The 144,179-nt window shown below is 40.2% G+C and overlaps 5 protein-coding genes across 6 annotated transcripts; 3 read left to right on the top strand and 2 right to left on the bottom strand.

Annotated features, from left to right (window-relative positions):
* Positions 1 to 34,880: 34,880 nt before the first annotated feature.
* On the top strand, positions 34,881 to 38,407 carry LOC124141400. Its single transcript, XM_046509407.2, has 4 exons — positions 34,881 to 34,921; positions 35,553 to 35,624; positions 37,358 to 37,527; positions 38,072 to 38,407. Exons 1-4 carry the CDS (start codon positions 34,881 to 34,883, stop codon positions 38,359 to 38,361), a joined length of 573 nt encoding a protein of 190 aa, XP_046365363.2. The 3' UTR covers positions 38,362 to 38,407.
* Positions 38,408 to 42,135: 3,728 nt separating this feature from the next.
* Positions 42,136 to 55,607, bottom strand: LOC124141374 (multimerin-2-like). Of its 2 annotated transcripts, XM_048402337.1 has the most exons (3): positions 55,164 to 55,607; positions 54,656 to 54,842; positions 42,136 to 42,625 (listed from the first exon to the last, which is right to left on the bottom strand). In XM_048402337.1, exons 1-3 carry the CDS (start codon positions 55,554 to 55,556, stop codon positions 42,216 to 42,218), a joined length of 990 nt encoding a protein of 329 aa, XP_048258294.1. In that variant the 5' UTR covers positions 55,557 to 55,607; the 3' UTR covers positions 42,136 to 42,215. The 2 variants fall into 2 exon arrangements, with proteins under 2 accessions (XP_048258294.1, XP_048258293.1); XM_048402336.1 differs by having other exon boundaries at positions 54,656 to 55,607.
* An 8,512-nt stretch (positions 55,608 to 64,119) lies between these two features.
* LOC125383595 lies at positions 64,120 to 65,317 on the bottom strand. Its single transcript, XM_048402176.1, has 2 exons — positions 64,874 to 65,317; positions 64,120 to 64,552 (listed from the first exon to the last, which is right to left on the bottom strand). Exons 1-2 carry the CDS (start codon positions 65,264 to 65,266, stop codon positions 64,292 to 64,294), a joined length of 654 nt encoding a protein of 217 aa, XP_048258133.1. The 5' UTR covers positions 65,267 to 65,317; the 3' UTR covers positions 64,120 to 64,291.
* A 12,951-nt stretch (positions 65,318 to 78,268) lies between these two features.
* Positions 78,269 to 81,036, top strand: LOC124141373. The gene is made up of 2 exons (XM_046509376.2): positions 78,269 to 79,690; positions 80,586 to 81,036. Exons 1-2 carry the CDS (start codon positions 78,351 to 78,353, stop codon positions 80,977 to 80,979), a joined length of 1,734 nt encoding a protein of 577 aa, XP_046365332.2. The 5' UTR covers positions 78,269 to 78,350; the 3' UTR covers positions 80,980 to 81,036.
* Positions 81,037 to 84,641: 3,605 nt separating this feature from the next.
* Positions 84,642 to 87,882, top strand: LOC124141334. The gene is made up of 2 exons (XM_046509312.2): positions 84,642 to 86,549; positions 87,437 to 87,882. The coding sequence occupies exons 1-2, from the start codon at positions 84,748 to 84,750 to the stop codon at positions 87,822 to 87,824; spliced, it is 2,190 nt and encodes a 729-aa protein (XP_046365268.2). The 5' UTR covers positions 84,642 to 84,747; the 3' UTR covers positions 87,825 to 87,882.
* Positions 87,883 to 144,179: the final 56,297 nt, after the last annotated feature.

The following is a 144,179-nucleotide window of genomic DNA, read 5'->3' as shown; positions in this document are numbered from 1 at the left end:
CAGTTTGACCAATGGACGTGTGACAGCTAAACACGTTAGACACTTTGACTAATGGACGTGTGACAGCTTAACACGTTAGACAGTTTAACAAATGAAAGTATGACAGCTAAACACGTTAGACAGTTTAACCAATGAACGTGTGACAGCTAAACACGTTAGACAGTTTAATCAATGGACGTGTGACAATTAAACACGTTAGACAGTTTAACCAATGGACGTATGACAGCTAAACACGTTAGACAGTTTAATCAATGGACGTGTGACAGTTAAACACGTTAGACAGTTTAACCAATGGACGTGTGACAGTTAAACACGTTAGACAGTTTAACCAATGGACGTGTGACAGCTTAACACGTTAGACAGTTTAACCAATGAACGTGTGACAGCTAATACGTTAGACAATTTAACCAATGGGCGTGTGACAGTTAAACACGTTAGACAGTTTAACAAATGGACTAGTGACAGCTTAACACGTTAGACAGTTTAACCAATGGACGTGTGACAACTAAACACGTTAGACAGTTTAACCAATGGACGTGTGACAGCTAAACACGTTAGACAGTTTAACCAATGGACGTGTGACAGATAAACACGTTAGACAGTTTAACCAATGAACGTGTGACAGCTAAACACGTTAGACAGTTAAACCAATGGACGTGTGACAGCTAAACACGTTAGACAGTTTAACCAATGAACGTGTGACAGCTAAACACGTTAGACAGTTTAACCAATGGACGTGTGACAGCTAAACACGTTAGACAGTTTAACCACTGGACGTGTGACAGCTAAACACGTTAGACAGTTTAACCAATGAACGTGTGACAGCTTAACACGTTAGACAGTTTAACCAATGGACACGTTACAGCTGAACACGTTAGAAAGTTTAACCAATGGACGTGTGACAGCTAAACACGTTCGACAGTTTAACGAATGAACGTGTGACAGCTAAACACGTTAGACAGTTAAACCAATGGACGTGTGACAGCTAAACACGTTAGACAGTTTAACCAATGGACGTGTGACAGCTAAATACGTTAGACAGTTTAACCAATGAACGTGTGACAGCTAAACACGTTAGACAGTTTAACAAATGGACGTGTGACAGCTAAACACGTTAGACAGTTTAACCAATGGACGTGTGACAGCTTAACACGTTTGACAGTTTAACCAATGGACGTGTGACAACTAAACACGTTAGACAGTTTAACAAATGGACGTGTGACAGCTAAACACGTTAGACAGTTTAACCAATGGACGTGTGACAGATAAACACGTTAGACAGTTCAACCAATGGACGTGTGACAGTTAAACACGTTAGACAGTTTAACAAATGGACGTGTGACAGCTTAACACGTTAGACAGTTTAACCAATGGACGTGTGACAACTAAACACGTTAGACAGTTAAACCAATGGACGTTTGACAGCTAAACACGTTAGAAAGTTTAACCAATCGACGTGTGACAGATAAACACGTTAGACAGTTTAACCAATGGACGTGTGACAGCTAATACGTTAGACAGTTTAACCAATGGACGTGTGACAACTAAACACGTTAGACAGTTTAACCAATGAACGTGTGACAGCTAAACACGTTAGACAGTTTAACCAATGGACGTGTGACAGCTAAACACGTTAGACAGTTTAACCAATGAACGTGTGACAGTTAAACACGTTAGACAGTTTAACCAATGGACGTGTGACAGCTAAACACGTTAGACAGTTTAACCAATGAACGTGTGACAGCTAAACACGTTAGACAGTTAAACCAATGGATGTGTGACAGCTAAACACGTTAGACAGTTTAACCAATGAACGTGTGACATCTAAACACGTTAGACAGTTTAACCAATGGACGTGTGACAGATAAACACGTTAGACAGTTGAACCAATGAACGTGTGACAGCTAAACACGTTAGACAGTTAAACCAATGGACGTGTGACAGCTAAACACGTTAGACAGTTTAACCAATGAACGTGTGACAGTTAAACACGTTAGACAGTTTAACCAATGGACGTGTGACAGCTAAACACGTTAGACAGTTTAACCAATGGACGTGTGACAGCTTAACACGTTAGACAGTTTAACCAATGGACACGTTACAGCTTAACACGGTAGAAAGTTTAACCAATGGACGTGTGACAGCTAAACACGTTAGACAGTTTAACCAATGAACGTGTGACAGCTAAACACGTTAGACAGTTAAACCAATGGACGTGTGACAGCTAAACACGTTAGACAGTTTAACCAATGGACGTGTGACAGCTAAACACGTTAGACAGTTTAACCAATGAACGTGTGACAGCTAAACACGTTAGACAGTTTAACAAATGGACGCGTGACAGCTAAACACGTTAGACAGTTTAACCAATGGACGTGTGACAGCTTAACACGTTAGACAGTTTAACCAATGGACGTGTGACAACTAAACACGTTAGACAGTTTAACCAATGGACGTGTGACAGCTAAACACGTTAGACAGTTTAACAAATGGACTAGTGACAGCTTAACACGTTAGACAGTTTAACCAATGGACGTGTGACAACTAAACACGTTAGACAATTTAACCAATGGACGTGTGACAGCTAAACACGTTAGACAGTTTAACCAATGGACGTGTGACAGATAAACACGTTAGACAGTTTAACCAATGAACGTGTGACAGCTAAACACGTTAGACAGTTAAACCAATGGACGTGTGACAGCTAAACACGTTAGACAGTTTAACCAATGAACGTGTGACAGCTAAACACGTTAGACAGTTTAACCAATGGACGTGTGACAGCTAAACACGTTAGACAGTTTAACCAATGAACGTGTGACAGTTTAACACGTTAGACAGTTTAACCAATGGACACGTTACAGCTTAACACGTTAGAAAGTTTAACCGATGGACGTGTGACAGCTAAACACGTTCGACAGTTTAACCAATGAACGTGTGACAGCTAAACACGTTAGACATTTAAACCAATGGACGTGTGACAGCTAAACACGTTAGACAGTTTAACCAATGGACGTGTGACAGCTAAATACGTTAGACATTTTAACCAATGAACGTGTGACAGCTAAACACGTTAGACAGTTTAACAAATGGACGTGTGACAGTTAAACACGTTAGACAGTTTAACAAATGGACGTGTGACAGTTAAACACGTTAGACAGTTTAACCAATGGACGTGTGACAGCTTAACACGTTAGACAGTTTAACCAATGGACGTGTGACAGCTTAACACGTTCGACAGTTTAACCAATGAACGTGTGACAGCTAAACACGTTAGACAGTTTAACCAATGGACGTGTGACAGCTTAACACGTTAGACAGTTTAACCAATGGACGTGTGACAGCTAATACGTTAGACAGTTTAACCACTGGACGTGTGACAGCTTAACACGTTAGAAAGTTTAACCAATGGACGTGTGACAGCTAAACACGTTAGACAGTTTAACCAATGGACGTGTGACAGCTAAACACGTTAGACATTTTAACCAATGGACGTGTGACAGCTAAACACGTTAGACAGTTTAACCAATGAACGTGTGACAGCTAAACACGTTAGACAGTTTAACCAATGGACGTGTGACAGCTAAACACGTTAGACAGTTTAACCAATGGACGTGTGGCAGCTAAACACGTTAGACAGTTTAACCAATGGACGTGTGACAGCTAAACACGTTAGACGGTTTAATCAATGGACGTGTGACAGCTAAACACGTTAGACAGTTTAATCAATGGACGTGTGACAATTAAAATACGTTAGACAGTTTAACCAATGGACGTGTGACAGCTTAACACGTTAGACAGTTTAACCAATGGACGTATGACAGCTAAACACGTTAGACAGTTTAACCAATGGACGTGTGACAGGTAATACGTTAGACAGTTTAACCAATGGACGTGTGACAGTTAAACACGTTAGACAGTTTAACAAATGGACGTGTGACAGCTTAACACGTTAGACAGTTTAACCAATGGACGTGTGACAACTAAACACGTTAGACAGTTTAACCAATGGACGTGTGACAGCTAAACACGTTAGACTGTTTAACAAATGGACGTGTGACAGCTAAACACGTTAGACAGTTTAACCAATGAACGTGTGACAGCTAAACACGTTAGACAGTTTAACCAATGAACGTGTGACAGCTAAACACGTTAGACATTTTAACCAATGGACACGTTACAGCTTAACACGTTAGAAAGTTTAACCAATGGACGTGTGACAGCTTAACACGTTAGACAGTTTAACCAATGAACGTGTGACAGCTAATACGTTAGACAATTTAACCAATGGGCGTGTGACAGTTAAACACGTTAGACAGTTTAACAAATGGACTAGTGACAGCTTAACACGTTAGACAGTTTAACCAATGGACGTGTTAGACTAAACACGTTAGACAGTTTAACCAATGAACGTGTGACAGCTAAACACGTTAGACAGTTTAATCAATGGACGTGTGACAATTAAACACGTTAGACAGTTTAACCAATGGACGTATGACAGCTAAACACGTTAGACAGTTTAATCAATGGACGTGTGACAGCTAAACACGTTAGACAGTTTAACCAATGAACGTGTGACAGCTTAACACGTTAGACAGTTTAACCAATGGACACGTTACAGCTGAACACGTTAGAAAGTTTAACCAATGGACGTGTGACAGCTAAACACGTTCGACAGTTTAACGAATGAACGTGTGACAGCTAAACACGTTAGACAGTTAAACCAATGGACGTGTGACAGCTAAACACGTTAGACAGTTTAACCAATGGACGTGTGACAGCTAAATACGTTAGACAGTTTAACCAATGAACGTGTGACAGCTAAACACGTTAGACAGTTTAACAAATGGACGTGTGACAGCTAAACACGTTAGACAGTTTAACCAATGGACGTGTGACAGCTTAACACGTTTGACAGTTTAACCAATGGACGTGTGACAACTAAACACGTTAGACAGTTTAACAAATGGACGTGTGACAGCTAAACACGTTAGACAGTTTAACCAATGGACGTGTGACAGATAAACACGTTAGACAGTTCAACCAATGGACGTGTGACAGTTAAACACGTTAGACAGTTTAACAAATGGACGTGTGACAGCTTAACACGTTAGACAGTTTAACCAATGGACGTGTGACAACTAAACACGTTAGACAGTTAAACCAATGGACGTTTGACAGCTAAACACGTTAGAAAGTTTAACCAATCGACGTGTGACAGATAAACACGTTAGACAGTTTAACCAATGGACGTGTGACAGCTAATACGTTAGACAGTTTAACCAATGGACGTGTGACAACTAAACACGTTAGACAGTTTAACCAGTGAACGTGTGACAGCTAAACACGTTAGACAGTTTAACCAATGGACGTGTGACAGCTAAACACGTTAGACAGTTTAACCAATGAACGTGTGACAGCTAAACACGTTAGACAGTTTAACCAATGGACGTGTGACAGCTAAACACGTTAGACAGTTTAACCAATGAACGTGTGACAGCTAAACACGTTAGACAGTTAAACCAATGGACGTGTGACAGCTAAACACGTTAGACAGTTTAACCAATGAACGTGTGACATCTAAACACGTTAGACAGTTTAACCAATGGACGTGTGACAGATAAACACGTTAGACAGTTTAACCAATGAACGTGTGACAGCTAAACACGTTAGACAGTTAAACCAATGGACGTGTGACAGCTAAACACGTTAGACAGTTTAACCAATGAACGTGTGACAGCTAAACACGTTAGACAGTTTAACCAATGGACGTGTGACAGCTAAACACGTTAGACAGTTTAACCAATGGACGTGTGACAGCTTAACACGTTAGACAGTTTAACCAATGGACACGTTACAGCTTAACACGGTAGAAAGTTTAACCAATGGACGTGTGACAGCTAAACACGTTAGACAGTTTAACCAATGAACGTGTGACAGCTAAACACGTTAGACAGTTAAACCAATGGACGTGTGACAGCTAAACACGTTAGACAGTTTAACCAATGGACGTGTGACAGCTAAACACGTTAGACAGTTTAACCAATGAACGTGTGACAGCTAAACACGTTAGACAGTTTAACAAATGGACGCGTGACAGCTAAACACGTTAGACAGTTTAACCAATGGACGTGTGACAGCTTAACACGTTAGACAGTTTAACCAATGGACGTGTGACAACTAAACACGTTAGACAGTTTAACCAATGGACGTGTGACAGCTAAACACGTTAGACAGTTTAACAAATGGACTAGTGACAGCTTAACACGTTAGACAGTTTAACCAATGGACGTGTGACAACTAAACACGTTAGACAATTTAACCAATGGACGTGTGACAGCTAAACACGTTAGACAGTTTAACCAATGGACGTGTGACAGATAAACACGTTAGACAGTTTAACCAATGAACGTGTGACAGCTAAACACGTTAGACAGTTAAACCAATGGACGTGTGACAGCTAAACACGTTAGACAGTTTAACCAATGAACGTGTGACAGCTAAACACGTTAGACAGTTTAACCAATGGACGTGTGACAGCTAAACACGTTAGACAGTTTAACCAATGAACGTGTGACAGTTTAACACGTTAGACAGTTTAACCAATGGACACGTTACAGCTTAACACGTTAGAAAGTTTAACCGATGGACGTGTGACAGCTAAACACGTTCGACAGTTTAACCAATGAACGTGTGACAGCTAAACACGTTAGACATTTAAACCAATGGACGTGTGACAGCTAAACACGTTAGACAGTTTAACCAATGGACGTGTGACAGCTAAATACGTTAGACATTTTAACCAATGAACGTGTGACAGCTAAACACGTTAGACAGTTTAACAAATGGACGTGTGACAGTTAAACACGTTAGACAGTTTAACCAATGGACGTGTGACAGCTTAACACGTTAGACAGATTAACCAATGGACGTGTGACAACTTAACACGTTAGACAGTTTAACAAATGGACGTGTGACAGCTAAACACGTTAGACAGTTTAACCAATGGACGTATGACAGATAAACACGATAGACAGTTTAACCAATGGACGTGTGACAGTTAAACACGTTAGACAGTTTAACAAATGGACGTGTGACAGCTTAACACGTTAGACAGTTTAACCAATGGACGTGTGACAACTAAACACGTTAGACAGTTAAACCAATGGACGTTTGACAGCTAAACACGTTAGAAAGTTTAACCAATCGACGTGTGACAGATAAACACGTTAGACAGTTTAACCAATGGACGTGTGACAGCTAATACGTTAGACAGTTTAACCAATGGACGTGTGACAACTAAACACGTTAGACAGTTTAACCAATGAACGTGTGACAGCTAAACACGTTAGACAGTTTAACCAATGGACGTGTGACAGCTAAACACGTTAGACAGTTTAACCAATGAACGTGTGACAGCTAAACACGTTAGACAGTTTAACCAATGGACGTGTGACAGCTAAACACGTTAGACAGTTTAACCAATGAACGTGTGACAGCTAAACACGTTAGACAGTTAAACCAATGGACGTGTGACAGCTAAACACGTTAGACAGTTTAACCAATGAACGTGTGACATCTAAACACGTTAGACAGTTTAACCAATGGACGTGTGACAGCTAAACACGTTAGACAGTTTAACCAATGAACGTGTGACAGCTAAACACGTTAGACAGTTTAACCAATGGACGTGTGACAGCTAAACACGTTAGACAGTTTAACCAATGAACGTGTGACAGCTAAACACGTTAGACAGTTTAACCAATGGACGTGTGACAGGTAAACACGTTAGACAGTTTAACCAATGGACGTGTGACAGCTTAACACGTTAGACAGTTTAACCAATGGACACGTTACAGCTTAACACGTTAGAAAGTTTAACCAATGGACGTGTGACAGCTAAACACGTTAGACAGTTTAACCAATGAACGTGTGACAGCTAAACACGTTAGACAGTTAAACCAATGGACGTGTGACAGCTAAACACGTTAGACAGTTTAACCAATGAACGTGTGACAGCTAAACACGTTAGACAGTTTAACCAATGAACGTGTGACAGCTAAACACGTTAGACAGTTTAACAAATGGACGTGTGACAGCTAAACACGTTAGACAGTTTAACCAATGGACGTGTGACAGCTTAACACGTTAGACAGTTTAACCAATGGACGTGTGACAACTAAACACGTTAGACAGTTTAACCAATGGACGTGTGACAGCTAAACACGTCAGACAGTTTAACCAATGAACGTGTGACAGCTAAACACGTTAGACAGTTTAACCAATGGACGTGTGACACCTAAACACGTTAGACAGTTTAACCAATGGACGTGTGACAGCTTAACACGTTAGACAGTTTAACCAATGGACACGTTACAGCTTAACACGTTAGACAGTTTAATCAATGGACGTGTGACAGCTAAATACGTTAGACAGTTTAACCAATGGACGTGTGACAACTAAACACGTTAGACAGTTTAACCAATGGACGTGTGACAGCTAAACACGTTAGACAGTTTAACCAATGGACGTGTGACAGCTAAACACGTTAGACAGTTTAATCAATGGACGTGTGACAGCTAAACACGTTAGACAGTTTAATCAATGGACGTGTGACAATTAAACACGTTAGACAGTTTAACCAATGGACGTGTGACAGCTTAACACGTTAGACAGTTTAACCAATGGACGTGTGACAGCTTAACACGTTAGACAGTTTAACCAATGGACGTGTGGCAGGTAATACGTTAGACAGTTTAACCAATGGACGTGTGACAGTTAAACACGTTAGACAGTTTTACAAATGGACGTGTGACAGCTTAACACGTTAGACAGTTTAACCAATGGACGTGTGACAACTAAACACGTTAGACAGTTTAACCAATGGACGTGTGACAGCTAAACACGTTAGACAGTTAAACCAATGGACGTGTGACAGCTAAACACGTTAGACAGTTTAACCAATGAACGTGTGACAGCTAAACACGTTAGACAGTTAAACCAATGGACGTGTGACAGCTAAACACGTTAGACAGTTTAACCAATGAACGTGTGACAGCTAAACACGTTAGACAGTTTAACCAATGGACACGTTACAGCTTAACACGTTAGAAAGTTGAACCAATGGACGTGTGACAGCTAAACACGTTAGACAGTTTAATCAATGGACGTGTGACAATTAAACACGTTAGACAGTTTAACCAATGGACGTATGACAGCTAAACACGTTAGACAGTTTAATCAATGGACGTGTGACAGTTAAACACGTTAGACAGTTTAACCAATGGACGTGTGATAGTTAAACACGTTAGACAGTTTAACCAATGGACGTGTGACAGCTTAACACGTTAGACAGTTTAACCAATGGACGTGTGACAGCTAATACGTTAGACAATTTAACCAATGGACGTGTGACAGTTAAACACGTTAGACAGTTTAACAAATGGTCTAGTGACAGCTTAACACGTTAGACAGTTTAACCAATGGACGTGTGACAGCTTAACACGTTAGACAGTTTAACCAATGGACGTGTGACAGCTAAACACGTTAGACAGTTTAACCAATGGACGTGTGACAGATAAACACGTTAGACAGTTTAACCAATGAACGTGTGACAGCTAAACACGTTAGACAGTTAAACCAATGGACGTGTGACAGCTAAACACGTTAGACAGTTTAACCAATGAACGTGTGACAGCTAAACACGTTAGACAGTTTAACCAATGGACGTGTGACAGCTAAACACGTTAGACAGTTTAACCAATGAACGTGTGACAGCTTAACACGTTAGACAGTTTAACCAATGGACACGTTACAGCTTAACACGTTAGAAAGTTTAACCAATGGACGTGTGACAGCTAAACACGTTAGACAGTTTAACGAATGAACGTGTGACAGCTAAACACGTTAGACAGTTAAACCAATGGACGTGTGACAGCTAAACACGTTAGACAGTTTAACCAATGGACGTGTGACAGCTAAACACGTTAGACAGTTTAACCAATGAACGTGTGACAGCTAAACACGTTAGACAGTTAAACCAATGGACGTGTGACAGCTAAACACGTTAGACAGTTTAACCAATCGACGTGTGACAGCTAAACACGTTAGACAGTTTAACCAATGAACGTGTGACAGCTAAACACGTTAGACAGTTTAACAAATGGACGTGTGACAGATAAACACGTTAGACAGTTTAACCAATGGACGTGTGACAGCTTAACACGTTAGACAGTTTAACCAATGGACGTGTGACAACTAAACACGTTAGACAGTTTAACCAATGGACGTGTGACAGCTAAACACGTTAGACAGTTTAACCAATGAACGTGTGACAGCTAAACACGTTAGACAGTTTAACCAATGGACGTGTGACAGCTAAACACGTTAGACAGTTTAACCAATGGACGTGTGGCAGCTTAACACGTTAGACAGTTTAACCAATAGAGAGGTTACAGCTTAACACGTTAGACAGTTTAATCAATGGACGTGTGACAGGTAAACACGTTAGACAGTTTAACCAGTGGACGTGTGACAGCTAAACACGTTAGACAGTTTAACCAATGAACGTGTGGCAGCTAAACACGTTAGACAGTTTAATCAATGGACGTGTGACAGGTAAACACGTTAGACAGTTTAACCAATGGACGTGTGACAGCAAAACACGTTAGACAGTTTAATCAATGGACGTGTGACAGCTTAACACGTTAGACAGTTTAACCAATGAACGTGTGACAGCTAAACACGTTAGACAGTTTAACCAATGGACGTGTGACAGCTAAACACGTTAGAAAGTTTAACCAATGGACGTGTGACAGCTTAACACGTTAGACAGTTTAACCAATGGACACGTTACAGCTTAACACGTTAGACAGTTTAATCAATGGACGTGTGACAGCTAAACACGTTAGACAGTTTAATCAATGGACGTTTGACAATTAAACACGTTAGACAGTTTACCCAATGGACGTGTGACAGCTAAACACGGTAGACAGTTTAACCAATGGACGTGTGACAGCTAAACACGTTAGACAGTTTAACCAATGAACGTGTGACAGCTAAACACGTTAGACAGTTTAACCAATGGACGTGTGACAGCTAAACACGTTAGACAGTTTAACCAATGGACGTTTGACAGCTTAACACGTTAGACAGTTTAACCAATGGACACGTTACAGCTTAACACGTTAGACAGTTTAATCAATGGACGTGTGACAGCTAAACACGTTAGACAGTTAAACCAATGGACGTGTGACAGCTAAACACGTTAGACAGTTTAACCAATGGACGTGTGACAGCTAAACACGTTAGACAGTTTAACCAATGAACGTGTGACAGCTAAACACGTTAGACAGTTTAACCAATGGACGTGTGACAGCTAAACACGTTAGAAAGTTTAACCAATGGACGTGTGACAGCTAAACACGTTAGACAGTTTAACCAATGGACGTGTGACAGGTAAACACGTCAGACAGTTTAACCAATGAACGTGTGACAGCTAAACACGTTAGACAGTTTAACCAATGGACGTGTGACAGCTAAACACGTTAGACAGTTTAACCAATGGACGTTTGACAGCTTAACACGTTAGACAGTTTAACCAATGGACACGTTACAGCTTAATACGTTAGACAGTTTAATCAATGGACGTGTGACAGCTAAACACGTTAGACAGTTAAACCAATGGACGTGTGACAGCTAAACACGTTAGACAGTTTAACCAATGGACGTGTGACAGCTAAACACGTTAGACAGTTTAACCAATGAACGTGTGACAGCTAAACACGTTAGACAGTTTAACCAATGGACGTGTGACAGCTAAACACGTTAGACAGTTTAACCAATGGACGTGTGACAGCTAAACACGTTAGACAGTTTAACCAATGGACGTGTGACAGCTAAACACGTTAGACAGTTTAACCAATGGACGTGTGACAGCTTAACACGTTAGACAGTTTAACCAATGGACGTGTGACAACTAAACACGTTAGACAGTTTAACCAATGGACGTGTGACAGTTAAACACGTTAGACAGTTAAACCAATGGATGTGTGACAGCTAAACACGTTAGACAGTTTAACCAATGGACGTGTGACAGGTAAACACGTTAGACAGTTTAACCAATGAACGTGTGACAGCTAAACACGTTAGACAGTTTAACCAATGGACGTGTGACAGCTAAACACGTTAGACAGTTTAACCAATGGACGTGTGACAGCTTAACACGTTAGACAGTTTAACCAATGGACACGTTACAGCTTAACACGTTAGAAAGTTTAACCAATGGACGTGTGACAGCTAAACACGTTAGACAGTTTAACCAATGGACGTGTGACAGCTAAACACGTTAGACACTTTGACTAATGGACGTGTGACAGCTTAACACGTTAGACAGTTTAACAAATGAAAGTATGACAGCCAAACACGTTAGACAGTTTAACCAATGGACGTGTGACAGCTAAACACGTTAGACAGTTTAACCAATGGACGTGTGACAGCTAAACACGTTAGACAGTTTAATCAATGGACGTGTGACAATTAAACACGTTAGACAGTTAAACCAATGGACGTGTGACAGCTAAACACGTTAGACAGTTTAACCAATGAACGTGTGACAGCTAAACACGTTAGACAGTTTAACCAATGGACACGTTACAGCTTAACACGTTAGAAAGTTGAACCAATGGACGTGTGACAGCTAAACACGTTAGACAGTTTAATCAATGGACGTGTGACAATTAAACACGTTAGACAGTTTAACCAATGGACGTATGACAGCTAAACACGTTAGACAGTTTAATCAATGGACGTGTGACAGTTAAACACGTTAGACAGTTTAACCAATGGACGTGTGATAGTTAAACACGTTAGACAGTTTAACCAATGGACGTGTGACAGCTTAACACGTTAGACAGTTTAACCAATGGACGTGTGACAGCTAATACGTTAGACAATTTAACCAATGGACGTGTGACAGTTAAACACGTTAGACAGTTTAACAAATGGTCTAGTGACAGCTTAACACGTTAGACAGTTTAACCAATGGACGTGTGACAACTTAACACGTTAGACAGTTTAACCAATGGACGTGTGACAGCTAAACACGTTAGACAGTTTAACCAATGGACGTGTGACAGATAAACACGTTAGACAGTTTAACCAATGAACGTGTGACAGCTAAACACGTTAGACAGTTAAACCAATGGACGTGTGACAGCTAAACACGTTAGACAGTTTAACCAATGAACGTGTGACAGCTAAACACGTTAGACAGTTTAACCAATGGACGTGTGACAGCTAAACACGTTAGACAGTTTAACCAATGAACGTGTGACAGCTTAACACGTTAGACAGTTTAACCAATGGACACGTTACAGCTTAACACGTTAGAAAGTTTAACCAATGGACGTGTGACAGCTAAACACGTTAGACAGTTTAACCAATGAACGTGTGACAGCTAAACACGTTAGACAGTTAAACCAATGGACGTGTGACAGCTAAACACGTTAGACAGTTTAACCAATGGACGTGTGACAGCTAAACACGTTAGACAGTTTAACCAATGAACGTGTGACAGCTAAACACGTTAGACAGTTAAACCAATGGACGTGTGACAGCTAAACACGTTAGACAGTTTAACCAATCGACGTGTGACAGCTAAACACGTTAGACAGTTTAACCAATGAACGTGTGACAGCTAAACACGTTAGACAGTTTAACAAATGGACGTGTGACAGCTAAACACGTTAGACAGTTTAACCAATGGACGTGTGACAGCTTAACACGTTAGACAGTTTAACCAATGGACGTGTGACAACTAAACACGTTAGACAGTTTAACCAATGGACGTGTGACAGCTAAACACGTTAGACAGTTTAACCAATGAACGTGTGACAGCTAAACACGTTAGACAGTTTAACCAATGGACGTGTGACAGCTAAACACGTTAGACAGTTTAACCAATGGACGTGTGGCAGCTTAACACGTTAGACAGTTTAACCAATAGAGAGGTTACAGCTTAACACGTTAGACAGTTTAATCAATGGACGTGTGACAGGTAAACACGTTAGACAGTTTAACCAGTGGACGTGTGACAGCTAAACACGTTAGACAGTTTAACCAATGAACGTGTGGCAGCTAAACACGTTAGACAGTTTAATCAATGGACGTGTGACAGGTAAACACGTTAGACAGTTTAATCAATGGACGTGTGACAATTAAACACGTTAGACAGTTTAACCAATGGACGTGTGACAGCTAAACACGTTAGACAGTTTAATCAATGGACGTGTGACAGCTTAACACGTTAGACAGTTTAACCAATGAACGTGTGACAGCTAAACACGTTAGACAGTTTAACCAATGGACGTGTGACAGCTAAACACGTTAGAAAGTTTAACCAATGGACGTGTGACAGCTAAACACGTTAGACAGTTTAACCAATGGACACGTTACAGCTTAACACGTTAGACAGTTTAATCAATGGACGTGTGACAGCTAAACACGTTAGACAGTTTAATCAATGGACGTTTGACAAATAAACACGTTAGACAGTTTACCCAATGGACGTGTGACAGCTAAACACGGTAGACAGTTTAACCAATGGACGTGTGACAGCTAAACACGTTAGACAGTTTAACCAATGAACGTGTGACAGCTAAACACGTTAGACAGTTTAACCAATGGACGTGTGACAGCTAAACACGTTAGACAGTTTAACCAATGGACGTTTGACAGCTTAACACGTTAGACAGTTTAACCAATGGACACGTTACAGCTTAACACGTTAGACAGTTTAATCAATGGACGTGTGACAGCTAAACACGTTAGACAGTTAAACCAATGGACGTGTGACAGCTAAACACGTTAGACAGTTTAACCAATGGACGTGTGACAGCTAAACACGTTAGACAGTTTAACCAATGAACGTGTGACAGCTAAACACGTTAGACAGTTTAACCAATGGACGTGTGACAGCTAAACACGTTAGAAAGTTTAACCAATGGACGTGTGACAGCTAAACACGTTAGACAGTTTAACCAATGGACGTGTGACAGGTAAACACGTTAGACAGTTTAACCAATGAACGTGTGACAGCTAAACACGTTAGACAGTTTAACCAATGGACGTGTGACAGCTAAACACGTTAGACAGTTTAACCAATGGACGTTTGACAGCTTAACACGTTAGACAGTTTAACCAATGGACACGTTACAGCTTAACACGTTAGACAGTTTAATCAATGGACGTGTGACAGCTAAACACGTTAGACAGTTAAACCAATGGACGTGTGACAGCTAAACACGTTAGACAGTTTAACCAATGGACGTGTGACAGCTTAACACGTTAGACAGTTTAACCAATGAACGTGTGACAGCTAAACACGTTAGACAGTTTAACCAATGGACGTGTGACAGCTAAACACGTTAGACAGTTTAACTAATGAACGTGTGACAGCTAAACACGTTAGACAGTTTAACCAATGAACGTGTGACAGTTTAACACGTTAGACAGTTTAACCAATGGACGTGTGACAGCTAAACACGTTAGACAGTTTAACCAATGGACGTGTGACAGCTTAACACGTTAGACAGTTTAACCAATGGACGTGTGACAACTAAACACGTTAGACAGTTTAACCAATGGACGTGTGACAGTTAAACACGTTAGACAGTTAAACCAATGGATGTGTGACAGCTAAACACGTTAGACAGTTTAACCAATGGACGTGTGACAGGTAAACACGTTAGACAGTTTAACCAATGAACGTGTGACAGCTAAACACGTTAGACAGTTTAACCAATGGACGTGTGACAGCTAAACACGTTAGACAGTTTAACCAATGGACGTGTGACAGCTTAACACGTTAGACAGTTTAACCAATGGACACGTTACAGCTTAACACGTTAGAAAGTTTAACCAATGGACGTGTGACAGCTAAACACGTTAGACAGTTTAACCAATGGACGTGTGACAGCTAAACACGTTAGACACTTTGACTAATGGACGTGTGACAGCTTAACACGTTAGACAGTTTAACAAATGAAAGTATGACAGCCAAACACGTTAGACAGTTTAACCAATGGACGTGTGACAGCTAAACACGTTAGACAGTTTAACCAATGGACGTGTGACAGCTAAACACGTTAGACAGTTTAATCAATGGACGTGTGACAATTAAACACGTTAGACAGTTTAACCAATGGACGTATGACAGCTAAACACGTTAGACAGTTTAATCAATGGACGTGTGACAGTTAAACACGTTAGACAGTTTAACCAATGGACGTGTGACAGCTAAACACGTTAGACAGTTTAACCAATGGACGTGTGACAGCTTAACACGTTAGACAGTTTAACCAATGGACTTGTGACAGCTAATACGTTAGACAGTTTAACCAATGGACGTGTGACAGTTAAACACGTTAGACAGTTTAACAAATGGACGTGTGACAGGTTAACACGTTAGACAGTTTAACCAATGGACGTGTGACAACTAAACACGTTAGACAGTTTAACCAATGGACGTGTGACAGCTAAACACGTTAGACAGTTTAACCAATGGACGTGTGACAGCTAAACACGTTAGACAGTTTAACCAATGAACGTGTGACAGCTAAACACGTTAGACAGTTAAACCAATGGACGTGTGACAGCTAAACACGTTAGACAGTTTAACCAATGAACGTGTGACAGCTAAACACGTTAGACAGTTTAACCAATGGACGTGTGACAGCTAAACACGTTAGACAGTTTAACCAATGGACGTGTGACAGCTTAACACGTTAGACAGTTTAACCAATGGACACGTTACAGCTTAACACGTTAGAAAGTTTAACCAATGGACGTGTGACAGCTAAACACGTTAGACAGTTTAACCAATGAACGTGTGACAGCTAAACACGTTAGACAGTTAAACCAATGGACGTGTGACAGCTAAACACGTTAGACAGTTTAACCAATGGACGTGTGACAGCTAAACACGTTAGACAGTTTAACCAATGAACGTGTGACAGCTACACACGTTAGACAGTTTAACCAATGGACGTGTGACAGCTAAACACGTTAGACAGTTTAACCAATGGACGTGTGACAGTAAAACACGTTAGACAGTTTAACCAATGGACGTGTGACAACTAAACACGTTAGATAGTTGAACCAATGGACGTGTGACAGCTAAACACGTTAGACAGTTTAACCAATGAACGTGTGACAGCTAAACACGTTAGACAGTTAAACCAATGGACGTGTGACAGCTAAACACGTTAGACAGTTGAACCAATGGACGTATGACAGCTAAACACGTTAGACAGTTTAATCAATGGACGTGTGACAGTTAAACACGTTAGACAGTTTAACCAATGGACGTGTGACAGTTAAACACGTTAGACAGTTTAACAAATGGTCTCGTGACAGCTTAACACGTTAGACAGTTTAACCAATGGACGTGTGACAACTAAACACGTTAGACAGTTTAACCAATGGACGTGTGACAGCTAAACACGTTAGACAGTTTAACCAATAGAGAGGTTACAGCTTAACACGTTAGACAGTTTAATCAATGGACGTGTGACAGGTAAACACGTTAGACAGTTTAACCAGTGGACGTGTGACAGCTAAACACGTTAGACAGTTTAACCAATGAACGTGTGACAGCTAAACACGTTAGACAGTTTAATCAATGGACGTGTGACAGCTAAACACGTTAGACAGTTTAATCAATGAACGTGTGACAATTAAACACGTTAGACAGTTTAACCAATGGACGTGTGACAGCTAAACACGTTAGACAGTTTAATCAATGGACGTGTGACAGCTTAACACGTTAGACAGTTTAACCAATGAACGTGTGACAGCTAAACACGTTAGACAGTTTAACCAATGGACGTGTGACAGCTAAACACGTTAGAAAGTTTAACAAATGGACGTGTGACAGCTTAACACGTTAGACAGTTTAACCAATGGACACGTTACAGCTTAACACGTTAGACAGTTTAATCAATGGACGTGTGACAGCTAAACACGTTAGACAGTTTAATCAATGGACGTGTGACAATTAAACACGTTAGACAGTTTACCCAATGGACGTGTGACAGCTAAACACGTTAGACAGTTTAACCAATGGACGTGTGACAGCTAAACACGTTAGACAGTTTAACCAATGAACGTGTGACAGCTAAACACGTTAGACAGTTTAACCAATGGACGTGTGACAGCTAAACACGTTAGACAGTTTAACCAATGGACGTTTGACAGCTTAACACGTTAGACAGTTTAACCAATGGACACGTTACAGCTTAACACGTTAGACAGTTTAATCAATGGACGTGTGACAGCTAAACACGTTAGACAGTTAAACCAATGGACGTGTGACAGCTAAACACGTTAGACAGTTTAACCAATGAACGTGTGACAGCTAAACACGTTAGACAGTTTAACCAATGGACGTGTGACAGGTAAACACGTTAGACAGTTTAACCAATGAACGTGTGACAGCTAAACACGTTAGACAGTTGAACCAATGGACGTGTGACAGCTAAACACGTTAGACAGTTTAACCAATGGACGTGTGACAGCTTAACACGTTAGACAGTTTAACCAATGGACGTGTGACAACTAAACACGTTAGACAGTTTAACCAATGGACGTGTGACAGCTAAACACGTTAGACAGTTTAACCAATGGACGTGTGACAGTTAAACACGTTAGACAGTTAAACCAATGGACGTGTGACAGCTAAACACGTTAGACAGTTTAACCAATGGACGTGTGACAGCTAAACACGTTAGACAGTTTAACCAATGAACGTGTGACAGCTAAACACGTTAGACAGTTTAACCAATGGACGTGTGACAGCTAAACACGTTAGACAGTTTAACCAATGGACGTGTGACAGCTTAACACGTTAGACAGTTTAACCAATGGACACGTTACAGCTTAACACGTTAGAAAGTTTAACCAATGGACGTGTGACAGCTAAACACGTTAGACAGTTTAACCAATGGACGTGTGACAGCTAAACACGTTAGACACTTTGACTAATGGACGTGTGACAGCTTAACACGTTAGACAGTTTAACAAATGAAAGTATGACAGCCAAACACGTTAGACAGTTTAACCAATGGACGTGTGACAGCTAAACACGTTAGACAGTTTAACCAATGGACGTGTGACAGCTAAACACGTTAGACAGTTTAATCAATGGACGTGTGACAATTAAACACGTTAGACAGTTTAACCAATGGACGTATGACAGCTAAACACGTTAGACAGTTTAATCAATGGACGTGTGACAGTTAAACACGTTAGACAGTTTAACCAATGGACGTGTGACAGCTAAACACGTTAGACAGTTTAACCAATGGACGTGTGACAGCTTAACACGTTAGACAGTTTAACCAATGGACTTGTGACAGCTAATACGTTAGACAATTTAACCAATGGACGTGTGACAGGTAAACACGTTAGACAGTTTAACAAATGGACGTGTGACAGCTTAACACGTTAGACAGTTTAACCAATGGACGTGTGACAACTAAACACGTTAGACAGTTTAACCAATGGACGTGTGACAGCTAAACACGTTAGACAGTTTAACCAATGGACGTGTGACAGCTAAACTCGTTAGACAGTTTAACCAATGAACGTGTGACAGCTAAACACGTTAGACAGTTAAACCAATGGACGTGTGACAGCTAAACACGTTAGACAGTTTAACCAATGAACGTGTGACAGTTAAACACGTTAGACAGTTTAACCAATGGACGGATGACAGCTTAACACGTTAGACAGTTTAACCAATGGACGTGTGACAGCTAATACGTTAGACAATTTAACCAATGGACGTGTGACAGTTAAACACGTTAGACAGTTTAACAAATGGTCTAGTGACAGCTTAACACGTTAGACAGTTTAACCAATGGACGTGTGACAACTAAACACGTTAGACAGTTTAACCAATGGACGTGTGACAGCTAAACACGTTAGACAGTTTAACCAATAGAGAGGTTACAGCTTAACACGTTAGACAGTTTAATCAATGGACGTGTGACAGCTAAACACGTTAGACAGTTTAACCAATGGACGTGTGACAGCTAAACACGTTAGACAGTTTAACCAATGAACGTGTGACAGCTAAACACGTTAGACAGTTTAATCAATGGACGTGTGACAGCTAAACACGTTAGACAGTTTAACCAATGGACGTGTGACAATTAAACACGTTAGACAGTTTAACCAATGGACGTGTGACAGCTAAACACGTTAGACAGTTTAATCAATGGACGTGTGACAGCTTAACACGTTAGACAGTTTAACCAATGAACGTGTGACAGCTAAACACGTTCGACAGTTTAACCAATGGACGTGTGACAGCTAAACACGTTAGAAAGTTTAACCAATGGACGTGTGACAGCTTAACACGTTAGACAGTTTAACCAATGGACACGTTACAGCTTAACACGTTAGACAGTTTAATCAATGGACGTGTGACAGCTAAACACGTTAGACAGTTTAATCAATGGACGTGTGACAATTAAACACGTTAGACAGTTTACCCAATGGACGTGTGACAGCTAAACACGTTAGACAGTTTAACCAATGGACGTGTGACAGCTAAACACGTTAGACAGTTTAACCAATGAACGTGTGACAGCTAAACACGTTAGACAGTTTAACCAATGGACGTGTGACAGCTAAACACGTTAGACAGTTTAACCAATGGACACGTTACAGCTTAACACGTTAGACAGTTTAATCAATGGACGTGTGACAGCTAAACACGTTAGACAGTTAAACCAATGGACGTGTGACAGCTAAACACGTTAGACAGTTTAACCAATGAACGTGTGACAGCTAAACACGTTAGACAGTTTAACCAATGGACGTGTGACAGCTAAACACGTTAGACAGTTTAACCAATGAACGTGTGACAGCTAAACACGTTAGACAGTTTAACCAATGGACGTGTGACAGTTAAACACGTTAGACAGTTAAACCAATGGACGTGTGACAGCTAAACACGTTAGACAGTTTAACAAATGGACGTGTGACAGCTTAACACGTTAGACAGTTTAACCAATGGACGTGTGACAACTAAACACGTTAGACAGTTTAACCAATGGACGTGTGACAGCAAAACACGTTAGACAGCTTAACCAATTGACGTGTGACAGCTAAACACGTTAGACAGTTTAACCAATGAACGTGTGACAGCTTAACACGTTAGACAGTTTAACCAATGGACGTGTGACAGCTAAACACGTTAGACAGTTTAACCAATGGACGTGTGACAGCTAAACACGTTAGACAGTTTAACCAATGGACACGTTACAGCTTAACACGTTAGAAAGTTTAACCAATGGATGTGTGACAGCTAAACACGTTAGACAGTTTAACCAATGAACGTGTGACAGCTAAACACGTTAGACAGTTAAACCAATGGACGTGTGACAGCTAAACACGTTAGACAGTTTAACCAATGGACGTGTGACAGCTAAACACGTTAGACAGTTTAACCAATGAACGTGTGACAGCTAAACACGTTAGACAGTTTAACCAATGGACGTGTGACAGCTAAACACGTTAGACAGTTTAACCAATGGACGTGTGACAGTAAAACACGTTAGACAGTTTAACCAATGGACGTGTGACGACTAAACACGTTAGATAGTTTAACCAATGGACGTGTGACAGCTAAACACGTTAGACAGTTTAACCAATGAACGTGTGACAGCTAAACACGTTAGACAGTTAAACCAATGGACGTGTGACAGCTAAACACGTTAGACAGTTTAACCAATGGACGTGTGACAGCTTAACACGTTAGACAGTTTAACCAATGGACTTGTGACAGCTAATACGTTAGACAATTTAACCAATGGACGTGTGACAGGTAAACACGTTAGACAGTTTAACAAATGGACGTGTGACAGCTTAACACGTTAGACAGTTTAACCAATGGACGTGTGACAACTAAACACGTTAGACAGTTTAACCAATGGACGTGTGACAGCTAAACACGTTAGACAGTTTAACCAATGGACGTGTGACAGCTAAACTCGTTAGACAGTTTAACCAATGAACGTGTGACAGCTAAACACGTTAGACAGTTAAACCAATGGACGTGTGACAGCTAAACACGTTAGACAGTTTAACCAATGGACGGATGACAGCTTAACACGTTAGACAGTTTAACCAATGGACGTGTGACAGCTAATACGTTAGACAATTTAACCAATGGACGTGTGACAGTTAAACACGTTAGACAGTTTAACAAATGGTCTAGTGACAGCTTAACACGTTAGACAGTTTAACCAATGGACGTGTGACAACTAAACACGTTAGACAGTTTAACCAATGGACGTGTGACAGCTAAACACGTTAGACAGTTTAACCAATAGAGCGGTTACAGCTTAACACGTTAGACAGTTTAATCAATGGACGTGTGACAGCTAAACACGTTAGACAGTTTAACCAATGGACGTGTGACAGCTAAACACGTTAGACAGTTTAACCAATGAACGTGTGACAGCTAAACACGTTAGACAGTTTAATCAATGGACGTGTGACAGCTAAACACGTTAGACAGTTTAACCAATGGACGTGTGACAATTAAACACGTTAGACAGTTTAACCAATGGACGTGTGACAGCTAAACACGTTAGACAGTTTAATCAATGGACGTGTGACAGCTTAACACGTTAGACAGTTTAACCAATGAACGTGTGACAGCTAAACACGTTCGACAGTTTAACCAATGGACGTGTGACAGCTAAACACGTTAGAAAGTTTAACCAATGGACGTGTGACAGCTTAACACGTTAGACAGTTTAACCAATGGACACGTTACAGCTTAACACGTTAGACAGTTTAATCAATGGACGTGTGACAGCTAAACACGTTAGACAGTTTAATCAATGGACGTGTGACAATTAAACACGTTAGACAGTTTACCCAATGGACGTGTGACAGCTAAACACGTTAGACAGTTTAACCAATGGACGTGTGACAGCTAAACACGTTAGACAGTTTAACCAATGAACGTGTGACAGCTAAACACGTTAGACAGTTTAACCAATGGACGTGTGACAGCTAAACACGTTAGACAGTTTAACCAATGGACACGTTACAGCTTAACACGTTAGACAGTTTAACCAATGGACGTGTGACAGCTAAACACGTTAGACAGTTTAACCAATGAACGTGTGACAGCTAAACACGTTAGACAGTTTAACCAATGGACGTGTGACAGCTAAACACGTTAGACAGTTTAACCAATGGACACGTTACAGCTTAACACGTTAGACAGTTTAATCAATGGACGTGTGACAGCTAAACACGTTAGACAGTTAAACCAATGGACGTGTGACAGCTAAACACGTTAGACAGTTTAACCAATGAACGTGTGACAGCTAAACACGTTAGACAGTTTAACCAATGGACGTGTGACAGCTAAACACGTTAGACAGTTTAACCAATGAACGTGTGACAGCTAAACACGTTAGACAGTTTAACCAATGGACGTGTGACAGTTAAACACGTTAGACAGTTAAACCAATGGACGTGTGACAGCTAAACACGTTAGACAGTTTAACCAATGGACGTGTGACAGCTAAACACGTTAGACAGTTTAACCAATGAACGTGTGACAGCTAAACACGTTAGACAGTTTAACCAATGGACGTGTGACAGCTAAACACGTTAGACAGTTTAACCAATGGACGTGTGACAGCTTAACACGTTAGACAGTTTAACCAATGGACACGTTACAGCTTAACACGTTAGAAAGTTTAACCAATGGACGTGTGACAGCTAAACACGTTAGACAGTTTAACCAATGGACGTGTGACAGCTAAACACGTTAGACACTTTGACTAATGGACGTGTGACAGCTTAACACGTTAGACAGTTTAACAAATGAAAGTATGACAGCCAAACACGTTAGACAGTTTAACCAATGGACGTGTGACAGCTAAACACGTTAGACAGTTTAATCAATGGACGTGTGACAATTAAACACGTTAGACAGTTCAACCAATGGACGTATGACAGCTAAACACGTTAGACAGTTTAATCAATGGACGTGTGACAGTTAAACACGTTAGACAGTTTAACCAATGGACGTGTGACAATTAAACACGTTAGACAGTTTAACCAATGGACGTGTGACAGCTTAACACGTTAGACAGTTTAACCAATGGACTTGGGACAGCTAATACGTTAGACAATTTAACCAATGGACGTGTGACAGTTAAACACGTTAGACAGTTTAACAAATGGACGTGTGACAGCTTAACACGTTAGACAGTTTAACCAATGGACGTGTGACAACTAAACACGTTAGACAGTTTAACCAATGGACGTGTGACAGCAAAACACGTTAGACAGCTTAACCAATTGACGTGTGACAGCTAAACACGTTAGACAGTTTAACCAATGAACGTGTGACAGCTAAACACGTTAGACAGTTTAACCAATGGACGTGTGACAGCTAAACACGTTAGACAGTTTAACCAATGGACGTGTGACAGCTAAACACGTTAGACAGTTTAACCAATGGACACGTTACAGCTTAACACGTTAGAAAGTTTAACCAATGGATGTGTGACAGCTAAACACGTTAGACAGTTTAACCAATGAACGTGTGACAGCTAAACACGTTAGACAGTTAAACCAATGGACGTGTGACAGCTAAACACGTTAGACAGTTTAACCAATGGACGTGTGACAGCTAAACACGTTAGACAGTTTAACCAATGAACGTGTGACAGCTAAACACGTTAGACAGTTTAACCAATGGACGTGTGACAGCTAAACACGTTAGACAGTTTAACCAATGGACGTGTGACAGTAAAACACGTTAGACAGTTTAACCAATGGACGTGTGACGACTAAACACGTTAGATAGTTTAACCAATGGACGTGTGACAGCTAAACACGTTAGACAGTTTAACCAATGAACGTGTGACAGCTAAACACGTTAGACAGTTAAACCAATGGACGTGTGACAGCTAAACACGTTAGACAGTTTAACCAATGGACGTGTGACAGCTTAACATGTTAGACAGTTTAACCAATGAACGTGTGACAGCTAAACACGTTAGACAGTTTAACCAATGGACGTGTGACAGCTAAACACGTTCGACAGTTTAACCAATGGACGTGTGACAGCTTAACACGTTAGACAGTTTAACCAATGGACACGTTACAGCTTAACACGTTAGAAAGTTTAACCAATGGACGTGTGACAGCTAAACACGTTAGACAGTTTAACCAATGGACGGGTGACAGCTAAACACGTTAGACAGTTTAACCAATGGACATGTGACAGCTTAACACGTTAGACAGTTTAACCAATGGGCGTGTGACAGCTAAACACGTTAGACAGTTTAAGCAAAGAACGTGTGACAGCTAAACACGTTAGACAGTTTAACCAATGGACGCGTGACAGCTAAACATGTTAGGCAGTTTAACCGATGGACGTGTGACAGCTAAACACGTTAGACAGTTTAACCAATGGACGTGTGACAGCTTAACACGTTAGACAGTTTAACCAATGGGCGTGTGACAGCTAAACACGTTAGACAGTTTAACCAAAGAACGTGTGACAGCTAAACCCGTTAGACAGTTTAACCAATGAAAGTATGACAGCCAAACATGTCAGACAGTTTAACCAATGAAAGTATGACAGCGAAACACGTCAGACAGTTTATCCGATTGACGTGTGACAGATAAACACGCCAGACAGTTTAACCAATGGACGTGGGACAGAGTAAAATGTGACGCGGTGCGAAAAGAATATCTTTCCAACTGTCACCAATCTGCTCACTTGAAATACAATATGTTGAACTCCTACCCAAGATTCCACGTACAGGCGGATGCTCATGATAAACGTTGGGGTGTTAGACTATCGCTATACAGCCCGAATATTGTATTTCTGTCAAAACGGAGAGGAGAGAACGTATTTGGGAAAAGAACAATGAAAGTCAGAGAAAATCTCATAGCAAAACGCTATTGATTCCGTTTTAAAAGGGTGTCAGATAGGATGCCACTTCCTACATTGACATATGTAATGGGAGCAGCTGATCCACTCAATGAAAGAGTCGTTGTACAATTACACAACATTTACCGAAATAAACTGGTGGAATATTCTTTGTTTTTGCATTAGAAATAGCAGACTCATCGTGTGTATGTCACATTAAGAAGTAATTAACATCTCCAGGGTGTGGATATGTTGAAAATTCCACAGTAGAGATATACATTAGCGAAGTCATGGTGAATACGTGCGGCATTATCTCAGCATATATTAATTCTTCTGATTAAAAGGTCTGAGTGACACACGTGATATCCATATCGATTGTACATGTACATAGTATCCAATAGACAGGACATGTGTAGCTCACTTTGTGTTCTGTCTGGATGATAAACGTCCCTATCCCAACAACTCCCTCTTACCCTTTACCTTCTCTGTCATGACATGCAGTCGCGTGAACTACAATATAGTTAAGAACTAACGACGAGTTGTTATCGTACAATAATAAATAATACAATAGAATAAACTACTCGTAGCGCACGAATTATCAACAACAGGTGCAGTCTCATTAAGGATGTTTATACAATTTACAAGCTTCAAAAATAATTGTCCACATTTTGGTTGTTTGGTTTGTTGTTTAACGCCGCACTCAATATTCCAGCTACACGACGGCGGTCCGTTAATAATCGAGTCTTGACCAGACAATCCAGTGATTAATATCATGAGCATCGATCAACGCATTTGGGATCGATGACATACTTCAACCAAGTCAGCGAGCCTGACCACCCGATCCCGTTAGTCGCTTCTTACGACAAGCGCATGTCCACATTTAAATAATGATGACTCATTGAGTAGAATTCGATCTTGGCAACGGCAGACAAGTACATTTCATGAACATGGAGGGTAAGTTTTGGTATTTCCAGAATAGTCTCTGAAGCATGAAAACAATGCTAAATGAGTATATATATTTTATTCTCAACCAGGATAACAGAATCCATGAAGTATTTAAGAAAATAGTGACATGTATTATAACATTTCTAACAGCCGACAAATGCATGTGAACTATATATGATACAAAAAAAATCAAGTTTATAAGATCAATAGTTATAAAGAAAATTCAAAATAAATAATAAAGATCATGTCATCAAGGTACCTAGATCTTGACTGAAGCTCAGTGTATTGATCTGTATCAATTGAATGGAAGTCTTTTAAAGGTATATACTAACAAAAGTCTTCATATATACTCATCAAAAAGAGAAACTTGACATAGATCGAAAACCACTATTTGCCAAATATCTAAAATAATTACATTAAACGAGAACGAAATAAGTCAAACAGAAAGATGATGTGACTATAATTCGCGAAAACACATGCAAAGCACATAAACGTAGCGATTGGGGATCAATTTTACAGCCTCATCCAAACACAACCGCCTGTAAAAAACGTGCAGCACAAAATCCTGCATTTAGGCATGCAGGCCACCACGCTGAATTGGTATAAAAATCCACATCAACGGCTGTTCATACAGTCCTTATAACGGCAGTAGAGGCGGTGACAGAATGCCAAGACTGAATGCAGCTCAACGGAACAACGCCATTGGGAGATTACAAGCCGGAGCAACTCAGCAAGGTGTGGCCAGGCACTTTGGCGTATCCAGACAGACAATCCCCACACTGTGGACCCGATATAACAACACCAACAGAGTTGACGACAGACCAAGGTCAGGAAGACCAAGGGTGACAACCCAAGCACAAGATCGATACATCCGGCTGCGACACCTCAGAGACCGCACTACCACAGCCACGTCTACAACCACACAGATTCCTTGGGTACGCAGACTATCAGATCAAACAGTACGCAACAGACTGATGGAGGCTGGACTTTTTCCACGAAGACCTGTTCGACGTCATGTATTGACCCCACGTCATCTGGCGGACCGTGCTTTGGTGCCAACAGAGGATTAGATGGGCACGTGCAAGGTGGAGAAATGAACTGTTTACTGACGAGTCCCGTGTCCTACTCACACGTGCTGATTGGCGCGCACGTGTCTACAGACGTCGGGGTGAACGTTACGCCCGAACTGTGTGCAGCAGGTTGTCCCATTTGGCGGCGGGAGTATCATGGTATGGGCCGGAATTCATCACGGAGGTAGGACGCCTCTCGTGCATTGACAGGTGTGCGTTACAGAGACTTGATCCTACAGCCTTACGTTCTTCCTCACGTCAACGTTCATGGCGGACAGTTCCAGAAGGACAACGCTGGACCGCATATTGCACGTGTTTGTCAGGACTTTACCTTTGCCAGCCCGGTCACCAGATTTATCCCCGATTGAGCATCTGTGGGACGAGTTGGATCGACGCGTTCGCAGAAGGAATCCACCGCCCCAAACACTTCCGGCGCTTCTTGATGCACTTCAGCATGAATGGCAGCACATCCAACTGTGTGTTATTGACAATTTGATTGCATCTATGGGTCATCGATGTCAAGCGGTGATTGATGCACGTGGTGGGCACAACCGATACTGACATTTTCTGTACCCCTGTGACATTAACTGTATCGTGTACGTGTGTCTGTCTAGGTGACACGATTAATGTTTTGAACATTGTGTACATTGATCTTCAAACAGTTTTTCAATTATGGTTTTTGTGTCCTCGCATTATATTACATTTTGAAAGTCAGTGTCAAGTCTCCTTTTTTGAAGAGTATAGTTTTGGCAAGTGAGGATGCATTGCAAACCGTTTATCAAGTTGCCTAGTGATGAAGTCTCCAAACAATAGTTTCGAAGATCTCCACTAGCAAAGGAAACTCCACAGTATCTTTTCAATTTTGTTTGTAAATAAGTCTGTGATACATCCTTGCAAACAGTCAGCTATGTTATTGCCTTATGAAGAAGTCTCCGAATAGTATTCACAAAGTCTTTGTGTGGTCTTCACTAGCGAGGATGCACTTGATACATCCTTGCAAACCTTCAGCTATTTTATTGCCCTTCTGAGGAAGTCTCCGAATAGTCTTTGCAAATTGTTTTGAAGGTCTTCACTAGCGAAGACGTATCCGAGACATCTTAGCTTTTTTGCTGGTCCGTGGAGAAGTCTCCGAAGATCTCCCCAGACATCCCCCGCTAGTGGAGATGCATTAGAAACGTCTTCGGTGACTTAAGTATATAATTGCTTTTTTGGGGAAGTACTTGATTATTACCCAGAATAGTCTTCGATGGGTCTCCACAAGGTCTCGGCTAGCCGATACCATAAAAATTGGCTAAAATCCCACAAAAGATGCATCGAGGAACCCTCGATCCCTGTTGAAGTTAGGATAAGAATTTATGGATGAACAACTTCTTTATTTCAATTAAGATCCTTAAATCAATTAATTCGTATCCTTACTTAGTACTCCAACTTCTAAATGCCTATCAAAGAAGCCATTTGAAGTTGTCAATTCAAGTCAATCAAACATACAAATGTATCTGCTCGTGACGAGCCGAGATGTAAGTCGTGGATAATAGATAGCGCTGTGTCAAAGGGAAGTGGACTGATTGATTGTTTTGTGAAGTTGCGAGTTGATCTCCTGGGATACACTGTATGTGTATTGATCATAAATCGTCTGTGGACATCGCCTTGAATCTACATTTTGTTTTTTTCCTTCTTTAAACTCACACATGCATGTCGTCTTATTTGCAATGTAGCCATCGCACAATGAAGTCAGAAGATATATATCAAGTGATAATTTGTTATTTTGTGGGTGAAATCTTAACTTACTGGTTAGTTCGTGAGTGTGGGGTTAACGTGGTTTTGAACAGTGTTTCAGTCTTTAAGTTGTCAAGACATGACAGTTTAGTGTTGGAGGGAAGCCAGCTGTGCCGCAGGTCGTAGACATGTTCCATATTTGTGATACCCACGATCACGGACATTGTGCTTGACACACCTAGAAACATTATCAGAATGAATCTGTTATTTGAGCGAATTCGGGTCAGAATAGTGAAAAGTGAACACTGTTTTACACCACAGTCAGATACCAAGCTTGGAAACTTGGAAACTTGGAAACTTGGAAATGTTAGCAGCCTTGATATAGACTATTTCGAAATAATAATAGAAGGGTTCATCTGGCTTTTGAAGCAAAAGCCACTTACCAGTCTCGGAACAGATGTTGGTATCGTTTTACAATTGAGCCGATGTTATTTAACGCGATAGTCACCAATATTCCAGCTGTGCACCAAGGACTGTGGAAAATCGAGTCTGGACCAAGCAAACCAGTGATTGAACGCAAGAGCAGCGACCCATGACCATAGGCACGACGACACAATCAGCCGTGTCTGATCAGCCTATTGTTTGTAGTCGCAAAAGCATTGGATACTGGGGACTATTCTTCCCTGACATCCTCAAACATTATCAGAATATCGTTTTAAATTGACTTGATGTTATATATTTAACACGATACTCAGCAATATTCCAGCTTAATCGCCAAGGACTAGAGAATCGAGTCTGGTCGAGGCAAACCAGTGACTAAACGCAAGGGCACGATGACACAATCAGACGTGTCTGATCAGCCTATTGTCTGCAGTCGGCGAAAGCATTGGGAACTATTCTTCCATGGCATCCTCAAGGGATCTAGGATGGTGAACAATGGAATTCGCAGTCAGCACTCCATCTTTGTAATTCCAAACTCCCTGTAGCCCGGACAAGTGACCTCCACGTCCGGATGAATGAGGTTCCGCTGTACTTAATTCACTGCCATTGTTGGAGTCTCGTCCACAACCTCACGGACAACCCTTACCACAAAATCGCAACGACGTAACTCAACAGTTGTCCTGATGGTGTCCATGTGTTGGTCTGACCTTGTCCTGATGGTGCCCATGTGTTGGTCTGACCTTGTCCAAATGGCAGGGTACCCCAAGTTGAAGCAACAAAGACAACGATGCATACCACGTGTGGAAGTAGTCGGGATCAGTGTAGTTGCTGAAAGGCTAAATATTGGTTTATGTATGCATGTTTACCTGTTATGATACACTTGGCCGACATACTTGTGGGTAGAGTTCTGACTGTTAAATGCTAGATTTGTTTTTAGTGGTCTGCTGTGGCTTTTGACTCCGTCTCCTATTGTCTTAGCCCGTTCAGTTGCATTACAAAACACTTAGAGGATATTTGTAAATGTGAAAGAATTCCTGAACAAAGTTGATAAACACATGCCTCAAGTCACTGGTTGGGAGTGGGGTCTATTTGCCGACTGTTTACGATATATGAACATTTAGTATACACAAAGCAACATTTCTTAGTGTGGTGTCCAACGCAGCTGTTTCCAAGGTCCTATTTCATCATGACTCTTCTACCTAATTCCTAGTTAACAGTTGTGTTATTTCTTACTGTAATATGATCGAAAAAGTAAGTACCTATTTTGCTGAAGGGCGAAAAGTTCCATGGAGCAGTTTACTGCCAATGCTTATTCTATCTTCAAAATCGGCAACAATTAAGAAATCAGAGACGTTATTTAAATTGTGCGTGTTAGCAAGCATATTACGCCCCATTGAGTCTCGGCGGCTGAAATAATAGAACGCTTGTGTTAGAGGCAAGGGTCCAATGACTTCCTTAACACCAACTGCAATAATTGCCAATAAAAATAAACATCTTTTAACAAAACTCAACAGCATGTTTATTATAAGATGTTTTTAATTTATCATATTTGTGATGTTTTCCGTGAATAGTTCTAATTAAGTCCAGACCTCGACAAACATATAGTTTCCGAAATGAACACACTTTACACAAAAACAGTTGTTCAAATTATCTATAGATAAAATGTTATCACAAAGAGCCAAAGGACCCTCTTCAATTCCTGAAACTACAGTAAGCTAGACTTGCCCACTGCTATAGACTTACATTTGTTTCAGGGCTTTGTATGACAGACGAGTGCAGACCCTCTCTCCCTTTATGTGCGCCAGTTGGTACATGTGACATTTGTGTTCTGCTTGTCTGACTGTTTGCTTGGCAGTCAACCTACCCACCCGACTCTGTTATTACATGTATACAATGTTCCACAGGCCTGCTAGTCAACCCATGCCTCGTGATACGTCATGATATAGATGAAATACAGATTATGGGCGTGTTAAAGTGTTAACCAGGTGAACAATTGACTTGCCTTTGCATGTGTGTGAAGCATACACTCGACCCTGCTTTCAGCAGAGATTTCTCAGGAATACGGAACAGGTTTTGTCGCTTTAATTTCTTATTAAACCCAACTCACTCACCCATGATACGACCAGTGAATATCCGAGGTAGAATAGGCATAAAAGGCGATTATGCTTGTGGTATGAGGGTGGTCAGGCTCTCTGACTTGGTTGATGCTTGCCATTGTATCCCAATTGCATATAGCTATGCTCATGATATCAATCACTGGATTGTCTGGAAGACATAAAGTTTGAATATTGCTAAATACGGCGTTAAACAACAAACTCATGATATGTCGTGACATATAGCCAACACTCACGGCAGCATCAAACACAAATGACTCATCTCTGCTTCCGTCTCATGCGTCCAACTGCTAGCGGTTGAAAACAGACATGTTAATAAAAAAGGTTTCTCTGGAGCATTCCGTTACTTACATCAGAAACTATTCAATACACTAATTAGTGAATCCAAAACAACACTAACGTACTCAGGAAAATATATCGAAATAACACATAAACATACCATATCATACAAAACACTGATAACGAATCCCATTTCAAGTTAGGATAGATAGTTGAGCGGTTAGCGAAGCTTGGACACATATAGCATGGAGACATCAATCTGTCACCATAATATCAAGGCGACTAACAACCCATGATTGCTGTGGAAGGTGACTATGCTTGGCGTAAGAGGCGACTAACAGCATCGGGTGGTCAGGCCCCCTGACTTGGTTGATGAATGCCGTCGATCTCAATTGCGTGGATCGTTGCTCATGATGTCAATCACTGGATTGTCTGGTCCAGACTCGATTATTTACAGACCGCCGTCATATGGCTGGAATATTGCTGAGTGCGGCGTTAAACAAAAACAAAAACAAATAACCAATGTTAGGATGCTGCGTGCGGCTTCAAGGAACAAACAGACAAACAAACGCTTTTATCCATAAAAGTGTTTTTCTTTTCCGAAAACACCGTGTTTCACTGTGTTATTCTTAGTGCTAACCAAAATATTTGCACAAATAATTTTAGATTGGAATCCTTCAACGAAGTTAATGTTTCACGCCTAAAAGTCACATCATGCAACAATCTCTCACTTACACTGTCGTACATATATCTAAAATTAGGTAAAGAAAGACATTGTTCTATTTTTGATTGTTTCTTCACAGGAGGAGCTGCTACATCGATATCACTTCCTCATCACAAAGAAAATTCTGCCTCGGCTACAGTTTATGTTCAGAAACATATCACTTCCGGCTCTCACGTGAGTAATGCAATAGCTCCGAACAGTGACGTCGTCGTCCATCATGCTCGGCAGATCTGTACCGTGGTGAATCAGGTAGCACGCTCTGATATGGAGCCTAGTACTTCTCTTGTTGGTGGGGAAACGATATAATTTGTTTCTTAGTAATACTTAACTATATGGTTGGCTCAGTGCTACAACATATACATGTAGTTTTATTGTTGGGATAAATTTAAGGAAACCTTGAAAGTTAATTGCTGTAGAAATGTTCATTGGAAAAGGGAAAGAGCTGTACACTGAGAAGTGACCATCGTTATCTAGTGGGACTGTATGTGTATTTAGACCAATGCACATGTTGATTTCTCACATGCGCGTATTAGAGGTCAGGCACTTTGTCAACGTATGACCAAATATTATACGATAGGATAATTGCGGGTTATATAACGGTTGGTTTCACAACAGGACCTGGCTTACATAAAACCTGTTCTGTTTCAGTATCGTGCCTGTTGACACATACGGCCCATGGGGATCGTACGGGGAGAATGTCTTCTACCCCTACTCCAGCCTGCATGGCATCCCCGACTACAGGGCGGAGACACTCAACAGCAAGCTGAACTTGGTACCATTCCATTTCCCCATATACAGCGCATACGCAGAGGTGAGTTCCGGTCTGTAATACATTGTGTAAGGTGTAGAAATCAGGCTCTCAACAAGGAGTTGACAGACTGCCAGAAACGTATTATGTTTTTCGAAATTCATCGTTTTTTTTATTGAAATATATAGACGTCTTAATCTGATATAAGTTACACTTTAGCAATTTTACGTTTGTATCCCGGATCAGAATAAGCAGGAATGAGGATCGGGTGGTTACCTAGGTGATTGTTGGTAATCGTACCCGACCAGGTGTATCGTAGGTTATGTCATAGACCGCTGGTTCGTCTGTCCCGGATGGGTTATTTACAGGCGGCCATCATACAGCTGGAATATTGCTGAGTGCGATAAATAGTCAGTCGATCTATCGACCCGTGAAATTCCGGGGTAGAATAGGTCTTCAGCAACCCATGCTTGCCGTAAAAGGCGACTATGCTTGTCGTAAGAGGCGACTAAGGGGATCTGGTGGTCAGGCTCGCTGACTTGGTTGATGCGTGTCATTGTATTACAATAGCGTGATCAATGCTCATGATATCAATCACTGGATTGTCTGGTCCAGACTCGATTATTTACAGACCGCCGTCATATAGCTGGAATATTGCTGAGTGCGGCGTTAAACAACAAACAAACAAACAAACAGTCGATATATCAATCTTTCTCGTCTGGTCCAACGACACGCATGGGCATGTGGTGCTTTTCTGCTGCAAGTAATGTGTCCCGTTGTTTTTTACAGACATGACTGTGATCTGTGACCATGTTCTTTTTTACAGGGCTTTGCGCTCTATGCTGAATACCTCGGAGAGGAGATGGGCTTGTACGACTCGCCCTATGATCCTTTTGAGGTTTTGTTAGTTCAAACTAATTATCTCTTCAAAGTCATGCTGAATACATTTAATAAAACCTAGAGCCATGACACAGGGTCAGATGAAAATGACACTATTTAAGAATCTTTTGATGATTATCTGTTTGGAAACCGACGCGAATTGCGACATCTTTATGGCGACCTGAGCTGTACAGAGCAACTATTAGCCAACTGTTCAGTTAATGTAGCTGGAATATTGCCCCCCACCCCCCAGAGGCAATACCCCCTTCGAAACTTTCTAATAGAAAATACATCCTGGATTATTTTTCTCATTGTTTGCCTATTGTGCCTATTGTGGATTTCGGGGCAGAATGTATCTTTTATACCCGCTCTCATGAGGATCTTGCTGTAACACTTTGTGAGCAGGCTGAATGCACGTCGTCGTACCACAAGGGCGTGGGACGCTGTTCATAATATCAATATGGTTTGTCTGGTCATGATTCGATTATTTAAAGAGCGGCGTGATACGGCTGGAATATTGGGTACAGCGGCATTAAACACCATCCACAAACGTCGTAGTCCATGTACGGACGTAGTGTTACATTCAGGCGTTATTATGATCTCCTATGTGGGAGTTCCTAATTTGTTTCTATTTAACTTTTCTTCTTACTTTCAGCTTTGGCAGATATTGTTCCAAGATATTCCATGCCTGTCGTCTTGTAGTGGATACTGGCATTCACGCGGTTGGGTGAGTTGACAGCTGTGTAGTTTCACTCATACAGTGGAACCCATCAAGCCAGAAACTCTTCAGGACGATTTCCTTGTGGAACTTTTGTATAGTCAAGGGGATAAATCGTTTCCTTTAATTTGTTTAAAATAACCAATTGCCGGAAAGAGACTTCCTTTTGGCCAAAGTTGTGGCTTAGTCAGTACTTAACTCTGTTTATCCAGAAATTCCGGTCGATTTCCTCGAGAACAGTCCTGTCAGTCCGGATTATCTACGTTCGACTGTATTTGATTTCGCCCATTTCTGGTGTCCCCTTCGTGATATTACTGTTATTTTTTGAAGAACGGAACAATGCAATACTCACTCGTAAATATCCACAGCCATGCTGCGTGTACAAAATTGCACAAAGTATAAGGGGCGGTCGGGTAGCCTAGTGGTTAAAGCGTTCGCTCGTCACACCGAAAACCCGGGTTCGATTCCCGACATGGGTACTATGTGTGAATGTATTTCTGGTGCCCCCCACCGTGATATTGCTGGAATATTGCTAAAAGCAGCGTAAAATCAAATTCACTCACTCACTTAAAATATAAATGACAATATGTATATTTTACGGACGTTTCACTCCCTGGTGAACTGTATGGACGTTTGTCCGACAGTAGAGCAAGACTTTATCGTTGGCATCCCTCGTCACGGTGAGAGATGACATACCGGGGCTTCACGTTTGTAAGCCCTGGGCTTAATTAAGGATTTTTTCCGGTTTTGATTGAGTTCAAATTTAAGCCAAGTGATTAAAAACGAAAAAGGACAAAAGCATGATAGGAAGAATGAATATCCCAAGGTTAATGAAACAATACCAACAAATGGAATGAGAAACACTTTAACAAGACATGAGTTTCCTTTTCAACAAGACTGCGTTCAAAATTGAAATTACAGATGAAAAAAAAGTAACAACAAATCAATATCGCAGTTATGCGTATCTGTCCTATGCGTTTAAAGTGTCACAGTGAGTATCCAGAATGCGCCTAATGGTGTGTGTGTGTGTGTGTGTGTGTGTGTGTGTGTGTGTGTGTGTGTGTGTGTGTAAAACGTGCAGCCCAGGTACAATGTGCCTTCGTCCTTTTAGTCAAACATCTGGAGAAGATGACAACTGATTTATTCTTCTGAAATGTTGATTTGCGTATTTCAACTTCTATATTCTTTTCAATGCAATGTGACGGTAGAGAAGTTTAGTGGAACCACACACACACACACACACACACACACACACACACACTTGGTGAAGGTGACAGATTGCGTTTCGTCATACTCTGAAGGCATGCATCGTTTCTCATGCTACGAAGCACTGATTTGCCTGACAAAGAATACTACTTAAAATAATGTCATTCTGGGCCAGGCAAACTATTGATTAAACGATGAACAACGACGTGAACGACGACAAACAACCAGTTAAGTCACAGAGCCAGACTCACCTGAGTTAACCTCGTCGACTCCCATGACAAGCAAACGTAACTGCAGACCAGTTCATAACCGGAATCCCCAGTTTGCACATCGAACAGTTAAACACCATAGGAGCACATAATTATTCTGCATTATCGGCAAGGGAGTTAACAGACTATAACACTGATTGCCTCTGGAATATGTCGATTCGTTAGAAACATATACATGTAATATAATAGCGGCAGGTGTGGCGGGGCATTGAACTATTTTATCCCTGTTCGCTTGTGGAAGTTACATGAATCGTTTATGTTCTACAGATGGTCACGTGATCGTGCAATTCGCTTCCTGACCAACTACAGTGACTTTCCAGACAGTCAGATCCAGTCCGAGGTTGACCGATACATCACGTGGCCAGGCCAAGCCTGCTCCTACAAGGTCGGAGAGATCAAAATAAAGAAATTGAGACAGGAAGCGGAAACGAGGCTCGGTAAGTGTCTGGACTGAACGGAATGTCGCCCACATAAGATAGGCTAGTTTGATATATGCCTGGTAATTTTGGCAAATCAAATCAAGGAAAACAACCCTTGCACCTGCTGTCTGATATTGTCACTCTGCAGACATATTTATACAACATAGATAGGCATCTTTTACGTTGGAAATGTGTTGAGGCTGGTCAAGGACCACTAAAGAGGCTTATACTATTTAGCTGTTTTAGGCGCATATACAATACCTACATGTAACTGGTAGTGTTGACACTGGTGTCCTTTACAGAAAAGAAAATTCATTGTACGGTCATGTGTTACTTTGGATCTTCCAACCTTTGGGTGTCGCTCAATGATTTCCTTTAAGAGTGTTTTGGCACAATCATAACAACCAGGAGGTTTGGCGGGTCACGATGTGTTACCTGACCTGTTTCATCGTATCCAGACGCCTTGTCGGGATCGGTGATGATCCTATCACTCACTGGTTTGTCTACCTTAGAGTCCAACATTTGAGTCATCTGTAATGTTTATATCTTTATTTCTGTCTAGGCCGGAAGTTCAACATCCGGGACTTTCATCATGTGGCCTTGAAGCTCGGGAGCGTCCCCCTTGACATTCTACAGGAGGAAGTTCATGACTGGATAGACTCGGAGCTCCTTGATGAGAAAATAGTCACCATTCCTGTGTTGTCGTCTGCGGTTATGTACACATATAATACTGTCCTCACGATTAGTATAACAATAGTTTTATTGCTTGCAAACAGAAAATATATATGCTATTTATGTTCTGTGCAGTGTACAGTGTTTTGTATCATGGTAGAAATTTTTTGTCTGTTGTAAATCAATTTGTCCGTTGTGTAAGAAGGATGACGTCGTGTTGTCAATATCTGTTGATAAAACCCAACAAACTCACTCACTCATTCTGATTGGCCTTTCGAAACCAAGTTTCCAAAGTCAGGGTACCATAGTGGGATGGATGTGTGAACATTACGCCGCTTTTCGCGTATTCAAACCGTATCACAGAGATTGGTTGTTGGTTGGTTGGTTGGTTTGTTGTTTAACGCCACACTCAGCAATATTCCAGCTATATGACGGCGGTCTGTAAATAATCGAGTCTGGACCAGACAATCCAGTGATCGATATCATGAGCATCGATCCACGCAATTGGGATCGATGACATGCATCAACCAAGTCAGAGGGCCTGACCACGCAATGCCGTTAGTCGCCTTTTACGACAAGAATAGTCGCCTTTTACGGCAAGCATAGGTAGATCTATTCTACCCCGGATCTTCACGGGTCTACTGGCATGTTATAAACTGAGGGCTTGCTTGATATGATGGCACAAATGTTCGGGGACGCAACAAAGAGAACGAGTACCGTACAAATGCTCCTTAACTTTACATCTTTCTGTCAACACATAATGCATGGCCTCCTGTTGGACAATCCTGGTATTTAATGAAAGATGAAGGCGACGATGATTGCAATTATTTGCTTGGATATTTGAATATTTCAGCTTCAAAAATTGTTGCAAATTGCAGTATGGTACAGAAAACTACCAGGATCAATCACCTGGACAACGCAATGATCATTCACTCCACGAAACAGTTTCACAATGATGCATGAAACAATTGAAGCAACAAGGCCCTGTGGTGACCTGACATTAGATTGTAAAGGTCAGTTTAGAGATTGCTAAACATGAATATTCAACTAAGTAACAGACATTTTGTTAAAATAAACATGCATAATATTTTGTCAATGATGCATGCTTCACTGTGCACACATGGATGAAAGTTCAATATATGATCACGATAGTGACAAACATTACTCGTGCACTTTAGAACACGAACATTATTGGAACTAACATAATCCACACGTTTCAAAAGTTATTTTTATTTGCACTTTGACGCATTCCCTCTTGTAATATAATTACTACTGAAAACAAACCATGTGGTTCAATGCTGCGTAATTGTAATATTTACCTGGACAGTGTTTTGGGGTGACTAAATACACCTGATATGATATAAATAAAAAAATTTCAGAGCATATATATTCATGCGAACATTCGAGGAAAATTTGCATTGTTTAGGTAATGTTTGTGAGAGATAAAAAAGGTTTTTCACTGACCGAATTTCTGAATGACATCAGATGATAAAGAGGTTATCACGCATGTGTATTTTGGGATGGTAAATATCCTGTATTAGCCAATGTTCGCGAAATACAATGTTTACTCCCAATACTGGTTGAATACCATCCCTAAACACATGTTGAGTGATAACCTCTGCTCTGCTTGGCAGCCTGCATTCGAACCAATACACAACCACGCAGCATATATCTGCAGGCATCAAAGTGACTGGGTGTTCTCTGTCAATGAAGTATCTCAAGTATCGCCACATGAACTCCAACAGCCGTCCATGCGGACATGGCGTGCACGTTAGGGGATGGTGATGGTGGGCAGCGGAGTTCAAGAGGGGAAGAGAGAGCCTCGAAGATAGTCCATGAACAGGAAGTGAGTGAGTGAGTGAGTGAGTAAGTTTGTTTTACGCCGCTTTTAGCAATATTCCAGCAATATGACGGCGAGGGAAACCAGAAATTGGCTTCACACATTGTACCCATGTCGGGATTCGAACCCTGGTCTTCGGCGTGACGAGCGAACGCTTTAACCACTAGGCTACCCGACCGCCCCCCCCCATGAACAGGAAGACCATCAGCTACTAACATACATTATATGGTTATGGATGGCCACATCCCAAAAGTTTCAACACGCTGTGGGTCAAGGCTTCTGACTCCTGATCAGAAACACTCCAGATTCATTCATTCATTCATTCTCTCTCTCTCTCTCTCTCTCTCTCTCTCTCTCTCTCTCTCTCTCTCTATGCCCAAGGGACTCAACTCTGCACAGCGAATCCCGGCGCCTTAGACGACTGGGCCACCCGTGCCCCCAACGCTATATATGAGACTGGAGAGATTAAGAGTACTGTCTGGCTAAGCCATTGGAAAAAGTATCCCAGAAAGAGACCTGCATGCTTAAAACAGACATAAAGAGAACTACCACCTTGTGCGTGATTTGTTACCAGTTCAACCGTTCAGCAACAGTAAAAAAGCCTTAACTACAACAGTAAAATAGACTGAACTACGTGTGAATTTAATCACCTGTCATCTTCGGCAAGATAAGCATTTCACAACTTGGACATTAATTTACGCTAGTTTGTGAAAATCTGTCAAATAATGTCACAATGTGAAAAATCATAGATCATCTGTTCTGGGGTCCATAGACTGCTTTCACAGGTCTTTCTCCAGAGAAGATATGTCAGCTACGTGTTTCGTGCTTGCCTGTAAGACAGTGGGCTCAAGCAAGGTTACATGAGTTTAAAGGCTGGAAGGATCAGAACTATCGTCCTCAACGGTAGCCTACACAGACACACACACAAGTAGAACTACCCAGTACATTATTTAAGAAACATACGACTAGGGGGAGTTGGTTATCGTACAATAAAACACTCCGCCCTTCGTGGTTTATTCTCCCTGCAGTGTTGTATTGTATAGTAAACAACGAACACGAGTCGTTTATTTCTTATGTGAGATATTCACATTATTTACAACCTCAAAACTACAAACTTACTAAATTTACAGCCTTTAAACATATTTACCCTTATTGAGTAATGATGTCTCCCTGGATACAATCCGATCTCTGCAATGTCGGACAAGTCCATTTTATGTACCGGGGGGTTAAGTTTGTTTTTCCTAAATATTCTCATAATTCTCACGTCGATTATCTGTACCGTTCCTCCCCAAACCGATTGCAATACCTCGCACACTTTTGTAACCAATCGTTTGGCCATTGCGTTAATCCGTGTTGCCTAGCTACATCTAAGGGGAACAACTCATTACCCTCTCAAAAATAACGTTGTCTAATTTACGACGTCATCAAGTTGCGAGCGTATGTTCGAATTTACAGAAATGACGTCTTGATAGAACAATGTTTCATCATGGAGTAAACCACACATAGTTCTTCGTTGTTCTTTGGGATTTATGGCGTAGCTATCTTACTTTTCTGAATATTGACCAGATTGTGTCAGTCAGCAAATTGTTGATTTCAGAGCAGAGTGAACTGTGAAGCATGAAACTTGTTTTTATTCGTAATTTTGCCTACTTGTCATCCCCGACAGGATACGCAGATGAAACATTTCGCAAAACACAAACCCCTAGTTTATGACCACGTGACACTGTTTCGAAAAACCTTTGGACATTTTGTCTGTCTGTCATTTCCTCGACATGTGGATCGTTGCTATTGTTATCAATGACTGGTTTGCATAGATCAGATTGTTTTTATACAGTGATAGTCTTTTAGATATTGATACATTGTAAGACAAACTGGAATGCTGATGGTGAAGATAATTTGCGTTTGTATTAGCAGTGAATACAAATTGTTCTCCAAAATAACACTGAAGTAAATTATTGGGGTTAAGCGTTTCACCCATATTTTATGTACGGAGCAGTGACAATGTTGCATGTCATGTTTTGGGCTGTGAAGTACAATCAGTTGAGATCTGTTTATTATAAAACTGTACACACATAAACTTGTCCACCAGCCTTAGAAAAAAACCGGAGCCTGTATGAGGTACTGAATGTATCGGTTATAGTTTAATGTAAAGGTATATTATGCTACATTCAACCTATGTGTTCGTTCACAGCTTTTATTTGTCAGCTGACAGCATGACCCCACCAAAGTATGAGGAGCCATTTTCTCCAGCGATTAAACTTGGGAAACTTATCTCCACCCACACTTCCTCCCCCTTGTTAAGATGGTTGACAGTTACAGCAGAGGCATCAACGTTACCAACTGTCGAGTGTGTTTCTACCCTCCCGGCTGCCACGTTCACTCCTGACTTCATGATGCGGACGTACATATTACTGTATATACCACTCATTTCCAGCTGTGTCCAGAACATGTAGGTTCCAGAGACTGGTGCAGTGAACTTGCTCGTCTTGTTGTTGTACGCAGAGCCGGCGTTGTAGTCGACATCAAGGAAAGTCAGGGGAGTGCCAGAAGGTGAAAAGATAGGTTGGGATTGCGCTTGGAATGCCACATTTCTGTTGTTCGATGCTAAATGAAAGCAAAGAAATGGTGACTAAATATAAAAAGACAACAACCCATTCTGAATAACATATAAGGTCAGTGTAACAAATGTTATTTTTGGATAAAACTTTCTTAGTAAAGTACTGATTCTTGTACTTTACTAAGAAAGTGTTGTTACATTTGACCACTTTGTAAATGGCAGTGGGTATTTATAAAAGATCAATACAATCTTTATCCAGAAACAAGAGTTAAAAGTGACTTGAGGTAAAATTGGGCTAAAAGTCGCGTTCATTGTTGCATTGTCATAGCGTACAAGATCTCGCGCGCGCGTGTGTGTGAAAGTGTGTGTGTATGTGGGTCTGTATGTGTATGTGTGTGTGAATCTGTGTCTGTATGTCTGCTTGTACTCCTGTAATCGGCTTTGTTATCTGAAAGCACATAATCCAACACAGGCTACAGGTGCGAGTCTTTTTGCCGGTAGAATAGTGTGGCTTATGACAACCTGTAATCAAACAATAACAGCTTAAAACCACAGTGCAGCTGTTTTATACAAATACATGTTCATACAATGCAACTATCCATTGCGTTATACATACGTCTATATTAAGTACACGAACATCTATGGTATAACGAGTATGGTGCTGACAAACCTCGAAACATAATCACCCGTGAAGATACTGGTTAGAATTGATCTTCAGCAGCCCCTGCTTGTCGTAAGAGGCGACTAACGGGATCGGGTGGACAGGCTCGCTGACTTGCTGGATGCATGTCATCGTATCCCAAATGCGCAGATCGATGTTCATGTAATCACTGGGTTTTAATGACCGCTTCAATTTCAATGAAGTATAACCACCTGACCCAAAAATTGTAAATTATGGGATTTAAATTAATTTACGAAAAAGGCAAAGGATAGGTATGGTAAAGTAGGATGAGGAGAAGGTAAATACATGTATGTACTAGTAAGTAAAGAGGATACACTTTTAAAACACATTTTATGTTAAACTATGAAATGAAACACGTGGTTAACAAAGGTACGTAAAAGAACTGTAAATATGTGTTAAGAGTATAGCATATGAGGAGGTAAAATGAAATCATGTATCATAGGGCTGCAACAATACACCTAAGTCACGAAACGATACGTATCTCGATACTTACATCACGATTCGATACGTATCTCGATACGCTACGATACATATTGTGACAAGAGAAGACAAGAGATAAATGAATATAACTTAGTTTATTAAAATGAAAAATTAAATGAAAGTGAATGAATGTTCATGAGTCATAAAATATATACTGTAATGAGTAATTTAACTTAATAAATCATCTGCCATTTCCATGTAATGGCTAGCAAACACAAAAGTAACAGTCCTACATATTTGTGAGTTGTGAGTTAGTAAATACTAAATGTACCAGTGTCCAGTAACTAATGATTTGCCATTTTCATGTATAAAGGCAAAAAACAATTAAAAACAACTATAGCAACAGCCATGTTATGCAACATTTGAAAGGTCTAATCCTAGTGTTAATAAATATGAAAGTTATGTTTATCACATTATTTAAATAATGCATTGACAACTTAATTAAGTTCGTTGTAAATTATAAAAATGTGAGCTAACACATTCATAACGTCCAAATTAAGGACCAAAGAAGCGAAAATCTGACGATTTTGGGCAAATATAAGATTTAAAAAGATCTATACTTATCATTTCTTTATATTTTCATTATTTACGTAAGTGAAAAATTATTTTAAAAAGAATTATGAATAGTATCTGTTTTCACTCATTTCCGGATAACAGCGGCTGTCCGCTCAGTAACATGAAGAGATACCTCCGTTTTCGAAAGCTTCGTATGAATAACACGTTCGTCGAAGAAAGCTTGTTTGTTCATCTACACGCTCGTAACATTGCCTGGAGTCTTTTCGTTGCTATAACATCAGATTTCATTGGATAACAAATTGTTTCTAACGACGCTTTCTTGCCGAAATCTGATACAAGGTTCATGATTGGTCAAATTTGAGCACGTGACTTGAGGCAGGCAATCAAATTACAAATCCTCGTGTACGATGAATTTCAGATTTTTACGAAATATTTTGGTTAAATTGTGTTATTCTGAACGTTTTAAGCAAAATATTTCGCGATCTATATTAAAAATATGGAGCTTCGTGGATGTATCATTTTAGGTTACAAGCTGTGACAAAGATTTTTCATGCATATATTTTGGCATTGAACATCGTGTCCGAGCCGAGAATTAGAGGCGACGAAAGCCGAGATGTCATTTGACTTACATTAAACGCGATCGCATGAAAAGATGGAAATAATTACTTAGCTGTAAGTTTGACCACTTTGAGATATATTTTTGTTGATTTTATTTATCACTTTGTATAACATATTTAAAGATTTGCTTGAAACGTCTTTGTTTTGCTCTTTGACATGTTCGATATGCACCCGTTGCCGAAGTGTGAGTCCGATAATTATATTTTCAATGACATTGCGGGAAATAGTGAATAACTTTTTAATCTATCGATAAAAAATGATAAATTGAAATAGAATACGTATTTCAGACATTGTGAGATGTGATAGATTTAATAAATGAATGGTATGACAGGTAGGTTCTTAAAACTATATACTATTTTGACGTGACTATTTTCAACTTGTTGTGATGTACGGAGTGCCAGCGCGTTTGTCGATTGGAGTTCCATGTTTTCTACCACCTGCTTATGTGTGAGAAGCTGGACCATAGATGACGTATTTTTAATTAAACTATCCGCCTCCCTCTTTACATCATAAACAGTAGAGTTTACCAGACTAAGCTGTTTGTGCAACATCTTGACATCCGACTGAACTGCACTTACCTGTGCTGTGTTAAGTTTGACTTCGTGGCTGATTGAATCCAAGACTGTTAGGTTTACTTGAGTATTAGCATTACTATTACCCCGTTTCATGTCATTCACCTCTGCTTTCAACACAGCGAGGTCATTAGATGACACCCGCAGTTCCGTCTTCAGGGACACCACTTCATCTTTCAGAGAAGAAATCTCAGCAGCTGCCTGTGCCTTGTTGGACTGTAGATCTGATTGTAGTTGCACAGTGGTTGTCTGAAGGCCGGTCACAGTCTGCTCGAGGAGGGTGACGTGGCTTAGAAGGCTTGAAAGGTCTGTACTACCGTCCGGTTTTGTCATAGGCAGAATCAGTCCAGAGAGAGACCCACTCAGTAATATACAGAGAAAGAAAACGGCCACATACATTATGCGTGTATGATGGCTGACGAAGTCACTTTGAAAACTTCTATACGCCTCTCTTCATTTATCTATAGTAGTGGGTCATGTGAACAGTGCATCTGCAACTGTTCGAGATGACATGTAAAACATGATAATCCAATTCATGATTAGATTACCTGGGATCAGGTGACAGCAAGCAATCTAAAGGCCGCAACAAGCGAATGCATCAGTCATGTCTATGACCCCACGAGGAACCGGGAAAGAATGTGTTCCACAGCACCATTCCTGTGTTGTCGTCTGCGGTTATGTACACATATAATACTGTCCTCACGAATAGTATAACAATAGTTTTATTGCTTGCAAACAGATAATATTTATGATATTTATGTTCTGTGCAGTGTACAGTGTTTTGCATCATGGTAGAAAATCTTTGTCTGTTGTAAATAAATTTGTCCGTTGTGTAAGAAGGATGAAGTCGTGTTGTCAATATCTGTTCTATGTGGTTGCATTGGGATAGCCAAGTGGTAACAGTGTTGGTTCGCACGGAAAAGGTTCTATTCCAGTATGGGTGCAATGTGACGAGCCAAGTCTTGGTGTCCCCCGCTATGATACGGGTTGAATACGGGAAAAGCGGCGTAATGTTCACACATCCATCCCACTATGGTACCCAGACTTTGGATATACTTGGAAACAAAGCCTTAGACCTTGCCGCTTTGGTAAAACTCACTGGCCCTGGTATGGTTTAAATGCAGGAGACCAACCACAGGTTTCAAAACACAATAACATTTGCTGGTATGTGACTTACAATTGATTTGGTGACCGCCTCGCCGGGGACACATGTTGTATGTTGAAGCAAGCGTAAAAGTTCTGGTGTCTCCCGCCGAGATATTGCAAAAGGTGGCATTAAATAATATCCATACGTACATATCCACAGCCAGGTTTCCTGTGTACATTTAGCCCAAAACACCCACCCACCAACATTACGTACTTTTCACTGACTAGTGCTCTCAATGGACGTTCATCAGCACAATATTGTGTACAATTGTGTTTAAGCAGGCCTTCACAGATGGTATACCCCGTCACCAAAAGGAGATGGGGTGTTTAATAGGAGATGGCCATCTGGTCAAACAGCTGATTAGCATGACAAATGTATTGTCAAATGTACTTTTCTCATGAACTTGGGAGGATCTTCATAGAACAATATGTACAGTTCATGTTCAAGAGAGTTATGTCCCCTTAATTCTCTTATCACAACTCGCAACTTTCCGTAATTTACAAGGTGTTCTGGACACTTCAGGCTTTCCTTCCAAATCAAGATGACTCGCCGTGATAAATTCTGTATACCGAGTTTGTCTTTTGTTAAATTGAAAATTTTAAGAAGTTGTTAAATTTGATTATGTCTATTTAACCATCTCTCATTCCTGCAACAGTTTGTGAAAAGTAATCTGTGCCGGGTAAGTCTTTTTGTAAAAATAAACTGACGTCCAAAAGAAACTTTACCAGAGTTTGAAATCACTCTTGCTAAAAAAACAACAAAACACACATGCATGAAGTAAAGTGTATTGAGAAGATCAATATATCAACATAATCAACTCTGAAAATGACAGTTTCTTTTGGACGTCAGTTTATATGGGTTCAATGAAGATTGAGGTAAGAAATGAATTTGCAACTACATGACAACTACCATGTTTGAAATGTTATAAATGTGTGCCTAATTTTTTTTAAATTTATTTTTCAAAGATAAGATGTCTGAGATACCCATTGGTTGGTTGGTTGGTTGGTTGGTTGGTTGGTTTGTTGTTTAACACCGCGCTCAGCAATATTCCACCTATATGACGGCGGTCTGTAAATAATCGAGTCTGGACCAGACAATCCAGTGATTCATATCATGAGCATCGATCTACGCAATTGGGATCGATGACATGTATCAACCAAATCAGCGATCGCGAGCCTGACCACCCGATCCTGTTATGCGCCTTTTACGACAAACATAATCGCCTTTTAGGGCAAGTATAGGTTGCTGAAGACCTATTCTACACCTATCTTCACGGGTAAGATACCCATCAGTAGTTGTGGTTTATGTTATTTTTCTTTTTTAAACAGTTTTAAATCAAAACATTATTAAAAATAATAAAATATAATATCCTTAACTTAATCTATTTTCCACTGAAAATGTAGCATATGATAAAATCCACTGAGAGGTATAGCTTCTTTTGCTCCTCAGTTTAAACACTTAAAAACGTTAATCCGTCTAAACTCAGATGGAAATGCTATTGAAACTAGAATTCGATCCCACGACCTACAGGTTTCAGGAACTACAACAGTAAAATAGCCTTAACTACAACAGTAAAATAGCCTTAACTACAACAGTAAAATAGCCTTAACTACAACAGTAAAATAGCCTTAACTACAACAGTAAAATAGCCTCAACTACGTGTGAATTTCATCACCTGTCATCCTCGACAAGATAAGCATTTCCCAACTTGGACACTAATTTAACCATAGTTTGTGAAAGTCTGTCAAATGTCACAATGTGAAAAATCATAGATTATCTGTTCTGGGTTCAATAGACTGCTCTCACAGGTCTTTGTTCAGAGAAGATATTTCAGCTACGTGTCTGCTTGTACTCCTGTAATCGGCTTTGTTATCTGAAAGCACATAATCCAACACAGGCTACAGGTGCGAGTCTTTTTGCCGGTAGAATAGTGTGGCTTATGACAACCTGTAATCAAACAATAACAGCATAAAACCACAGTGCAGCTGTTTTATACAAATACATGTTCATACAATGCAACTATCCATTGCGTTATACATACGTCTATATTAAGTACACGAACATCTATGGTATAACGAGTATGGTGCTGACAAACCTCGAAACATAATCACCCGTGAAGATACTGGTTAGAATTGATCTTCAGCAGCCCATGCTTGTCGTAAGAGGCGACTAACGGGATCGGGTGGTCAGGCTCGCTGACTTGCTGGATGCATGTCATCGTATCCAAAATGCGCAGATCGATGTTCATGTAAATCACTGGGTTTTAATGACCGCTTCAATTTCAATGAAGTATAACCACCTGACCCAAAAATTGTAAATTATGGGATTTAAATTAATTTACGAAAAAGGCAAAGGATAGGTATGGTAAAGTAGGATGAGGAGAAGGTAAATACATGTATGTACTAGTAAGTAAAGAGGATACACTTTTAAAACACATTTTATGTTAAACTATGAAATGAAACACGTGGTTAACAAAGGTACGTAAAAGAACTGTAAATATGTGTTAAGAGTATAGCATATGAGGAGGTAAAATGAAATCATGTATCATAGGGCTGCAACAATACACCTAAGTCACGAAACGATACGTATCTCGATACTTACATCACGATTCGATACGTATCTCGATACGCTACGATACATATTGTGACAAGAGAAGACAAGAGATAAATGAATATAACTTAGTTTATTAAAATGAAAAATTAAATGAAAGTGAATGAATGTTCATGAGTCATAAAATATATACTGTAATCAGTAATTTAACTTAATAAATCATCTGCCATTTCCATGTAATGGCTAGCAAACACAAAAGTATCAGTCCTACATATTTGTGAGTTGTGAGTTAGTAAATACTAAATGTACCAGTGTCCAGTAACTAATGATTTGCCATTTTCATGTATAAAGGCAAAAAACAATTAAAAACAACTATAGCAACAGCCATGTTATGCAACATTTGAAAGGTCTAATCCTAGTGTTAATAAATATGAAAGTTATGTTTATCACATTATTTAAATAATGCATTGACAACTTAATTAAGTTCGTTGTAAATTATAAAAATGTGAGCTAACACATTCATAACGTCCAAATTAAGGACCAAAGAAGCGAAAATCTGACGATTTTGGGCAAATATAAGATTTAAAAAGATCTATACTTATCATTTCTTTATATTTTCATTATTTACGTAAGTGAAAAATTATTTTAAAAAGAATTATGAATAGTATCTGTTTTCACTCATTTCCGGATAACAGCGGCTGTCCGCTCAGTAACATGAAGAGATACCTCCGTTTTCGAAAGCTTCGTATGAATAACACGTTCGTCGAAGAAAGCTTGTTTGTTCATCTACACGCTCGTAACATTGCCTGGAGTCTTTTCGTTGCTATAACATCAGATTTCATTGGATAACAAATTGTTTCTAACGACGCTTTCTTGCCGAAATCTGATACAAGGTTCATGATTGGTCAAATTTGAGCACGTGACTTGAGGCAGGCAATCAAATTACAAATCCTCGTGTACGATGAATTTCAGATTTTTACGAAATATTTTGGTTAAATTGTGTTATTCTGAACGTTTTAAGCAAAATATTTCGCGATCTATATTAAAAATATGGAGCTTCGTGGATGTATCATTTTAGGTTACAAGCTGTGACAAAGATTTTTCATGCATATATTTTGGCATTGAACATTGTGTCCGAGCCGAGAATTAGAGGCGACGAAAGCCGAGATGTCATTTGACTTACATTAAACGCGATCGCATGAAAAGATGGAAATAATTACTTAGCTGTAAGTTTGACCACTTTGAGATATATTTTTGTTGATTTTATTTATCACTTTGTATAACATATTTAAAGATTTGCTTGAAACGTCTTTGTTTTGCTCTTTGACATGTTCGATATGCACCCGTTGCCGAAGTGTGAGTCCGATAATTATATTTTCAATGACATTGCGGGAAATAGTGAATAACTTTTTAATCTATCGATAAAAAATGATAAATTGAAATAGAATACGTATTTCAGACATTGTGAGATGTGATAGATTTAATAAATGAATGGTATGACAGGTAGGTTCTTAAAACTATATACTATTTTGACGTGACTACGGCTTGGCCGGTTAACCGGCCTACGGACCCCAGGGACTCGATACTTCTTGGCCGTTTTACTCGCCTACGGCGTTGAAAGAGTTAAAACACATTTAAAACGTATTTGTGATAAAAGTTTATTACAAAAAACAAGACGTACATATACACGTCTTTGAAAAAAACGTATGGTGAAAAATCGAGATACAGCACCTCACAAATCGCACACCGTATCGTATGGAGTGAATCGCGATGCATCGGTGTCCCGGGATATCGTTTCAGCCCTAATATTGTATCATATAAAGCCTAAAAAGTAACGACAACCGGGCAAAAGCGGCTAGTTGTGGCAATGTTGTGGTAGCCCGAACATGGGGCGGATTGACCTTGGCTTAGTTGAGCTTTGGATAAGTTAGTTCTCTGGATGAGGTGTAATTTAGTTCCGTCGTAAAAGACAATCCGCGCTTAGAATTTCGATCCCGAAAAGTGTGTTCTGTTCTATCTTGTATTTGGGGTAGTGAGTAAATAAAGGATTAAAATACTCGGTAGTTTTACAGTGTGAGCAGTTTATGTAGGTGAGTTAGGTAAAGGTCTTGTTGTTTGTGTTAAAAAAACTTTTTTGATGTTTCTTTGCTTGTGTGTTCCTATTAAGAATTGAACGTCAGATTGGATGGGTTCATTGAAGTGTGAACGATTTAAAAGCGCTGGTTAAACTGTGTGAACCTCCGAGCTTCAATGAACCCATCCAAAATGACGTTCAATTCTTATAATTTCATACTTTGTAGTTTACAGGTCTCGCCGAATAATATCGTAACAATGTTTGCTTAAATTTGAAGTCCTCTGTTTTCGCCAAAGAACATTGCATTAATGGTATTATGTCGGTATTTGCCGGCTCTCAGTCACATACTTTTCCCCCACTCATACTCAGTTACGCAAAGAAAAATAGTTCTTTGAATATATACAACATAATCTAGAAATATCAAATCTTAAAAATAGGCTACAGGAAAGTGAACAAAAATATAAACATAACCTCGATGCACCGAGGCGATGTCAACCTTCAAGCGCGGATTTATATATGACGTCGAGTTTGTAAAGAGGTGCATTTCGAGTCGAACGGGAGCATGAGGATGAAATTTATTCTAACTGCTGTTGAAAATGAAGTTTATGCAGCAGTTATGGAAAACACCCCGACGCGTGAACTCTCTCATTACCTTAGCAAATTGGGAATATCACCGATTTATAAATGTGTTGCTTGTGTTTAGATAATCGCAAACCCATTCGGACGATGCGGAATGGACTGGTGGGGATTGAACGGAGTGCTCTGAAACTTGTGTGTTTTGTGTTAATTTTCAACGTCAGGGTGTGTTGTATTTGGAGTTTTGGATTTGTCGTGTGAGCTGTACTGCTTTGCTTAGCTGGTGTTTCTTGTCGCATGAGATGGACCTACGGTATGACCTGATGCCAGCTTCATTTCTGTGCCCCGTCATTCCTCATGTGCTGCCGCTTCTCGGCCTAGAACGCATGGAGTATGCCGGCCAACAATAGTTATTCCGTCTACGAATATTTTCTCGTCTCAGATGACCAATCGGTAAAACGGGTAGGCAAGTTCTTATTGTGTTTTTTAAAAATTCAAGTTTCTTTCCTTACCTTTCATGTTTTATGGTTTCTCAAAACATGATATATTTTCCCCCGATACGATAGTGAATCGGGTTTTAGTTTGGGATTGATCAGGAGCAGTCGCTTTGATCTACGTCAGCTGCCACAACTGAGCAGGGTACAACATTGTTTTCACTGGTGTTAGATTCCTGTCATTTCCGAAAACAAGGCATCAAAGTCAGTATCGCTCTAAAAATCCATTTCGTTCACCTTAGTAATTTTACAGAATTCATTTTCTTCACGTGCGTTATTAGTATTGAAAGATCGCCATTCCATATCCACATCACCGTCAGGACAATCCATTTTGTTTCATATAGCAGCTAGACGACATTAAACACCAGAACCAAAGCATTTATATTTAAATCATAGGAAATGTTACAAGACAAGGCAAAAATACTAAATTAATTATATCCCTGATAAATGCAGGGATTAAAAAGAAAATAGAAAAACAAGTTGATTGTAAACACCGATCGAGAATTCGGGGAAACCCCGGAAAGTAGTTACGGCAAATGTTCACACGATCAATTTCACACAAAAAAAAAAAAAAAATCACATCGTGTGAACTTTTCAGTCCATTCACAGGAGTGTGAACTCCAAATATCAGATCACGTGACTACCCATTCAGCCAATCAGCATGAAAGAAACAGTGTAAACTTTAAAGTATGAACTTATTAGATTATGTATTGTTTATATTGTGCCCAAGCCCATGAATTAAGGTTAATTTGATTTTGCTTATGGTGGATAGAGGTAGAACCTCAACGTTTAAGTGAGTTGTTGAATGAGATACCAGTTCTTGTACCCAGGGCTATTTTTTTTCCGTTTAGATTAGGTTGTTAGCGTTTCGAACCTGAGCTTCGAAGTCAAATTTGGCTTGTGTAAAAGTTTTATACACTCTTCAAAAAACGAAACGCACAGGTGGTATGTAGTTTATTGAACCTGACTACACAGAAAATCCGGTATATAAATGGATATATGTTATTGGAAAATGTTCGTGGCCTGATATTCGACAAACGGTGCGTCAAAACGGAGCCATTGTCGATTTGCAATGTCTTAAACGGCATTGTTTTCACACTTGATCAAAAATGTCAGGGAGGAAAACAGTAAAGCAAAATGCACGTGCACGTTATGGGATTCGTAACTCGTGGTAGTGGCTATACAAAGGCAACCATAAGCATCCCACTAAACAGCATTCACATGTTCAACTTGACATCATGGCTGACTGAATCCAACACTGTCAGGGACACATGCACCCAAACAAGGAACCTTCTGCTTCCAATCCTCCTCCGACGGTGTTCTGTTGGGCTTCAGTTGGAGGTGGAATGCATTCGAATTTGAACAGTTGACATTCCGACCGCTATACCCTTCCAAACTTGCATTGTATACAGTAATTTATGAAGTTTCACGTGTGGTGTAACAGTTACTTTTCTGTATTGGCATGGCTAAGTTTTAATGATTCCAATAATCACATATGGGTTTATTTTTGTAGGAATATAACTTGCATTTGGGTAAATATTTGTAAAACAATTGACTTAGTTATTAATCACCATCAAGATTGATGTAAAAAAAATTCGTTGTTTTACTATCATTATGTGTAGTTAGTTGTGGGGCTGGACAAAGATTTTCTTTGTTTGCACTGTTGTCAATATTTACCTTGACGTAACCTTGACACTTCGACCATACTGAAAACTGTTTTTTTATGGCCTTTTCGTAAAAAAAAGTAAAGCAATTTGGTACATGTGTAGTTATTATATAGCTTAACATATATGTTCCGTTTGTTTTCACCTTGTTTGACCATGCTCTTATATTCTCACACAATGCATATTTGCTTGAGTAAACTGTTTCTCATCTAAAATTGCCAAACTGAGGAAGTTTGGCTTATATGTTTCTCCTTACAACGACATACATTTTTTTCAATTCGTTAGATCTTAGTCTTCGTTTTAAGTATGTATGCAGAAAATATCGGATTATCATTGGTGACAGTAGCTTTTGTTCTTTGTCTGCCTTTGGTTTTGAAACTGTTGACTACATATCCAGGTGATCTTTCAGTCTTAAGTAAAATATTGTGTCCATATCGGCCTTAACAATATGGCTCCAAACCTCATCTTATCTTATCTTAACGAATCCTTATTATTCCCAAATGAATTTGTTTGAGAACTTTTAAATGCATATGAGATATATTAACTATTATCTTCTACTTATCCTTCTTGATCTTGAATGCATAAGTTCTCACCTAAACGTCAAATATATTAGTATAAAATAAAGCAGTATCAAATACTGTTAGCCTCCAAACAGTGCACATAAAAACATTGAATGTCCAACAATATGCTAAGCAAAAACTTACCAAGTGTCGTCACCAACTGCTTATTGTCCAGAGCTTGTTTTCGTACAACGGCCAAGTCAGCTTTCAAAGTCGCGACTTCTGAGATTGTCAGACTGATATTATTCTTTGCCGTGTGAACATCTGCCGACACCAACTGTACATCTTGTGAGACTTGTGTCAGTGAGTGCTTGTTGTCCAGGGATTGTTTCTGTACAACGGACAGATCATTTCTCAAAGTTGTGACTTCAGTGCTCGTCACGTTTAGATTCTTCTGTGTCATATGCAGACCTGCAGAAGTTGTATTCATGTCTAGCTCCAGCCTTTCAACTTGTTGTGATGTACGGAGTGCCAGCGCGTTTGTCGATTGGAGTTCCATGTTTTCTACCACCTGCTTATGTGTGAGAAGCTGGACCATAGATGACGTATTTTTAATTAAACTATCCGCCTCCCTCTTTACATCATAAACAGTAGAGTTTACCAGACTAAGCTGTTTGTGCAACATCTTGACATCCGACTGAACTGCACTTACCTGTGCTGTGTTAAGTTTGACTTCGTGGCTGATTGAATCCAAGACTGTTAGGTTTACTTGAGTATTAGCATTACTATTACCCCGTTTCATGTCATTCACCTCTGCTTTCAACACAGCGAGGTCATTAGATGACACCCGCAGTTCCGTCTTCAGGGACACCACTTCATCTTTCAGAGAAGAAATCTCAGCAGCTGCCTGTGCCTTGTTGGACTGTAGATCTGATTGTAGTTGCACAGTGGTTGTCTGAAGGCCGGTCACAGTCTGCTCGAGGAGGGTGACGTGGCTTAGAAGGCTTGAAAGGTCTGTACTACCGTCCGGTTTTGTCATAGGCAGAATCAGTCCAGAGAGAGACCCACTCAGTAATATACAGAGAAAGAAAACGGCCACATACATTATGCGTGTATGATGGCTGACGAAGTCACTTTGAAAACTTCTATACGCCTCTCTTCATTTATCTATAGTAGTGGGTCATGTGAACAGTGCATCTGCAACTGTTCGAGATGACATGTAAAACATGATAATCCAATTCATGATTAGATTACCTGGGATCAGGTGACAGCAAGCAATCTAAAGGCCGCAACAAGCGAATGCATCAGTCATGTCTATGACCCCACGAGGAACCGGGAAAGAATGTGTTCCACAGCACCATTCCTGTGTTGTCGTCTGCGGTTATGTACACATATAATACTGTCCTCACGAATAGTATAACAATAGTTTTATTGCTTGCAAACAGATAATATTTATGATATTTATGTTCTGTGCAGTGTACAGTGTTTTGCATCATGGTAGAAAATCTTTGTCTGTTGTAAATAAATTTGTCCGTTGTGTAAGAAGGATGAAGTCGTGTTGTCAATATCTGTTCTATGTGGTTGCATTGGGATAGCCAAGTGGTAACAGTGTTGGTTCGCACGGAAAAGGTTCTATTCCAGTATGGGTGCAATGTGACGAGCCAAGTCTTGGTGTCCCCCGCTATGATACGGGTTGAATACGGGAAAAGCGGCGTAATGTTCACACATCCATCCCACTATGGTACCCAGACTTTGGATATACTTGGAAACAAAGCCTTAGACCTTGCCGCTTTGGTAAAACTCACTGGCCCTGGTATGGTTTAAATGCAGGAGACCAACCACAGGTTTCAAAACACAATAACATTTGCTGGTATGTGACTTACAATTGATTTGGTGACCGCCTCGCCGGGGACACATGTTGTATGTTGAAGCAAGCGTAAAAGTTCTGGTGTCTCCCGCCGAGATATTGCAAAAGGTGGCATTAAATAATATCCATACGTACATATCCACAGCCAGGTTTCCTGTGTACATTTAGCCCAAAACACCCACCCACCAACATTACGTACTTTTCACTGACTAGTGCTCTCAATGGACGTTCATCAGCATAATATTGTGTACAATTGTGTTTAAGCAGGCCTTCACAGATGGTATACCCCGTCACCAAAAGGAGATGGGGTGTTTAATAGGAGATGGCCATCTGGTCAAACAGCTGATTAGCATGACAAATGTATTGTCAAATGTACTTTTCTCATGAACTTGGGAGGATCTTCATAGAACAATATGTACAGTTCATGTTCAAGAGAGTTATGTCCCCTTAATTCTCTTATCACAACTCGCAACTTTCCGTAATTTACAAGGTGTTCTGGACACTTCAGGCTTTCCTTCCAAATCAAGATGACTCGCCGTGATAAATTCTGTATACCGAGTTTGTCTTTTGTTAAATTGAAAATTTTAAGAAGTTGTTAAATTTGATTATGTCTATTTAACCATCTCTCATTCCTGCAACAGTTTGTGAAAAGTAATCTGTGCCGGGTAAGTCTTTTTGTAAAAATAAACTGACGTCCAAAAGAAACTTTACCAGAGTTTGAAATCACTCTTGCTAAAAAAACAACAAAACACACATGCATGAAGTAAAGTGTATTGAGAAGATCAATATATCAACATAATCAACTCTGAAAATGACAGTTTCTTTTGGACGTCAGTTTATATGGGTTCAATGAAGATTGAGGTAAGAAATGAATTTGCAACTACATGACAACTACCATGTTTGAAATGTTATAAATGTGTGCCTAATTTTTTTTAAATTTATTTTTCAAAGATAAGATGTCTGAGATACCCATTGGTTGGTTGGTTGGTTGGTTGGTTGGTTGGTTTGTTGTTTAACACCGCGCTCAGCAATATTCCACCTATATGACGGCGGTCTGTAAATAATCGAGTCTGGACCAGACAATCCAGTGATTCATATCATGAGCATCGATCTACGCAATTGGGATCGATGACATGTATCAACCAAATCAGCGATCGCGAGCCTGACCACCCGATCCTGTTATGCGCCTTTTACGACAAACATAATCGCCTTTTAGGGCAAGTATAGGTTGCTGAAGACCTATTCTACACCTATCTTCACGGGTAAGATACCCATCAGTAGTTGTGGTTTATGTTATTTTTCTTTTTTAAACAGTTTTAAATCAAAACATTATTAAAAATAATAAAATATAATATCCTTAACTTAATCTATTTTCCACTGAAAATGTAGCATATGATAAAATCCACTGAGAGGTATAGCTTCTTTTGCTCCTCAGTTTAAACACTTAAAAACGTTAATCCGTCTAAACTCAGATGGAAATGCTATTGAAACTAGAATTCGATCCCACGACCTACAGGTTTCAGGAACTACAACAGTAAAATAGCCTTAACTACAACAGTAAAATAGCCTTAACTACAACAGTAAAATAGCCTTAACTACAACAGTAAAATAGCCTTAACTACAACAGTAAAATAGCCTCAACTACGTGTGAATTTCATCACCTGTCATCCTCGACAAGATAAGCATTTCCCAACTTGGACACTAATTTAACCATAGTTTGTGAAAGTCTGTCAAATGTCACAATGTGAAAAATCATAGATTATCTGTTCTGGGTTCAATAGACTGCTCTCACAGGTCTTTGTTCAGAGAAGATATTTCAGCTACGTGTCTGCTTGTACTCCTGTAATCGGCTTTGTTATCTGAAAGCACATAATCCAACACAGGCTACAGGTGCGAGTCTTTTTGCCGGTAGAATAGTGTGGCTTATGACAACCTGTAATCAAACAATAACAGCATAAAACCACAGTGCAGCTGTTTTATACAAATACATGTTCATACAATGCAACTATCCATTGCGTTATACATACGTCTATATTAAGTACACGAACATCTATGGTATAACGAGTATGGTGCTGACAAACCTCGAAACATAATCACCCGTGAAGATACTGGTTAGAATTGATCTTCAGCAGCCCATGCTTGTCGTAAGAGGCGACTAACGGGATCGGGTGGTCAGGCTCGCTGACTTGCTGGATGCATGTCATCGTATCCAAAATGCGCAGATCGATGTTCATGTAAATCACTGGGTTTTAATGACCGCTTCAATTTCAATGAAGTATAACCACCTGACCCAAAAATTGTAAATTATGGGATTTAAATTAATTTACGAAAAAGGCAAAGGATAGGTATGGTAAAGTAGGATGAGGAGAAGGTAAATACATGTATGTACTAGTAAGTAAAGAGGATACACTTTTAAAACACATTTTATGTTAAACTATGAAATGAAACACGTGGTTAACAAAGGTACGTAAAAGAACTGTAAATATGTGTTAAGAGTATAGCATATGAGGAGGTAAAATGAAATCATGTATCATAGGGCTGCAACAATACACCTAAGTCACGAAACGATACGTATCTCGATACTTACATCACGATTCGATACGTATCTCGATACGCTACGATACATATTGTGACAAGAGAAGACAAGAGATAAATGAATATAACTTAGTTTATTAAAATGAAAAATTAAATGAAAGTGAATGAATGTTCATGAGTCATAAAATATATACTGTAATCAGTAATTTAACTTAATAAATCATCTGCCATTTCCATGTAATGGCTAGCAAACACAAAAGTATCAGTCCTACATATTTGTGAGTTGTGAGTTAGTAAATACTAAATGTACCAGTGTCCAGTAACTAATGATTTGCCATTTTCATGTATAAAGGCAAAAAACAATTAAAAACAATTATAGCAACAGCCATGTTATGCAACATTTGAAAGGTCTAATCCTAGTGTTAATAAATATGAAAGTTATGTTTTTCACATTATTTAAATAATGCATTGACAACTTAATTAAGTTCGTTGTAAATTATAAAAATGTGAGCTAACACATTCATAACGTCCAAATTGAGGACCAAAGAAGCGAAAATTTGACGATTTTGGGCAAATATAAGATTTCAAAAGATCTATACTTATCATTTCTTTTTATTTTCATTATTTACGTAAGTGAAAAATTATTTTAAAAAGAATTATGAATAGTATCTGTTTTCACCCATTTCCGGATAACAGCGGCTGTCCGCTCAGTAACATGAAGAGATACCTCCGTTTTCGAAAGCTTCGTATGAATAACACGTTCGTCGAAGAAAGCTTGTTTGTTCATCTACACGCTCGTAACATTGCCTGGAGTCTTTTCGTTGCTATAACATCAGATTTCATTGGATAACAAATTGTTTCTAACGACGCTTTCTTGCCGAAATCTGATACAAGGTTCATGATTGGTCAAATTTGAGCACGTGACTTGAGGCAGGCAATCAAATTACAAATCCTCGTGTACGATGAATTTCAGATTTTTACGAAATATTTTGGTTAAATCGTGTTATTCTGAACGTTTTAAGCAAACTATTTCGCGATCTATATTAAAAATATGGAGCTTCGTGGATGTATCATTTTAGGTTACAAGCTGTGACAAAGATTTTTCATGCATATATTTTGGCATTGAACATCGTGTCCGAGCCGAGAATTCGAGGCGACGAAAGCCGAGATGTCATTTGACTTACATTAAACGCGATCGCATGAAAAGATGGAAATAATTACTTAGCTGTAAGTTTGACCACTTTGAGATATATTTTTATTGATTTTATTTATCACTTTGTATAACATTTAAAGATTTGCTTGAAACGTCTTTGTTTTGCTCTTTGACATGTTCGATGTGCACCCGTTGTCGAAGTGTGAGTCCGATAATTATATTTTCAATGACATTGCGGGAAATAGTGAATAACTTTTTAATCTATCGATAAAAAATGATAAATTGAAATAGAATACGTATTTCAGACATTGTGAGATGTGATAGATTTAATAAATCAATGGTATGACAGGTAGGTTCTTAAAACTATATACTATTTTGACGTGACTAAAGCTTGGCCGGTTAACCGGCCTACGGACCCTAGGGACTCGATACTTCTTGGCCGTTTTACCGGCCTACGGCGTTGAAAGAGTTAAAACACATTTAAAACGTATCTGTGATAAAAGTTTATTACAAAAAACAAGACTTACATATACACGTCTTTGAAAAAAACGTATGGAGAAAAATCGAGATACAGCACCTCACAAATCGCACACCGTATCGTATGGAGTGAATCGCGATGCATCGGTGTCCCGGAATATCGTTTCAGCCCTAATATTGTATCATATAAAGCCTAAAAAGTAACGACAACCGGGCAAAAGCGGCTGGTTGTGGCAATGTTGTGGTAGCCCGAACATGGGGCGGATTGACCTTGGCTTAGTTGAGCTTTGGATAAGTTAGTTCTCTGGATGAGATGTAATTTAGTTCCGTCGTAAAAGACAATCCGCGCTTAGAATTTCGATCCCGAAAAGTGTGTTCTGTTCTATCTTGTATTTGGGGTAGTGAGTAAATAAAGGATTAAAATACTCGGTAGTTTTACAGTGTGAGCAGTTTATGTAGGTGAGTTAGGTAAAGGTCTTGTTGTTTGTGTTAAAAAAACTTTTTTGATGTTTCTTTGCTTGTGTGTTCCTATTTAAGAATTGAACGTCAGATTGGATGGGTTCATTGAAGTGTGAACGATTTAAAAGCGCTGGTTAAACTGTGTGAACCTCCGAGCTTCAATGAACCCATCCAAAATGACGTTCAATTCTTATAATTTCATACTTTGTAGTTTACAGGTCTCGCCGAATAATATCGTAACAATGTTTGCTTAAATTTGAAGTCCTCTGTTTTCGCCAAAGAACATTGCATTAATGGTATTATGTCGGTATTTGCCGGCTCTCAGTCACATACTTTTCCCCCACTCATACTCAGTTACGCAAAGAAAAATAGTTCTTTGAATATATACAACATAATCTAGAAATATCAAATCTTAAAAATAGGCTACAGGAAAGTGAACAAAAATATAAACATAACCTCGATGCACCGAGGCGATGTCAACCTTCAAGCGCGGATTTATATATGACGTCGAGTTTGTAAAGAGGTGCATTTCGAGTCGAACGGGAGCATGAGGATGAAATTTATTCTAACTGCTGTTGAAAATGAAGTTTATGCAGCAGTTATGGAAAACACCCCGACGCGTGAACTCTCTCATTACCTTAGCAAATTGGGAATATCACCGATTTATAAATGTGTTGCTTGTGTTTAGATAATCGCAAACCAATTCGGACGATGCGGAATGGACTGGTGGGGATTGAACGGAGTGCTCTGAAACTTGTGTGTTTTGTGTTAATTTTCAACGTCAGGGTGTGTTGTATTTGGAGTTTTGGATTTGTCGTGTGAGCTGTACTGCTTTGCTTAGCTGGTGTTTCTTGTCGCATGAGATGGACCTACGGTATGACCTGATGCCAGCTTCATTTCTGTGCCCCGTCATTCCTCATGTGCTGCCGCTTCTCGGCCTAGAACGCATGGAGTATGCCGGCCAACAATAGTTATTCCGTCTACGAATATTTTCTCGTCTCAGATGACCAATCGGTAAAACGGGTAGGCAAGTTCTTATTGTGTTTTTTAAAAATTCAAGTTTCTTTCCTTACCTTTCATGTTTTATGGTTTCTCAAAACATGATATATTTTCCCCCGATACGATAGTGAATCGGGTTTTAGTTTGGGATTGATCAGGAGCAGTCGCTTTGATCTACGTCAGCTGCCACAACTGAGCAGGGTACAACATTGTTTTCACTGGTGTTAGATTCCTGTCATTTCCGAAAACAAGGCATCAAAGTCAGTATCGCTCTAAAAATCCATTTCGTTCACCTTAGTAATTTTACAGAATTCATTTTCTTCACGTGCGTTATTAGTATTGAAAGATCGCCATTCCATATCCACATCACCGTCAGGACAATCCATTTTGTTTCATATAGCAGCTAGACGACATTAAACACCAGAACCAAAGCATTTATATTTAAATCATAGGAAATGTTACAAGACAAGGCAAAAATACTAAATTAATTATATCCCTGATAAATGCAGGGATTAAAAAGAAAATAGAAAAACAAGTTGATTGTAAACACCGATCGAGAATTCGGGGAAACCCCGGAAAGTAGTTACGGCAAATGTTCACACGATCAATTTCACACAAAAAAACAAAAAAAATCACATCGTGTGAACTTTTCAGTCCATTCACAGGAGTGTGAACTCCAAATATCAGATCACGTGACTACCCATTCAGCCAATCAGCATGAAAGAAACAGTGTAAACTTTAAAGTATGAACTTATTAGATTATGTATTGTTTATATTGTGCCCAAGCCCATGAATTAAGGTTAATTTGATTTTGCTTATGGTGGATAGAGGTAGAACCTCAACGTTTAAGTGAGTTGTTGAATGAGATACCAGTTCTTGTACCCAGGGCTATTTTTTTTTCGTTTAGATTAGGTTGTTAGCGTTTCGAACCTGAGCTTCGAAGTCAAATTTGGCTTGTGTAAAAGTTTTATACACTCTTCAAAAAACGAAACGCACAGGTGGTATGTAGTTTATTGAACCTGACTACACAGAAAATCCGGTATATAAATGGATATATGTTATTGGAAAATGTTCGTGGCCTGATATTCGACAAACGGTGCGTCAAAACGGAGCCATTGTCGATTTGCAATGTCTTAAACGGCATTGTTTTCACACTTGATCAAAAATGTCAGGGAGGAAAACAGTAAAGCAAAATGCACGTGCACGTTATGGGATTCGTAACTCGTGGTAGTGGCTATACAAAGGCAACCATAAGCATCCCACTAAACAGCATTCACATGTTCAACTTGACATCATGGCTGACTGAATCCAACACTGTCAGGGACACATGCACCCAAACAAGGAACCTTCTGCTTCCAATCCTCCTCCGACGGTGTTCTGTTGGGCTTCAGTTGGAGGTGGAATGCATTCGAATTTGAACAGTTGACATTCCGACCGCTATACCCTTCCAAACTTGCATTGTATACAGTAATTTATGAAGTTTCACGTGTGGTGTAACAGTTACTTTTCTGTATTGGCATGGCTAAGTTTTAATGATTCCAATAATCACATATGGGTTTATTTTTGTAGGAATATAACTTGCATTTGGGTAAATATTTGTAAAACAATTGACTTAGTTATTAATCACCATCAAGATTGATGTAAAAAAAATTCGTTGTTTTACTATCATTATGTGTAGTTAGTTGTGGGGCTGGACAAAGATTTTCTTTGTTTGCACTGTTGTCAATATTTACCTTGACGTAACCTTGACACTTCGACCATACTGAAAACTGTTTTTTTATGGCCTTTTCGTAAAAAAAAGTAAAGCAATTTGGTACATGTGTAGTTATTATATAGCTTAACATATATGTTCCGTTTGTTTTCACCTTGTTTGACCATGCTCTTATATTCTCACAAAATGCATATTTGCTTGAGTAAACTGTTTCTCATCTAAAATTGCCAAACTGAGGAAGTTTGGCTTATATGTTTCTCCTTACAACGACATACATTTTTTTCAATTCGTTAGATCTTAGTCTTCGTTTTAAGTATGTATGCAGAAAATATCGGATTATCATTGGTGACAGTAGCTTTTGTTCTTTGTCTGCCTTTGGTTTTGAAACTGTTGACTACATATCCAGGTGATCTTTCAGTCTTAAGTAAAATATTGTGTCAATATCGGCCTTAACAATATGGCTCCAAACCTCATCTTATCTTATCTTAACGAATCCTTATTATTCCCAAATGAATTTGTTTGAGAACTTTTAAATGCATATGAGATATATTAACTATTATCTTCTACTTATCCTTCTTGATCTTGAATGCATAAGTTCTCACCTAAACGTCAAATATATTAGTATAAAATAAAGCAGTATCAAATACTGTTAGCCTCCAAACAGTGCACATAAAAACATTGAATGTCCAACAATATGCTAAGCAAAAACTTACCAAGTGTCGTCACCAACTGCTTATTGTCCAGAGCTTGTTTTCGTACAACGGCCAAGTCAGCTTTCAAAGTCGCGACTTCTGAGATTGTCAGACTGATATTATTCTTTGCCGTGTGAACATCTGCCGACACCAACTGTACATCTTGTGAGACTTGTGTCAGTGAGTGCTTGTTGTCCAGGGATTGTTTCTGTACAACGGACAGATCATTTCTCAAAGTTGTGACTTCAGTGCTCGTCACGTTTAGATTCTTCTGTGTCATATGCAGACCTGCAGAAGTTGTATTCATGTCTAGCTCCAGCCTTTCAACTTGTTGTGATGTACGGAGTGCCAGCGCGTTTGTCGATTGGAGTTCCATGTTTTCTACCACCTGCTTATGTGTGAGAAGCTGGACCATAGATGACGTATTTTTAATTAAACTATCCGCCTCCCTCTTTACATCATAAACAGTAGAGTTTACCAGACTAAGCTGTTTGTGCAACATCTTGACATCCGACTGAACTGCACTTACCTGTGCTGTGTTAAGTTTGACTTCGTGGCTGATTGAATCCAAGACTGTTAGGTTTACTTGAGTATTAGCATTACTATTACCCCGTTTCATGTCATTCACCTCTGCTTTCAACACAGCGAGGTCATTAGATGACACCCGCAGTTCCGTCTTCAGGGACACCACTTCATCTTTCAGAGAAGAAATCTCAGCAGCTGCCTGTGCCTTGTTGGACTGTAGATCTGATTGTAGTTGCACAGTGGTTGTCTGAAGGCCGGTCACAGTCTGCTCGAGGAGGGTGACGTGGCTTAGAAGGCTTGAAAGGTCTGTACTACCGTCCGGTTTTGTCATAGGCAGAATCAGTCCAGAGAGAGACCCACTCAGTAATATACAGAGAAAGAAAACGGCCACATACATTATGCGTGTATGATGGCTGACGAAGTCACTTTGAAAACTTCTATACGCCTCTCTTCATTTATCTATAGTAGTGGGTCATGTGAACAGTGCATCTGCAACTGTTCGAGATGACATGTAAAACATGATAATCCAATTCATGATTAGATTACCTGGGATCAGGTGACAGCAAGCAATCTAAAGGCCGCAACAAGCGAATGCATCAGTCATGTCTATGACCCCACGAGGAACCGGGAAAGAATGTGTTCCACAGCACCCCATTGATGGTAGTAGTAGGCGACCAAAGTGGGCGAGATGTTGTTGTCACTGGAAAACGTTCTAAAGCCAACACATTTTGCGTTTTGGTAATAAACGCAAGGATATCAGGACCTATTATTATTTTTAGACAAACCTCAAATCAAAGTTATCTTTTCAAACCACATCTAAGAAATGTTAAAGATACATGGTTAAATGTCCTTAATACACTAAAGGTCGTTTCAAATGCGAAATGACCAACACACTCTGCTCCATCTCAACAGAATATGGAATAGATCTAAACTTGATTATGACTGCTTCCACATGATCAACTCGTATTGATATATTTGATATCAAAAGACACTCGGGTGATATATATATATATATATATATATATATATATATATATCCACATATATATATATTTATATACACACACACACATATATATATATATCTCCACATATATATATATATTTATATATATACACACACATATATATATATATATATATGTGTGTGTGTGTGTGTGTGTATATATATATATATGGTTCAGCTCGCAAATCGTACATTCAACAGCTTCAATCCATTCACTATCGGAGTCTTAAAGTGTGGCCTGGGTGTATTCCAATCCATCTAATGCAGCATTTATCGCTGTTTTTAATCCTTTGTTAGCGAAGAAATATAACGCAATTCGAACACTTGGTATCCGTATTCAATCAAATACGCAAGGTGCAAATTTAAATTTTTCTTCAATTGCTGATTTCAAATAATCTGAAGTGCCACTGCGGCAGTCAATACAGACCGAAAACAATGCCGAATCAACGAAAATGGACATGGTTGATACTAATTCCTTATCATATCAACAACATATCATAAAAAATGTAACACTAATAAACTAGTTATACAAGCATATACATCGATGGATATAAAAATGGTGACAAAGTGTCTTACGATAACCTGATGGAATTTCCATTTTTTCAGCAGAGGCTAAAGGTGCCTTATTGGCCTTGCAACTTGTGACAAGAGAAGTTTCAAATTTCTTTCTGACAGATAATCATGCTTACATGAAATCAACAACTGTAAAATTGACCATCCCTTTTTAGTTGAAGTTTTGATGCCAAATAACCATTGTTTTAGTGTCATGCCTTAACTGATTAAAGTCACTTTGATGAAGTTAGAATACGAAGGTGTCACATTGGTGTCTTTACACTTATTCCTTTTTATTAAAGGGAGAGGACTCACCTTGCCTTATTTCTTGCCATTACCCTGTGTCTGCCAAAACCCTGTTCCTAGAATGTGTAGATTTTGCAATGATTCGTCAACGTTTTTATACTATTCAAACAATTGCTGATCTTTCTAATACCAGTTCTAACCACTAAATCTTAGCAATGTTGAAGGAAAATAAACTTAAAATTTAATATATTTTAAACGTCTGTTTCCTGTGGTAATAGACTGATGTTTTAGTGATCTTTAATTCTGCGTTTTTCAATATAAGACAACTAATCTTTTTTTCTTTCTTTGGGAGTTGGGGTGGCGGTGGGTTGTTGGCCTTCCAAGATTTGACATTGACTTGACCCGTGGTGTTTTGACTTTTCTTTACACATGTAATGGATAATATTTAACATATGCAGTATATCGCATTAATATAGTATTCACAACGAGTGAAATATACGGTGAACTGAACACCCTGACTATAAATAGACCGCAAGGTAGCGGTGTCTCAGTTTTGGACACCGACGAGTGTCGAGAGAAGCTTTTTGAAAACTGTACGTAAACAAGATCAGCAAAGACCGATAAACTTCGTATCAAATATCTTGGATACCACAATAACTCCATATCTAGATATAAGTCCATACATTTTCTGTAGTTTTATCCCAAAAAATCGAATCAGTCATGGTGAGCGGCGCTTATTTTGGTTGTGCTATATATAGCAAAGCACATGGTCATGTGTCATGTGACACATTCGATGCATTTGTGGTCAAAGTGTATTGTGGTTTATATATTTCTACGGCAGAACAGCAGCACAACATCAGTTTAGGTAAATGTAACAGTAACGATACATAAATACGAAATTGTTTAAAACTTTAATTATTACACAGACGTTTCAACTAGTGTTTAGGAAGAGGCCTTAATTGAAACACCAGAAGTTGAGCTAATATGTCTTAGCTTGACTACAATATATGAATATGTCAGGCGTATCAACATAACAATGCACAACTGATACAAAAGTAACGATATAAACTAGATGATTTGACTGACATTAGGCCTATCTGGATAATATTGTACTTACGATAAGTTTAATTATGGATGTCCTGTTCTTGCACATATTTTTCACACACAAAACTGAGTTTGATCATTTGATCCAGATGCATTTGTCCCATGTATTTTTTGTTCGGAGGATTTGGATACATTTCGCGCACAAGTTCCAAAACACATCCCGTTGTGTCCACATCAATCCTTCATCTGCTGCTACGTTTAATATCCGTTCAGATATTAGAAAGGCGTCATCTTGTTGACAGTCGGTATGTCATCTTGAAGTGTAACTTTTTCCACGATAAAGTCATCAATGTCATAAACGAAATGACTAAAGGCTCCTCTGATCATCTCGAACAACTCTTCCGTCAAATAAAGTGTCACACACAAATACATATTGAAAACAAGTGAACTTGCAAAGTACTTGCCAGTTGTAAGCAGCAATCCTATTCGGATGCGGTTACGGGGCGTGGTTGCCAGGAGATCGCGCGGTCTGCAAGGGGGCAAACAACAGTTTTGGAAAGTAATTAGAAGATATCCGCAGTGCAATCGAAAAATACCATGTACAGCATGTTTTTATAATAGCAGTCACGAAAACATTTCTTCAGTAATTTATTAATTCATCCCGAGGTGTTTTTAAAGAAATGTCATAAAATAACTTACTCTATTATTGAAAGACATTTTTTTTATAAATTTAATATTTTATTTCGTCCTCCTGCTCTCTAGTTAGTTAAGGTTTGAGAAACACATACACAAAATATTGATGGCCTTATGCTAATGATACGTGGCATGCCACAAAAGGAATCAACATGGAATCTGGGTCACTGGGACCCGCAAAGTTTCACGGATCGAGTGACTTTGGCATGAGGAGCTTTCGGACAAGTGTGAGTCTGCCCAAAACACATTGCTACTGGGCAATAAAGACATGTGACTGAAACGACAAAAACTTACGTTCACTTGAAAATATGTTTGACCATTATCAGGGTTTTCATGATCGTTGTTATCAAGATTCAAGATGTAGGCAAGACGAACACGACGAAAAAAACACAGTGTTGAAGTCACTGATTGCCATGTATATTGTGAGAAATGCTATTCATAAACTGCAAATATAGTCAATCATAGGATTACGTTTGGTGCCGTGATACATATTATGGTGAATGTTTAATAAACACTGCTGTTTTTCATCACTATAAACGTATTTCGTTCTAGTCCAGAATACAAGCACAGGAGGAGTAATTTGTGTTTTGGAATGGAATGAAAACATAAATCGTGGACATTTCCAAGTAACACTGTATGAAGATGTGTAGTTGACACATAGGTAGTTTTGAAACTAAAGACCTACGCGATTGTTCGAAAGCATTAGAATAGTTTGGTTGATATTTATTACAATTAAATATAACTTTACCTTGCGACCTTGTTGCCAAACGGCCCACGTGGGTGTGTGTTTAAATGTCGCCGCCCGTTTACGCACTTGGTTGGTTGGATTGTTGTTTAACGCCGCACTCAGCAATATTCCAGCTATTTGACGGCGGTCTGTAAATAATCGAGTCTGGACCAGACAATCCAGTGATTAATATCATGAGCATCGATCCACGCAATTGGGTTCGATGACATGCATCAACCGGAATCTTCACGGGTCACTTCCCAATGAAATTTGTGTTATCATGACGTCATTATGACTTGTCAGATCATCCGTATAAGCTCCGCCCACTGAGAGTGCGGTAGTGCCTACCGCAAATGCCGCTTTAAACAGTCTATGATGTTCAAGTACAAACTATCCAATTATGCGTACAAATATAATTATTTTAGTGAAGTTCATATAGATTTCTGGATATGTTGCATTTGTATGTTCCTGGAAAGTCCAGTCTGTGGTTAACTGTTGTTGCACCTCCTTCTTTTTCACAAATAATGGCCTTTATTTCATTTGAAAGTAAAGCGGGCTTTAGCGTTTAATAATGTACGATAGGATGGCGACAGAAATATGTTCAGTCTTTTTCCTATCCCTCCTAGCTTGTCGTGGGGCAACATGTTTTAAAACAGTTGAAAAATGTTCACTTCCACAGAGATGACCGTGGACGGACCATTCTCCGGAAACGCACGCTCCCAATGGACTGGCAATGTAGGTGACCACATCTTCAGAGGCAAAAAAGGATGATTAACTTCTGCGGAGGTTTTAACAGAAGGTACCTCCATGCGCTGGAGTAGCCTGAACCGTTTCACGTTTTACGATTAGAAGAAACCATGTCTCCGAGGGATTACTAGAGACCCTCTAGGCCCCCGAGGGACGTTCCCGAATGTGAGGGTTTACAATCTCTAGTAATCTCGAGGAGACATGGTTTGTCCAACTTATAAACCGACTCATCGCACAGACAACGTTTTTAATTAAATAACTGTAATAAAAACTCTCAAATGTATAATATAACCTGTATCGGAGATGAAATATCGCCTGCAGTCGTGAACTCGGTTCAGTGAAAGCGGTGACCTCAGCAAGTGGGTTTCGCAACGGTGCGAAATCTGAACGTGCGTCTCGTAGGCTGTTCGTAGTTTTTGTTCTATCAAGGGTTTTAAATGATTGTAAGCCCTCCTACGAGATGTTACCACAATTTCAAAAACTCCATATCCAGTTACACAAACAGCCAGCTTGTTTGTTTGTTTATTTGTTGTTTAACGCCGCACTCAGCAATATTCCAGCTATATGACGGCGGTTAAACAGCCAGTAGGTTTATAAGTTTACGCCATTCCCTTATGAGGCAGTAATTTACGGACGCCTGTCTTGATCCATTTTCTAGTTCAAAAACGTTATGTTAGAGTTGTCTTTCCTTGTTTCATACTTCCAAACAAAAATGTTTTCACAAGATCTTTCTGCCCCTGAAGAAGGACTTATCTGCGCTCACATTCAAGATTCGAGTGCTGACATGAATAGGTTTTTTTTACCCTCTTATGTACCTAAGGTTTATGTTGATTAAAGGTCTATGGGCACACATCCTTTCGAAGTCGCCATACATTGTGTCTTTTGATTAATTGGCCATCGCCCTGAACATAGGTTCTAATGAAGTTTTTATTTAAACCTATTACATTCACAAGATGTGAACGGGATTGGGGGACAAGTTTTTCCAACATGGATTGCCATCGCTCTGGTATTTTTAAATTTCCCAATTATAAAATTTCAATAATATACATACAACACTGAGAGAGAGAAATGCATTGCTGAATGAGCAGTTTATGAATAGTTTAGTAGTATCTGGAGTGCCTTAAATACCGCTTGCTTCATTACCTGTAACAACGTGATCTGTCTTGTGTTTCATAGGCATTACTTAGAAGTTGACGGATGACAAGGTAGACACAATTTTATGGATAACAACTTCTTTAATACTGTAAAAAAAGCTCCTTATAGATCCTTATACCGTTGTCAAGCAACACTCAGCTTGTTTGTTTGTTGTTTCACGTCGCACTCAACAATATTCCAGCTATATGACGGCGGTCTGTAAATAATCGAGTCTGGACCATCATGAGCATCGATCTACTCAATTTGGACACGATGACATGCATCAAACAAGTCAGCGAGCCTGACCACCCGATCCCGTTAGTCGCCTCTTACGACAAGCATAGTCGCCTTTCACGGCCAGCATGGGTTGCTGAAGTCCTATTCTACCCCGGCTCTTCAAGGGTCTGTAAAGTTTGCACCAGATAAGACAACAAAACAGGAAGAAAGATACCCAAGAAGCCAGCCTCTTAGATGACCAGATTGTTTTTTCAATGGTGATCATTAATGTGACCCATCGGAGCTATTCTGTCTCCATCAGCACAGTTACAACAATATATCATCTATGAACATCACATTCTACATTATTCTACATTAAGGTAATTGTGCACGTGTATGTTCATGTTTATTCATTTGTCTGGCATTCTGTCACTCCTGAATATGCTGGTAGGACCCCCACTCCAAAGACCCTGTACTCTTGATCGATATGGGAGCATGCGCAGAGAAGCTGAAAGACATGTTCACAACTGACACCGCATGAAATTCACATGTGTCAGAATATGCTGTGCACTCTGAGAAACGTCGCTAAATTACACATTTTGATAAACACCTGTAAACGCACTCTCGGGATTTGGAACGATGACTATGGCTATGGAACTGTTGTTTTGAAACTTGTAGAGCCAATCCCCTTTGCAAATATCAAACATTCCTTAAGCTGGCACATGTCAAACTCGGTCCTATCTTGTATGTCACGTGTCGTTGTGTTGGGTAGGTTGGTTGGATGGTTTGTTGTTTAACGCTGCACTCAGCAATATTACAGCGATATGACGGCGGTCTGTAAATAATAGAGTCTGGACCAGACAATCCAGTGATTGATATCATGAGCATCGATCCACGCAATTGGGATCAATGACATGCATCAACCAAGTCAGCGAGCCTGACCACCCGATCCCGTTAGTCGCCTTTTACGACAAGCAAAGTCACCTTTTACGGCAAGAATGGGTAGCTGAAGACCTATTTCATGAAGTGAAAATGATCTTTGAAAACTTGGTAGAATGAAACTAGCAACTGTGATCGTTAATACCTCTACATCCCCTCCCCTTTGATATGTTCTTTGTGTATTCTAATTGTAGGGTACATTTGCAAAACAATCAGCAGAAAGAAAAAGGATTGTGTCACGTATTGAATCAACCACAAACGCAATTAAGTTTAAATAAGGAGATTTATTCCCTCCCTTAAGTTAACTTTAAAGCCAAATAACAATATTTAAATGCAAACTAATTCCAAACTAACTAACACAAGTAGCTTAACTTATCCTATCCTACTTCCATTGCGAATGTCCTCTTACTAACAATACTAATATCTACTACTGACATTACAACTATCACGATGCTACTATACTAATACTAATAATCCACTTCTAACAATGCTAACACAACACTAATACAAATATTCTAATAATAAAACAAATAATACACATTAATAACATCATGGATGTACATATATAGAAAAACCAAAAAACAACAAAGCCACTCCACTGTCACCTTCCCATCAGCTGTATACATAAACTCAAGAATTTCTTATGTTACTGTACAGTTCACAAGAGAATACTTCCTTGTAATAGGGAATGGTGATCTTTTCACCCAGGCGATGTTGTCACCACAAAGTTGCGGTGCCTGTGTTACTTGGATGCCACGGCTGTGTTCATCCTATGATATGCATTGCAACGGAGATACTTCTCGCCTTATGTAGTGTCGGAGAACTTCTCTCCTTACGTAATGTTGGAGAACTTCTCTCCTTACGTAATATTGGAGGTTCTTCTTTCCTCCCACGTGCTATCGGAAGTACTTCTTTCCTCCTACGTACTTGATTATAAGGATAACTGGCCAGTTCCGGGACAGCCAACCAGAGTAGAAATATTCCACGATGTTAGTCCGTGCCTTAAATGAACAAACTGATTCTTGCTGACTGTCCAAATTATTACCCTGTCCCGCTTTTTTAACTGACCCCAAAGTCCAAGCTACCCCTGACCTCCCTATTGTTACATCAATTAACTCCCCAGCTATCAGCCGTACCCAGGGACGCTTCCCTGAACCTAACCTGTTCCCATAGTATTACCTGACAGTATCTAAAAACAACCCACCAAGCTTAATTTACCAATTTGTGATCTTGACAGATTGTTGCAGGTCCTGCTTGGGTACCGTGCAGGTAGCACAGGTACCTAAGTCCTCGTTGACCCAAATTGGTTACTGGCGACTTATAGCTATATACTTTTATGTAATATTCGTGACGGTGAAGTTTCAAATACAGAAAGGCGTCGACAAGTATTTATATAGTTTCAATGTATAGTTTGTTGGAGTCACAATGTGGTTGATATACTGCCGATGTGAGCTCATATTCTAAGCCACTCAATCAATGACATGTGGAAGTACATGTCACTCACAAACGGAAATACATCATAATTCAAAAGTTTAAATAAATGAACTATGTTGTGAAATTCTGGTCAATCTGAACAGGGAAGGGAATGCTGATGTTCTAGGATTTCGGGTAAAAATTGATAACACACAGCTCGTGCTAGTTGTGTGAGACGACTTAAAGTATCGGGTGGTCGGCCTCAGTAACATTGTTTGCGTGTCATTGTATCCTGTGACGGCGTGGATCTCTTCTCACAATACCGACGGTCACTGGACTGACCCGTCCACACTCGATTATTTACAGGCTGTCGTCCAATAAGTGGAATATTGCTTGAGTTAAGGAAAAATCATACAGTACAAACTTCGTTCTGAACTCAAAGTTGAGAAATGACTTAGTACATTAAAATTTCTTTTCAATATTTGAGTCAATAATGACCACCTTTCAAATACGAAAATAATTAAAAACGCGTTTATGTGGAGATCAAATTAATAAAATTTGAAGCCAAAGTGGTTTTGATATCAGGACCGACAAAAGCGATCCTTGGTTTATCTGGTGTCTTGGTATACATTCCAAATTGCAAATTCCAACAATGCCACCTTAGGGTTCCCTTCAGTTGGAAGGATTGGTCACAACGGTGTCAATTTCCAACTTCTCATCCTACATCGTTCTGGAAAAGACCACAGATTCCATCAGAGTTTATGTACATGGTAACAAGTACCCGGATCTTTACGGGTTGATTGTGTAAGGCAAACCAGAGGTTTCACTGCTTGAGTAACGACCCACATGCCATTAGCGGACGATTACACTAAGATGTAAAAAGGGTAGTAGCGAAATATATCTTAGCCCAGTCTATTCTCAAAGCTGTCTCAGCGCAAAGATATCTTATGATAATGGCGGGGTCGCATCTATCTTAGGAACGTACGACACGTACAATGACGACCAAAAGACGTCATGTTGAAGAAATGATTCGACAGAATGGGTCTACTGTCATTTCTGACCACAAAATCAAGTGTTAACACCGCTGAAACATCATAACTATGCCTAACAGTGATAGCACATTACAGCTTAACAATCATTCCATACAAAATGTAACGTGAAACATTATACCCTATTCGTTTATTTCGGCTGAAACACTAGCATTGTATTTGCATTCTATCTCTCAATTACCCTGACTTTTTCTTGTCAAGAGCAGTTAATTTATATGAAGAGTGAGAGTGGTTTTCCTTTAACTACAACGTGTGAAATATAAGGCGTCTAACGGAATGACCACCTTGTCGATAATAAATGTATAGCTGTATGTATAGCTTGATGCCATCTGTTTGAAAATCATGTAATCCATGAACGAATATTCAAGTCCGAATGGCAATTTCTTTTTTTTCAGTGCCGTGTATTCCCATTACATTCCTTCCCAAATTATCAATTTTGATGCCTCTCCTTCATATGCTTTTCATGTAATTGTGAAAATCGTCAACATGCCAAACAAATGAAAAGGAAAAAACATATTGCTCTCTGGGAGCGTAGCATAAACCACGTCGCAGTTGTACTTTATCTATTCATTGTTATATTTTCAGAATATTGTAGAATTTAGACTAGTTGTTGTTGGAGCTGAACAACGTTGTCTCTAAGGATAAGCAGTGCATGGCTATCCTCCTGGCTTTGCTTACAACGTTTATATTTCGGTTGTAGGTGTATAATTAAACCGAATGAAAAGAGCGCCTTTAAATGTGAGACTCCGTAAACACAATGTTATTATTACGACATACTTGCCACATCCAGCAAAGTCACTGCTACTCAGTTACGCTTATTTTCTGTACATCACATTTTCGTTTTCCTCCGGAATAATCCTTTCCAATTCTAATAATCTGCAATGCTTACAATATCTATCTATAAAGGACATCACCTTCATTGATCAATTGCACATAACAATAAGGAGAGGCAACAACATATATCTTCAATGGGGTTTAATTGTTTATCTTTAAACGTAATATTATATTTGATAATTGTAAATCATTTCAATCTAGGGAATTCCCTGAATAATCGGAGACGTCATTGGGAAACACCCTGCTTAATTTACCTCCGTCACAAAATAGCTCACTGTTGTAAGAAAGTTGCGACAGTTGTAAGACAGCTTGGAGAACAGCTCTAGCGGCAGTCGTAAGTCGCCAAAAGGTTGTTTTAGCTATGATAGTTTCGTCAATAGGACGCCTAGGTCACAAATTTCGACGGATCCATGGTATTGTCAATTATTTTGACAACATGGTGTTCTGAAGGCCATATTCTGTCACACGATCAGTCAGTGAATCAGAGGCGGGCATGGTACGCACACGTAAACAATTAAAGGGTGAAAATGAAGTCTCCTAAATGTAACAGTTACAACTAAACTTGCAGCTGTTCCTGTGAAAATAATTAACACCAATTTAGCATTCTTGTTATTATATAACAATAAGATAAGTTCATATAGCCGTTTCCCTTTATAGGCTACAGAAGAACTGATGAATCTAATTGAGAAAAATACATTGAGGTTTTCATTTCAGATGCGACTGAATAGGTAATTAGGGTGTCACTGTTCCTTGAACGCATATTTCATTCCTTATAATATCCATCACTGGTTTGTCTGGTCCGGTCTCATATATTTACCGGTTGCCATCATATAGATGGAATAGAGATGATTTGGCATTAACCACAAATAAACGATCGTCGAGGGAATATGTCTTACCTGTTTCTGGTCCTGTCTTTGTTTAAACGTTAGCACACTACTTGGTGTGTCATTTTGATGGAGGTAAACCCCAAAGTGACGCAGGTCTGTTTCAGACGATTACCACTAAGCACAGATATGGTTTCTTTAAATAATTCGTTATCTTCATTTATTTAAATATATTTCTTAAAATTATCTGTTGTATTTTAATGTCCCTGTCTTACTTCTTAGCATATATATACTTTGTACTTTATAGTTCGTTATCTTCTTTTATTTATATATAACTCTTAAAATTATTTGTTGTATTTAAAGTCCCTATCTTACTTCTTAGCATATATTATGTGTACTGTATGCATTTCATTAATTTAAATATCTATCACAGGTTCATGTGTATGCACCTTTAATGTTTGTTGTATATTTGTCACGTGTTGTTTTTTCTTAACATTTGATTGTCATGATCTGTGATGTACAAATTCCTGAAAAGGTTATAAATTATTATTATTATTTACAGATTAAAATTAAAAAAATGCAATTTTGTCAATCACAATAGTGTCAAAAGGGACAGAAAATTCAATGATATAAATGATTTCATTGGATTTATCAAAAAGGACAAGATCAGGTTTGTTTGCCTGTTCACTTTTCAGGCCAGCCGACCACACCAAAGCGAAGGACTCTGCAGAGTTGCTTACCTTCTCATCACACTGCACATAAACTCGATGCAGTGGTCGTCCAGATAGCCTCTCGTTGAAAAACTGAGTCAGGGCCGAGTTGATATGGCACTTCGCTTGGTTGACACTCATTTCTGTACCGTTCAGCAGTACAGAACAATCAACATAATCAGCACTGACATTGAGATTAAGTCCCACATCCTCGGCTCATTTTAGAAAACTGTGGAATGCATTGTTTTCATCATGAGTCTTGACATGCTTCACAAGAGGATCATCAGACAAATAAATGTGTGCAAAAGTGCAAAAAACAATTCTATCATGAAGAGCCTTTGTCATTATTATTATTATTTACAGATTAAAATAAAAAATGCAGCAAAGAGGGTTTGGGTGATCCTGGCACAGTCAGGCTGGTCAGGCTCATCATCAGCTCAGGGTCCTTGCCCCCTATACGCGCAGCCCAGACTTCTCCCAGGAAGCGCTGCCTAGTCAAACCCACCCAGAACTTTTCGGAGAATGTGAAGAATCCCCAACACTGCAGCCTCCTGCATTACCCAGATTGTCAGAAGGACTGTATTCCTGAAAGCAAACCCGGGTACTCTCCCAATGTCAGTCAACAGATTGGGAGGTACCAAACCTAAGGCACCGAGAACAACTGGGAGTCGAACAACTTTGTACTTTGGATGCAAGCGTGACATTTCTAAAGGACAAGATCAGGTTTGTTGGCCTGGATACGTCTGAGGCTGTAAATGGGCCTATTCCAAAGAATTTTGTATTGATCATTTTCCATGACGCCCTCTACATATTCCGGGTCGTACCATGGGTGGGCCTCTGTGTCAAAACCACAAGCATGGCGAAGACGGTAATAAAATGATCGAGGTACACCATCATGTCATTTAAGATACTGTGTTTGTGCCAAAGCTGGGCATCCACTGACAATGTGTTGGACAGTCTAATTAAATTCATTACATAATCTACATTTCATATTTACATTTTGATGCAAAATCACACATTTACGGTTTCGAGTGGGAAGCGACTGGTCCTGAGATTATTATTATTATTATTATTATTATTGAGACACAGTTACGGTTTGAAAATGGAAAATATCATGGAATGGTTTTGCTTTGACAAGCTACTGAGCTGACATAATTATTTCAGTATTATCTGGCTCATAGTATTATCTGGTTGCTTTTGGCAACACATTTGAAATTCCCACAGTATACCTACACCAGAAAAGGATTGTCATGCTTTGTACTTTGACAGCTTGTTAAAGCGAACATTCACGTGTTCCGTCATATTAAGATAGCAGTTGGTTTTAGCACAGCAGACAAATTGACGAAAATGTCTGTGGCCGTTGTGTTTTTGTGCAATTTCCTAATTGGGACGCTATCAGGGCTCATTTTGCCGATGACCAAGGTTGATGGCAGCGCCGATATATCCAGCATCATAAACCACGTCGCCTCGCTTGAACACACTGTGACTGGTCTGCAGACGACGACTGGGCAGCTGAAAACAGATCTACAGACCAGTAGGGCACTACAGCAGTCAGCAAATAGGGAAATTGCCTATTTAAAAGATGAAGTGGCATCTTTGAAGGCAGATCTCAGGTTATCGACAGAAGAACTGAACATTGTGAAGGCGGAACTTAAGGATGTCAAGCAGGGCAATGGTAATTTTCAGTTGAACCAAACGGGGCTGGATTCTATCGGTCTTGTTTTGGCGTCTAACATGGCACAAGTGAATACAGTGCAGTCAGAGGTCAAGATGTTTAGTAATCAACTGAAACTTGTAAACTCAACGTTGTATGATGTAAAGAGAGAAGCAGATGGATTTATTCAAAAGGCATCGCCAGTATTCCAGTTAATTGCACAAAGTCAGTTGATAGAAAACATTAAATCTGCAAAGGTTCTGGCACAGAATACGTCTAACCAAATAGCACAGCTTGCGCAAGACATGAACACAACTACAGCAAACATGCTGAATGTCACACATGTTCTCCAGTCAGTCAATGCAGGTCTACAAACTGTGAAGAATAATCTCAATCTTACAAGCTCAGACGTCACGACTTTGAAAACTGACATGGCAGATGAAAAGAAGCAAACTATTGACAATAAGCAGTCCTTGATACAGATTTCTCAGACAGTGCAGTCTTTAATGGGAGATGTGAGCACAAATACAGGAAACATGCTAAGTGTGACGCATGATCTACAGTCAGTCAATGCAGATCTACAAACTGTGAAGAGTAACCTCAATCTAACAAACTCGGACGTCACAGCTTTGAAAACTGACATGGCAGGTGAAAAGAAGCAAACTATTGACAACAAGAAGTCGCTGACACAGATTTCACACACGATACACTCTTTTATGGGAGATCTGAAAACAAACATAGGAAACATGCTAAATGTCACAAATGATCTGCAGTCAGTCAATGCAGATCTACAAACTGTGAAGAGTAATCTCAGTCTTACAAGCTCAGACGTCACAACTTTGAAAACTGACATGGCAGGTGAAAAGAAGCAAACTATTGACAACAAGAAGTCGCTGACACAGATGTCTCAGACGATGCAGTCTTTCACGGGAGATCTGCGCACTATACAAAACAATCTCGGTTTGACAAGTTCGGATGTCAGGAATTTGAAAATAAATATGTCTACTATAGCGGGACAGATCTCAAGCTTTCGGTAAGATGCCATTGTTGCTGTTCATATGTCTTAAGATAAACTGTGTTGGACAGACATCCATGATAACAATATTGTTAGTGATTGTTAGTTAAACATGTACAATCCAAATAGAATATCAAAGTTAATAAATAAGTAATCACTGAAGACGTGAAACATCACTATGGATAAAACTTTAAGAGTTGAGGTGAGGTGAAATTGGGTTTTAACGTCGCGTCCAAGATTATTGCACTTCCATAGCGACGTGCATGCACGTGTGTGTGTTTGTGTGGCTGCTTGTACTAGTCCGGACTGATGCCGATTTATAGTGCTAGCCCACTGAGATACCATGCCCTAGTTTAACATGAATACCCCACTCAGACACAGTATACGGACTCCGAGCCGACCAGTCCTTGTTTTAGCCCCTTAATGCCGAGCGCCAAACAGGGTAACAACAAGTACCATCTTGTAACGTCTTTTGGTATGACGCGGCCGGGGATCGAACCCCGGACCTTCCGCTTTCAGGGCGGACGCTCTACCACTAGACCACGGAGGCGGTCCGATAAAACTTTTAAGAACAACTTTCAACAAACATGTTCACATCTTATCTGTGTCCTATTGCGTGGTGGTACGATGTCCTGTGTGTACGCACAGGTCACAACGTTGCATAGATCAGTTGGGTGGGTTTTTCTTGGCCTTCGGTCTGCCCCACACTGAAGCACATGTAACACAATGTCTCCACTCGGGAGTGACATGTCTCTGAGAACATTGATCCACTGACAAGGCAAATAATAATGTTGCGCAATGGTGGGGAATATAATCTGGCGCATTGTAAATTAAATAAACACATTTCCAAACATCATTTGACGTGACACCATGTTTCATCCATATCCTTGATGCCTTCCTTCTTTCTTTTCAGTCGAGAACCAAAAACACCAAATATAGCATTCAACGTTTATCACCCAACAGACCAGGTACCTGGAGCAGACATTATCTTTGACTTCAGTCTTTACAATGCTGGCTCATGCTACAACACGAGTACAGGGAAGTTCACTGCACCAGTCTCTGGAACATACATGTTCTGGACACAGCTGGTGCTGACTGAATCCGACTCTAATACGTATATGTACATCATGAAGACTGGCGGGTGGATGGCGATGGACACAGATATCAAGGACAATCATGCTTCTATTATGGTTATCAATCATGTATTCAAGGGCAATGATGTATGGGTGACAACGTCAAGCTCCCACAACATCGCTAAGCCATTTCCGTCCTCACATTTTGGTGGAGTGCTATTGTCAGTGGACTAACATTTGTCTGGAAGAGGGCCTGTACTAGAATTTACTTAGTAAAGACGGTCAACCTTACTTCATGTCCTTATTCCTGTATCTGATGTATGTTCTTGCAGTGTCTTGACAATCCAACTCTTCACACGTCTAGATTAGCAGACATGTATACTACTCAAAGAAGTGAGAATATCCGATTATTTAATTTTACTACAGTCGATCTGTCTCTTTAACTTATTTTGAGTAGTTTATACCCACTCAGCCGAAAAAACTACTATATGTTCTACATTTTCTCTGAGATCACCAGGCCTTTGAAATGGCAACATGGCTAATCTCTATACAACAGTTTACTGAATCTCAATCCAATATTAGAGATGGCTACGGCATTTAACATGCGAGTAATACTTAAAGTGAAAGTAGCAAAATGGTTTAGGCATCCAATGAAAGGTTGTTGTTTTTTAACGGACCATTCAGCTTAAACTCATGTGGAACTAACGAGAAAACATTACACCCGATCTCCAAACACGTATGCGTAATAACAATGGATATTCCGTGCTTGTGGAACGTTAAGTTACTTATAAAAAAAACTGGTTACACGATGTCGAGTTTGTGTGTGCATGTCTTAAAACATGGAAAACAGATCTATACAGGGACATTTAATGCTTTTGAAACAGAAAACACCTGACAGATTGTGAATGGGGAACAGTGGTAGGGCTTGGCCAGAATTCACCGGTTGGAGATCCACCTTCATCTAAGTCAGTAGGATCCTAACGTCAGCAACGTACCAATTAATACACACGACTTCCCAGTACAAAGGCTTGCTTGCTTCGTGACGTTCAAGGAAATCTGTTGCATCAAAACATTTTAAACATGTTAAATAGGCATACAGTGTACATATTTACACCACCAAAAAGGTGTATGTGGTTTCATTGTTATCTAAATAGAAATAACAACTGCCAAGATCACACGACCAGCGCGAATGCATATCGACAAACCGGCTACAGACTGAGCTGTAGCCGTGACGTCATAGTCGAGAGACGCCCGACAATTTTTCTTTGTTTACAGTGCATTAATGTACATGACAATGAAGTGATTTCCCCTTATCGGTGTATTAAAGACGCGAAATGGGGTGCTGGCTTGGTGCGGGTATACTATTTCATCAAGCAAAAGTACCAGGTGTATTTTCTTCAAATTTCAAAGCTAAAAGGCCGTTTTGGCAAGGAGGAAGGTTTGGATACAGCAATCAACGGAAGCAAGCGGTGGATTTTTGCGTTCTTTACATGTTGATGCATATGCCTATGAGAGAAATCAAGACAAACTAAAGGAACTTTTTTCATATAAAAACAGAATAACTGATATCAATGAAGAGTTAGAAAATATATCATGTTCAATGTTTTGCCTTGGGAATTCATTTCAGGTAAATGACAATGTGAAAACAGTGTCTAAGTGTCTGTTTTATTGGATACATGTGTCTTATTGGACATATGTTTATTGTGGACAATGAGGTAAGAGGTGGATCCACGGCTTGTCAAATGGGTTAGACAAGAGTGAATGTGATGTACATGTGTTACTTTAGCCTGTAAACATTTACACGGCGTTAAAATATCCAGCTCTAACCAAAATTGTTCGTGGTGAATATGGTAGATATTCAATCTATATTTTTGCTTTCAAAAGCTGCATCAAATATTGGTAAAAACTGTTAAACAGGCCAACTAAACTCGTTTCACAAGAAAATGTTACAATTTATTATTATTAGCTGCAAGTTATGGTAAAGTTAATTGGTTATCGAAAATGAAGATGTATTTGTATAACATGGGGTTTGGGTATAGATGGGAACGACAGTAGCATATTGGTAGCATAGATTCTATTAAATCAGTGAGAAGGCTGAGATAGATACTACATTGGTGTGGAAAGTGTGCTAAACGATTTTGGTTGGTTGGTTTGTTCTTTAACGCCGCACTCAGCAATATTCCAGCAATATTCCAGTACATAGTCGTGTCTGGACCAGACAATCCAGTGATTAATATCATGAGCATCGATCCACGCAATTGGGATCGATGACATGCATCAACCAAGTCAGCGAGCCTGACCACCCGATCCCGTTAGTCGCCTTTTACGACAAGCATAGTCACCTTTTACGGCAAGCATGGGTTGCTGAAGACCTATTCTACCCCGGAATTATGCTAAACGAAGAGTCCATTGTTCGATTCCGACTATATCATAAGTCTATTAATCATACAAGGTGGTCGTTTAAAGGCCGTTCCGGTGATTGCACATGTCTATGACGTAATCGGCTGGTGGCGATGTCTCTTGTCACCAGTGATGCTCAGAGCTGACACGAAGCACTCCCTAATGCATTGAGTCGTATCTGATCATCCTTACCTTCTGTGTAGTTTTGTGTTTACAACGACAATGCAACATCTTCCAGGGTGTGTTCCTTTGTCATTGTCATGTCTGTTGTCTATTGTGTAGCGTAATTACAACCAATGTCTTACATTAAACGATGGCGAGTGGGTATCCAACTTGTAAATGAATGTTACCAAAATATGAACTATTCACAGTCACTATTCATTCGAGTCCTTATTTTTCCAATATGCAATGTTTAGTGAGAATATATCGTTGCAAATAGTCGTCTTGCAGACGATTATTATACGATCATTGTCGCCAACAACTGAAAGCTTTTCATTGCAACGTCACGCCGAAGATTCAGGTTCGATTCCCGACATGGGTACAATGTGTGAAGCCCATTTCTGGTGGCCCCCGTCGTGCTATTGCTGGAAGTTTGCTAAAAGTGGCGTAAAACCATACTTACTCACCCACTCAAACACATGACTAAGTTATCCTGAATATATATATATATTTGTATGACTCACTTTGGTTTTAATAACTTACCTTTCTCTAATATAGTGTTTGCCAGTACTGGTGCTGGTCACTCAGTGCTCCCCGCCAGCAGCCACGTGTATTCACGCCACAGAAGGAACTATCAATGAGACTGTCCTCATGTGTGCACGAGCACGTACGGAACGTGTAGGTTAGATGACATTATATTTGTCTCTTAAAGCAAACTTTAAGTCAAGGTTCGCCAAAGGTAACTACCTCTACTGTCATAATGAAATGAGCTTTCCATTGACTCAGAAACTGGCAATACACACACGCAAACAATTAATGGATGAAATAAATGAATGAAGTATATCAAAAATTGCTCCTTATAAATGACAATGATACAAGAACGTACTTACATCTGTTCTTCTGATAACAATGAACAGCAATGTAGCAATCTTGTTATCAGATAGGAATAAGGTCCTATTCAGAAACCATAGAATGTAAATGAGTGTGTCATCGAAGAATATGCCACAATAGCCTTACCCAACAGATACTTTTCCTGTGAAACCCACGAGCACAGATATAGTTCTGGCAAATCTAGAAACATAATCAGGGAAAATCTGGGATTCGAACTCACATCATAGGTTTCTGGTATGAATACGGAACAGCCAATTGCAGCGCATTAGACGATCAGGCCACTTGTGACCCCACACAGTCAGGGCCACGGTTATGTTTAAAAGAGGAAAAAGCATATCAGAATCGCCTTGAGTTTACATTCTTTTGAGCAAAGAAATATCTTTCTGCTATCTGGTTCACAGTGGCTTCTTAGCACATGTTAATCTCACAGTACACCTATGCCAAAATAGGAGCTTCATGCTTTGCACTTTGACATCAAGGACATAACTTTGACACGTGATCTCTTACATTTTGATAGCAGTTGAATTTAGCATTGCAGACCAACGAACGAAAATGTCTGTGGCTGTTTTGTTTCTGTACACTTGTCTCACTGGGACGCTATCAGGGCATGTTTTGCCGATGACCAAGCTTGATGGCAGCGCCGATATATCCAGCATCATAAACCACGTCGCCTCGCTTGAACACACTGTGACTGGTCTGCAGACGACGACTGGGCAGCTGAAAACAGATCTACAGACCAGTAGGGCACTACAACAGGCAGCAAATAGGGAAATTGCCTCTCTAAAAGATGAAGTGGCGTCTTTGAAGGCAGATCTCAGGTTATCGACAGAAGAACTGAACATTGTGAAGGCGGAACTTAAGGATGTCAAGCAGGGCAATGGTAATTTTCAGTTGAACCAAACGGGGCTGGATTCTACAAGTGTTGGTTTGGCGTTTGATACTCCACAAGTAAATACAGTGCAGTCAGATATCAGGATGTTAAGTAATCAACTGAAGCTTGTAAACTCAACGTTGAATGATGTAAAGAGAGAAGCAGATGGATTTATTCAAAGTTCCGCGCCAATACTACAGTTAATTGCACAAAATCAGTTGACAGAAAACATTAAATCTGCAAAGGTTCTGGCACAGAATACGTCTAACCAAATTGCACAGCTTGCGCAAGACATGAACACAACTACAGCAAACATGCTGAGTGTCACACGTGATCTACAAACTGTTAAGAAACATCTCAGTCTTACAAGCGCGGGCGTAACAACTTTGAAAACTGACATGGCAGTTGAACAGAAGCAAACTATTGACAACAAGCAGTCCCTGACACAGATTTCTCAGACGATGCTGTCTTTAATGGGAGATCTGAACACAACCAAAGGAAACATGCTTAATGTCACTCATGATCTGCAGTCAGTCAGTGCAGATCTACAAACTGTGAAGAATAATCTCAGTCTGACAAACTCGGACATCACAGCTTTGAAAAGTGACATGGCAGATGAAAAGAAACAATCTTTTGACAACAAGCAGTCGCTGAAACAGATTTCTCAGACAGTGCAGTCTTTAATTGGAGATGTGAACACAACTAAAGGAAACATGCTGACTGTGACACATGATCTACAGTCAGTTAATGCAGATCTTCACACTGTGGAGAGAAATCTCAGTCTGACAAACTCGGACGTCACAGCTTTGAAAATAGACATGGCAGATGAAAAGAAACAATCTTTTGACAACAAGCAGTCGCTGAAACAGATTTCTCAGACAGTGCAGTCTTTAATTGGAGATGTGAGCACAAATACAGGACATATTCTGAATGTCACTCATGATCTGCAGTCAGTCAGTGCAGATCTACAAACTGTGGAGAGAAATCTCAGTCTTACAAGTGCAGACGTCACAGCTTTGAAAAGTGACATGGCAGGTGAAAAGAAGCAATCTTTTGACAATAAGCAGTCGCTGACACATATTTCACACATGATTCAGTCTTTAATGGGAGATTTGAGCACAAATACGGGAAATATTCTGAATGTCACTCATGATCTGCAGTCAGTCAATGCAGATCTACAAACTGTGAAGAATAATCTCAGTCTGACAAACTCGGACATCACAGCTTTGAAAAGTGACATGGCAGGTGAAAAGAAGCAATCTTTTGACAATAAGCAGTCGCTTACACAGATTTCTCAGACAGTGCAGTCTTTAATGGAAGATCTGAACACAACTAAAGGAAACATGCTTAATGTCACTCATGATCTGCAGTCAGTCAATGCAGATCTAGAAACTGTGGAGAGAAATCTCAGTCTTACAAGCGTAGACGTCAGCAGTTTGGAAAGAAACATATCTACTGTGGAAGAACAGATCTCAAGCTTTCGGTAAGATGCCGGGTTTGCTGTATACATGGTTTACGTAAGAATTAGTGTTTGGACAGGCTTCCACGATAATAGTATTGGTAGTGAATGTCATTTAAACATTTACTGTCAAAGTAGAACGGCACATTGTTAATGTGTGAGTACGCACTGTCCTTTTGTCATAGAGACACTATTGCATTACATGAAAAATCACTATGGATAATAACTTCAGTGAAATTAATCTTAATAACATTTTCAACAAGTAGTTATACATCTCTTTTGTGTCTGTGGCTGATATTTTATGTAGCCTTTGATAACATCTTTTTGTGACTGTTCTTAATCTGTTCAAAGTAACTATATGGCTGAAATAATGCCGATCCGACTCACTCACTAATATGTTCATGCTGGAATATTCTCAACTGGTTCTCACCGTAAATAGGTGGACAAGTTCTGATGCGATGTAAATCAATATTTTTTTCATTCATTATCATCACGTGCCACATGTGATCCTGAGTACAACGTACACGTAAAGAAATCTGGTGAAGCAACGTTGGTCGCGAAGAATGAGTTGGATGACCAACAGAGTTCGGCCACTTGACTCCTGAGAGTTTCTAGCACATGTGGTGTCTCCTTTGTCAAGTCACTTAGAAAATGTCTTTGTTAACCCAGCAGTGAATGTGTCCCTGCTAGGATTAGATGGTAATGTCACCATCGCCTTCTAGCTCCTCGCGGGCGACTTTGGTGATGTATTCCCTGGGAAGCTGAGAATGAGTGCCACCAATCCATTGACCGGGTGAATGGAATCCATTATTAATGGACTTGTCGTATTATAATTATTAGCAACATATACCCGAACTGTTCACAAAAAAACTTTCATTAAACTCGTTGATGCAAGCTTTCTTTCCTTTCAGTCCAGAACCAAAGACTATTGCATTCAACGTTCATAGCCCTACAATCAAGGCACCTGGAGACCTCCTGTTATTTGATCACGTTTTCTACAATGCTGGGTCGTGCTACAACACGAGTACAGGGAAGTTCACTGCACCAGTCTCTGGAACATACATGTTCTGGACACAACTGGTACTGATTGAATCCAAGTCTCAAACGTTCATTTACCTCATGAAGACTGACGGGTGGATGGCGATGGACACAGATGTCAAGGATTACCATGCCTCTATTGTTGTTATCGATCATGTTAACAAGGGCAGTGATGTATGGGTGGAGGCGGCAAGGTCCCACAACATCACTATGAGAGTTCCGTCATCACGCTTTGGTGGAGTGCTATTGTCAGTGGACTAACCTTCTGAAAAAGAACCTGTACCAGAATAGAGTCAGTAAAGACGGTCCAATTTCCTCACGTCATGTCTTACATTATCAGATTTTTTTTAACAGTAAATGTCTTGATAACAGTTCACACGTTTAGATCATCGGAGTCCATTGCAGCTCACATTCATCTCCATCCGGCCGATCAAATGACATAAAACAGCCATAACGTTTCAAAGAAATTACCAGGCCCATGAAGCTGCAACATGTGTGCTCTCTCTCCAATAACTTTCGGAATGTCAATTCAATCTTAGACATGACTACCATTTTGAAAAGTCATTTCGGCATATCACATCCTCGGAACGTTCAGGCAACAAACAGATTGTACGTTTAATAAGACTTGGTTAATATGAATGCACGCGTAATGGGTAAGATTATTTTGAGAAAAATGTGCGTATAATACGTAAAATGTCGAAGTATTCCAGGGCTAATACCTTAAGGAGATCAAGTGCACACACAATATCATATCTGACACTAAAAAAACCCGACCCTTCCATGATACGACCCAGATTATGTAGAGGGCGTCATGGAAAATGACAAATACAAAATTCTTTGGAATAGGCCCGTATACAGCCTCAGACCTATCCAGGCCAAAAATAACCCTTCTCTGTCCGTTTTGAGAAATCCCATGAAATCATTTATATCATTGAATTGTATGTCCCTTTTGACACTAATGTGATTGACAATATTGTGTAAAAACTTTATTGTGTATACTTTTTTATATATTACAGGGCATGATACCTATTGCTGCTGCCACATCACATTTGACTCATCATATTGCTTGTCTTTGGCTGCAAACAGTATTCATTGGTCTTGTGTGGTCAGTTACTGATTTCACAATTCAGTTATGTACATACCGATTTCTGGATAAAATTTTGCATTTCCATTTGGCTTAAACAGTTTAATGGAAATTATATGAATGGATTACTAAAATAGGTTTACACCATGTGTTCTCAAAGGGTAAATCCTTTGTCCTGTTGTATCGCTATGTCCAGCATAAAACAACATCCAATCAATCACAACGAATATAGTTTGTAGATGTGCTATTATAACACATTCATTTCTCAGATTGCAGGCAGTCGTGACTCAACTGGCGTATTGTCAACTGTGTCGGAACACTCACACTCACTCGTGGCTTTTCAGCATTAAACGCCGAGAAACACACACCAATGACTTACCGATATTTGGCACATGGTCATTGGTGGAGGCGCACCTGCCTGTTTTGTATTACACTGACAGAGAATAATCAGCGTTTCGCTTGTAAGATCATATTGTCCCCAAACATTTTGCAGACACATAAACGAACCCCTTCATACGAGTGTGCCATAACACCAACTACAATTGGTGAACACAAATAAGAAAAATTGTGAGTGAGTTGTGTTTAACGCCGCTTTTAACAGTATTCCAGTTATATCGCGGCGTGTCAGCGTGAACGCCCGAAGTGATGCAGGTCTTAGACGTTTACCACTTCGGTGAAACCCACGAGCACGGGTATGGTGCTGACAAACCTAGAAACATCATGAGCACAATGGGATCGATGACATGCATCAACCAAGTCATCGAGCCTGACCACCCGATCCCGTTAGTCGGGAAGTATATAATAATAAAAAGCACTATATCATTGGAATGGATACATAATTTTCATTAAATGGTAAGAGAACAACCTTTGCAGTTATATCCCTTGTGTCAAAAACATACAAGTCTTCCGATGCAGTTATATCCCTTGTGTCAAAAACATTCAAGTGTTCCGATGTTGGTGGTGATCTGTCAGAAGTTGAACTGTTGAATTTGGCGGGAATTAATTATGTGACGTAACATAATATGATATATGACGTCATAAATTAGTATTTACGTCATGTCACGAGGTATGTCATGTCATGTCATGTCATGTTTTAGCAACGTTTTTGGAAACGCGTTTGTGTTACATATTGTCAATAACATATGTAGGAATGTTCCAGTAATGTTGTTTTTTTTCAGTAAGGTTACAACATAAGGTTGTTGTAACATTGGTGAGGTGAGGTGAAATTGGGTTTAACGTCGCGTCCAAGATTATTGCACTTATATAGCGACGTGCATGCACTTGTTTGTGTGGCTGCTTGTACTAGTCCGGACTGATGCCGATTTATAGTGCTAGCTCACTGAGATACCATGCCACAGTTTAACATGAATACCCCACTCAGACACAGTATACTGACTCCGAGCCGACCAGTCCTAGTTTTAGCCCCTTTATGCCGAGCGCCAGACAGGGTAACGCGGCCGGGGATCGAACCCTGGACCTTCCGCTCTCCGGGCGGACGCTCTACCACTAGACCACGGGGGCGGCCTGTAACATTGAAAGAAACACGCTGAAGCAACGTTTTCTTTTGGCTCGTATATGCATACCATTCTGTATGCAAATATATATATAGACGGGGAAAAATGTGCAAGTTTGGCAAAATTAATATCAACGGACTAGAGAGGGTTTTTTTTAGATTGAAGAAAAGAACAGTTATGGCTTATGAAAAATATTTACATATCATCTGCAATTGAGCAAAATGCGAATTTTGTTATATTTTTCAAAGTTCTAAATCAAATTACAATTTTAAAAATATAACCATGTACGAGACTTCAACGAGTGTTGACCAGGTTCCAGTGCATTTCATTATTTTTCATATTATAAGTTGAGATATTTTCAATTCTAAATCAAAAATATGAAATCAACTGTAGGTATGTATGGTTGATTTGCCCCTCAGTTTACGCAGTTGGGTTTTAAGATACGCAACGGTTGGCACACACTCGATTATGATTGTGTGACCGACAATCTGAAACTGATTTCTTACGTTAAATGCCCGTTATTGAGAATATATACAACGCTGTAATTTATTGCCAAAATTAGCTTCACTTGTATCTACTGGATTGTCTGGTCCAGACACGATTATCTACAGACCGCCGTCATATAGCTGGAATATTGCTGAGTGCGGCGTTAAACAACAAAACAACCAACCAACAGAAAGGTTTCTATCTGGGCAAAACTCCAACAGCGAGTGAACAACAACAACAACAACAAATATTATTCACTTGTAGTTTCTTCTTTTTTTTCCTGCAGTGGTTTCAAACCATTGTTAAAATGTGTCTTAAAACATATGCAAATAACACTTCACGTTAATCAAAACACTTAAACATTTAAAATAAAAATGTGGCATTTGGAGTTTTGCTAAGGCCAACGACCATTTTGCGCCATTTATTCGTATTATTTCAGATATGTTCCCTGTATTAAGTTTGGACTTTACAGATAAAAGTATAAAATAATAGTGTAGCGCTATGAGCATTCACTTGGTGAATGGAATCTGGCGCATTATAAATGCACTTCTTCTTCTTCTTATTATTATTATTATAAAAAAACCATGAGGTTACGGTTTGTGTTGAATTATATTTATCAAGACAGGGAATCAAAACGTTGAAGAGAGAACTTTCGTTTCCCGTCGACTAATTGTAGAAGTTATCGCCATTAATTTGAAAAAAATTAAAAAACTTACGACAGTGCACAAAATAATAATGAATGATTTGGTACCCAAAAATATCTCATGTTTAAAGGTATACGCGTGTACATGTATATGTATGTGTGTGTGTAGGTATATGTGTTTATTTGTAATACTGTAATATATATATGTGTGTGTGTTATTTTCTCATTACATGTATATAATTCCTATGCACTGTACATATATTCTTCACAATCATAAATCACATATTACCATGTAAAGAAGGCCTCATTAGTGTGTCACTTGTGCCTAATCCATTTGATTTTCCGCATTAAAATATGTTTAAATCAATTGTTGGTCACGTGATCTCGTTTATTCCTTTAAATTCGTAATTGCTTTCATTAATTTGTCGTCTAACGGATAACAATATTCGATGTACACATGCATGCGTATTTCCATGCACTAATATAATGGTTACCTTATACGTTATGTTTGTCCAACGAACACAACTTTCATCATTGGCACAACGTAGGACCAACGTATGGAAGAAATTTGACAGCGGCCACACGTCCATAAACAAGGCCATGCCAATTTCCGATATTTATATGAGTGAGTGAGTGAGGTTTTACGCCGCTTTTAGCAATACTCCAGCAATATCACGGCGGGGGGACACCACAAATGGGCTTCTATCATTGTACCCATGTCGGGAATCGAACCTGGGTCTTCGACGTGACAGGCGAACGCTTTAACCACTAGGCTACCCGACCGCCCCTATTTATATTACAGTTGTGCACATGGATGCAGTGTTGCACGAATGCTTGGGAAATTATCATGTTTCAGACTAATAATTGTGATATTTTACATTATCCACCTTTCTGACATCTTATATGGTATATATCACATGCATGTGGATTCCGCATTACGTCGTTGATTAACATAGGAAACTGGCTATGATGAGCGTGAGTGAGTGAGTGAGTTGGGTTTAACGCCACTTTTAACACTATTCCAGTTATATCGCGGCGTGTCAGCTTAATGTGGGGGGGAAGCCCGAAGTGATGCAGGTCTCAGACGTTTACCACTTCCCAAGGGACGCAACTCTGCACAGCGAATCGCGGCGCCTTAGACGACTGGGCCACCCGTGCCCCCGACTATGATGAGATAAACGTAAATATGTCAGTAAAAGTATTTTGTATTCTATGATTGATTGACTGGGATACAGTAATGGCGCAGTTCAGTTTTCTATAAAAAGATTCGTTCCTGTCTATTTGCGACCTCCATTAATGTATGGCGTACATTTGCGGCGATTTCACGCAATTGGATGGACGAGAAGCGGCTTTAATTCCATCTCCGCCAAACCAGTTCATTTGTATAGGTTGCTGAGTCCCGAATCGCATGCGGGAGTCGCGTCCCCGCCGAGGGTGTCAACCTGCAATAGAATCACAAACATGGAGTTACTTTAAATGAATATACGAAAAAGTACATAGACATGACTACTCATTATTTTCATGACATAGTTTCGGAGCGGGGTGAAAGGTAGCTCTGATTTTATTATTTAGTTTGTGGGGAAATAATCTTCATGATTGTTGCCGAAACCAACGTTAAACGATTCTTAGTTACTGGTTTTGTTTCAATTTATAGCTACAATAAAAATAAATTTTCAACGCATTTCTTTACATCTCATGTTTCCAATTAATAATACCTTTTTATTTATTAGACAGGACAAACGAATTGAAATAAATCATGTAGAAGGAATAAGATAACCTGTATATTGGACTGACATATTAGAATGATTGGTTTGGTTTGTTTGTTGTTTAACTCGGCAATGTTCCTCACATATGACGGCGGTGTGTAAATAATTGAGTCTGGACCAGCCAAACAATGATGGACATCATGAACATCTATCTAAACTATTGGTATACGTTTGGGTTTCTGCTCATCATCAGAGTCGGGCTTCGGGAATTGCGGCGCCGTGGACGACTTGACCACCCGTATCCGTTGAATGATTTAGGACCTACCTAAGTGAAAGGGTATTTTATTGGAAACAGTGCTATTTTGTTACATTTAATTATTGTAGTGCAAGTAAGCGTTCGCTCGTCACGCCGAACACCCGGGTTCGATTCCCGACATGGGTACATTGTGTGAAGCCCGTGATATTGCTGGGATATTGCTAAAAACGGCGTAAAATAATATCAGAGGTTAAGAAAGGCAAACACTTAAATGTTTGACCGCCTTCATATACCTGGAATATTGCAAAGTACGGCATTAAACAACAAAGAATTATTAAAGAAAACAACTCTGATTATTGATCAAAGTAGTGTATGTTTTGCGACAGAAAAGCAAAAGCAAAGATGTTGATGTCGTTATTGTTTGTTGTTTAACGCCGCACTCGGCAATAATACAGCCTAATGACAGCGGACTGTAAATAATCGAGTATGGACCAGAGAATCTATTGAATGACAAGATGGAAAACGATGACATGCATCAACCACGCTTGGATTCTTTCGAAAAATATACGTTGTCTCCGAAACAAGTAATTATGCATTTAACCTAATTTAGAAATTGCCACATTGAAAAAAACATTTAGGCACATGAAATATCTGGTTTGGAAGCTGACAAGTCTCCATACAAAAATCAAAGCCCATCTTCCCGCCCCAGAATATAAAATGGTCAAGCTTGGAATATGATCATGTGAGACACTGCTGATGATGAACGTCTACAGATCTCCCTCTCCCTCTCCCTCCCATTTTCATACTTTGGGCCCCTCACTTTTTTTAAAAATACTGCTAGACCCGCACTTGAAATACAACTTAGTTCCAACCCAAATGTAAACTATAATTGTATATTGTGATAGAGTGATCGAAAATTTAGTTTTCTTGAATTTGCTGCCAATGAAAAAATCCTTGAAATAACACTTTTTCAAGTATTTGTATTCCAAATCCAATCGACTTAAAATGTATATTGCGTAAATGGCTTACCTTGGTATATATACATGTTATTTTAAAGACAAGAATGATAGGTTACTTCGAACGCAGCCTTTACTTCAAGGAAAGCTCCCCATTCTAAAATAGGACATGCTTGAAATAGATACAAACAGAAAGTTATGGAATTATCTGTACTAAAATGAAAATAAGAAAACTATATATTTTTTCGAATTGAATAACTAAAATACAAACTAGGAAATATCGTAGATGTTTTTCAGTAAATGTTTTTTTATTGGTTTTTGTTTTATTTTAAAGTTTTGGCCAAGCTATACCAGTGTATGGTGAGATCTAATATTTTAAGACATTTACATAAACATGCCGGCAAACACCTCGCACACCGCATACACGGGCCGCCGATAATAAGCCACGGGCCGCCGATATTAAGCCACTGACAATGTGCCGAATAAGCCACGGGCAGCCAATATTAGGCCACTGGCAATGTGCCGACTAAGCCACGGACCGCCGATTATAAGCCACTGGCAATGTGTTTATCGACTGGTAAAGATCCGGGCTAGAATAGGTCTTCAGCAACCCATGCTTGCCGTAAAAGGTGACTATGCTTGTCAGCGAGCCTGACTATCCGATCCCGTTAGTCGCCTTTTACGACAAGCATAGTCGCCTTTTACAGCTGAAGACCTATTCTACCCCGGAATCTTCATTGGTCGAATTGGGTTTGTACACATCAACGCGCGACCCGTAAAGATCCGGGGTAGATGGTCTTTGTTGTGCCCTCGTATTCCGATTGCGTGGATCGATGCTCATGATATCAATCGCTGGATTGTCTGGCCCAGACTCGATTATTTACAGACCGCCGTCATATAGCTTGAAAATTGCGGAGTGCGGCGTTAAACAACATGAAACTGAAACTTAAAGTGGTGGTTTGTGCGTCGAAGGTTTGGAATGTGTAATCTGCTTATCTTGTGGGAGATGCCAGATGTGTACAATCATGTATAGGAGTGTCAACCTACGCAACTCAAGTGGCCGTTGTGGACAAAGGTTATTATAAACTGTTTCCGGAATAAAAAATACTGGTCATCATTCATGCATAATTTATATGCCAGTTATATTTCTGTGTTTCATCTGCAGGTCTTTCTCTGGGCAAATGTCACCGATGACTTAACCTGACGGTAGTGCTGATCTTACCTCTGTCTCAAGTCACGTCACACTCCTTGAGGCCCGTGAAATCTGGGCTAGGATTGGTCTTCAGCAACCCATGCTTGCCGTAAAAGGCGACTATGCTTGTCGTAGGAGGCGAGTAACGGGATCGGGTGGTCAGGCTCGCTGACTTGGTTGATGCATGTCATCGTATCCCAATTGCGTGGATCGAGGCTCATGATATCAATCACTGGATTATCTGGTCCAGACTCGATTACTTACAGACCGCCATCATATAGCTGGAATCATAGGAACCGATATTGCTTTATGTAAAAATATACGCACTCTATACTACAGTAAAGACAAGGAGCGTCACCCGCCATGTTGGACTGTTTGTTTACATCAAGCAAAAAATACGATTCCTACCTTTAATCTTTTTGTCATCAGATATTCCCGCGCTAGATATTCCCTAGGACCTAAAGAAATATAGCCAAGTATATGAACCTGTCTTGTTTTCTTTTTTTTAATGAGAAAATACCTTGTAAACTTGCGAGTCGAGTAACCGCGATCTTTTCGTTAGCGGAAGTAGTTTACTGGAACGGGCTTAAACAGCTACGAGTTATCTGATTGTAGTAATATATATTATATTGTTTAGTGTGTGTAAGTGTAAGTGAATTTGTGGTATTGTCTACAATATATTGTTTTGGAAGGCGCTAGTTGTTGTATTGTCATGGTATTTGTTATGCCCTTGTGTTCCTCTGTGGAGTGGTGGGATTGTCATGGTGTTTGTTGTGCCTAAGTGTTCCCCTTGAAGTTGTGGTATTGTCATGGGTTGTGCCCTCGTGTTCCCCGTGGAGTTGTGGCATTGTCATGGTGTTACTTGTGCCCTCGTGTTTCCCGTGAAGTTGTGGTATTGTCATGGTGTGTGTTGTGCCCCCATGTTCCCCGTGACGTTGTGGTATTGCCATGGTGTTTGTTGTGCCTTAGTGTTCCCCTTGATGTTGTGGCATTGTCATTGTGTTCCTTGTGCCCTCGTGTTCCCCGTGAAGATGCGGTATTGTCATGGTATTAGTTTGGCCCTTGTGTTCCTCCGTGGAGTTGTGGTATTGTCATGGGTTTGTTGTGCCTTAGTGTTTCCCGTGAAGATGTGGTATTGTCATGGGTTTGTTGTGCCCTCGTATTCCCATGAAGAAATGTTATTGTCATGGGTTATGCCCTCGTGTTCCCCGTGGAGTTGTGGTATTGTCACGGTGTTGTGCCCTCGTGTTCCCCGTGAAGTGGTGGTATTGTCATGGTGTTTGCTGTACCCTCGTGTTCCCCGTGAAGTGGTGGCATTGCCATGGTGTTTGTTGTACCCTCGTGTTCCCCGTGAAGTGGTGGTATTACCATGGTGTTTGTTGTGCTGTCGTGTTCCCCGTGAAGTGGTGGTATTGCCATGGTGTTTGCTGTACCCTCGTGTTCCCCGTGAAGTGGTGGCATTGCCATGGTGTTTGTTGTACCCTCGTGTTCCCCGTGAAGTGGTGGTATTGCCATGGTGTTTGTTGTGCTGTCGTGTTCCCCGTAAAGTGGTGGTATTGCCATGGTGTTTGTTGTGCCCTCGTGTTCCCCGTGAAGTTGTGTTATTGTCATGGTGTTTGTTGTAACCTCGTGTTCCCCGTAAAGTTGTAGTATTGCCATGGTGTTTGTTGTACCCTCAAGTTCCCCGTGAAGTGGTGGTATTGCCATGGTGTTTGTTGTACCCTCGTGTTCCCCGTGAAGTGGTGGTATTGCCATGGTGTTTGTTGTACCCTCGTGTTCCCCGTAAAGTGGTGGTATTGCCATGGTGTTTGTTGTGCCCTCGTGTTCCCCGTGAAGTTGTGTTATTGTCATGGTGTTTGTTGTAACCTCGTGTTCCCCGTAAAGTTGTAGTATTGCCATGGTGTTTGTTGTACCCTCAAGTTCCCCGCGAAGTGGTGGTATTGCCATGGTGTTTGTTGTACCCTCGTGTTCCCCGTGAAGTGGTGGTATTGCCATGGTGTTTGTTGTGCCCTCGTGTTTCCCGTGAAGTGGTGGTATTGTCAAGGTGTTTGTTGTACCCTCGTGTTCCCCGTGAAGTTGTGGCACACTCCTTGAGACCCGTGAAGATCCGGGCTAGAATTGTTCTTCAGCATCCCATGCTTGCCGTAAAAGGCGACTATGCTTGTCGTAAGAGGCGACTCACGGTATCGGGTGGTCAGACTCGCTGACTTGGTTGATGCATGGCATTGTATCCTAATTGCGTGGATCGAGACTCATGATATCAAGCACTGGATTGTCTGATCCGAACTCGATTATTTACAGACCGCTGTAATCTGGAATCATAGGAACTCGATATTGCTCTATGTTAAAATATACGCACTCTATACTACAGTAAAGACAAGGAGCGTCACCCGCCATGTTGGACTGTTTGTTTACATCAAGCAGAAAATACGATTCCTACCTTTAATCTTTTTGTCATCGGATATTCCCGCGCTAGATATTCTCTAAAGACCTAAATAAACATATCCAAGTACATGAACCTGTCTTGTTTTCTGTGTTTTAATGAGAAAATACCTTGTAAACTTGCGAGTCGAGTAACCGCGATCTTTTCGTTAGCGGAAGTAGTTTACTGAAAAGGGGCTTAAACAGCTACGAGTTATCTGATTGTAGTGATATATATTATATTGTTTAGTATGTGTAAGTGTTCACTGTGAATTTGTGGTATTGTCTATAGTATATTGTTTTGGAAGGCGCTAGTTGTTGTATTGTCATGGTATTGTCATGGTATGTGTTGTGCCCTAGTGTTCCTCTGTGGAGTGCAGGGGTTGTCATGGTGTTTGTTGTGCCTAAGTGTTCCCCTTGAAGTTGTGGTATTGTCATGGGATTTGTTGCGCCCTTGTATTCCCATGAAGTTGTGTTATTGTCATGGTTTGTGCCCTCGTGTTCCCCGTGAAGTTATGGTATTGTGATTGTGTTTGTTGTGCCCTCGTGTTCCCTGTGAAGTTGTGGCATTGTGATTGTGTTTGTTGTGCCCTAGTGTTCCCCGTGAATTTATGGTATTGTGATTGTGTTTGTTGTGCCCTCGTGTTCCCTGTGAAGTTGTGGCATTGCTGTTGTGTTTGTTGTGCCCTCGTGTTCCCCGTGAAGTTATGGTATTGTGATCGTGTTTGTTGTGCCCTCGTGTTCCCCGTGAAGTTATGGTATTGTTGTTGTGTTTGTTGTGCCCTTTGTTTTACCCGTGAAGTTGTGGTATACGCCATTCAAGGAACAGTTTGGTGGAAATCCGAATGTACCGAGCGACACGAGCATATCTATTCAGCATTAGGGGCGGTCGGTTAACCTACCATGCGCTAAACACACTTTACTCGCTCGAAAACGTGTACACAGAGATGTGCTTAACCCCTCAGCCAATCATATTTGCTTCCTGTATCTAGAGCCAATCAGAGACGATCTTACTACCATCCAATCAATTGTGTCGAAAGGCAACATTACTATCACAATGGGGCGGTCGGGTAGCCTAGTGGTTAAAGCGTTCGCTCGTCACGCCGAAGACCCGGGTTCGACTCCTGACATGGGTACAATGTGTGAAGCCAATTTCTGGTGTACCCCGCCGTGATATTTCTGGAATATTGCTAAAAGCGGCATAAAACCATACTCACTCTATTCAGCATTAAAAGCTGTGAATATTGATCTTCATAATCTTAAGAAAATTCAGTGGTAGATGATAACAGTGTTCACTCGGTATGCCTTCAAAGAATGAATGATGATTTTAATACCTGCATGATAGCTAACTGGGTCTGACATTGTTGTTGATATATAGGTAACAATGACACCGGCTGGTGGAGACCAGTGAGCCTGGTGGGCTGGACATTAGTACCTGCTCACCAATGTATGCTTGAATCACTACAACAGTGATAAACGTCACAGGACCCAGCCTGGCGTGATGCTGTATCAAACAGTATATCGACGTCATCTGTCATCCTGTTGTTGATCAATCAATATATCTATTGTGGAAAGGGCCCGATTGATCTGCTTCGAACATAGGCAACATCTCCCACACCTCGGTATTTATGTCCAGCAATACACGAGGTCACATCAACCGCGACTGGACGATAGACTACGTGAATAGATATTAAAGCAGTTTCCGTCTGCTGAGATCAATATGTGAATTATATCGTTATGTTTATGATAATTGAATGGCATGATGTGACACCTTGCACATGTAATCTCAAACCCAGCTTGCCGACCGCGTCACAAATGCCGTCAGAGAACTGGAGGCACTGCAGCATGGTAGCGCTTGTGAATATAGCAATATGCAAACGAAAATAGGAACACAAGTCGTGCATATATATAGTGAGTGAGTTAAAATTTAACGTCGCATCGGCATTATTTCAGCCATATAGCGACGAGGCATATATATAAGGCGGGATCGATATCGCGACCAGAAATAGACCATTCACTCTAGACACCTTGCGATTTCCCCGGAACACACGAATATAAAAGAGGATATTTTTTTTGAAACAGTGTCACTGGTCGAGGATTGAACTGCCCAAACCTCCCTGATTGCCACGGCAATGCCAGATTTGGCAAGTAACTTAACTGGGCTGGTGTGTTTTAAGGCAGCGATTAATGTCAGTGTAGATGACTGTATGATCGAAGTATTCTGACTCGGACCCGGCAGGTCAATGTTATCAATCTTCTCGAGCACACACACCAGCAATAGCACCATTTGACAGTGCCGTCTGCTTTAGCGGAAATATTAATTGACTTTTTGTCTTATGGCCCTGTCACACAACAACGTTTTAGAGTAACTTGCACCTAGCGTACGCTGTCATATGTCGAGCTTTCATCGAGAAAACGTTTTTGACGTATCCATAGCGTATATACATAACGAGTTCATCGTATATGTAACGAATGTCTAACGTATTAGGAGCGTATCACTGAGCATATACATAACTTATGCCAGCGTATAAAAGCGTATTGCCAGCGTGTGTCTGGCGTGTTCAACGTATGACCAGCGTATGAGTAACGTATCACCAGCGCGCTCAGCGCAGGGGAAAGGTGCCAAAAACGGGCCCCGTGGTAGTATAACTAGCAACGTACACCCATTTATCAAATTACTTCATTCACGCAGTTGTCTTCGTTCTGTCAACATCATCAAAATGCTTCCCAAGAAGAAACCTGTCAGGGGCAGAGCAAGACCTGGTAAAGTGTCAATTGGAGGTTGTCATGCTGATGTTTGAGAATGATTAAACTTATTTAATTTTTCTGCTTGAGTATATCATCCCAGTATCCTTGGTGCTGCAAGTCGGAGATCCACTTGTTTATAGCACTGTCTATATGACACTCCGTGGAGGGTGGGAGCTGAGATGATGAAACATTATACATACCAACATGGATCTTGAAACCCCTTTGAAAAAAAATCCCGTCAGCTTGACAATGATCCAAGTACCACTGATAGTCATCGACCTCCAAAACAAGTTGAATACTGGCCAAGGTTTTTGGTTGTTGAGTCTCCGGATATAGAACCAATTAAACTCAACCCATTTCAAAAGGAGTGTATGGAATAGCAGGTGATGTAAAGAATATCAAACGCATGAGATCTGGATCACTTCTCATAGAATGTGCTCGAAGACAGCAATCAACTAACCTGCTATCTACTGATACCTTGGCTGGAATTCCTGTTTCAATCTCTGCCCATAGGTCTCTCAATTTAAGTAAAGAGATTGTTAGAGATCGGGATCATCTATTAGAGGATATGACAGAGTTTGACATACTCTGTGAGCTTAAAGACCAAGGCGTCACAGAGGTGAAATGGTTCACCAAGCGTCACAACTCTCAAGTGATTCAAACCAACACATACCTTTTTTCGTTTGTCTCTCCAACTGCACCAAAATCCATCAAAGCTGGTTATTGCAATCTTCAAGTTGAAATGTATATCCCAAATCCGTTAAGATGTTATACATGTCAAAAATTTGGTAATGGGGTAAATTCATGCACAAATCCTATCACTTGTGCTCATTGTGGAAAATAATCACATGTGACTTAAGATTACAACGGCAACTTAAAAAAAGTGAGTCAACTGCGCGGGTCAGCAATCCTGTTCATCGAAAGAGTGTCCAGTATGGAAAAGGGAAATGGAAATCAATAAAATGAAATGTACTCAGAACATCAGTAACACTTATGCCAAGAAACTCGTTCCAACTTTCCACCAAAATGAATCATATGCCTTTGTTACCAAAAGACCATCTGTGACAACGGCTTCTATTGAATGTCAAACAGACCTTACATGGACAAAATCTACCAACCCTGAACTGGAGAGTTTGCTACACAAACTGCTGAATTGCTACCAGCTAGTTTACTGCCATCTCAATATCCCACTACCTCTTTTTCACAGAATGAATCGTCATCTCACATACAATCTGGTCTCGGAAAACATAAAAATACAACTGCTCAATATCATTTCAAAACAGATTCTTTGCCAAAGCAACAGTTACAAAGTGTACCTGAAACTCATGTCAAGCAACCTGTAAAAGAAAATCAAAAGTTAAACAGGATCAATCAAAGCAATAGGCTCGCTAAGGGTTCAAAAGATCAAATCCAGCTTTACATTAGTTTGGATCCCGCGAAGATATGGATGTGTCTTAACACATCTATCATCCCAATTGCGTGGATCGATGCTCATGATGTCAATCACTGGATTGTCTTGTCCAGACTCGATTATTTACAGACCGCCGTCATATAGCTGGAATATTGCTGAGTGCGGCGTAAAACAACAAACCAACCAATGTCATGGAGACCAGTAATTGATAGCACGGGCAACTTCCCATGCCGTTCATGTACGACACCCTATCAACAAAGAGAACGAGTCTGACCCCTCGATTCCACGCCTCTTACGACAATTGTAACCCACTGATGATTTATTTTTAACCCAGAATTACCACATGTGATGTGAAGCAGCTTGGTGTTAGAACTGTTATAGTGCAAAACATTTCAATACTTTTATTTAAGGCTCACTTATCTTAAATACCTAATTGGTTCTATATTTTTCCAAGTGCGCCGAAGTTCTATGCCCTTTGTTTAATATATTTAGACAACATTCGGCGTATCCTCTCTTATCATAAGCCCCCTCCAGGCAGGACCCTTAAACTCCAGCTCTATCTATAAATGTCAGTTAACACCTTCTTACGTCGCCGGATCTTACGTATATACATACTCGTGGGACAATGACCTTGCAACACGTTATGTTATACCCCTGAGTGACAGAGCGGGTCTCCCCACCCGGGAACATTGGCCACTCGGTCCCGGTGTGCGTTCTGTCACGTTATTATCAACATGTACCTTTTCGACCTGTTCCAGCCACCATCAATACACATGACTGCTGTTGTATTAAACTTCACCCCTGAGTTTTGTCTTCCGTCATCACCCTGAGCTACCATCTGAGGGCCGAAATGTACGCCCTTGGACAGAACAATCTCTATAGAAACCAGCGCCTATTGTATTCTCTGATTACGACATATTCGCTACACTCTTTCACTCACTCTGTCACTTACTCACTCACTCACTCACTCACTCTGTTTCAGGTGGACAAATCCATGATTAAAGCGCCAATTGGTCGAGCGGCTACGTCAGAGGAAATGGGACACATTGTTGCCTTCTTGGCCTCGGAAAAAGCAGCCTTCATAACAGGGGAATGTATCTTGGCTGATGGCGGGATGATAATGACCACACCACCCATCTCGACATAAGAATTCAGATTCAAAGGACTTATATTTGCCTCCACTGTCTGCAGATTGTGTACTACCAAATACGCTAGGCCACTGGTCAAATTGACAAAAATGAGTTTTATATACCGCTTACTAGTGTGTAATGACGTGGGGAAAAGAAGTCACCGGCTAGCAAAGTAGAACAGAGTTTAAATCTGAAGAGGTTTATACAAACCATACATATCGTAGAAAATCTTCCCAATTCTAAAGTTTACATCACTAAATTATTACTCTGAGAAGCACAGCTTCTTTGCCTTCTAGTTCTGAGAAAATATCGAGGCATGATTTATTCTGAGATATACAGAATTAAAGAGATATATTTTGAAAATATTTTTTCCACCTCGACACTTTGAGCTGAATCTTTAAAGCTGTTCTTTTGGGATTAAAAGTCACACAGATGACCTCAGCACTCTGCACACAGCAATATTCCAGCTATGTGACGACGGTCTGTAAATAATCAAGTCTGGACCAGACAATCCTCTGATTGATATCATGAGTATCAATCCACGCAATTGGGATACAATGACATGTATTAACCAAGTCGGCGAGCCTGACCACCCCATCCCGTTACTTGCCCCTCACGACAAGCATTGTCGCCTTTTACGGCAAGCATGGGTTGCTGAAGACCTATTCTACCCAGCATCTTCACGGTTCCAGCAACATTACAGAACTAAACACCGGAAGTTGGGTTCACTCATTGTACACACGTATGGAATTAAACACAGATCTTTGTGAGAGTAAGCGTGTGTTGCCTGACGCCCCACAGCAGTACGCCTGCCACATGACGACAGTTTGTGAACAATCGAGTCTTGTCCAGACAATCCAGAGATCGGCCGATTTGTGTGTCATTGTGCCCCGACAGCTGAGCGTGTTGCTGGTGTGGGCATATACTGGATTACGTATAGGCCATCGTGATATAGCTGGACTATTGGTGAATGCTTTGTTAAACAGTAAATACATTGGAATACCGATTGACATAAAGGGAAATTTGAAGTCATCCCATTTCTTTGTTTTGTTTGTTTGTTGCTTAACACCGCCCTCAGCAATAGTCCAGCTATATGACGACAGTCTCTAAATAATCGAGTCTGGACCAGGCAATCCAGTTATTGATATCACGAGCATCGATCCACGCATTTGGGATACGATGACATCCATTAACCAAGTCAGCGAGCCAGACCACCCGTTCCCGTTAATCTTTCGACAAGCAGTCGCCTATTACGGCAAGCATGGGCTGTCGAAGACCTATTCTACTCCGGATCTTCACGGACAGTTGTTTGTTAAAATATGATGTTGTCAGTTGTGCTGACAATGTAGTTCGTGGGGATGCTGATGTTTGATGATGTTGTTTGTGGGCTGTTGCTGATGTTGTTTTTGAAACATTTGATGTTGTTTTGCTGATCTTTGCGTTGTTGTTTTGGTGTCAGTTGTAGTTGCTTGTGGGCCTGCCGTTGCTGTTGTGTTGTTGCTGTTGTTATTTTCCTCCAGCTGTTCCCTTCTTAATATCTGATGTTCATTCCAAATAGGGGGCACGCGTGGCCTAGTCGTCTGAGGCGCCGCGATTCGATGTGCAGAGTTGCGTCCCTTGGGCACGCCAGGAAGTTATGAATGTGGGTTCGAATCCCGGTTCGCCCCAATTATGTTTCTAGGTTTGTCTGAGACCTGCATCATTTCGGGCTTTCCTCCCACATTAAGCTGACACGCCGTGATATAACTGGAAAACTGTTAAAAGCGGCGTTAAACCCAATTCACGCACTCTCTCATTTAAAATATTATCTATCCCATATATTACTTGTTTGTGGAGCTGATTAGCTTGTTTGTGAGGCTGACCTGCTTGTTTGGGGCTTGATCAGCTTGTTTGTGAGGCTGATCAGCTTGTTTGTGGGGCTGATTAGCTTGTTTGTGAGCCTGACCTGCTTGTTTGTGGGGCTGATCAGATTGTTTGTGAGGCTGATCAACTTGTTTGTGAGGCTGATCAGCTTGTTTGTGGGTCTGTTGAGGTTGTTTGTGGGGCTATTTTGGTTGTCTGTGGGGGCTGATCAGGTTGTTTATGATGGACCGCCTCCGTGGTCTAGTGGTAGAGCGTCCGCCCGGAGAGCGGAAGGTCCAGGGTTCGATCCCGGGCCGCGTCATACAAAAAGACGTTAAAAGATTGTACTTGTTGTTACCCTGTCTGGCGCTCGGCATTAAGGGGCTAAAACAAGGACTGGTCGGTTCGGAGTCAGTATACTGTGTCTGAGTGGGGTATTCATGTTAAACTGTGGCATGGTATCTCAGTGAGCTAGCACTATAAATCGGCATCAGTCCGGACTAGTACAAGCAGCCACACACACACATACACGTGCATGCACGTCGCTATATAAGTGCAATAATCTTGGACGCGACGTTAAACCCAATTTCACCTCACCTCACCTTGTTTGTGATACTTTCGAGGTTGTTTGTTTAGCTGATCAGCTTGTTTGTGGGGCTCATCAGCCTGTTTGTGGGGCTGGTCAGCTTGTTTGTGGGGCTGTTCAGCTTGTTTGTGGGGCTGATCAGTTTGTTTGTGTTCCTGATCAGTTGTTTGTGTGGCTGATCAGCTTGTTTGTGGGGCTGATCAGCTTGTTTGTTTTGGGCTGATCAGTTTGTTTGTGAGGCTGGTCAGCTTGTTTGTGAGGCTGATCAGCCTGTTTGTTAGGCTGGTCAGCTTGTTTGTGGGGCTGATCAGCTTGTTTGTTAGGCTGATCAGCTTGTTAGTGAGGCTGATCAGCTTGTTTGTGGGGCTGATCGGCTTGTTTGTTAGGCTGACCAGCTTGTTTGTTAGGCCGATCAGCTTGTTTGCGAGGCCGATCAGTTTGTTTGTTAGGCTGATCAGTTTGTTTGTGAGGCTGGTCAGCTTGTTTGTGAGGCTGATCAGCCTGTTTGTTAGGCTGGTCAGCTTGTTTGTGGGGCTGATCAGCTTGTTTGTTAGGCTGATCAGCTTGTTAGTGAGGCTGATCAGCTTGTTTGTGGGGCTGATCGGCTTGTTTGTTAGGCTGATCAGCTTGTTTGTTAGGCCGATCAGCTTGTTTGCGAGGCCGATCAGTTTGTTTGTTAGGCTGATCAGCTTGTTTGTGAGGCCTGATCAGCTTGTTTGTTAGGCCGATCAGCTTGTTTGCGAGGCCGATCAGCTTTTTTGTTAGGCTAATCAGCTTGTTTGCGAGGCCGATCAGCTTGTTTGTGGGGTATGTAGTCGGGGTGATCGGGTAGCCTAGATGTTAAAGCGTTCGCTCGTCACGCCGAGGACCCGTATTCGACTCCTGACATGGGTACAATGTGTGCAGCCCCTTTCTGGTGTCCCCGCCGTGATATTGCTTGAACATTTCTAAAAGCAGCGTTAAACTCACTCACACTGTAGTCACTGTCGTCACGATGCAGTCACAATGTAGTGCTGTGGTCATTATGTAGTCACTGTGGTTACGATGCAGTCACACCATAACAAAGACTGTAGGCTGTTTAGTGCAGGTGTTAAAACGAGACTGACTGATACATTGATTTACCGGTTTGAATGGCAATTAAAATATGTAGCATGCTAGAGGTGAGACAGATGGGAAGTTACCTTTCGTGGAGGTTGACAGATAAACTGGCTCAGCGAAATGTCTGGGAAGCGTTATTTCAAATGCCTGGTACTAATCAGCGCCGGATGTTTTATATTCCTGATGGCCGTGGGAATGCGAGGCACAAAAAAGTACAATGCAGATATTAAGTAAGTCTGTTTTGATTGTAAGATTTGTTATCCTTTCAGACTCCAATTAGTTAGTCTGATATGATATGCCGATTCGCGTTTACCACAGGTGTTATTCTTGGCTCACCTGACTGAAAGTCAAGTTTGTTAGTTTGTTGTTTAACGCCGCATTCAGCCATAGTCCAGTTATATGACGGCGGTCTCTATATAATCGAGTCTTGACAATCAGGTGCGTGATATCATGAGCATCGATCAACGCCTGTTTGGCTACGTTGACATGCATCAACCATATCAGCGAGCCTGACCACCCGATTCCGTTTGTCGCCTCTTACGAATGTAAAGTGAGCTAATGTCAAGGCCTGCGTGTATGGCGTATGGCGGCGTTTGAATTGAACTGAACTGAATTTATTACACCCAGGCCGCTATCTGGGGCATTAAAGGTACAGCATTGATACATCAATATATACATCACTATATACAAATATACAATATAAGTTGCTTCAGTAAATATGAATACAGGACAGGGCTCAGTTACGAGACATAGGGTTAAATAGCAGCATTATAATTTTACAAAATCTGGGTAGTTTTCCAAGTGTTCATTTTCACTTGCTATTAAAAAACATTTTCATGTTATACATATTTGGTGTAATGTATAAATGTTTTCGAATTAGCTGTTTTCTCTCATTTTGAAATAGTGGACAGATAAATAGATTGTAGAACTCATCACCTAAACCGTCTGGCACCAAACAGTAAGCGCTTATCAATCATACATGTGGGTGCGGTATCCCCTGTAAAAGTCCTACTTAGGACCTGTACACGCATAGTTCGAAGGGAGTGTCGCCACACTCCTATCAGCTGCTTTAAGGTCAACTTTAGCCATATAAGCGCCTGGCAGAAGTTCGGTCAGCGCATCATGAATTGTCTGGTAAGAGACGGACTCCTTAGTCGCAAAATCATTCACCGACCCTCCTTTGGGTAAGCTGAAATCATGAATCCAACGGATGTCCGTTAAATTCTTTGGCACTAAGAGCACTCACAATGAGGGGCTTGTATAATACTTTCTCATAATGCCCCAATTCCAATTCTTCGCGAATCCTCTTCTCCACCTTCGGGCGGTTATCTGCTGTGAAACATGAATTATGATTGTTTACTTCGCTGGGTACAACTGAAGGGATTTTTTCCCCGTTGACAATATCAAAACCTTCGCATAACCCGTTTAATATCCATTCACTCTCACTGTCCCCCTGTAACATTAAATCCCATGAACGGAAGTTAGCCGCAAGCCGAGACAAGGGGAAACTGTCTCTTCTTTAGTCCCGTCACCTCAATCTTTAACTGTTGTGCGTGTGGGTGACAGGTGCTGTTGGTAAGACAATAAAAATGTTCTGTACAGTATTCAAATATCAAGTGATGTGCATGCGCAAGTTCATGTGCAGCTACATTTATTTTTATAGTTGTTTACACCGGGGCCTTTATGCATTGTGAACTTCATTTCAATGCCACATTTAACACTGCGACTATTACTAACAACGACAGATCATGTTTGAAAAGAACTTGGTATCAAACAAACGGTGACATTAACATTACAAGGCCGTGAGAAACACCTGGTTGTATTCGCCAACTTAAGTACAATTTCTACACAATATGATATGCCCCAAGCCGACCTCTGGAATACGCTATAAATACACGTTACGCTTTGCATTCAACACGGGTGAAAGTAATTCATTGTTGATGAGAATTTGATGATTGTTCAAGTACATTGTACGAAGCGACCTCAGCCAGCAATTGTTTCGCTTGAAAGCAGCTGAAAGTTAGCGCACTGTTGTAAGGCGAATCGCTGTACATCTCTTGCAAGCGATTGGCACTTCACAAAGCACTAAATCTTTCTCACTTCACACTGCTATTGCAACTTATTGTTCAACACGATTATATACCAGGCTTCTATAAAGTAATTTGTTTATACTTGTAGATATGATAACAGATCTTGGAAACTGTTTCAGGACAACTGTTGGAAAGAAATATTAAAAATTGCTTCTTTTAACCAGAGGGTGCCAAATTATGATGATTGATGATTATTTGTTGAAATGATTTCTTGGTTGTATTTTATACATGACAGTGTATAGTGTTGCTCATCTTCTATGACATCACATGTTTCACAGAGACGTTGTTCAAGTGGGGTTGGTGATTTTGTATATCTACCATTTTTAAGTTTTAGTTTCTTAAACGAAGTTTTGAGAAATGTGACCTATGAGCTTTGTTTTTACAATATGTAAGATAATTCTCGAGATTTATAGATGACTTGACCAACCTTGTATGTTCTGTTGGATATATGGGAATCCCTGAATGAATGTGTGAACATAGTTTGACACTTGGACTGAAGTTTATTTACAGTTGGTTCATTACATTTATTTGTGTTTACTATTTCAAAAGTTTATTTTATTTAACCGAGCCACTATTTTGACCAGAAAGATTGATATTCACCAACAAAGCATGTTTAGGAATGACATTTGTTGTGCTATCTTGTAATAATGTTTGTATTTATTGGTATTATTAGTGGGAATATACCAAGTTCTGCCTGATACACCCAATTATGTATTTTTTTGCCTACTCCTAGAAATGATTTACAAAACCGAAGATGTAGCCTTTCTGGAAGAAGTGTATCAATATTTTTTAACATTGCAAAATCTACACCCCAAAATTCTCAATTGTTCTACATTATTGGTTCTATTAGGGTTTTAACAATGTTATTGTTAACTTTACAGAGATATCATCTTGAAAAACGTATGTTTTAATCTCTGGTAAGCACCTGTCGATCTCCTACACAAGGGAAAATTCCAATATAGACAAACTATACAATTTTGTATATTTGGTATTTCCAAAATATACAATTTTGAATAGTTGGTATATCCAAAAATATACAATTTTGTATATATGGATAGATTTTACCACTGCTTCATTGAATTTCTTCACTCGTAGATAGGTATTCTTGTAGTTGATATTGAAAATATTACTAATGATAGCGAACAGTATAATTGCACATGAAATGATACTTTAATACTATTTTTATTATGACAACTATAATGGAGTGTTATGAAATAATTTGTATTTCTTTATGTTGACAGCATTTTACATAAGAAATAGAACATTTGTGCAGATTTTAGTTAAAGATCAATAATATAAAAAATACCGCTGTCTTAACTAGATGTAGCACAACAGACAAACTCGGTCTTCAGTTTCAACAGGTTTTTAATAATAACATGGACTAATTGCATACGCTAGTAATACGAACACTTCACAAGGGCGTGGCAGAGACTGTGAGAGAGGCTATGGGCTGTTTCGGGCGTGACCAAGTTTGACTAGAGCTTGTCCCAGTATGCTGGCCTTCTGAGCGTTGACTTGGTTGTTAGATGCTGGCCGTTAGCTCGTGTTGTTATGCCGTTCTTCTGGACTGCTCTGTCGGTCTGGTCCTGGTCAGTGTACAGCACCCTTCTCTGCCTCTCTGCCGTCTGTACTGACGATGCTGTATATATAGGGGTTTTCTCAGCTGATTAGCTGAGACTCTGTCACAGCATAATTGGCCATCAAGTTCTCAGAGTGTCACAACAAGCCTCCAGCTCAATCAACCGTTATAACTGCTAGTCGCAAATGAGCCATTAGTGACCCTCAAATCTTTAGGGGGGTCATTAAATACCAGAACGCACAGAGGGTGTCTTCTTGAATATTAACATGGATCAGTAACTGTTTTCCTTCGATGGTCACAATAAGCCCACCTGTCTACACAGCCTCTGCCATACTGAATAGTGTTACATAGATCGCGGGTAGAAAAAGCACTGTTTGTATAATGAAAGGCTGCCGCTGTTTTAACTAGGTCGGGGTTTAGAAAAGCACTGTTTGTATGACGAAAAGCTGCCGCTGTTTTAATTAAATTGGGGTTAGAAAAGCACTGTTTGTATAACGAAAGGCTGCCGCTGTTTTATCTAAATCGGGATTAGAAAAAGCACTGTTTTTTATAGCGAAAGGCTGCCGCTGTTTTAACTAGGTCGGGGTTTAGAAAAGCACTGTTTGTATAGCGAAAGGATACCGCTGTTTTAACTAGGTCCGGGTTAGAAAAGCACTGTTTGTATAGTGAAAGACTGACGCTTTCTTAACTAAATCGGGGTTAGAAAAGCACTGTTTGTATAACGAGAGGCTGTCGCTGTCTAAACTAGAATAACCAATAAGCGGAATAACAAGAGAGTAGCCTTTTCGCGATTGTCACGATCACTGCAAAATAAAAATAGATAAAAAATCCATTAATTTAAAATTGTACAAGGAAACATATACGACGTATATGGGAAACACTTTGTTGGAATAAATAATAATAAATTCCGACATTAGTTCTGGAGTTTTCAAAGTAAAATTTAATATCTATGTTTCTGTTAATTCATGTAATGTTGATTCTAAATATCAAATATTGGTATAAAATATTTTTAGCACACTATGTGCTTTTACTTGTACTTATGAGATATTTGGTGTCCCATAGGCCATATCGGCCGGATGATATACAACAATTGTTTTTAACTGTTTGTCCTTATGTATGTATATCATGCGACACCTTAATAAAATATTTTCTTCTTCTATAAAATATTGGTTGATATTGTTTGACAAACAGTTGTATACACCGTCCATTGTGATATTTCTACTTAAGGATGTTTGTTTAGTCAATTGACATGCGTTCATTGTTAACAAGGATTAGTGTGAAAGGATTACTAAGTTTGTCATCCAGTATAATAATGCACTTCCTCGATTAGCATAATAAGAACAGAGTTTGTAATTAGTTACATCCGGACTCCAGTTAACCAAGGCAGCTAGCATCAGTGGAGAGTGTGAGCAACTGGAGAAGAGGCGAGCAACTCAATGTGATTTATAAATTAGTGGACCTTTAATAAATAAACGAACGCCTGTCGCAAAAATACATTCGAACATTGAACACGCACAATCGCAGATATTTCTATCGTACATTTGAGGGTGAACGTGAACGAACCCGTGCAGGATGCCTTACAGCGATTTGTCTTCAGAACACACAGTGAGCTCAGGTAAGTTTATTAATGATGATATTTTCATTCATTCATAGATATGGCAATCATGAGCGCTGACACTATATGTGTTCGCAATAGAACATTTGGAAGACTAGACGAATGTTGATTCATGATATGACAACATCAAATCCAGTATTTGTTTAATGCAACAGGTTTAAAGCATTCAAAACTGTGAATTATTATAAAATACAATGTGTGTCGCTTTGTCTTTTCTTTAAAAAAAATTTAATATTACTATGACTTTTACCTTATAACTAAAATTATGGAGTCTTGCATGTCGAGCCAACAAACTATTGTACATAATATTCACATTGGAATTTCAGTTTACTGTGTTTGCTGTGGGGGCCAGACAATTCCCTAAACGGACAATTCCAAATACTATTGCGTAAAATATTAATGCCGATTTTGAGAAAATTACCAAATGGATGAAAGTAAATATAATTGAATCCAGAGAAAACAGAAACTTTTCAATTTCACGTTAAAGTCTTCCCAAGTGCAAAACCTAATCTTAAAATGAAAGGAATTAATATTTATGACTTTGGGAATAATATTTCAGTCAGATTCTGATATTGACAATTGAGTTAAAAAGGTAAGCCCTCTGATTAATTGAATTAGAAGTCTTAAATACCTTTCTGGCGTCCACCGCTGTGAACCATACTCACTCAGTTAAATAACTCCTTTCACATAAATTGTTAGAAGTTATGTACAAGCATATATTGCCCATATTTTGGATAATTGTACCAAGAACAAGAATTAATCCCAGAAACTGTACACTAAAATTCATCACGGACGCTATATAAACATATCTTTAATTTTTCAGTTTGTGTGAAGTCGGCCATAAATACAAGAAACAGTTGATTCTGAAATTCTTTAATCATGTACTTTTAAGTATATTTTCCCAATATTATATTATCCCCAAAAGGGCAATTATATTCATGTTATATTTTTTCAGTTAATGTTTGAATTGCCTGTCACAAAGGGACGGTCTATTTGGGTTTGTCCTCAGGGATTGTGTCATGCAATTTGTGTATTCACGAAATAACATTCAACAAACTATGTACTTAGTCCTGTGATGTAGGATTGATGCATTCGAACTTCATATAAATAAATGAATTACATTTTTTTCTTAACTGTGTGCGAAATACGCATAATGTCGGAAAGCGCAAGTTAAATCCCCAAATACTGACTCCGTTCCTAAATAAATCACAACCCTCACTTATAATTGTATCACTGTAGATTATTTGTTATTTTAATGATGTAAAAAAGGTTCCTGTCACTTTTAATGTAGAATACGTCAGTCACTCAACCAGTTCCACTATTATTTTCCCAAAAGATCAAAGATTAAAAACAGTTATCAAGATGTATATTCCATATATTTAGAAATACTTAATCTTTACAATGAAACTGCCATCTTGATGTATTATTCTGTATTGAATGACATTAGATATATGCTCCTATACCGCCGCTGGTGTCCTAATTTGCGATAATTAAACATTTCGTTTGCACCCAACCATGTGCGGGCCAAATTATACAGCTTCAAGCTTTCAGAGTACCAACTTAGTTTTCCAAAGTAGAAATTAAGCAAAATGAATATTTGTCAAGTTTCCTTTTGCTAGAACATATGCATGCTGTTGTGTTTTGAAAATAAATCTTCGTTCTCTCTGTTGTTAACAATATTAAAACAACAAGTACTATAAAATATAATACGGCAATATATTACATATTACTTACGCTTCCGGCTGCTCACAATACAATGCTAGTAACCAATATTTGTGTCCCAGGGAGTGAATACCAATTCGATCAAGCCAGCTCTACAGACACTGTTTCTCTCAAAGACAGCAAGGTACATTATACAGTTAATTGAAAACTGTAATCTGAAACATATCTAATGCTACTTAAACATTTTATCATATACTAAGCAGTTGAATAGTCTGTATAATTGAAATTAATTCTCTATTAGTTTACAGTGACAATTCTTGCAGGCTATATAATGCAGGCACGGCATTCAATCTTTCTCACTTTCTTATAAAGGCATAATGATCGATAATCTCTTGTGTTGCAGTGTGGAATGTTAATTTATTGTGACTATGGCTAATTCCTTTCTCCAGACATTAATTGATCACTCACCTACAACTGACAAGATTAATCCCCGTTAAGGCAGTGCTAAGTGATACAGTATACTGCAGGTTAACTAGACTAATGAGATAGTTTACTTTGAGTGTGGTGTAATCCGTTTGATGTCGAATTACAAAGAGGGAATCTTCAAAAAGGGTAAGCATACCCAACACTACTGGTAGCACCTGCCATTCACAAATAGTGTTGTTCTCATACACTAATCATGCTATAATACTGACACGTTACTTCAGGGTTATCGGAATAAATTTGAATTTGATTTTCACATATTTTCCTCCTTTGCTCATGAGCATGGATACATGGATATACATGCATATGCATTATAAATTTGAAACGCAATTGTAAATAAAGCTGTTGTTTTTCTTCAGAAGAGTCGTAACCGAGTCCTCGGGATACGCCATCGCGACCTTCCCGTCCAGAAGAAACGGAGGTACGAGGACGCATAAAATATAGCTCAGTTGATGTCCTCCGAGGGAAGTAACTATGACGAAGACGGCACAATTTTTACAATCCACTCTGTTGGCTAATCTGCTATGTGCACGAGAGCATGTTACAAATCACACCGCGGCCTCCCCGTACAAACGAATCCAAGCTCTGCACAATTCGATTTCAACACTTTCAATACAGAAGTCACCGCCAATGCAATCACCCCCAACAGCTAATCCTCTGTTTGCATTTGACCATAAAGTCTACTCACATACCAAGCACCGTGCCAGGAAAAGTACCAGACGCCTCAATCGCTTACCCGTCAGTATCATTGCAAGGAGAGTATGTACTCCCGCTAACTGTGTGGAGTACTGATTAAACATTCCAGTAATGTTACACGCCAGCTAATACTATTTTGCACATACAAAACAATTATGGAACAATACATAGCAATTACCCCCGTTACCAACATATACAAAGAAACACAGTGCTCAACTTAAAACACTTCATTTTGCACATATATAATAATTATACACAAATACATAACAATTATCTCCCTTTACCAATATATACAAAGGAAACAAATTTGGATACATAATATATACAAAATTGTATATTTTTGGATATGTCATATATACAAACTTGTATATATTTGTATATCTCATCATTCCAAACTTGTATATGCTTTGGATATATCATCATTCCAAAGCATATACAAGCTTGTAAAGATGGATTTTTTTTTGCAGTGCTAGTGAGTGAATGTATACAACTTTGAACTTTCCATTTGTATGAAGTTGTGTACATAAATATGTGTATCTGTCAGCTGTGGTGGTATTGGTTTTCCTTGTCCTGACCATTTAAAGAAACTGTTTCTTTTATTATGCTTTCCAACACTACATTAACAACAACCAATTTGAACTTTACATCCTCTCCTCCCATAGCTTACACTTCCTTCCTCTGCATATGACATTATATGGCGGGGAACAATAGATGCCCTGCAGCAATCTCTACTAGTAATCGTTGGAAATATGTTAACAAAATACTAAAAAGATACGTTATCTTCATATATGTATAATGCTATGCGTACCAAAGAAATACATAGCAATTATGAGAAATATATTTTTAGATATTGCTAACAGTAAATTACTACGATAAACATGTTTATGTTATTCAACAACAATCATAAGTGGGAGAAACATCATGTCCACGGCATGTTTACCTGCTTTAGAGCGCTGATGGTCCTCTGGGAGGCAAAGGGCAGGGTACCAGTCTGGCGCTATGAGCACTTCGCTGCGGTGAAGCGTTGACCCATTTCCGTGAAGCAGGTCTGTCTGTCGAAAGGGTCGAAAGGGTCAAAAGGGTCGAAACAGGCATACAACATATCGCTATGCGGGAAACGTTGACTGTGTAGCGAGATATTAGCATTTTTGGGACATTGTGAATAATTGACATGCCAGGCTACAGGAGTAAACACATTTGTGAGGTAACTCTCATAAATATTAATAACGAAATAAATATTAATAATTACGAAAAAATATAATTAACTTTACCACAGTAGATATATCAATGTCAGTCCGATCGTATATACCACTATCATCGTGTCAACTTAATACTCCATTTTCCTTGAAACCAATAACAAATGTTTCACGAAGAAGTCACTGTTTCGAAAAAAAAGAAGTTTTGTTTTCATAATATCTTTGTTTTCTACTTTACATAAATATTTTAAATGAAATGTGTCATATTCTCATTCCTGATTCTGATTTTATCTTCTTGGTCACACATGTGCACTTTATTACAGTATAGGTACTTGACTCAATAGGTGAGTTTGCTACACAATTTCTTTGCGCCATGTTGATCCTCTGGATCAAAGTTATCTTGTTAAGTATGATGAAACGAATGTAAACAGTCTTGCACATTGTACTGTAGCAATCAGTATGGTGAATCAGTTCCACATGGAATCGTGATGTGCAGGTGACTTTGACATGGGCACAAAATGTGACAAGTATGTTTTCCGAGATGACCCCACGAGGCGAAGCCGGCACTAGCTAGGCCTGTGGTAGTCAGACAACGCCTAGTGAAGGTAACCAAAAGAATACAGCAAGTTCTGTTACAGCACCAATACTTAAATCTAAGCAGAGTAGACACTAGATGACAACGCAGAAATTCTCGATATCAACCCATAATTGAGATATTCCTTGGCCTGCGACATCGATTGAAGACTCCATAAAATCATATATATCTGGCAGTCAGAGCAACATATCTTCACGTTGTTCCCAGGCAAGTAATCATTCCCAGAACAGTGAACATTCCGTCTCTCTCAACTATCAGATGAACAATTGACAATAAATGTGAATTAAAGTTAAAGGAACTCTCCTACAGACAACAGCAGGAGAGAAGTCAGAGAAGCCTAAGAAGCTCGACGTATTGCCCACCTTGTTTTGAATGTGAGAAAGAGGATTCACACACAATTGAAAAGACAGAGAAAGATCAGAAGAGCTTAGCTTGAACTGAGTGAACTTAAGTACGTAGAGAGTCGAATGAGAACTGATCCGAAGCCAGGGAAGGTGAACTTATGCCCCATGCCTCCAGATCCACATTCTGTATTAACCACTAGGCTACCCCAGAGGCCCCGATTCGTATCCAGTGACACCTATTCTGTCTGAACTCCTCATATGACCCTCCTTTGGTGTACCAGATCTGAAATCCCTAGTTTCTCTAGTGGTAGTGAAAAGGACTTTGCACTGATGAAAATGAAATTTGACAAACTGATCAATATCCACCCTCATTTGACTGAACAATATAACTATCATATGCTGAGTGTTGGACCAGGAAGGTTAGCATATGCTTTCATGTGTGACCCCATGCCTCAGACAAGAACAATGAAGTTACTACAAGACACCTGTATGATCAACCAAGACAACTGAGGCAGGTAGAATTGACCTTAATCTTATTCATGTCATATGTCAAATATGAAAACAGTGCAGCCTTTGAGACCTTTGATTTGTCAGGTTACACCATGACCAGTATGCTCTTATCACTGGAAATGAACTGAAGTGTCGTTCATAAGCAGATTCCCTCTTGAATACGCTTTCCAAAAGAATAAACGTTAGCTTTGTGTAGTACTGGCTGGACAGAGGTATACTGGTGGGTGGTGAACAGACATACCGTGTAACATTTCAGTGCTTGGTTACGGATGCAGTCCAGAGCATCCAGGGTAGTTTCTAAAGCTGTACAATCAAAGAGACATGACAGAGTTGATCATCCACAGAGGTCAGGTAGAGTCAGTCGTTCTACCCTATTAATCACAACTATAAATCCAACTACGGTCCTCAGCACACAATCACTTTCTACCAAATCACGACCCCAAGTTCCCACCCAAGCCAAACTCACACACGTTTTGTGCCTACTGTAATGAAGAAGAACATCACCTGAGTGTATGTGAAGGTTTCAGGAAACTGAACTGAAGAAGTTTTCAATTCGATCAAAGGACACGGGAAGGTGTTGGAAATGTGTAATCTGAAGAGGACATGGCATAGCTGCCAGAAACCTCATCTCACAATACTACATGATGTTAATATGATGGATGAAAGCATTGTGTACGCTGTGAGAGAAACACCCTTGTACCGGGATCAACTTTTCCGGATCATCTGTTTAGTATTTCTGAAAGTGGTTCCCTATGAATATCACCAAGGCCTTCATCAACCGAATAGAAACAATGCTGCACCTCTCATCCTAATTGGATGTGATCATTCAGAACTAATGCTTCCAAGAGAACCAGTCAGATTCGGTACAACCTCTGCTCCTGTTGCAGTCAGTACAACCCTAAGGAGGTCACTACAGGGTCCTTACATCACTGTCAGAGAAAATAAAATGAATTCAACCTGTTTGTTGACTGTCAAGCCAAACCCGCGCCCCTTAATGATGGAGTCTGTTGAAAGATTATTGAAAGTTGACATTCTCCTTGTACTGAGAGGGAGGCGACCCATTCGAAGCTTGACAAATTTGCAAATGGCACTCTTGAGTCAAAGACTGTGACTGTGGTATTTGATGGTGAGACTCATTATGCCACTTCTTTGCTCCTGAAACCTCATCATGTTCCACTTCAAGCCAGACAAGAATCTGTCAAAGCTCAAGAGCACAGAGAGGTGCTTCCACTCAAATCCAACTTTAGCCTCTATTCACAAGCAGAAGATAGAAGAATTGGTAACTGAAGGTTTCACAAAAATGATAGCTGATCATGACTATTCCTCTATTCTGGAGTCATGGTATATCCCAAATCATGTTGTAGAACAACACGGAAAACACAGGCCTTTGTTTGACTGTTCCAATGAATGCAGAAGACGATCTCAATCAACTTTTTCCAAGAACAACATTGGTATAATCACTGTGTGGAGTGTTCCTGAGGTTTCGACAATTCAACATTGACCTCAGGTGATATCAAGGCAATGTTCCATCAAATCAGACTGTTACCTGAAGATGAATATCTCCTATAAACGTTTCCCGTGGTGTAACCAGGACCGTGATAGGCAAGCTGACACCTGTGAATGTCACATCTTGCTATTTTGCACAACCTGCAGTCCCTGATGCGCCACTTTCTCCTTACAGAATCACGCCATCGACATTCCATGTCAATCCTCAAGTCGTTTTAGGTTGAAAACTTCTCAGAGAGTGTTCCAACAGAGACGGAGGCAAAAGGTCTGATCAACATGAGAGAACTCCTTATGTAAGGTCGAGACAGTGGGCTCGCAATGTACCTTCAGTTATCAAAGACTTACCCTGAGGTGCAAGGTGAGAGAGTTTTGACATGTGGTTGGTACATAGAAAGGATTATCCAAGGGAAGGTACTCTGGGGTTACAATGGGAAATGTGATAAGGATGTTATCACATACAAGATCGACCTATCCAGTACAGTCATCTCACCATGATGTACCGTTTATTGGCCAGCCAATCAATCCTATTGGTTATCTGATCCCCTACCTCTCCCGACCCAAAATCTAGTGCAAAACCTCTGGCGCTCCAAATGTCAGTGGGATGAACCTATTGAACCTGGTCACTAAGTGATGACAGGGTGACGTGGGAAAGTGAATTGACACTCACCCCTCACTTGATACACAGAGACAGAGCCTGACAGAGAAGGCTGAACTTATACAGCTCAGACTGATTCGTTCCCAGAAGAGATCACAGTGCTTTCAGGTTGCTTCCAGAGTTAGACGAAGCTGATGGTCTCATCTGAGTGGAAAAATGTGTCAAGCTGAGGACATACCTGACCATGTAAAGCACCCAATAGTACTTGGTCACAAACACCACATCACAAAGCTGATCATGAAGGATTATGACACACGTCTGCATCACTTTGGAACTGAGAATCTATTCGCCAGCAATAAGCGGAAGTTTTGGAGTTTAAGAGGACGTGAAGCTATCCGGAATCAACAGAGACTATGCACAGACTGTAGGCGATGGCATGCCAATCCAGATATTCCCAGAATGACTAACCTTTCTGTGTCCATGCTCCGTTTGTATAAACTCCATTCAACACGTGTTTTGTGGAATAAGAAGATTCTGGTACCAGACATATCCTGTGTTGACGACACCATAGCAGTCGTTCTTGACGATGTCGACTAAATATGACGCGTTGAACAGAATGTATTGCTCGGAGACCTGCTGCTCTTAGACGGTTTCGTAGGGTCTGGTCGGAGATTCTACGCAGTCTGGGTATTTGGGATGCGGTTGAGTTCGTCCTTCCACGTAGGTGGCGCAGTCGGATGAAGCGATCTTGGGCAGGGACGGTCACTCTTGATCGTCCTGACCTTGGCCGATCATGTGTTGACCCATGCTTTTGAAACCGATCCCATAGCCTTGTGATGGTGCTGGGCGCTACCCTGGTTGGTACTGGGCGCTACCCTGGCTACAGCTGATCGGGTCGGGATTCCCCTGCCTGCAAGCGGCCTATGACGTTGTTTCTTTGCACTTCTGTTAATCTTGGCATGTTGTTGAACTGTCACTGTTCGATTGACCTAACCGCTCATAGTGGTGCTGCACGTGCAGTACGTGCAGCTTCATGGCTCTTTTGTTTATGCACTGGGTGCGTTTTCCGAAACGTACGTGTTTCCTGACTAATGTTGTGCATGCCTTTGTTGGAGTTCGGTCTTGACTGCCATCGAGTTCGGACGTCTTTTGCTTCTCAGCAACTTGTCTAGTGTTTTTCAACACACTTGATTGTTTATGATACTTCCTCTTTGGTTCTTTTGGCTTTCGATTTCTCTTGTGTTGGAGTGCATTCAAACTTTTAATTTCTATTTGGTGTTTGCTGATTGTTACAGTCAGTTGTTGTGGATAGTCTTCGGCAATGGCTGACAACAGAATGGAATGTGAGGAAGGATTTAAAGTGGTGGCATCAGGGGGGAAGGGAATCGGCCGTATTCCAAGCAACCAAATACTGTCCCTCCAACTGCATGGTCTGATCTTACTTTTGTTTTTGATGAGCCAGCGCAGGTCAAATCAACCACCGTTATCTTCAAAGGCGATGTAGTTGAATATGATGATGGTTCAACGACCCTCTGTCAACTTATGACACAGCGTGCTTTGGCTAAAGCCTTGGCTAAGATCACTACAGAAATAGTCAGTGTTCAGCGGATGGCCAGGGGAGATGTTAGTGTCAAAGCAAAAAACCGTTGAGGCTGCCAAAACACTTTTGCAGGTCCAAGAACTTGATGAACATTTTGTCACCACTCATGAGCCTGAATCCTTAATGCGAACACGTGGAGTCATCTATGGTATTGATCTGGATATTGAACTTGAGGACGAGTTAAAACCTGTGTTACCATTAATGTGCTCTGCTGTGCGTCTGACTCGTGGGCCTGATAAGGTTCCCACCAAATCTGTTCTTCTTACATTTACTGGCCAGTCTTTACCAGATCATGTTGTCATTTTCTTCCAGAGATTTCCAATCCGGATGTATGTTCCTCCTGCTCTGTGATGCTTCAAGTGTCAGTCCTTTGGGCATGTCTCTGCTAAGTGTAGGAGCACTCATCATGTGTGCGCTAAATATAGAGGGAAGCACAAATATGAGGAGTGCAATGAAAGTTCCCTTAAATGTAAGAACTGTGGTGGTGCACACTCTGCGGCATACAAAGGCTGCATTAAATACCAGGAAGCTGTCCAGATTCCGAGTTGAGGGTAAGTTTTCTTATTCTCAGGCTGTTCGACAGGTGCGTGGAGATTTAGATGTCGCTCAGGTTCCAGCAGTCCCTAAACCACCTCCTGCAGCTAAACCACTGTCTCAGGTTGTTACAATTTCTGATGTTGTGTCTTCTCCAGGCTTGGTGACTGCTAGTACTCAGACTGAAACTCTGGAAGTTGAATGTCAGATCGTTCCTGTTGTTGACATCATGCCTGAATCATCTTGCAAACCTCTATTTAACAATGTCTCTCCTGTTGATTTTCTCATCTTTAATATTTGTGTAGTTGCTAATCTTTCAAGTTTGATGGTCTCCAGATGATAGCGTCAGCTGCCCAGTCCCTCTTAGGGTTAAAATTGTCCCCGGATGATCTGACAAGCATGGTTAAGGGTCAACAATGGAAGTCCTAATCCTTCTTATGGCTCTCTTGATCCTTCAGTGAAATGCTAGATCAGTAAATGCTAATGGTCCGGGATTCAAGGTTTTTATTAACAGTCTTGATCCAATGCCTGATGTTATATGTCTTCAGGAGACGTTCCTGAATCCTAAACAGCAATTCTGTTGGGAAGGTTATGTCTGCCTACGTAAAGATCATCAGGTTGGTTTTAGAGGTGATTGTGCTATAGTCACAAAGGACACTTTGTCATTTAGTGAACTGACGTTGCCACCATCCCATTGAGAAGCGAATACAGTCAATATTCATTTGAATGATAAAAGATCAGTCTTCATTTTTAATGTCTGTAATAATGCTCTCGCTACCTATGATGACTATATTTCTCTTTTGAGACAGACAATCTTACAGTTGTGTGTGGTGATTTTAATAGTCATAGTCCATTGTGGGGAGCTAGTTAGTTGGATGCTGGAGGTAAAGCCATTGAGACCCTACTTGATGAAAAGAATCTTTTCCTTCTTAATGATGGTTCTATGACCCGGTATGACTTGGCTTCTGCTTCATTTTCGGCCCTGGATTTGACCATTGTCAGTCCACATCTGGCTCCACATTGTGATTGGGAAGTGTATTAAATTTGCAGGATTCATTTGGTAGTGATCTTTATCCTGTGTTTACTAGCCTTCAACTTGACCCAATCGCTGAACTGAGTGGTACACCTCAGCGGTGGATTTTCTCTAAAGCTGACTGGTCTGCATTTACTGCTATGTGCTCTGACACAATCACGCCTGCTATAAACAGTGAAAAATATTTCTGGTAGTTCAAGTTCCTATCGTGCTATTCCGTCTATTGGTAAAGTCACGCCTGCAACAACAAATATAGACAAGAGTAATGCACTGGCTCAGTCATTTCTAAAAGTATCGAGTACAGATAACTTTAACTCAGATTTTCTCCGCAATAAAGAAACACTTGAATCAGAATTCTCGGACGTCTTACATTGTCCAACATATCATATTGCTGATTACAACTCATTATTTAGTTTACAGGAATTAAAGACTGCTATTTCTGGACGGAAAAATACTTCTCCAGGAGATGATTCATTATGCTAAGATATGTTTAAACATCTTCCCCTTATCAGCCTTGAAACCATGCTTTTACTGTTTAATAATATTTGGTTTGAAGGCAAACTTTCGACTTCTTGGAAAAAAGCAATAGTAGTTCCAATTCCGAAGCCTGGTAAAGATCCTACTGAAGCCACATCCTACAGACCTATTGCTCTTACCTCTAACATGTGTAAAATAATGGAGAGAATGGTAAATAACGGGCTGGTGTACTTCATGGAAAAGAACAATCTGTTTTCAGAAGTTCAATCAGGATTTAGAAAAAATAGATCTTGCGCTGATCATTTAGTGCGACTTGAAACTGAAATTAAAAAGGCATTAGGTAGCACTGAATATTTAATGGCTGTTTTCATGGACATTGAAAAAGCATTTGACATGTGGAGGGAAGGTTTGGTAATTAAACTGTATAACCTTGGAGTTTGTGGACGTATGCTTGATTGGATAAAAGATTTCTTAACGTGTAGAACTATACAAGTTCGCATTGGAACGTCACTGTCAGATATTTATATATTAGAGAATGGAACACCTCAAGGAAGTGTGATCAGCCCAACATTATTTAATGTCATGATAAATGATTTGTTTGAGAATATTATATCCTGGTTGAAACATCACAGTTTGCAGATGATGGAGCGTTGATGAAAAGGTCCGGTAAATTTGACACTGTCTTCCAAGTCGTTCAACAATCTCTCTATCTTGTACAGAATTGGTGTGTTCATTGGGGTTTTAAGATTTCAGCTTCTAAATCTTCTGCTATCATTTTTACTCGGAAAAAGATTCCTCATACTTCAAAATTAGTCTTGTGTGGTTCTGAATTGGAGTTTGTCGATAAAGTCAAGTTTTTAGGCCTCTGGTTTGATAAGAGGCTCACCTGGAAACCACATAGGGACTATCTGATTCAGAAATGCAATAAAGTCCTGAACCTTCTGAGAAGTATTTCCAGTACCAAACGGGGTGCAGACAGGAAGTGTTTGTTAATGTTATACAGAGCCCTCATTAGATTTCGACTTGAATTCGGTTGTCAAGCCTATGCATCTGCATGTGCTACACAAAAAGCAAGACTTGATGTTGTTCAGTCGAAAGCCCTAAGATTATGTCTTGGAGCATTCAGGACCACCTCTGTTGAGGCTTTACAAGTTGAATCAGGTGAAATGCCTTTAGATCTCAGGCGTGAAATGTTAGACGTTAGATATATGTTAAAATTGAAATCTTTTGGGAGAAAACACTCAACGTCAACTGTGTTGAATGATTGTGTAGAATATTTTAATGACACTTGGAAAAATGGTATGGGGCCTTAAGGGATGCGATCTCAGAGAACGGCTTTCAATCATACTGTGCGTGATGTTGCAATAGATGACACTACTGTTCTGCCTGAAAAGCCACCATGGCTGCTTGAACTACCGTCAGCTTATCTTGATGTCCTGGAACAGGTAAATAAATGTGAGCCAGCGCCTCAAGTTAAAGCTGTAGCTGAGGAACATATCCGAAGTCTACAGTGTTTGAATGCTATGCAGATTTAAACTGATGGCTCTAAGTGCCCAGTGTCTGGTCGTGTTGGTGCTGGTATATTCATCGTTAATGAAAATAGAGAACTTTCTATCCGATTGGCTGATCCCTTATCAGTGTTTTCTGCTGAACTAGGAGCAATCATTGAAGCATTGCGTTGGATTAATGTTTTAAGGCATGTTTCAGTGGTAATTTTCAGTGACTCTGTCAGTGCATTACAAGCAATTCGGGTAGGTTCTTCCTCAGGGAGGCAGGACTTGATCAACATTATTCTCGTCCTTTATAATGACTTAAGTAAAGATCTGTTAGATGTTGAATTTTCATGGATCCCCGCTCATGTTAGATTAATTGGAAATGAGAAAGCTGACAAATTGGCAATAGCTGCACTAGAATTTGATGAATCCGAACAGGATGAAACAATTTTACCTCCTCCTGCAGAGTTAGGCACCGTCAGTATGACCTATGCTAAAACAAAATGGCAGCAGAGATGGGCATCATCCTTAAAAGGACGTCATATCACTAAATTACACATATCTAGAAATAATCGGAGAGAGGAGGTTCTCTTAACCAGACTTCGTCTTGGGCATTGCGGCCTTGGTGCCTATCTAAATGTTATTAATAAAGACATTTCTGCACATTGTACAGTGTGTATCAGCTTGATAATGTAGCTAATTTTTTTGCATTGCCAAAAGTATGTTTATCAGCGTAAGGCAATGGTGGAGTCTCTAACAGTTTTCAATATTGACTTCTCATTGTCTGGTATTTTCTGTTCTAGGGATATTGTTCTCCATGATGTTCAGAATGTCATTCTCGCTTATATTAAAGCATGTGGCAGTTTTGATATTTTATAAAATATCCAGGTACTTAGCAAACCTTTATTATCGGCAAGGTGTAAATGGGCCTAGTAGCCCGAACACCTATAAAACATTTTACTAATCATCATCATCATCATCATCATCATGCCTTTGTTGTGATCACTTTGATCTCGGAAATTTGTCACTGACACTATAACACATTAAACCTAATTTTGCATGTCTTAGTCCGCTTAATTTGCTTTTATGGCCCAAAATATCCGTATTGCGTTTGTTGGTTTTAAGAGTATATTTTCGATACAAACCCATATTGCGTTACGTATAGATTTGAAACTTTATTCGATTCACTTCTCTCGTCTCTCTTCATATTACACCTCCATGTGACATGTTGCTGATTTTGTATTGCCAGAAACTATTCTACGTGTGTAATGGAAACATTCGAGGCTAATAAGGTTCATACAAATGTATATGCACAACTGCACAAATGTAAAAACATTTCTGAATGACAGTTAACTCTACATCCTGTATTATATGGTTGAGAGAAATCGATGAAACTCGAACATCTCATCCGCTGAGAAGATGACATGTTATGTATTTATGTAGTTATACTAGTGTTGCTGAAGACCAATTCCAATGCAAAATTAAAATATCCTTGATCGTTATTAAACTAGACATGCCCCGTGGCTTCAGACAGAAGGTTTGGGATTCTTGGGTGGCTCACGCTTTATATGCTCGACTGTTATTTAACATCGTAGGGCAGCATGAAGTTGGCACCCCTGACGTAACAAGTCTCAAGCAAGGTTTAGTTATTTTGTCTTAATGATTGAATGATGTCATTCGCTTGAAATAAAAGTTGCACCCAGTAAAGTTAGATATGGAAAGAAATCCAGGCCCGGGCGTTGCTGAAAATGAATGTATATTAAGGTTCTGTGAACTTTGGGTGTGTGTTTGAATCATACTACAGCGGCTGATGACGGGGGCCTAACGCTTGAGGCGGCGCGGTTGGATTTCCCGAAGCAATACATGACAGTGTGGAGCTCAGTGATATCTTTTAGTAAGTCGAGCATTCTCTGTTTTAGCTTAGAATGGACATCAAAATAATCGTCCTGACCAGTTTTTGCCAGGCTTCTGGTATCACTGATGTCATGGCCCAGTGGGGTTGCTTATTTGAAGAATAGGATTATTGCATTAGTTTTGATGAAATGTGCACAATCTGAAAGAAATTGTCATATGATGATTCCGTCCCTATTTGACGTTATTTTTAGACATTGAGGAATTCAGTTAATTGGGAAATGAGGTGAGGTGACTTGTGAAATTGGATTTAAATTGCACTCATATAGCGGCGCATGCACGTCTGTGTGTGTGGCTGCTTGTACTTGTCCAGACTGATGCCGATTGATAGTGCTAGCTATGATAGTGCTAGTGAATACCCCACTCAGACACTGTATACTGACTCCAAGCCGACCAGTACTTGTTTTAGCCCCCTTAGTGCCGAGCGTCAGACAGGGTAACAACAAGTACCATTTTTTAACGTCTTTATGTACCATTTAACGTACCATTATGACGCGGCCGGGGATCGAACCCCGGACCTTCCGCTCTCCCGGCGGACGCCCTACTACAAGACGGAGGCGGTCTCATCGGTAAATGAAAGCCTGTCAGCTTGGTAGTGTTTACCTGGGCAAGGTCTATTATGACGACTCACCGTCCGTTGCGACGCAAAGTATATGATATGGGTTGTCTCGCATATTGTCCTGATTTTATATATTCTCCAAACACTGTGGGGACAGTCGAAAATATCATCTGATAAGAGGAATACAAAGGGGTATCGAGTGGACAAGAAAAAGGAAGGACTATGTTTTCACGGGATAAAAAAGTGATAGTAAAAATATCAACGTTTGAGATGACTTGATCAATAATGGGGCATACACCTAATTGCTAACACAATCGTTTATGCGGCATGGCAAGGTCCGAATCAATCTCCCAATAACAATCTGAGTTCGCCTCCAGACACGTCCACGCCTAACTAGAAAGTCGAGAGTGAATCTGGACACACCTAAAAAAATAACAAGAGACCATCGGCGATTTACTGGCTAGAATGTGTCGGTGGTACAACAAGTGTGATAAGACGCATAGAGACGATTTCTAATCGTCTGGTCAGTGACTTGAACTCCGTGGCCTGGCGCAAGTGAAGAGCGAATTCATTGGCTGTTTTGGCTCAATTTCCTACATTCAGGTTTCTGATTAAAGGATCTTGGACTTGTGTTGTTGTCTTAATAGGGCGCCCTGTCCGGGGCATATTGTGTCTGCAGAAACCTGTTTAAAGGACTGAGACACATTGAACATATTTGCTCTCACTGCGTGTTACTCGTTTGAAGCATGCCAGTTGCCTTTATCGAGTTGTAGACGACGCATTCCAAATCTGATAAAAACAATACTGCATTAAAGCAAAAGTGCGGCTCTTGCCTGTTACTGTAGGTAATGAAATTGAACAATACTAATGGCTCAGTGCGATTTGACGACCTTTCACATAAGTGTCAAAATATAAAAAAATGACCTCTTGCCCCCGTGCAAGAAGGAATTGCTTGGCCCAAATGCAATGTTTCGGGTGCTTGGGGGCTTTAGATTTTGTTTCCATTCTCTGGCAGTCATTTTTCAAAGCTGGTCTTGACCACAGATCATAACATATATTATATTTCAAAGTCCTGTACTATCTGTGGAGAGTATACATATTCTGATATATAATTTCATCCACATGGTACATATAGAATACAAGACACAAGTTCATTCTGTTTTCCAGAGTGACAAACAAGTTCAGCACAGTTCGGTCAAATCGGTGGATAGTTGTGACAACGATCTCCTACCCAACATCAGACATCAAGTTCCTGGCAGGGATACCTGGCTGGAAGGTTGTTGTTGTCGGGGACACTAAGACTCCAAGGGACTGGAGGTAACCATTACTACAGTCTTAGAGGGAATATAGGATTTAGGTTATAGACCTGAGGTTTATACACATATATAATTTCACTGTTACTATCAGCTATTTATGAATATTACCAATGAGGGTGGACTGATCGTGTGTTATGGCTTTCCCATATTCGCGCATTTGCATCCTACCATTTCGACACGCTAATTGGACAATTTAAGGCAGTTTCATCCTTGAGAAAAATACGAACTGACATGACGACATTACGTCATCTGAAAAACAGGCCTTTAGTGAAGTGTCTTTGTAGGGTTGACATTTGTTCTTCATTTTCTGTAAATATGTAATATATAGACTAAGCTACTCAAGTTTTGTAGATCGATACATGTTTTTAAAAGCAAGGAATCTGTCACATATTGGTATTTATGTAAAACATTCCTCCTTTCAGGTACCCAAATTGTATATTTCTGAGCTTAGACGATCAGTACGGGCTTGGTTTTGAGACGACCTCTCATCTTCCAGAGCGGAGCTATGCAAGAAAAACAGTTGGATATCTGTTTGCAATAGCCCATGGCGCACACATCATTTATGAAACTGATGATGACAACCGCCCACTCGATTTACTGAGACAGTTCCTTCTGGATCCAACAATGTGGGGTCTCTTGTATAAAGGAGAAAAGCTCTTCAACCCTTACCGCCATTTTGGACAGCCAACATTGTGGCCAAGAGGTTATCCACTTGGTTCAGTAGGAGAAAATATCACACTGGAGTATGAGCTGAATCACTGGAAAACCCCGTCCATTCAGCAGGGTGTTGTGAATGGTGATCCTGATGTGGATGCCCTTTTTAGACTGACCCGGAAACAGACCCATTCTCAACTCAATGTGACCTTTGATGACCGGGCTCCACCAGCACTTGTCCCAGCCAGGGTGTTCTCACCCTTTAATTCTCAGAATACCCTTTTCCTGTATGATGCACTATGGGCACTACTGATTCCAACTACAACAACGTTCCGAGTGTGTGACATCTGGAGAGGCTACTGGGCTCAGAGACTTCTGTGGGAGATGGGAGGACACTTAGGATTCTTCCCACCAAACGCTTTCCAGAAGAGGAATTCCCACTCCTACCTTAGTGATGCAAATGACGAAAAGGATCTCTATTTCCAAACAGAACGCCTTGTAACCTTCTTGTCCAAGTGGAGATGTGGAGCAGACAAGTCATTTTTTGACTGTGTGAAACAACTCTCAAAAGATATGTGTGAGAACAAGTTTTGGAATGAAGGTGACGTGATCCTGACTTCAATGTGGATACGAGACCTCAATACCATTGGCTATGAGGAACCTAAAAGAGTTCCACTTGGGTCTATGCCTGACAAAACCCTTCCGATTGTAAATAAAAGAATTCAACACCAAACCAGGAACACAGGCGAAATGTCCAACGTTGTTTTCTGGGCAGCAGAACAAACACCTCCTTTGACATATTCCCCAGAAATACAAAAGGCAGCCGTTTTGTCTCGATTAACCAAATCGGCATCTTATTGCAAGAATTACCCATATAATGGTTCAATATTTGAAAGTTCAATGACCATCCACACCTTCTCCAACATTCTACTGATTGTTGTCTTTAACTTCCCCCACTACCAGAACCTAGATCTCCTGGAGACTATTTATAGCATGCATTTTCCAAATATCTTATATTGTGGTCCAAGGAAAGACCGTTTTGATGCATACGCAAAGCACCTTACAAAACATGTCTCTTTTATTGAAGTTGATGTTGGTGATGGTTGGTTTGCCCAGAACTGTCTGACACAAGCAATGAAAATTAATTATAATGTAGATGGGTATCTCTACATTGGCGATGATACGTTGGTCAATGTTTGGAATCTGCATAATCTTCCATTTGATAAACTTTGGCTTGTTAAAGCAACAGTATTGCAACAGTCCAAGAAAACGGAGTGGCCTTGGTTCAACAGTCCAAGAGTTGGCCTGAAAATGTATCAAGCTGCCCTAAACGCATCACAAGTCTTAAACAAACGTCGGTTTGACAGTTTTCTTCAGATGTTAGCAAGGAATACTAAAAAGGTTGATGGATTATTGAAGACAGCTTCGGACATTGCATATGTTCCAAGAAAATTTAAAAATGATGTGATATATTTCATGGAGCATTTTTCCAAATTCAACCTGTTTGTTGAGATAACAATTCCTACTGTTTTTGCTGGTATTGAAAAGTGGGAAAATGTCCACAAAATGACAGGAATGTATTTGTGGTATGATGGGAAAAGAAAACATGTCGCAAAATATTTCAACAAGAATGGTATATTCCTCCATCCAGTTAAGCTATCAACTGTACTGCGGGCAGACAAAGAGAGACAGTTTTTTTGTGGGACGTATCTACCTTTGACAATGAGAATTTCTCAAAAGGAATGAACAATACATTGCATCCATACCCTTGTAAGGATAATTTTCAGGACCTGCCTATAACACACATGTCGCACGGAAGCTCAACGGTTTGAGCACGCGTGTGCAACGAGTGACCCATGCGTGTGCAATGCGTGTTACACGGGACCGGGTTTCTGTTGAATTTGACAAATAGATCAAATGAATAGTTAGATAAAACAAATCAATGAGATGTGAATCATGAGTTAATGAGCGACCACTGACCTGTTTTCACCAGACCATTAACACGATTTCGGCCACTCTTGATTTGTGTTCGGTTGCACTACTCATATATATACATGAACCTTTCCACTGGGGTCCAGTCAAGCCATTGTGACCAACAGACAGTAGAACAGTAGAGAATCTAGAATTTAGTTGAATGCTACGTTAACCCCGAGCTGACTGGGTAAATATTCGCAATAAATAAAGTGAATATATTTGTTGATTTTATTAGTCATTCCGGTTGATTGCAAATATAACAATGTTCGTTCGCAAAATTTATGCTTTAGATTGGACAATTATGATAGAGCAGTCACCCCTACTACATGTATGTAGAAACATTTCTCCACCACCCACTTTTTTTGTTTTTTTTGTAAGAATTATTAAGAGGACCTATTGTGGACACCTGAACAGAAAGAAATAATCGTTCGTGGTTTGTCTTGGGGGTGCTCGCCAAAACACACCCGTTGCTATGCAATGCTACTTGCACATTTTAGTTGTTGTAAATATAATGATTTTATGCTCTGCATGTGACAGACTACGTTGAACAGCATAATATTATGACTTGACATATTGTTGTTGTGGGGACGAAGACGTCAATAGGACTTCAATCAGGAGATTGCTTTGATAACATAAGGGAGAACTACAATTATCGCGAAGTACAATTTTATGATACAAAGTAGTTAATTATTCACACTTTAGATGACTATAGAAAAAAGGGTAATTGGGGAAAATTATTCATTGGTGTAAAGATGGTTTGGTGTTTCTGTTTCTTAATGTCTTATTAAATTTCAGTCATTATCTTTTTGACTTGTTTATTTAATGGGGAATACTAACTGCCTCATTCCCTTATGGTAGCAAAGTGTGGCGACAAGTGGTAAGTCAATTATTTCTTATATACAGGAGGAAGGGTCAGTAAAGAGTGATGAGTCTCTGGCCCAAGAAACAAACGGGTTACTGATAACACTAGAGAACATTTTGAAACTCAACCAACAAAAAGCCAATGTTACCATCAATAATAAGAGCATATTTGAAATGAATATAAACAATCATGTTGTCTGGCTGTAGATATAATTTGTGATCTGGGACACAGAATCTCATTAGGGTTTTTAATTTTACAATTGCCCAATGCACAGACTGAGTTTTGCTACATAGCTCGGAGTTTTGGCCAACTAGGGACAGACAGCTGCTGAAATATTTTCTCTGAAGGGCGAAGTGGTTTCCTTGAAGACAGAACTACGAATTACATCAAATGACCTGGCTGTGTTGCAAGCAGAAATAAACCTAGGGAACTGTAATACTTATTAACAATTGAACCTTGCGCTGCTGGATTCAATAAGTCACGATGTCAAGCTGAACACGGCACAGATGAATACGGTACAGTCAGATGTCATGCTGAACACGGCACGGTACAGTCAGATGTCAAGCTGAACACGGCACAGATGGATACGGTACAGTCAGATGTCATGCTGAACACGGCACAGATGAATACGGTACAGTCAGATGTCATGCTGAACACGGCACAGATGAATACCGTACAGTCATATGTCAAGCTGAACACGGCACAGATGAATACGGTACAGTCAGATGTCAAGCTGAACACGGCACAGATGAATACGGTACATTCAGATGTCATGCTGAACACGGCACAGATGAATACGGTACAGTCAGATGTCATGCTGAACACGGCACAGATGAATACGGTACAGTCATATGTCAAGCTGAACACGGCACAGATGAATACGGTACAGTCAGATGTCAAGCTGAACACGGCACAGATGAATACAGTATAGTCAGATGTCAAGCTGAACATGGCACAGATGAATACGGTACAGTCAGATGTCATGTTGAACACGGCACAGATGAATACGGTACAGTCAGATGTCAAGCTGAACACGGCACAGATGAATACGGTACAGTCACATGTCATGCTGAACACGGCACAGATGAATACGGTACAGTCATATGTCAAGCTGAACACGGCACAGATGAATACGGTACAGTCAGATGTCAAGCTGAACACGGCACGGTACAGTCAGATGTCAAGCTGAACACGGCACAGATGAATACGGTACAGTCAAACGTCAACCTGAACACGGCACAGATGAATACAGTACAGTCGGATGTCAAGCTGAACATGGCACAGATGAATACGGTACAGTTATATGTCGTGCTGAACACGGCACAAGTGATTACGGTACAGTCAAACGTCAAGTCTGAACACGGCACAGATGTATACGGTACAGTCAGATGTCAAGCTGAAAACGGCACAGATGAATACGGTACAGTCAGATGTGAAGCTGAACACGGCACAGATGAATACGCTACAGTCAGATGTCAAGCTGAACACGGCACAGATGAATACGGTACAGTCAGATGTCAAGCTGAACACGGCACAGATGAATACGGTACAGTCATATATCATGCTGAACACGGCACAGATGAATACGGTACAGTCAGATGTCAAGCTGAACACGGCACGGTACAGTCATATGTCAAGCTGAACACGGCACAGATGAATACGGTACAGTCAGATGTCAAGCTGAACACGGCACATATGAATACGGTACAGTCATATGTCATGCTGAACACGGCACATATGAATATGGTACAGTCATATGTCATGCTGAACACGGCACAGATGAATACGCTACAGTCAGATGTCAAGCTGAACACGGCACGGTACAGTCATATGGCATGCTGAACGAGGCACAGATGAATACGGTAGAGTCATATGGCATGCTGAACGAGGCACAGATGAATACGGTACATTCAGATGTCGAGCTGAACACGGCACAGATGAATACGGTACAGTCACATGTCAAGCTGAACACGGCACAGATGAATATGGTACAGTCAGATGTCATGCTGAACACGGCACAGATGAATACGGTACAGTCATATGTCATGCTGAACAAGGCACAGATGAATACGGTACAGTCATATGTCAAGCTGAACACGGCACAGATGAATACGGTACAGTCAGATGTCAAGCTGAACAAGGCACAGATGAATACGGTACAGTCAAACATCAAGCTGAACATGGGACAGATGAATACGGTACAGTCATATGGCATGCTGAACGAGGCACAGATAAATACGGTACATTCAGATGTCAAGCTGAACACGGCACATATGAATACGGTACAGTCAGATGTCAAGCTGAACACGGCACAGATAAATACGGTACAGTCAAACGTCAAGCTGAACACGGCACAGATGAATACAGTACAGTCAAACGTCAAGCTGAACACGGCACAGATGGATACGGTACAGTCAGATGTCAAGCTGAACACGGCACAGATGAATACGGTACAGTCAGATGTAAAGCTGGACACGCCACAGATGAATACGGTACAGTCAGATGTCAAGCTGAACACGCCACAGATGAATACGGTACAGTCATATGTCATGCTGAACACGGCACAGATGAATACGGTACAGTCAGATGTCAAGCTGAACACGGCACAGATGAATACGGTACAGTCAGGTGTCAAGCTGAACACGGCACAGATGAATACGGTACAGTCAGATGTCTAGCTGAACACGCCACAGATGAATACGGTACAGTCATATGTCATGCTGAACACGGCACAGATGAATACAGTACAGTCAGATGTCAAGCTGAACACGGCAAAGATGAATACAGTACAGTCAAACATCAAGCTGAACATGGGACAGATGAATACGGTACAGTCAAACATGAAGCTGAACATGGGACAGATGAATACGGTACAGTCAGATGTCAAGCTGAACACGGCACATATGAATACGGTACAGTCATATGTCATGCTGAACACGGCACAGATGAATATGGTACAGTCATATGTCATGCTGAACACGGCACAGATTAATACGGTACAGTCATATGTCAAGCTGAACACGGCACAGATGAATATGGTACAGTCAAACATCAAGCTGAACATGGGACAGATGAATACGGTACAGTCAGATGTCAAGCTGAACACGGCACAGATGAATACGGTACAGTCAAACTTCAAGCTGAACTTGGGACAGATGAATACGGTACAGTCAGACGTCAAGCTGAACACGCATAGATGAATACGGCACAGTCAGATGTCAAGCTGAACACGGCACAGATGAATACGGTACAGTCAAATGTCAAGCTGAATACGGCACAGATTAATACGGTACAGTCAGATGTCAAGCTGAACACGGTACGGTACAGTCAAACGTCAAGCTGAACACGGCACAGATGACACCGGTACAGTCAGATCTGAAGCTGAACACGGCACAGATGAATACGGTACATTCAGATGTCATGCTGAACACGGCACAGATGAATACGGTACAGTCAGATGTCATGCTGAACACGGCACAGATGAATACGGTACAGTCATATGTCAAGCTGAACACGGCACAGATGAATACGGTACAGTCAGATGTCAAGCTGAACACGGCACAGATGAATACAGTATAGTCAGATGTCAAGCTGAACATGGCACAGATGAATACGGTACAGTCAGATGTCATGTTGAACACGGCACAGATGAATACGGTACAGTCAGATGTCAAGCTGAACACGGCACAGATGAATACGGTACAGTCACATGTCATGCTGAACACGGCACAGATGAATACGGTACAGTCATATGTCAAGCTGAACACGGCACAGATGAATACGGTACAGTCAGATGTCAAGCTGAACACGGCACGGTACAGTCAGATGTCTAGCTGAACACGGCACAGATGAATACGGTACAGTCAAACGTCAACCTGAACACGGCACAGATGAATACAGTACAGTCGGATGTCAAGCTGAACATGGCACAGATGAATACGGTACAGTTATATGTCGTGCTGAACACGGCACAAGTGATTACGGTACAGTCAAACGTCAAGTCTGAACACGGCACAGATGTATACGGTACAGTCAGATGTCAAGCTGAAAACGGCACAGATGAATACGGTACAGTCAGATGTGAAGCTGAACACGGCACAGATGAATACGCTACAGTCAGATGTCAAGCTGAACACGGCACAGATGAATACGGTACAGTCAGATGTCAAGCTGAACACGGCACAGATGAATACGGTACAGTCATATATCATGCTGAACACGGCACAGATGAATACGGTACAGTCAGATGTCAAGCTGAACACGGCACGGTACAGTCATATGTCAAGCTGAACACGGCACAGATGAATACGGTACAGTCAGATGTCAAGCTGAACACGGCACAGATGAATACGGTACAGTCATATGTCATGCTGAACACGGCACATATGAATATGGTACAGTCATATGTCATGCTGAACACGGCACAGATGAATACGCTACAGTCAGATGTCAAGCTGAACACGGCACGGTACAGTCATATGGCATGCTGAACGAGGCACAGATGAATACGGTAGAGTCATATGGCATGCTGAACGAGGCACAGATGAATACGGTACATTCAGATGTCGAGCTGAACACGGCACAGATGAATACGGTACAGTCACATGTCAAGCTGAACACGGCACAGATGAATATGGTACAGTCAGATGTCATGCTGAACACGGCACAGATGAATACGGTACAGTCATATGTCATGCTGAACAAGGCACAGATGAATACGGTACAGTCATATGTCAAGCTGAACACGGCACAGATGAATACGGTACAGTCAGATGTCAAGCTGAACAAGGCACAGATGAATACGGTACAGTCAAACATCAAGCTGAACATGGGACAGATGAATACGGTACAGTCATATGGCATGCTGAACGAGGCACAGATAAATACGGTACATTCAGATGTCAAGCTGAACACGGCACATATGAATACGGTACAGTCAGATGTCAAGCTGAACACGGCACAGATAAATACGGTACAGTCAAACGTCAAGCTGAACACGGCACAGATGAATACAGTACAGTCAAACGTCAAGCTGAACACGGCACAGATGGATACGGTACAGTCAGATGTCAAGCTGAACACGGCACAGATGAATACGGTACAGTCAGATGTAAAGCTGGACACGCCACAGATGAATACGGTACAGTCAGATGTCAAGCTGAACACGCCACAGATGAATACGGTACAGTCATATGTCATGCTGAACACGGCACAGATGAATACGGTACAGTCAGATGTCAAGCTGAACACGGCACAGATGAATACGGTACAGTCAGGTGTCAAGCTGAACACGGCACAGATGAATACGGTACAGTCAGATGTCTAGCTGAACACGCCACAGATGAATACGGTACAGTCATATGTCATGCTGAACACGGCACAGATGAATACAGTACAGTCAGATGTCAAGCTGAACACGGCAAAGATGAATACAGTACAGTCAAACATGAAGCTGAACATGGGACAGATGAATACGGTACAGTCAAACATGAAGCTGAACATGGGACAGATGAATACGGTACAGTCAGATGTCAAGCTGAACACGGCACATATGAATACGGTACAGTCATATGTCATGCTGAACACGGCACAGATGAATATGGTACAGTCATATGTCATGCTGAACACGGCACAGATTAATACGGTACAGTCATATGTCAAGCTGAACACGGCACAGATGAATATGGTACAGTCAAACATCAAGCTGAACATGGGACAGATGAATACGGTACAGTCAGATGTCAAGCTGAACACGGCACAGATGAATACGGTACAGTCAAACTTCAAGCTGAACTTGGGACAGATGAATACGGTACAGTCAGACGTCAAGCTGAACACGCATAGATGAATACGGCACAGTCAGATGTCAAGCTGAACACGGCACAGATGAATACGGTACAGTCAAATGTCAAGCTGAACACGGCACAGATGAATACTGTACAGTCAGATGTCAAGCTGAACACGGCACAGATGAATACGGTACAGTCAAATGTCAAGCTGAATACGGCACAGATTAATACGGTACAGTCAGATGTCAAGCTGAACACGGTACGGTACAGTCAAACGTCAAGCTGAACACGGCACAGATGACCCCGGTACAGTCAGATCTGAAGCTGAACACGGCACAGATGAATACGGTACATTCAGATGTCATGCTGAACACGGCACAGATGAATACGGTACAGTCATATGTCAAGCTGAACACGGCACAGATGAATACGGTACAGTCATATGTCATGCTGAACACGGCACAGATGAATACGGTAGTCAGATGTCAAGCTGAACACGGCACGGTACAGGCAGATGTCAAGGTGAACACGGCACAGATGAATACGGTACAGTCAAACGTCAAGCTGAACACGGCACAGATGAATACAGTACAGTCAAACGTCAAGCTGAACACGGCACAGATAAATACGGTACAGTCAGATGTCAAGCTGAACACGGCACAGATGATAGGGTAGTCAGATGTCAAGCTGAACACGGCACGGATGAATACGGTACAGTCAGATGTAAAGCTGAACACGCCACAGATGAATATGGTACAGTTAGATGGCAAGCTGAACACGCCACAGATGAATACAGTACAGTCATATGTCATGCTGAACACGGCACAGATGAATACGGTACAGTTATATGTCATGCTGAACACGGCACAGATGAATTAGATACAGTCATATGTCATGCTGAACACGGCACAGATGAATACGGTACAGTCAGATGTCAAGCTGAACTCGTCACGGTACAGTCAGATGTCAAGCTGAACACGGCGCAGATGAATACGGTACAGTCAAACATCAAGCTGAACATCGGATTGATGAATACGGTACAGTCAAACGTCAAGCTGAACACGGCACAGATGAATACGGTACAGTCAGATGTGAAGCTGAACACGGCACAGATGAATACGGTACAGTCAGATGTCAAGCTGAACACGGCACAGATGAATACGGTACAGTCAGATGTCAAGTTGAACACGGCACAGATGAATACGGTACAGTCAGATGTCAAGCTGAATACGGCACAGATTAATACGGTACAGTCAGATGTCAAGCTGAACACGGCATGGTACAGTCAAACGTCAAGCTTAATACGGCACAGATTAATACGGTACAGTCAGATGTCAAGCTGAACACGGCACAGATGAATACGGTACAGTCAGATGTCAAGCTGAACACGCACAGATGAATACGGTACAGTCAGATGTCAAGCTGAACACGGCACAGATTATTACGGTACAGTCAGATGTCAAGCTGAACACGGCACAGATGAATACGGTACAGTCAGATGTCAAGCTGAACACGTGCAGATGAAAACGGTACAGTCAGATGTCAAAATGTTAGACAAACGACTAACTCTGGTAAACTCTACTGTTTATAATATTCAGAATACATCATGTGTGGTCCATCTTATCGCTCGTGAGCACGTACGCGTTGTACAAAACCTGGAACTCCTATCGACAAAGGCGCTGACTCAAAGTACATCAAAACAACTGGAGAGGCTTGAGATAAACATGAACTCAACTTTTGCAGGTCTGCATATGACAAAGAATAATGGAAATATGACGAGCACTGAAGTCTCAACTTTGAGAATGATCTGTCAGTTGTACAGAAACAGATGTAAACACATTTGATGATACATATGTGTGTGTTTAAAGTTGATTTTGACAGCCCGGGCCAAGTCGGACCCAAAACAATCTAAACACTTCTGACAGAGGCTATGTTAAGAATTTAGATGGAAAAGGGCTTCACTTTGAGCCCCTTGATTTCTTTATATACCCCCATCTGAGACACTATAAAGTTGTTTTTAGGTAGATATAATACTAATCTATAGATATGAATCCATTTGATGATACATCTGTGCGTTTTAAGTTGATTTTGACAGCCCGGGCCAAGTCGGACCGAACACTTCTGACATAGATTTTCTTAAGAAAATACGGTAAAAGTGCTTCACTTTGAGCCCCTTGTTTTCTTTAAATACGATGTACCGTGCCATTATAAAGTGGTATTTAGGTAGAATTAATACTATTCTATAGATGTAAACACATTTGAAGATAGATCTGTGCGATTAAAGTAGATTTTGACCGCCCGGGCCAAGTCGGACCCAACACAAGCCAAACACTTCTGATAGAGACTATGTTGAGAATGTAGAGGGAAAAGGGCTTCACTTTGAGCCCCTTGTTTTCTTTAAGTACAGCGATCTGAGACACTATAAAGTTGTATTTAGGTAGATATAATGGTAATCTATAGATGTGATTTCATTTGATGATACATCTGTGCGGTTTAAGTTGATTTTGACAGCCCGGGCCAAGTCGGACCGAACTCTTCTGACATAGATTTTCTTAAGAAAATACGGTAAAAGTGCTTCACTTTGAGCCCCTTGTTTTCTTTAAATACGATGTACCGTGCCATTATAAAGTGGTATTTAGGTAGAATTAATACAAATCTATAGATGTAAACACATTTGAAGATAGATCTGTGCGTTTAAAGTAGATTTTGACCGCCCGGGCCAAGTCGGACCCAACACAAGCCAAACACTTCTGATAGAGACTATGTTGAGAATGTAGAGGGAAAAGGGCTTCACTTTGAGCCCCTTGTTTTCTTTAAGTACAGCGATCTGAGACACTATAAAGTTGTATTTAGGTAGATATAATAGTAATCTATAGATGTGATTTCATTTGATGATACATCTGTGCGGTTTAAGTTGATTTTGACAGCACCGGGCCAAGTCGGACCGAACTCTTCTGACATAGATTTTCTTAAGAAAATACGGTAAAAGTGCTTCACTTTGAGCCCCTTGTTTTCTTTAAATACGATGTACCGTGCCATTATAAAGTGGTATTTAGGTAGAATTAATACTAATCTATAGATGTAAACACATTTGAAGATAGATCTGTGCGTTTAAAGTAGATTTTGACCGCCCGGGCCAAGTCGGACCCAACACAAGCCAAACACTTCTGATAGAGACTATGTTGAGAATGTAGAGGGAAAAGGGCTTCACTTTGAGCCCCTTGTTTTCTTTAAGTACAGCGATCTGAGACACCATAAAGTTGTATTTAGGCAGATATAATGGTAATCTATAGATGTGATTTCATTTGAAGATACATCTGTGCGGTTTAAGTTGATTTTGACAGCCCGGGCCAAGTCGGACCCAAAACAATCTAAACACTTCTGACAGAGGTTATGTTAAGAATTTAGATGGAAAAGGGCTTAACTTTGAGCCCCTTGTTTTCTTTATATACCCCCATCTGAGACACTATAAAGTTTTTTTTAGGTAGATATAATAGTAATCTATATAATGAATCCATTTGATGATACATCTGTGCGGTTTAAGTTGATTTTGACAGCACCGGGCCAAGTCGGACCGAACTCTTCTGACATAGATTTTCTTAAGAAAATACGGTAAAAGTGCTTCACTTTGAGCCCCTTGTTTTCTTTAAATACGATGTACCGTGCCATTATAAAGTGGTATTTAGGTAGAATTAATACTAATCTATAGATGTAAACACATTTGAAGATAGATCTGTGCGTTTAAAGTAGATTTTGACCGCCCGGGCCAAGTCGGACCCAACACAAGCCAAACACTTCTGATAGAGACTATGTTGAGAATGTAGAGAAAAAAGGGCTTCACTTTGAGCCCCTTGTTTTCTTTAAGTACAGCGATCTGAGACACCATAAAGTTGTATTTAGGTAGATATAATAGTAATCTATAGATGTGATTTCATTTGATGATACATCTGTGCGGTTTAAGTTGATTTTGACAGCCCGGGCCAAGTCGGACCGAACTCTTCTGACATAGATTTTCTTAAGAAAATACGGTAAAAGGGCTTCACTTTGAGCCCCATTGTTTTCTTTAAATACGATGTACCGTGCCATTATAAAGTGGTATTTAGGTAGAATTAATACTAATCTATAGATGTAAACACATTTGAAGATAGATCTGTGCGTTTAAAGTAGATTTTGACCGCCCGGGCCAAGTCGGACCCAACACAAGCCAAACACTTCTGATAGAGACTATGTTGAGAATGTAGAGGGAAAAGGGCTTCACTTTGAGCCCCTTGTTTTCTTTAAGTACAGCGATCTGAGACACTATAAAGTTGTATTTAGGTAGATATGATAGTAATGTATGGATGTGATTTCATTTGATGATACATCTGTGCGGTTTAAGTTGATTTTGACAGCCCGGGCCAAGTCGGACCGAACTCTTCTGACATAGATTTTCTTAAGAAAATACGGTAAAAGTGCTTCACTTTGAGCCCCTTGTTTTCTTTAAATACGATGTACCGTGCCATTATAAAGTGGTATTTAGGTAGAATTAATACTAATCTATAGATGTAAACACATTTGAAGATAGATCTGTGTGTTTAAAGTAGATTTTGACCGCCCGGGCCAAGTCGGACCCAACACAAGCCAAACACTTCTGATAGAGACTATGTTGAGAATGTAGAGGGAAAAGGGCTTCACTTTGAGCCCCTTGTTTTCTTTAAGTACAGCGATCTGAGACACCATAAAGTTGTATTTAGGTAGATATAATAGTAATCTATCGATGTGATTTCATTTGATGATACATCTGTGCGGTTTAAGTTGATTTTGACAGCCCGGGCCAAGTCGGCCCGAACACTTCTGACATAGATTTCTTAAGAAAATACGGTAAAAGTGCTTCACTTTGAGCCCCTTGTTTTCTTTAAATACGATGTACCGTGCCATTATAAAGTGGTATTTGGGTAGAACTAATACTAATCTATAGATGTAAACACATTTGAAGATAGATCTGTGCGTTTAAAGTAGATTTTGACCGCCCGGGCCAAGTCGGACCCAACACAAGCCAAACACTTCTGATAGAGACTATGTTGAGAATGTAGAGGGAAAAGGGCTTCACTTTGAGCCCCTTGTTTTCTTTAAGTACAGCGATCTGAGACACAATAAAGTTGTATTTAGGTAGATATAATGGTAATCTATAGATGTGATTTCATTTGATGATACATCTGTGCGGTTTAAGTTGATTTTGACAGCCCGGGCCAAGTCGGACCGAACACTTCTGACATAGATTTCTTAAGAAAATACGGTAAAAGGGCTTCACTTTGAGCCCCTTGTTTTCTTTAAATACGATGTACCGTGCCATTATAAAGTGGTATTTAGGTAGAACTAATACTAATCTATAGATGTAAACACATTTGAAGATAGATCTGTGTGTTTAAAATAGATTTTGACCGCCCGGGCCAAGTCGGACCCAACACAAGCCAAACACTTCTGATAGAGACTATGTTGAGAATGTAGAGGGAAAAGGGCTTCACTTTGAGCCCCTTGCTTTCTTTAAGTACAGCGATCTGAGACACCATAAAGTTGTATTTAGGTAGATATAATGGTAATCTATCGATGTGATTTCATTTGATGATACATCTGTGCGGTTTAAGTTGATTTTGACAGCCCGGGCCAAGTCGGACCGAACACTTCTGACATAGATTTCTTAAGAAAATACGGTAAAAGTGCTTCACTTTGAGCCCCTTGTTTTCTTTAAATACGATGTACCGTGCCATTATAAAGTGGTATTTAGGTAGAATTAATACTAATCTATAGATGTAAACACATTTGAAGATAGATCTGTGCGTTTAAAGTAGATTTTGACCGCCCGGGCCAAGTCGGACCCAACACAAGCCAAACACTTCTGATAGAGACTATGTTGAGAATGTAGAGGGAAAAGGGCTTCACTTTGAGCCCCTTGTTTTCTTTAAGTACAGCGATCTGAGACACCATAAAGTTGTATTTAGGTAGATATAATGGTAATCTATAGATGTGATTTCATTTGATGATACATCTGTGCGGTTTAAGTTGATTTTGACAGCCCGGGCCAAGTCGGCCCGAACACTTCTGACATAGATTTCTTAAGAAAATACGGTAAAAGTGCTTCACTTTGAGCCCCTTGTTTTCTTTAAATACGATGTACCGTGCCATTATAAAGTGGTATTTAGGTAGAACTAATACTAATCTATAGATGTAAACACATTTGAAGATAGATCTGTGTGTTTAAAATAGATTTTGACCGCCCGGGCCAAGTCGGACCCAACACAAGCCAAACACTTCTGATAGAGACTATGTTGAGAATGTAGAGGGAAAAGGGCTTCACTTTGAGCCCCTTGTTTTCTTTAAGTACAGCGATCTGAGACACCATAAAGTTGTATTTAGGTAGATATAATGGTAATCTATCGATGTGATTTCATTTGATGATACATCTGTGCGGTTTAAGTTGATTTTGACAGCCC

The sequence above is a fragment of the Haliotis rufescens genome, unplaced genomic scaffold (assembly GCF_023055435.1).
Source record: "Haliotis rufescens isolate VD_foot unplaced genomic scaffold, xgHalRufe1.0.p SCAF_25, whole genome shotgun sequence".
In the NCBI taxonomy this organism is placed as follows: Eukaryota; Metazoa; Mollusca; class Gastropoda; order Lepetellida; family Haliotidae; genus Haliotis; species Haliotis rufescens.
The sequence above is the reverse complement of the archived record's forward strand: the minus strand, read 5'-3'. Positions and strand labels throughout refer to the sequence as shown.

What these genes read in the sequence shown, in the direction of transcription:
- LOC124141400 (XM_046509407.2), top strand. Translation starts at nt 34,881, where the DNA reads ATGGGCTTGTACGACTCGCCCTATGATCCTTTTGAGGTTTT. An exon ending in ACTGGCATTCACGCGGTTGG is followed by an intron (nt 35,625 to 37,357) that starts GTGAGTTGACAG and finishes TATGTTCTACAG; the next exon opens with ATGGTCACGTGATCGTGCAA. An exon ending in GGAAGCGGAAACGAGGCTCG is followed by an intron (nt 37,528 to 38,071) that starts GTAAGTGTCTGG and finishes ATTTCTGTCTAG; the next exon opens with GCCGGAAGTTCAACATCCGG.
- LOC124141374 (XM_048402336.1), bottom strand. Translation starts at nt 55,556, where the DNA reads ATGTATGTGGCCGTTTTCTTTCTCTGTATATTACTGAGTGGGTCTCTC. An exon ending in GCAGTTGGTGACGACACTTG is followed by an intron (nt 42,626 to 54,655) that starts GTAAGTTTTTGC and finishes GCTTTCATTTAG; the next exon opens with CATCGAACAACAGAAATGTG.
- LOC125383595 (XM_048402176.1), bottom strand. Translation starts at nt 65,266, where the DNA reads ATGTATGTGGCCGTTTTCTTTCTCTGTATATTACTGAGTGGGTCTCTC. An exon ending in TCAAACTTAACACAGCACAG is followed by an intron (nt 64,553 to 64,873) that starts GTAAGTGCAGTT and finishes TCCGTTGTACAG; the next exon opens with AAACAATCCCTGGACAACAA.
- LOC124141373 (XM_046509376.2), top strand. Translation starts at nt 78,351, where the DNA reads ATGTCTGTGGCCGTTGTGTTTTTGTGCAATTTCCTAATTGGGACGCTA. An exon ending in GGACAGATCTCAAGCTTTCG is followed by an intron (nt 79,691 to 80,585) that starts GTAAGATGCCAT and finishes CTTTCTTTTCAG; the next exon opens with TCGAGAACCAAAAACACCAA.
- LOC124141334 (XM_046509312.2), top strand. Translation starts at nt 84,748, where the DNA reads ATGTCTGTGGCTGTTTTGTTTCTGTACACTTGTCTCACTGGGACGCTA. An exon ending in GAACAGATCTCAAGCTTTCG is followed by an intron (nt 86,550 to 87,436) that starts GTAAGATGCCGG and finishes CTTTCCTTTCAG; the next exon opens with TCCAGAACCAAAGACTATTG.